This window comes from Halichoeres trimaculatus, unplaced genomic scaffold (genome assembly GCF_033239565.1).
Source record: "Halichoeres trimaculatus isolate MK-OKI-2021-1 unplaced genomic scaffold, fHalTri1.1 fHalTri1_scaffold_10, whole genome shotgun sequence".
NCBI classification, from domain to species: Eukaryota; Metazoa; Chordata; class Actinopteri; order Labriformes; family Labridae; genus Halichoeres; species Halichoeres trimaculatus.
Window position 1 is genome coordinate 29,172,531 of NW_027437187.1, and position 121,001 is coordinate 29,293,531.

The window sequence follows — 121,001 nt, forward strand, 5'->3', positions numbered from 1 at the left end:
TTGGCACGATTTAAGTATTTTTGCTGAACCTGCTAATGTTTCTGGAAGGAGTTATAAGATAAAATTTGCATATAGCTTCATTTGGTTTGATACCACGACAAAGACCAGTATGATCCCATATTTCAGCTTGATATGTTTTGACTACAAACTTCCTGTAGTCTTTCTTGGATGATCACATAAATCATCTAAGGAAGACTGCTGTAAGTTCAGAGTCTAAATCTGTCAAGGTCAAAAATAAATCATACCAGTCTAGTTGTTAGAGTTGTCTTACTTTAGCATTTGTCCTTAAAGAAATACCATTACGGACATCTTGCGTTTTCTGGCACATTGATATGAAAACCTAAGTACAGCTGATTGGAAACAGTTGATATTCTGATCTTGAATGTTGACCCAAATTTCAGTTTTGAAATCTTGGTAACTCTTTTTAAAAGATTGTTTTAGGAGACTTATCTGGTTTGTTTGTTTTTTCTCTAATTAGACAGTTAAAGTGAGACAGAATCAATTTTTTGACTGCAGCCTCTGTACATGGGGCGCCTGCTCTACCCACTCCTCTCTGAGTTTAAAACTTTAACTGTGACTTTCTTTGGCAAAGTTTCTGCAGACCTTTTAGTTTTTCTCAATTGTTTTTAGATGGACAGCTTAATTGTTTTCTCTTATAATGACTTTGGTAAAACAATGCCAAAGCCATTGCTAGAAATAAACGTCGACACAACTATACTGAAACATCTGACAAAGAGTCTTATTCAGGCGCTGATGATAAATGGCCACGATAATTGGCCAGGGCATAGAAAAGACTCCCTGGAGTACAGTGAACTCCATCAGGAATATGAAACCAGCAGAGCAGAAAGGCTTGTACTTCTGCCAAACAGAGTAACTGAGACAGAAGAGCCTCGGCTATTAAAGGGATGATTTTAGACAAAAGCCACAAAAGGAGCTGAAAGAGGATCAACAGTGTTACAACAATTCATCACTCAGGTCTGTGCTGTAAAGACAGTAAGAGGCTACAAGAGAACCAGGGCAAACGTGACAGAAGTCTGAGGAGGGGACTCCAGTTTCAGAAAACGACAATGAAACACAAAGAAAGAAAACAGTGAAGGGCCTCAGAGTCTCTGAGTGTCCTTCTGAGCCCAGAGAAGAGTCTGGATTCAATATCTGTGACCTAAAGCCTGCAGGAAAAATTGCTCTCAACTATCCTAATCTGTAAGCTTAGGTTTGTTTTTAAGTTTTTGTTTTTGTTTTAATTTTGGCAACATCAAAAGATACACCAATGTAACATGAAAGAGAGACTTACCATGCATTTTGTTTGCCATGTCAGTTGCATGTGGACCATTTTTATTTCATTTTGCCAAGGAATAGCAACTTTAATCTGATGCTTAATCTGATGCTAGTTTACTTAATTGCAGCTTTCCTGTGCAAAACTAGCTAACAATTACTTTGGAACATAGTTATATTACAACAAGGAATTGCTACACAAGCAAAAAAAAAAAGTTAAGCTTGCCTGGGTAAGTGGGAATGTGACTGAACTTGGGGCAAAACTGGAGTCAGCATCACAGCATTTGATTCTTTAAAAGGAGTCTTTGCTTTGTTGTGTCAGCTAACATTCGCTTACTTGCTAACAAAGACAAATTCAGAGTGCACTAACAGCAAAATAATAAGTCTAGTGAATAAAATCAGGTAATTCTTCGATGAATAAAGAAAAGGACTAATTTCATAGCCTATACTGTAAACCAACTGATGGCAGATAGCAATTTCACAGGCTAACCACTGCTAGCTCGGTGGCTTGAGTTTTTACTATGTAAGCAACACGGTTTTCTTAATGTATTATTTCCATTTGTACAAATATTTTGAAATTTTACATTTTTCAAATTTTATTCCAAAGAATTAATCTAAATATTTCACCATATGGACTGTACAGCTAGCTGAAATCCATACATGCTAGCACCAGTTACTTTACCAATGTCATCTTCTTCAGATGTTGATCTGTGTTGCTGGATTATGGGGAAACCCAAATTGTAATTTGGATCTTAGTTCCATTTCTTAAAGCTCTGTTTTGTTCTCCACCAAGCCCTGAAGAAATGCAGCTCATTAGACAGAGAGACTGGAGGCAGTACCCGCAGCTATTAGCATAAGACACCCAAATTCAAAAAGGAAAAATCTGCATTGTCAGACCCTGAGTGTAGTCAAACCAGAGAAAACTAGAAAAGTACTCAGAGAGCACAGACCAACACCAAGCATATTGTGATTGTCATGCAACACTTTAGTCCTACTTTAATGTTATACTCCCTTTCAGCAGACTGTCTGCTACAATTTGGTATTAGTTGCAGGTTTGTACAATAATATGTTACCTGGCAGTGTTGAAAATTATGATGACCCAGTACATTTTCCGTATCTGGATGTTAGTATCCAGAATATTGCCAGGATCTGGATCGGGGAGAAAAAGGGGGTGGGTAGGATTGATGACTTTTCCATTGTTATGGTCGTACTGCCACGTTTGTTGAGGAAAAAAAAAAGAGGAGGACCCAATTGGAGTTAAAAAAGACATCTCTAACAAAAATCCAAATATTCAGAAACCACTCAGAAACGTTGGGTTGGAGATGAAACTAAGCTAGACTCACAGGGAGCAAGACTTACAAAATAAAACAGAAAACATGGGGGAAACATCCAAGACAAGGATCACTAAGAACACGACATAAAGGATAACTTTTATCACAAAGAAACATAAGATAAATCCACAAAGCAAGCATCTTTGAGCTGCCTATCCCTCAGTGGCATGCACATTTTTTTTTTAATGCAGGTGCGAAAAGAAAAAAAAGGCACATACAGTGTGTTCTTGCTACTGAAGAGGGCACTGCTAAGTTCTGCGTGAAGTTCAAGGGCACTTAAGCGCACATTTTTGTGACCTGTTAGAAAAGTTTATCATGTTGTGACCACCCAAGGGGGCAGTTTGTTTTGCCAAACAGGAATGCACTTGAGCACACTTGGCTCCTAATTGGGCACTTTAGCGCATTTTGGCTCCAAAGAAGGCACTTTAGCGCATGTTTTTCAACAAGTGGGTCATGAGGGGGAGTCATTGCCCTCCTGCCCTTTCCCTGTGCACACCATTGCCAAAGCCAGATAAGAAGGAGGATTTACAGCCTTTTTTGACCTTCAAAAAATCCCCCACATTCATCACACCATCACACTGAGAGATCAGATTTGATCCCAGATATTAAATTGTGTCAGATATCGCTTTTTCATTCTGAATGAGAACAAACAGAAATCTGCCCCACGCTCCCTGACAGGACAGCAGGATGTGGGCGTTTGATCCTCCGGTGTGACAGAAAAACCTCGGCGCTTGGTGTTGTGATTCTCCCCAGTGTTCTTCTAATCTCAGTGACAAAGCCTCTTGCAGGAAGCTATGCCAGATATGTCCGGCCCGTAACGGCTTTACCAGCAGAGCCAGTACGTGAAGAATAACAGTGTTTCACCGGACAATCCCCATTTGCCATAAACAAGGCCAAATCGAACAACAGAGGGTTTAACCAAGACCGCGGTTGTGCCGACTCCAGGGAATTCTTTCCATATTTTGCTTCTGGTGAGTCACTGGATGCCTGAGTGAATCTGGGCAAAACAAGGACTGCAGGGCACACAGCCCACTTTCTGTAGCACATCAAAAAGTTTGTCTTGGCCGGGCCGGTGTTTCACAAACCTGAGCCTCATTGTGCTTCAATAGAGAAAACATCCATCATAAAAAACAACACTCATGAATTGAGAGTTTAAACCTCTGTGGTAGCAATATTTATTTGCAGAACACTGAACTCTTTTCAAACTTAAAGCTCCTCCGTAATTAAACAACTTCTTCATACCAAACTAAACTTAACATAAAGAAGGACTTTCCCATAGGGTGGGAAGTCTTTTCAGTCTGAAACATTTAATAGTCCACCGATGTTGATTTATTCTGATGTATGGGGTCAGTTTAATCAGAATCCCTTCTTTTTGAGTTATTGCCATCTCCAGCAGAGAATGCAGAGAAACAAACAGATGCTGGCTAAACTTGCCCAGATTTAGACAAAAGAAATGGGAACTAATTTCAGATTACTTTATCTGCAGGCCAGAGCTTTTGAGGTCAGTTATGTTTGGGAATAACTCATCCAGCCCTGTTCCCATGGCCTCAGCATGCTTTCAGCTCTGGTTCCAAAAATGGAAACACAGGAATAAATAAGATTATTTCAGGATTTTATCACTTATTGTCAAGGGAGCGTTGGTTCAAAGCTGCAGACAAGTTGTGGGTATATTGGGACATTCATGGTGTAAGGGCTGTTCATCTCATCAGTAAAAATAGGAAAGCTGATGTGATTATAATTCATTCCCATGTGATAAGTTTACTCCAGAAAGAAAACATCCCTGCACATCGCCTCCTCATGTAAGCAACAAACTAGTGAAACAATGAAGCTGGGACTTATTCATGTGATCATGGGAGTGATGGACCGTCGATTCTGAATATGAAACAACAGAACACACTGTACAGACGTGGCAGCACGCCCAATGCAGTTATCTGCTCCGTGTTTGTTTTACCACACTGAAGCTCCAGGTGGGTGTGGCTTCATCATGTGAGCATCAGGAAGATCAGACAATCACAGGAAGGTGTGTCCAGTGTTTGTCCTCTGTGTTTGACAACATGAAACACAGTGTGCTTCACTGAGGAGAAGAGAAGATGAAGAGAAATTTATTTCAATCCTTTAGAGCAGTACAAGTCCTGCATTAGTGTGTATGTTCGGGGGCAGCACAGAAACCATAATGGAGGCGAAATGCTACCTTAAGACTGGGTTTTAGATTTACTATTCTGTAATTCTTTAGTTGGTTTTACAGAAGGAAATGTGACGTATTCTGTAATTCAGGAGTGTTTACTAGATATCAGTTTGGACAAAAGTTAAGTTGCTAAATGAAACTGTAGAACTGTAGAGCATATTTATCCTTACACAGGGGTTAAGATTCAGTTTAAAGTAATAAAATGCAACAATGTAAACAAGCTTAATGTTGTGTTTTTTAAACAATTTGAGCAATCTGTTATTGAATTTAAAAAAAAAATAAAAACCTTATGCAAAGTATTTGAGATGTCGAATTTTTGTTGTTTTTGTTGTTTTCGCTTTCAGGCAGTGGGATGTGTAATATACAAAAAAGGGTTTAGGCCACTGAATGAAAATGAGGTTAAACTAGTAAAACAAAAATCTGGTATTCTGGATTAAATCTGTGAGTCCTGGGAATAAAAAAAAACTTTATTCTGAACTTTTTTTTTTTTAATCCACTGAGTTTTTACTTAACTCAGTTGTGTCTTTTCTCTCCATGCAAGTCTTTTCCACTTTGCAGTCACTTGTATATGCGTAAGTAGTAAGTATTTGATTCAATTTTATTTCAACTCTTGCTATAATAATATAATATGATATAATATAATATAATATAATATAATATAATATAATATAATATAATATGATATAATATAATATAATATAATATAATATAATATAATATGATATAATATAATATAATATAATATAATATAATATAATATAATATAATATAATATAATATAATATAATGTAATATAATATAATATAATATAATATAATATAATATAATATAATATAATATAATATAATATATTAAAATATTTCTTCCTTTTTTATTTTTCATTTTAAATTTTTATATTAATCTTTCTTTTTGCCACCCCCCTTCAAAAAGTCTGTGCATGCCACTGTTCCATACAATCTTGTTTTAACTGTTGAAGTACCATATTGTATGTATAAAATGGGTATCAAAAAGTATGTAATGTAATACCTAATCAAAGAATTCAGACTTATAAGTCATAACTATTTTTTTTACTCACTTAACTTCCCCCAAAATGTTTCATTTAGTGGTCCTAATCCTTTTCTGTATCAGACCCCTTATCATTCAGTGCAAAGCACTTCTTCTTCATCAATCTTATCCAAGAATTCAAGATTTTTTTCACATTACTTAAGAGGAAACAGCCAATGTTTGAAGCTGTTCATTAAATCTACTAAAGTGTGAATGTATGATCATTGAGAGGAAGCAGCCCAGTTTCCAGCTTCAGCTACTGTAACTGACAATACCACTGATTAGTTTTTGAATCGCTCAGTGTTCAGGTCTGTTTTCTCTCAGTGGGAAAGTTGAGGGTTCAATCCTGGGTCCTGCTCTTTAAATACTGAAGTGACTTTGGCAAGAGACTGAATTAACTTAACGAACTTAATCCCACGCTGCCCCCAGTGGCTGTGCCAGCAGTGTGTGAATGGGATTGGATACTGCTGATGGGCTCTTCACATGGCAGCCTCTGCATCAGTGTGTGAATGAGTGAATGTATGAATGGGTAAAAGTAAAAACTGTTTTCAGATGATGAGAGTGATACAAGATGATATGCCATTAACCATCTTATTTTATTTGTAATTTTTTTTTTTTGCCTAAAGGCTCCTGTCTTATATATATATATATTTTTTTTTTTGCACATTGCATAAAATCTGATCTGTAAATGATGAATGTTACCTAAAAAGTAGATGACTTCTCCTAACTTAAAAGAAAGGGTGATTTTTTGTGGATATGAGCAACATTCAAGTCAAAATCAGTTCAAGTGGATGAAAGGATTGCATTACTTTTTGTAAGTAGGCATAGAAATACATACTTGGCTAAAATAGAGACAAATAATCTGCCTAAAATTTGTCCTGACTTAAATATTGTAAATAAGTTTTTCTTTCTGAGAGTGTCAATTCCTCTGCAATGACCTTTTCCTCCCAAGATGTTTGTGAAACATATGAGCACAAAGTCAAAAGAGTCATTTTATGCCCTCATCAATCATATGCAGGCACAGAACCACAAAAATGCACAAATACTCATTTTATTGTCGTAAAATCTCATGTGAAACCACAAACATGAAGAGCCTCGGATCTGCTGAGCTGCTGATCTCTGTGGTGTGAGGGCGCCCTCTGCTGGTCACTTCAAGGAGTCAATGCTCCCAAGTGTCTTTTGCAACAAAACCCCCCCCAAAACATTTGAGCATAAAATTTGAGTCAAAGTGAATAACTGTGTGTGTGTTTATTAGTGATAGAAGTGCTGAGCTTAAACTCAAAATTCATGTATGTTAAAGTAAAAGTCCTGCATTTGAAATTCTGTAAATAAAAGTATTACAGTGGAGGGATGGAGATGTACAAAAGTTCTTTAAGTAAATCTACTCATGATGTAAAATAACCTGATACTTGTTCAGAAAGAAACTCAGTCAGCTGTTTAACAAAATTTGAAAACTTTATTTCAGATTTCATTTTTTACAAAAAAAAAAAAAAAAAAGGAGGAGGATTAACCATGAACAGTAAGTGCACCTTGGAATGCTTGTTGGTAAATGGACCCAGAGTGTTGTCATGATTGTTTGATGTTACTGCTCTCCTGGTGCTTTAAGACGGCAGCCGCTGACACTGAATGACCCACAGCCCGTTTAATCCAGGACCACACGGGGCTGCTCGCGATTAAAAAAAAATAAGGAGGCCTGCATGATGACCCCACGCCCTCAATAACCCCCAGTCCTGTTTCCTCCCAGCAGCTCTCTTACTCCTTGTGCACTGCAAAAGGTTTTTCCACCTCAATTTTCCCGCAATCGTGGATGATGACGTCTTTCAGGGGTTTGTCGCGAGCATCTGTCTTAGTGCTCTCAACCTTCCTCACCACATCCTGAAAGACACAGAGGAGAAAATGAGACCGGTGCAGCTCAGACTCAATCTTATTTTAAGATTGTGAATTTAAAATAAAATCTTTCATCAAATGATAACTGCAAAAGTAATAAGGTGCAAAATTGTTTGTCTTTTTTTAGCTTCCCTAGACTTGGAGATAAAAAATAACTGGAGAGAGGTGTGAGATCAATCTTTCAAATATCTCACCAAAAGAAGGCAAAGCTAATTCCAAAAAACTGGACAAACTACACAACTTTCTCCCTACTGTTGCAGCAGGTTCTTGAGTGAGCATCACAAAGTGTGGGATAGAGTAATTTGGCAGCATTACGAGGCAGAAAACAGAGATAAAATTATACATGAGCCACATCCTGTTTCTGCATCCAGTGAGGTATTGGAAGTCAACTTGCAGGGGTGACCAAAGGCTGTTGGTGCTAGCTAGGCTAACATAAGCTACACTTGGCAACCCTGCTGACATAATTACCTGCAGTTTTAAAGACACTGTTTTCACCTCCGTTACATTTATTGTTCTCAATCCTAACTTGGCCTTTGCTTTAGAGTTGGTACCAGGGCCCACTCCAAATAATGCTACAACTTGGTTTTGGAGAACACCAGCTTTGAGTTTTCTTATCACACAAACACTGTCCAGACCAAATGTGGCATGCTAACTGCTTTATTTTGCTCTGAGTGCAGTTTGTTTTCCTGTTCACAGTCAATACCAGCTGAAAGGACACCGACTGATACTTCTCGGTCCAACCAAAACACCTCTGATAGAAAAACCCAGTCTGATGATAAAAAAATAAACTCTAAGGCTTACATATTCAGCATTTTTTATGCAGATGAATTCATTAATAAATAAAAAACAGCTTTGTATGAACATAAGTGATGGATCAATTTGTATCTACTCTCCATTCTTATGTTTTTAGCTAATTTTACCACCAGGATCTTAATTCGACTAATAGCCTGAAATTTTCAACAGGCTGCTTTGGTTCAAATAAAGAAAATTAAATAACCTGAAAAATTACTTTGAAAGAAACATTATTGACAATGTCACTTATTCAAACCAGCTTTCTGTGTTGTCAACTACAAGATTAGCTTCCATATTGATGCATGGATCAGTTTCTTTGGCCTTTCATTCAAACACACATTACAGCCAACCCGTCTATTAGATGACTCATATTTTACATTTTTAACTCTGAACACTAAGCACCTGAGCAGCAGGCAACGATCTATTTTAGTCTGCCTGCTATTTTTGGAATTTGATAAAAATACTGCAGATATCTTGTGACCAACTAGACCAAAATAAGAGAAACGTCAGTGTAGCAGATAAAAGCTCTCTTTAGATTTTAATGTTCACTCACCATGCCCTCCAAAACTTTCCCAAAGACGACGTGTTTTCCGTCCAGCCATGCAGTCACAGCTGTAGTGATGAAGAACTGGGAGCCGTTGGTGTCTTTGCCAGCGTTGGCCATGCTGAGCCAGCCGGGGCCGTAGTGCTTCAGCTTGAAGTTCTCATCAGGGAAACGGTCTCCATAGATGCTCTTGCCTTGATTTGAAGGAAGACAAAACAGTTTGAATAACGTCTCTTATCTTTTGTTTCTCACTTAGATGACTTGATATCTGCCACAGGTTTTTATAACTAAGCAGCAACTTCCAGATTTTTTTTTTCTTAATGAAGGCAGTACTGAAATAAAAAAAAGAAAGAGATTCTGCCAGAGGACTACAAAAAGACCCATTTTTACAGCAGAATCAAACATGTTCGCAACATAGACTAAAAATAAACAGTTCAGTGTCTTTGTGTATAACAACCGTACAGTGGGTGATTCTTTTAATAACTCATCTATTTTTATTGTATGAAGACTAAGAGTTACACAATATCCATAAACAGGAGTGCAGCTGATTTGACTTACAAGTAGGCGCTAAAAAGCAGGAGCTTCACAGATGTGAAGGCTGTAGATTCAGGGGTGCAATTAAGCTTTTTAAGTGTCTAACCATAACTCAGACCCTGATGGCGCCAACAACGTAGAGCTCCAAGAAATCCTGAAGCCGTAGCTCTATATTGTCATCATCAAATCAGTCAGTAGATGATAAGACTAAAAAGTACACCAGAAAATAATCAAATGTAAAAAGTTCCCATGGTTGAACTTCTTTTTAATATATGTATTAGTTCATAAGTCTTCTAATGTTCCGCACAGCACCAACTCAGACTGTAGAGGGCAAGTTTGTTCTTGCAGAGATAACAATCTGACAGAAATTCCACTCAGCAGGTGTTCACCGGTGGCATCTTACCTCCGGTGCCATCTCCTCTGGTGAAGTCTCCACCCTGGATCATGAAGTCCTTGATGACTCGGTGGAACTTGCTGCCTTTGTAGCCAAATCCTTTCTGTTTGAAAGGAAAACACAACACAAACAATAGGTAAAAAAGTTAACAAGGCAGTTTATTGACAGGATTTATCCTGAATAAACAAAAACACCTAAATAATTAAAAACAAATAGAAGCATTCAAACATATGGTAATCACAGTTCATACTGTTGACACAAACTTAAAGTCCACTCACAAACTCTGAAAGAGATCCCTTTTACACCCTGACACTGCAAAATAAATTGTGGCTCAGATTAGTTTGTGTTGTCCTCACCTCTCCTGTTGCAAGGGCCACAAAGTTGTCAACTGTTTTGGGGACTGTTTTTCCAAACACTCCGATGACAACCCTCCCGACGTCTTCATCTCCAATTCTGATGTCAAAGAAGACCTGAAAAAGAAGAAAGAAATATTCATTTTAACACAGTTTCCAGTCAGTTCTGATCCAAATGGATGCATTGAAACGGGGCATTTTCCTTTTCAAAGGCAGGGCTAACTTTACAAGCCCCATATAACATTACTGATTGACATCACAATTACATTCAATCCAGCCAAAACTTGAAAACAGTGTCAAGTACACAAAGTTTTCCATTGTTATGTATTTGGATACAGTTATTGGTGGTAAGTTAGTATTCACATTCTGTGTGCTCAACACTTAAATGTTCTTATGATAGATACTTGAATCATTTTATCATATCTTGTGAAGTGCTACATGGTTGCCACAAACTTAACATAGGGATATAAGATGCTATGGATGTTGAGTAGTAGTATTTTATGCAGTTTCCTTTGAGGAACTAGACCTAGATTTTTTTGTCTTTTTAAAATAGTTTTCTGTGAATATTAAAGTATAAAAGATAGATTTTTGCCCTACAATTGTTGTATTAGATGCTTGTAAATGATATATAAAAGTAACAAGCACTCTATTTAATGAGCCTTACTGATAAATGTAAAGTTGTCCCCATAAGTGTACATACTCTTGCAGAAGTTAAGTATTGGCCTTATTTTTGAAAAATATAAATGATCATGCAGAAAACACATATTTTATTTAAGTATGGTGGTCAGGTGAAGCCATTTACAATCACATGATTACATGTGCTCTTTTCAAAATTATAATGTTCACTGAAATCACCTGAATGACCTGAATAAAAAGTTTTCACACCAGAGAATGTTTGGTCTGATAATAATCACACAGGTTGACACACACAGTTTTATTTGGCTGACTCTTGTGTGACTTGTTTGTAATTAGTGTTAGGATTGAAACTGTTGCTTAGATTCTTTGTTCTGCATGTTTCATCTCTTCAAGGCTGCACAGATTCTCTGGATACTGAGTCATTGGAAAAGCAAACAAACTATCCAGGAAAAAGGTAGCTGAACTTCATAAACCAAGTCATGGAAAGGCATCCAAAGGTCTGAAAACACCAGGCAGTGGTGTTCAAACTCAAATACAGAAGTGGGAAATGGTTGGTTCTGCAGATAACAAAATAAGCACAACTGCCCAAAACTGGGCTGATTGCTAGCAAACATCAAGAATCTCTCCCAGACCTACATACACACCAGTTGATCTTCTGGACATAAAGCAATATAACAGAAATATATAGTTTCGGTAGCCCATGGGATCATGCTGACCTGCTACTAGCTCTCCTGTAAGTGTGGACGTGGACAAAGCTGCTGCACACAGACACAACAAGGCCGGACACAACAACAGGGAGACATAGATGACCTGATCCCAAATGTAAAGCTAAGACTAAATGGATTTTGGTGTTAGTGATATATTTGCATTCAGACAGTTGAATCCAGCCAAGGCCTTGATTCGATCTTCGGTGGCTAACTTCATTGAGATTAGTGCAGACATATCAGTTAGCCTGTGTTCAGTCCAATGTCTAGACATAGCATCAGTTAGACACACAATTCAATACGATTATAAATCCCCCTTCTTTTTAACACACAGCTATCAGATGCATCTTTATACATTAGGTAAAAGCAAAACATATCTCCCCAGGTATGAATGCTGCAAAGTATGACCCGTTAGATGCCAACCTGGGAGTGACGTGGCTTAAATGCTACCGTTAGCTACGAGAAAGAGCTTTGATTTTACCTTCGCAGTCACTTTGGGGCCTTTCCTCTTCTCGTCAGCCGATGAGCCATTGGGGAAAGCGAGGAATATCAACGATACCACAATGACTGTAACAGCGACGAGGAACTTCATCCTTCTCTCACACAGCCTCACCATATACGAGAAAATAGAGCAGTCCCGAGAAAGGCCTGGTTGTCTAGTTAGCTTTATATGTGAGAGCGAAGAGTGCGGTATCCGGGGTGGAGACTACAGCTGCGGCCGCTCCGGGCTCCAGGCTGCGCAGCTTCCACGACACGTAGAGGCGGGGCTTCAGTGCGTAGCGTGTAGACGCACTACGCTCTGATTGGCTCGTTTAGCGGTCGATGGAACCAATCAGGTGGAGACGCGTAAAGACGGCATGTATGGGGCATGTACAGCAATCCCATTCAGTGAAAAAAAAAAAATGAGAACACAGTTTGTTCTTATTTTTTGCATGAGCTGTTCCCTTTGAATCCCACACAGAAAACTTTTGGCAAAGATTATGACTGTTTTCAAATATAATAATATTTTATTCTTTATCTCGTTTTTTTAAATGTTGTTGCCTGTTTCAAGAAGAAGATAGACCTTATAAATCACTGTGGAGATTCATTCTTTTTTACTCTGAATCATTAACAAACAATAATTTACACTTTGGCACACAGAACATGCACTAATGGGGAGTGCAGCGTGACAGAGAGGACTCCAGAGTAGTTGGGGGTTTGGTGCCTTGCTTGTGGGCATCTCGGCAGTGCTCAGGAAATGGTTTACCACCTCTCCAGTTACCAGCCCAGTTTTCCAAACAAACTGGGACTTAAACTGGTGACTTGCCAAGCCAAGTCCCACTTGACTGAGCTACAAATTTAGTTTGATTAAGTTTAACTTTGTTTAAATTAACAACTCCATTTCTCAAAATGCTGAATCACTGTTTTAGAGAAAGAGATTTTGTTGGATTGATGCTCATTTGAACCCTGTATTTTTATTTAAAAACATCTTGTTGAAAGGAAAATTGTTATTGCGTTACGAAAAAACATGTTAATTTTGTTGTTTGGCTTTAGCTTTATAATAATATGACACAAAAGCTCCAGCTCTCGTATCATACTGTGTAGTAAAACCTAACCAAAGCTACTAATGAAAGACAACCCAGAAAGGATATGTTTCAGCTAATGAGAAGTCACATATTTTGCACTAAGATGAAAACTGAGTTAAAGTAGCCAGCTGTCGTTTGTTAAAGATAAAATTATATATTTAGCACTTGAAACAAAATAAAATAGAAAAGTAAATAATTCAAAAGGGAAACTCATAATCTATTCTAATAACATGATATTCTATCATCTTTCAAGGTTTAGTTTTTGAATTGACCTGCTGAAATAAATAAACTTTTCCATATTCCCATTTACTGAGATGTACTGTTAAATGTGTTTACAGAAGTACAAATTAAAAAGTAGTTAACACCAAGTTTAGAGCCTGAAATGCATCATTAAATGCTGTGATTTGTGTGAACTACAGTTTAAAAGGAAAAAGTGTCATGAAAATAATAACAGATAAGTAGCTTTAATGAAGCTGAATAAGGAAATAATCAGATTTTGTGTGTGAATTATTCCAGTGCTGGAAGTAATACGAGACAAAAGTCATTTAAACATTGAGGATAAAGAAATAACTTAAGTCCATCTTTCCTTACATTTTTAATGACAAACTGAAGGTAAATGAAACTTATTGACAGTTACAAATGTTAAAAACATGAGACACAAACTAGAAATAAGTAAAGTGGAGTAGATTGTACTTGCTTAAAAAAAAGAAACACGGGGGGTTCGGAGTTAGGTTACATTCACCTTTGCAGGCTCACCTGCCACTTTCTACTAGTGCAAAGAATTACTTCTGCTAAACAAAACGCCATACATCTTTTTGTTGTATGTTTGTTTGCATTAAGACTCATTATTATTGCATGCCTTTGGTGGCCATGTGAGGTATACAAATACACTGTTCTTCTGACAGTCACATAGTGTACATCTGACATGATTCAGGCAATCCCAAGTAAGGTTAGAGGAAAACAACAAAAACAAAAAAGCAAAATTTAACAACCTGCTCGAAAATAAATCTGGAAGTGTGATTTGCAGTTTGTTACACTGGCTAGCTGTTAGTTTTTCTGATCCAGTTTTAAACACAAACATTTGATAAGCATGTGTTGAAAAACATTAATTTGCACCCGCAAAACAATAGGAAACAAAGAAATACAGTAACCCTGATAACATATGACCTAATCTTTTCTTAGGTTGAAATTCCAACAGCAACTTTAAATTAATTAGCATCTGATTGCTAATGGAGCTTTACTGCATAAAGAAGGTTCCCATTCTAAAACAAATCAGGTTTTACTTTTATAAGTAGATTTTTTCATTATTTGAGCATGAATTTGTAAAGTAGAGCAAACAACATTATATTTACTGTTATAACTACTGTTCCAGACGTAAACATGTTCAACATGGGAGTGTTTCGGCTAAAAACAGAAGAAAAATCTTTTTCACACTTTTCTACTTTTCATCCTCACAGGACAAACAGAGAAACATGTCAAGTATTTCTAGTTAGAACCATTATTACACATTAAGAAGTCAAACATCTATGAGAGTTCAAGTGATCTAGTGAATATTTGACATGGTTGCATCAAAAACAAAGAACATCAATAATACCACTTAGCTTCTATGATATAGTAAGACGTCATCAGTTTCCAGACAACACAGTTGTGTTTGAACTGATCTAATGTGATACTTTGTTTTAAGTTTGTTCAGCTTTAAAGTGAGGATAAAATATTTAATTCTGGTATTTTCTGAAGGCACAGCATACTGAAGGTACGCGAGTGAAAGTAATTAAGGGGAGCCGACAAAACTCTTTGGAGTTTGTGAAGGCGACTTTGAGCTGCGCCCTGTGCATAGAGTCAATCTGCCTCTCAGTCCGGTCAGATCCGTGCGTGAGCAGCTCTGCCTCAGTGTCGGCTGGAGGATCAGGAAGGAGGGCAGAGGTGAGCTGAGCCGGCTGGAGGACTCATCTGGCAGGATTTTAAAACTAACACCATTGACCACATTTTGAGACTCAGAGGTTTGGGAAGGAAGACACAAACGGTTTCAAGACACACAGGTCTGAAGGAAATCCAGCGACCACAGCAGCAGGTGATACTTCACTAGGGTCATTTCAGCAACTTCCCAGCACCCTTTTCCAGACAAACTGAGAGTCAGGGTCAAGCAAACGTTAGAACCGCCGCTCCATGAGCTCTGAGTAAACAAGTCCTTCTGCTGAGATGGCATCTCCGAGACCGACTGTCCGCAGAGGCTGTTTGCAGACCAGCACCGGCGTCATGTGGAAGGTGACGTTCCCTCTGCGCCACACAGTCACGGGCTGTGCTGGGTTTATTGTCAGCTTCTCACGCGGCTCAGTGTGTGAGCTGTAAAACTCCAGCGGCGCTTTGAGCTCCACTTTACTAACATCCACAGACTGGAGGCCACACGCCTGACTGCTCGCCACCCGAGCTCCAGCTGCCACTGCCGCCACCTGGTTCCCCCAGTACCCGTCCACTGTGGCCAGGATGTGGTACGCCAGCGTGTGGAAGTGAATACGAGTGAGGTCAGCTTCTGACAGCGGGTCGCTGCGGCCGTGCTGCTCCAGGATCCAGAGGAGGATGTCGCTGACCCGGCCCACGTCTGGGATGCCTTTCCAGGTAGTCATGTCTGCGTGAGGTCCCTCGCCGGCCTGAGAGAGGAAGAGCAGCTCTTGCTCGTTCAGTCCGATGGAGCTGACAATGGGCATAAACTGCTAACAGGAAACAGAGGAGAAAAACTTTAATTAAAAATACAGATCTCTTCAGGGATTTGTGGGTTTTTAGCACACTCATATTTCTCTGGGGAGGAATTTGAGAGGTTGACTAAACTATATTCGACATGTACCTCCTGCATGATGCTGTTCATATAGTCTTTGTCCGTCATGCTAGCCAGCTCCAGGTGGATAGGGATGTCTTTACGGATGTCAGATATGGCCAAAACAGCCTGCAGAGAAAAGGTGAAAAGGTTTCATTGTTTGACTCACTGCAATGTTCCCATAAAACATATTCATTGCACCATAAGGTCCAATTTTGTGAGAAATAACAGGAATTACACCAGTTTTATACTATATATATATACGATAATTATACTATTGTGATGATATTAGCATGTGGAGATCCAGGAACAGCTTTCAGCCTCACCTCCTTCAGCCTCTCCTCCCACAATTCTCTGCCCTGACCCTCCATCATGTGGAGCCCTGACAGAACAACCAGCTCGGGCTCAAACTCCTCCAGACTTGCCACGAACGTCTCCAGTGAGCTCATCCCCCCATTGGAGACGTCATGAGAGAAGATGAAGCGGTTGGCTTGAGGTGCCTGTGTTGATCCCCACTTTTCACCTGAGGATATGACACAGAACAAGAACAGCTGTTTCATTTAATATCCCAGACACACTAAAGGAATCAGCGGTGTCGGCTTGATCTTCTCTGTACCTGCTTTATACTCCAGGATGAGGTGATATTCATCCGTCTCCTGAAGGGACTCTGGAGGAACAACAATCTGTTCATCCAGCATCTCGTGAAGTTTAGGTCCAACTGGCCCACAAAGCAAGACCTGTGTTATAAAAGCATTCAAGCACAGAAACTTTAAAATCTGTCTACAAAAACAGTTTCATTGACTGAGTTAACAAGGTCATAACAAACAAATTAACATGTGACCGTACCATCAGGTCTGGGTATGTGGCGAGCTTCTGACCAATGAGAGCAGCATTTCCTCCCACATACAGCTGAAAGGACACAGACACTGAGTTCACATGGTGGCAGATTGTTTGGGAATGTCAGCTTTTGTTTGTGGAGTGAGGCAGACTTACCTTTGCTCCGGGGTACTCTGCTGCTGCCTGTGCTATCCTCTGAAACACCTCCTTGTCTGTGAAGAAGCGTTCAGCTGCTGCTCCTCGCTCCATGTAGTAAATGAATGCTTCCCTCAAGTCCTCTTTGGAGTGCAACACTTCATGGTCCAGGCCAGTTCCGGGGTCCACAGCTAGAGCCTGCAGGAGACCCACTCCTGAGACCACAACGTCCACACAGGCGTTCACCCTGAACACACAAGAAAGAAGCTTCGTTGTTAAAATTCTCTTTATGTCAACAGCAATATGTCGTCAACAAATGGGAAAAAAGGAAAAACCTGGTATTTGTCAGTCTGACGAATCACTGAATTCTGACCAAACAAAATGATCTGGTACCTGTAGCTTTGTATAAGCTGTGTCTTGATGAAAATTAAATCAAACCACAAGTTTAAGTTTCTTAGTTTGTAACTTAAAGAGGGGGTATTTTGCTTTTTTTTAAGCTTTCTAACCCTCTGGTTTACCGTAGTACTTCCTCTAAATGATTTAAAGACCCAAAAAATCTTTTTTTTTCTCTTACTGGTGTTTTAGAAAATCCTTGTTTCAGCCTCTGTCTGTAATATTTTGTTTTAGCTGCTGTCTCCACGCTCCACAAACCCCCTTTTCTCTGATTGGCCAGCCCTCTGGAGGCCTGTTATTGTAAATTCAATGTCTTTGTTTTAACCACTTGAGACGCCCTTCTCCTGATTCCTCAATAACCTTCCAGGCCTTTTTGTCTTCTAGATTGGGATGTCAAGACCTCTCACACCTTCTGCCCTGCTTCAAGGCCTGTCTCAATGTGGACTCCTGCAGCAGACAATGAGGTGTGAAGAGTACCTTAGAGGGCATATTAGCTGCCTTTTGCAGCAGCTCTCTCTTCTTTGTCCGTTTCTCGTAATTTTTTTGTCTCTTTTTCGTTATCTTTGTATTTGACGTGGATCATAAATTTGTATGGCTTATTTTTTGGCTATGGACACCAAACTTTTTGTGAACTCAGCTGTTAGCAGCCTGTAGCATGTCAATGGGGAATACCAGAGGGCAGAGTAGCATCATGCTAATCACAGACATGGCTAACGGAGCTAACATCAGACACCAACGCAACATTGGAAGAGCTTCACCTGCTGTGAGCAGACAGGATCTAGGAGACAGAGATGGAGCATGACTGAAGTAGCTCAGTCCTGGACCCTGTGGAGGTGGAGGCTGAACTGGAGAATGATGGACAAGCTGTCAGCATCTATTTTCTTATGGACCTTTTTGAACTTTCTATACACTTTCTTACTTTTGTTTTCTTGATTGCTGCTGTGACTTCAATTTCATTGTACTTGTAATGACTTGTTACAATGACAATAAAGTTCTTTTCTATTCTATTCTATTCTATTCTATTCTATTCTATTCTATATCCCAATAAGATCTGGTGCTCAGGACAGAACATTTTGAGCAGTGAAATTCCAACATGTGAAATTGAAGTAGTTTAATAATCTGCACACATGTAAAATGAGCATCAGTATTTATATATCCATATTTGAAATATGGTAAAGCTGAATGGCCCCTCTTTAAGTTCTGCCTCATACTGTTATATTAAATCTAATCTCTGCTGTTGTATTGAGGACATACTTGCTCTCTATGGTGGTATTAAGCACATGTGTAGCTGTTGAATGACCCAAAATAGACTTTATCAGATGTAAAGCAGTGTGTCAGTTAGTTCTACAAAGTTAAAAATTCATTGAAGTGTTTCTAAAACAAAGGAAAAAAAGGTGAATTTTTAAAGGGTCATTTGTTTTTTACAAAGGGCTAAAGGCTCGAAGTCAGTTCATACGTATACATCCATCTCTCCCTTTTCTCCAGTCAATATATCCAATATTCACTTCAACCTCAGATACAGCTGGTCTCCTTTCCTACATCTTCTCCCCACTGTTTGAACACTCTGTCCATCCCTCTAGTGGGCCGTCCCTCAGGTCCGTCCAATCATCTCCCTCCACCTTTCAACGACACTGATACCATGTGTTGGCCATACCGAAGAGGCCTGCCGGCTATATGATAGGTATAGGTGGTGGTTTAACTCCCTCTGGCATAAGTCTTGGAAACAGCTATCCGAGCGCATGATAACACATACCTCCTCAAGAGCAGAGCCGAAAACAGCCTCTCAACATGCCACGCCGCACAGAAGAGCAGCTATAGCAGAAATAAATATCAACTGTAGCTGCAGTTCAGTGACTAAAGAAAGAGCTGAGTCTATTTTATCACAGCACCACAGTTTGACTCTCTGACTCACCCGACTGCCACTTTGCTCCACCGTCGGCTGGGTAGAGTGATGAGAGTCTCCCAGGCGGAAGAGATCACCTCCTCCAGGCTACGCTGGTTGTTGCTCTGACTGTTCTGGCTCTGGGATGACTGCTGGAAGTTTGGCAGGCTGACATACTGCAGAATCTGGTCTGGCAGCTCCGGACTACCATGGTAAAGATAGCCAACAGTTAATGCCAGCAAGGCTGCTACAGAAGCCTTCCTCCACATGATGCTCCCACGCAGTCCTGCAACAAAGAAACCAGTCAATTTAATCTCTGTCATATCAACTGTTAGCGCTGAAGTCAGATACAAGGGTTTACTGTGGATTAATAGTGACTGGAGAGCAAAACAGGGCGGTTTGGTTACAATATCGCAGGATTAGCTTTAAAATCTTAACAACAGCACAAAAAGACAGGGGGTTTAAAGACCATCCAAAGTCCATGGGCTGCTGCATCAAAATTAAGTTTTCTTATTTGTTTGGAGGCTAAAACATAAGATTTTCCAAAAGAACCCCACATTGAATATGAAAAAAATCCTTTTAAGTCAGCAGCTATCAGCCCATCTCAGATTAAAGCTCCTGCCAGGAAATTCTGGTGTGTGTCAATCTGGCGTCCCTGTAGGTAAAGCAGTCTTTGTTAATCCTGTCCGTTACATGCTTTCGTTGCCTCATTCTGCTGACTTTTGACAATTAAGCGAGTCAATGAACATGACTGATAGTGTGGAAAATGAAAAAACAAAAATATGTTAGCTGCTTGGCGAACAGGTGACCCCTCCTCTCACCAAAAGAGGCATTGAAAGTCATTACACAGAAAATATCATTCTTGTTGCTGATGGTCCTGTATGCTTTTTTTATACCATAAAGTGGGACCAATATTAATTTCAGTCCTTTTCCATGAAAAACAAAAACTCCTCAGAGGAGCTTTAATGTGTAATCTGAAAATGTGACTTAAAGCTAGCATGCGATCTTGAATATATTTCTCATGTTGTTGTCCCAGTACTTAAGAATGTAGAAGAACATCCTGTATTTTTCCTGTTATGCAGCCAGTCATAAAGTTCAGGACTTTAGGATGAGACTGTAAGATCATAGCAACCTGTCGTCTGTGAGTAAGCACCCAGGAGGGATCTTCAGATGCCCTTGAGACAGGAGGACAGGGACAGTTTCTGTTTACTGTTCTTACAGTGCAGCTAATAAATGCTGATCTTTCTGCCCTAAAACTATTGACTCAGCCAAGTATTCAATGGTCCCTGTTTCACAAGTAGTTTCAGGGTGTTCATGTAGTGATGATGTATTACTTTTTGACACCTGACAATTAAAAGCATCAAAAAACAAACAGCTTCTTGAAGATCTCCCAGACTGTCAATATTTATCAAATAAAACTAAATACATACCTGTCTTGTTTGTGTTTTAATGGTTTGTTTGTTTTACAGTCTCGTGTATTTACTTACATTACATTATCAGCTTCTTTTACTCTGATCTATTTTTCTAGGTTACTTTTTATTGTTTAATATCAAAACCATTCCTTAGTTTGCAGTTTTATTTTCCTTTCTAAATTGTTTACATTTTCAAGACAGTTCCTAATTAAAAATCATTTTAAAATTCTCATTAAAAGTCGATGACAGGTTGTCCTTGGTTTGTTAGTTCTTATGTTTATCAAGTCATTTATGCATGACATAAGCTTTACCTTGATGCTGGTTCAGGTTTGAAGTTTTTCTGTCAATGCCAAGTACTTTTTGATTAGTGTTGTATTAGATTTTCAAATTAAGTCAAATTAATTAATTGATTGAAAACTCATTTAGCTGATACCAAATAAAACAAAATCTTAAACTTGAAATCATCCCTCATTCTATATTTTTGGTTAAAATGGTTAAATACAAAAAAAAAAAGTTTAAAATGACCAATTCATGTGTTGTTGCAACTGTGCAAACTACAATATGCAGTTTGATAAGAGGAAACTGTGATGGTAGTAAAGAACACTGCTACTGCATAATCATCCAAAGCCAAAGAAAGAGGTGGAAATGATAGGTGGTCCTGCAATGCAAAACACTACAACCAAGAAAAGGCAACAAGACAACAAAAGAGAAAACCCACAAACAAACAAATAAAAAAGAAAAAAAGAAAAAGAGGACAATAAAAGAAAAGATTTCACAGAAGGACAGATAGTGCAAATACAAAAAAGGAGTGCAAAAATAAAAAGAGAACACTAACAAAAAAAGAGAGAATAAAATCACGCAAAAGAGAAAGCAAAAACTAGAAATTTTAAAAAAAAGTAAATGCAAAAAAAGAAAAAGAAAAAGAGAAGCAAAAACAGAAAAAAAAATGCAAAAACTTTGCAGAAAATGCAAAAGGTGGGAACCTGCTCTGCAGGGATTGTTGCTAAATGGACCAATGTACCTGTACGTCTGTTAAACCGGAACTAAAAGCTGCATACCTTTTCTGTTTTCATTTATGTTAACGTTTTCTATTTTGTTTTTGCATTTTCTCTCATGTTGTCCTGTTATTCTTTTGTTGTTGTTGTTGTGTAATGTGCCTTGCACAGCTGCAAAAATATAAATCAGTCAGATCATGCTTTAACTTTTATAACGATTAACTGTTTCAAGCAAAAATGTTGACTGGTTGCTGATTTCAGGTTGAATCCTCTGTTTGTCTTTGTCTGATTTTACAATTTTTAAATCAAGCTGACTTTTTGTCATGTTGTGCACTTCAGGGCCACCGTAAAAATAGTATTGGTGAACTCTACACCGTAGTACTAGAGGTTAATAGTACATATAAATAATTTATGACCACGCCTGTTAGATAATCTTATACAACCTGTCTTACTGCATATTAAGATAACAATAAAAAGTGACCCTGCCCTGTGTATTGGAGCTGTGTGATGCACTTCATGGTAAAGCATCCAGGGTTTAAGTTACTGCTAACGTGGACACAAAGTGTTAGTGAGCTAACATGCTAACACCAGCATACACACACTCACGTCCACAGGATGTTTCTTTGGTTTCAGTTTATTAAAGCTAATCTGACAGAAGAGAGAAGCTTCCAGCTCGGCTTAGCAGGGAATCTCATTTAAGAGTCTGCCAATCAAAGACGAACACCGTGCAGGTTTCAGTTTCTACACAGATTAAAATCGAAGCAGTAAAAAGCTCCTAACAGTTTGTTAGCGGCACGTACCGTTAATGTGAAGACTTCAAGATCCCGTTTCCTGGTTGATCACTTTATCTGCATGAAGCTCGCCGAATGCCGCCGGTGTTGGAGAGGTAACTGAGTCGGTGTGAGTCAGGATTGAAGGAGCGATGATTGGGAGAAACAGCAGCAGCAGCCTGCACACAGCTCACAGCAACGGCTTCCGGTGACCGCTCTGCGCATGCGCCGTGACAGGGAACATTCATGGTACAGAGTGTAAGGAACAGACAGAGCAGAGAGGTCAAAAGGTTTGCTGTAAATCCAGAAATATTTAAATGTGTCCGCTCGAAGCAGGTTCTAAGCCAGACTTTTCTAACTGAGATGGCTAAGTGCTCAAACTAAAGTTTTGACCCAGATTTTGAAATAGTAGTTTTGTATGAAAATTTAAACCTTCACATGAACTGATGCTGGATTAATCTCGGACAGGGACTTGCATTGTAATATGATATTCACTCATCAAAAAAAAAACCTGTGGTACAGTTACTAAGAAAGACGAGTTTTAATTAATCAGCATGCCTTTATTGACATTGCAAATTATGCAAAAAAAAAAAAAATTGCAAGTGCTACATCTATATTCACTGCAGAATAAAAAAAAGAAAAGAAAGAAAACACAGTGGAAAAACTCTAAAACATTAACACAGACATGTAATTCGAAATTAATAGTAGAAAGTTAAAATACAGCGTATATAAATAAATTAAGATTTTCCCTTCTGTCTAAATTCTTGCCTGTGTTGTATGTCGCTTTTGACAAAAGTACCTGCTAAATGAAATTGTAGAACTGCTTAACTGTACAAAAAAGCAGCAGCATGACAGGTTCAGTTTCCTTGGTTGATAGGCCTGATGGCTTGGCTTGTAAACTATTATTTAGTCAATTTGTCCGGATTCAGATGCTTCTATATTTCCTGCAAGAGGGTAAGATGGAAAACAGACCATGGCCAGGGCATGAGCAGTCTTTTAAAATCTTCTTGGCTCTGCAAAGGCAGAAGGAGGTTGAAATATCCTCAAGGGTGGGCAAAGTGCAGCTAGTGGTTTTCGCTGTCATATTTATGCAACGCGTCAATACACTCTTGATGGTGGAGCGGTAGAAAGCAACCAGCAGCTGTTGGTTGAGGTCATTCCTGTGCTGCAGACTCAGTGCAACCGCTTTTAGGCTTCATTACCAGGCCTGTAGTGACCAGCTGAGATCATGAATTTAAAGGTGGAGACCCTTTTCTAGGGTCTGACCCTGTTCTGAGCTTGATTCTGATTCAAACATACAACAGGAACAAAACACTCAAAACATTAAATACAATGTGTGCAGCAATCCTGCAACAAGAAGTTGAAAGATTATGCACAAACCAATTCCCCTTTCTCTTCAAAACAAGTTGATGCCTAATCTTAATTCAAGTGGCAAAGACTAAAAGAGAGGGTAAAATCAGTCAGAGGAGTGTTTGCAGACCCAGATGCTGCACATGGGTGCAGTGATTGGAGCTGCTGCCTCACAGAAAAAAAGGTTTCTGGTTCAAAAACTTGTGCATGTGTTGATTCTCTTAGACTTCTCCCACAATCCAAAAACTTGCTAATCAGGTTGACTGGTCACTTAGGGTGTGAGTGTCTCTCTCCATATTTGTCCTGTGACAGACTGTTGACTGGTGATGGATGCATGCGGGCTCATGTCCTGTGACAGCTGGTTTGGTTTTAAGGCTGGATGGGCAATTCAGGAAAATACAAAAAATTGGATGTGACCAGAGAACATGAAATATAATATACAATAGTAAGACATGAGCAGCAGCAGCTTTATTTCAGACTTTCCGGCCTTATTAAAAACATTAAGAAAGACTTTTTATTTCAGTTGCTTGTCCACAACTTAATTCCCTCATCCCTCAGAGCACTTTGAAATAAGTGCAGCATGGCTGCCTTATCTTCTTTTCCTAACTCATCAGAAAACCCACTCTTCTGTCTCAAAATTCTCTTCAGGGTGATTTCGTCTAAACTATGCCTGAAAAAAGCCAAATTAGCAACTCAAGCAGCAGAGCAGCAAACATTCAAACCCCATAAAGACCCTCACCCCCTTCTTCTTTCCTTCAGGCCAAATGTGTGACTGCTCTACGTAAGCTGCTTGTCTTTGCTTGTTCAACTATTCTGCTTGAGGCCGAGGTGTGGCAGCTGTGGAAAAGAAGATCTGGCACAATTGACACAAGATTAAATGCTATCTCTATGCCGATCTGTCGTCCACTACTGTGAACAGGGTGCGCTATTTTAAGGGGAACTTATTAAAAACTTTAACAATGAGATTTGAAAACATTTGGCTTGAAGTTTAGTGGCTGTGAAACAAATCAATCAACTAAAACCAGAAGAAGTAGTTTCTGGAGCCTTAGTAATCAATTGAATTGTTGGTTAAAAATTTTAACATCAAATTCTCCCTGATCCAGGAATATCTTTTCATCAATCACTGAAGGTCTAACCTATTTATTTCATGTAAAACATGCACAAGATTTTCCAAAATTAGAATTACATCAAAGACAGTTTTTCAGTCCCAGTGTGGAGTTAAAAAAGCTTGTCTGAGCAAAAACAGCTTCTTGAGTATTTTGTTTCAGGAACAGAAAATTGTTGCTCGTCTTGTTTGACAGCTAAAGATTACAGAGAAAGCAGATTGCATCAGTCTTGTTGGAATCTTTATTACAACATTTTTTTCTTACAAAACGATACAATATAAACAAAATTATATAAAATTATACATGAAACATCTACAGAAATATTTCTTTACATTAAAAGATCTTACAAAACACCTCCACCTAACACCACAGTTTGGCCCAGAATATTAAAAGCTGACAGTGTTTGACTTAAAACCAGATATTTTGCATCAGCATGACTCAACAAAAACTTCAAATGAGAAAAGAAAACAGTTTAAATGTGAAGTTTACTCATAAGCACATATCTTTGAATTGCTTTTCTCAAGTCTGTATCCATAAGGAAAAATGTAAACATTAGGGATGTCCTGAAGTAAACAGTTTCCAGGTCATTTGAGAGAAAATCTTAACTCAGAAAACAGTCAAATTCAAGCATTATTAATGAAACATGACTAAACGTGAGATAAGGTACTCTGCAGGAAAACAGTGTCATATAGTTTTGCAGAGCTAGCACTGCTGGCCTTGAGAAGTATTAGCACACTAACATCCACATGCTAATGCTAGAGAAGTGGTTATATGACATTTTAAGCAGGCACAGCTGACGAACAACTTTATCAGTTTTCTAAATAAAACCACGCCACACTACAAGGTGCTTCTGTACTTTGTGTTTGTTGACATCCAGGTAATAGAGAATTTGAGCATATGGCCGGGGTCATTAATTTGAGCTCTTTCCAAGTCTCTCCAAGCACCTGTTCCTTTATTTAAAAACTTTTTTTTCAAACTTAAGGGACAGTAAAATGAATAAAAGACATTTAGTATAAAAAAAATGTGCTACATATTCCCCCATCCTCAAGTATACAAAATCAGCCACAGACGCTGAATGGAAATAAAGATTGTTTGAGCTTGAATGAGGTTAGACGTTGCTACAGAAGTATGAGAACTACAAATCCCACTGGGAGAGACTGCTGGTTTTGGACAAAAGCTTCCTCAAAGTGACCTGGTTTGGGTTGTTTTTCTTCTGTAGCTTGTAACTCTATCCGCATCTTTTCGAATGCCTGTTTCTGTCTGTTCTGTCTTTGGAAAGCACTCTGTGTCTACATAAATAAAGTTTACTTTCTCTAAAGTTTACTTATGCTGATGTTTTTTCTTTCATCATTTTTGACCTCCTTACTCCTTTAAAACTTTGACTCAAACCATGATATCAAGCTTCTCCTAAAGGACGAGAGGAGTCGGGCTCAGTGATGGTGGGGGCAGTGAAGGTGACCCGGATGTCTCGTGGGTAAAAACCCTGAAGGACCCCATCCACAACTACATCTGGAAGATCTGGAAGACAGAGATCAGGCTTGTTAATGCTTTTCTTACTCTGTAAATTTAAATTACAGAGCCAAACACTCAAAAATGTTTTGTGGTGAAGTTGACCAAAGTAGAAACTCGTTCTCTCTCACACCTGATGTGCAGTCAGAAATATAGGGATCCTGGAAAAATCCAAACACTCTCTGATGTGGTAACTGATAACTGGGGAAACAAAAAAGAAAGGACACAAATACATCTATGAGAATAAAACATTTGTTCAGAGTTTTCTATTATTAAGTTTTGAAAAAGTGTCAAGAGAAAAGAAGAAAGTGGAAACTAATGTCCTGTACAGCTAAAAATTGGTAATACCAGTGAAGCTCTTACCTGTCGTCCTGACTGTCCAGTTCATCCAGTGATCTGAAATGAAGGACAGCAAATCTATTTCAGCATTTCTTCAAAGTCCCTGCTAAAATGTAAGTAAACATGCAATAAAGAATAATTATGAGAGATTCTCTGTTCTGTATACTTTTACAAAAAGATGCAGATAATCCAAGTGACCTAGAAAAGTGTGCTGCTCTCACTCACAAGTTTTGTTTCTGTGTCGTTATACAACTCTTTCCACCCCGTCTAAAGATTTAAACTTCAGACAGCCACAAATGTACTTGCGTTTTTATAAACTCTCCTTTATCTATCATTGGTCATATTTTGGAGGTCAGACGCAGTGCTGCATCGCGATGAGAAATGCCCTCAAACTTTTATTATGCTGCTGCATTGCCCCCAATCCAAAAATAGCACCTCTAAGTATAGCAACATGCCCAACATCTCGGGGCCGAAGGACTCACTCCATGCTGCTGATCTTGTTCCCCGTGTGAAAGTGTTTAACGTGCAGGAAGTCCAGCAGCACCTGAGGCACATCTTCATTCTGGTAGATGACGTCCTGATCATGAAGAAAAAATTAAAACAACTTTTATAAATGTGTAGTAATTTTTAAGAATTTGATGTCAAAGCTTGTGTTTCTGTGTCCGTGACTCACGAGGGAGGAAAATAGAACAGAAGAAGCTTTTATCGTTATTTCTTAACTTGCAACAAAACTTTGCTTTTTAAAACAAAAGAAAACACATTTATGGTCATGATAGATATGATAAATTAGCAGTTCATGGTTGTCCAAAACCCTCCTCGTTAGCCATTTGACTCCTTTTCTTTATTGATGGGACACCTGAGTGTGTATGCCGCCTCTTACTGCACGTGCTAGTTCAACCAACTAGAAAACTTTAACCTTGACATTTCATCTTACAAGGATACTACTGCACACTAAATTACACTGCAACAATAGATATAATAATAATAATAATAATAGTAAATTTTATTTATAGAGCGCTTTTAAAAAAAAACTCAAAGTCGCTTTACATAAAAAGTTAAAAGTGCAGATAAACGATACGTGAACAACAGAAAACAGAAGGTAAAAGCAGAAGGTTACAGTGCAAAGGTAAAAACATTGAGCATTGAGAAGGGACTTTGGATTAATGGTTGAAAGCAGTGCGGAAGAGGTGTGTTTTTAAACTGGATTTGAAGGTGGTGAGGTCAGTGGAGTCGCGGATAATATTCAAGGTGACATAATACTTAACCATATGCCTTTTTGTTCTTCATTCTAGGAGTATATTAAGGCAGTACTATTTCCATTTTAGCTACTGTAGTTGTATAACAGAAGTTGAAAGTGGAGATATGTTTGCAAACAGCAAAGTGATTTTAAATTCATGGGGCACACGATCAAATACCAGTGGAGCCCTGGATGTAGACCATTCACACATATTTCGGACATGTCATAAGATCATGTTTTATTGGAAGGCTGTATATAGAATTCTACTCGTAATATTAGGTTTACAATGTATGAATTTTCTGTTATCATAATTGTGTTATTTTCGCTCCTCAAATGGTAACCTACTTTCCTCACCACATAGGACCAAGAACTGAACCTGGGGTGACAGAGCTTTCCCCATCTTTCCTTACCCAAACACATCTGCGACTGCTCTGACCTTACTACATTTGGATCTCAACTCAAAACTCATCTTTTTAGAATTGCTTTTAACTGTTGATTCACAAATCATTGTGTTATTATGTTTTGTTTTTAATGTGTTTTTTTTGTTTGTTTCGCATTCTATAAATTGTATTTGAGTACTTTGAAAAGTGCTGTACAAAATAATTGCATTATTATTATTATTATTATTATTATTACTATTATTATTATTTTGATTATTATAATTATTATTTTATTTATTATTATTATTATTATTATTATTATTATTATTATTATTATTATTATTATTATTAACAATTTAATTCACCTGAGGGGGCTGTACAAAAAGGAGGCAAATATTTGGTAAAAAATACTGTTGATAACTGCAAAAAAAGATCTATTACTAGAAAATTAACTAGCAAGTGGGGCAGAGTCGACACATTAACCTAAGAACAATGCCACGAGATTGTGGAAGGAATATTCATATTTGAGACTTCAGGAAACACTGATGGATGACAAGTGGGAGAAGTGGACATTATTCAAGACAAAATACAGCGACATTACACAACAAGGGATGAGGAGGCAAACTAAAATGAAGATAACTGATGGAACAGATTTACTGCAACTGAAAGTTCAACTCCCAACAGTGACTTTAAAGTTGTTCTGGATTTGTGATGTGTAAAAAAATTGAAACTGTTTCAGAACTTCTGTGTCTCTAATCATTTGCTCATGATATCCGATTGATACATCCCCAGACACTGAGCACTGAGCAGACACCTGGATAGGTTACCTGGATGTAGTCCTCCAGCTCCTGCCTCCTCTGCTCCGGGGGTTTGGTCCTCAGGTGAGGGTTCCTTTTGCTCGGGAAGTCAGGTGTCTGGATGATTTTCCTGAGCTGCAGATTCAACAAAGTAAAGACGAAATGAAGCTGTACACCATCTGAAGTCTACATAATGACATCTGACTCAAAAAGGGCTGATGTTAAAAGATTTGTAGTAAGGTTTTTGACCACATGTGGGTGCTCTTAATGTCAAATTTTTAAAATAATAATTGGAAAAATAAACACATCAAAAGAGCATACATGTAAAACAGATCCTTGTGTATCACTGCCTAATTTCTTGCAAACTTAAAGAGCAAATTCATAAGGAATCTCACCTACTTTTTTGCTGAACTGAGTTCTTACTTAAGATATTTCATTATCAACATGGAAAACTCTCCCTGTGAATAGAATGACGGTATTTCATCAGCACTCCCATATTTTGTGAAGGCAGAGATGCTGAACCTTAAATCAAATTTTGAAGGAGGAAATGCATTTGAGATTTGATTCAGGATGCATTATAAAGACAGATGTTATCAACTTAATCTGTATTCAAGTTAAATCACCACACTCTCCAAATCTTGTATAACTGTGTTTAGAATCCAAAGACTCTGAAAATGACTCATCCTGCATGTAATTAAGATGCAAACACTCAGAGACTGTCAAAATAAAGCTTCCTCTGGTTTTAAATCTGTGTACACAGCGACCAGCCAACAGTCACTCAGTGGCTCTTTCTGACGTCAGACGGCTCACTTACTTTTCTGTGCAGAGCCTGGAACTCGCTGCCTCTTCTGAGCACAAAATGTTTCCTCTCATTGAACAAGACTTCAACTCTGAAAAGCTGCAGACAAAACACAGAAAGAGACACATGTTTGTAGGGTTGGTTTTCAACGAGAAGGGTTAAACTTCTCTGAGTGACGGATGACATGTAACCAGTATATTTATAATTTAATTGTCTTCATCCTTCTTTAAACAGACCGTTGAATCTTACTTTAAATACAATGAGAAAAATGAAATAGAATTTATAGATGCTTTAACATTTCTCTTTAGAATGCCCAACAATAGTTCTGTTTGATTTCCTTCCCTTTTTATCACATAGTTGACAATAAAAACAGTTTTATAGGCACTGAACAGATTTAGATACTACAAAACTTTTGTTCTCCACCAGGTGGAGACACAGAGCTTCAGAATCTGACTTGCAAAGTGTGAAAATAAAAAAGCCTTGTTTTGTTTTTTAAGTCATTTCTGTGGTACTGTGATAAAGTGTGCCACCACTTTAACCTTGCCATCTTTCACAGACATTTAAAACAGCTTTAAAATCAGTATCCAGGCTAAGATCATATGAATGATTATCAGATATGTGGAGTCTGATTTCTCATCCTTTTATCTCAGGTACTCCGGTCATTTCTGTAAACACTGACCTACTACACTGCAGATTTATTTCAGGACTAGTAAAATCTGAAGTTTTCTTCACCAGCTGGAGTAAATTCCTCAAACAAGTGCCACTTTTTTTTCTTACAATTTTGAAGTGTAAGTGTGAAAACAATTTATTACAAATTCACAAGTGAGTGGCTGCTCTCTGGAATTCGTCATTTAGCTTACAGTCTCTTGACTTGAACCACTGTGACAGAGCAGATTTAGAAATGTGTTTGTTTATTTTACACTTTCTTAACTTCAGAAGCTATAATTCTATGTGAGGGAACAAACTAAGTTCTGGTGTCCGTAAAAGCCTTGAAGACAGAAGGAAAAGAATAAACTTCAAGGGAATCATTTATATTATTTAGAATAACTTCTATTGCTTCAGTTTTTATGAGCTTTAATTCAAGTTTTCAATCTGGCAAGTCTTAAACTGGGGTACCTCAAAAGATAAACCCATTCATATTTTACACTTGTCAACACTATGGATTTGTCTAACTGTAATCAACAGGAAAATCTTTTCTTCATATTGAGAATATACAACTATTACAATACATTTTTTTATTTCTACTATTAGACCTGCTAGAGAGGGTTTACTTCTTATTCAATCACATTCATTTCAGACATTCTTGACATTTTAGTCAAATATTTTCAGACACTGAAGGTAGGGCTGGGCGATTATGGTAAAAATAAGAATCCTGATTATTTCAAGTGATATTGAAATCACAATTAATATACACAACTATTCATTTATTCAAAAACTTCAGTACTGATTTAAACACAACTTGAAAGAACCAGCAAGTGGCACATACAGTATTATTGATACACATAGGTCACACACACTTGCTGTGGCTGCACATGGAACACAGAAGAGCACAGGAACTTGCATACATCTACACTGTGTGGCATATTAATTGTTTTTCTTCGATTATATTGTTTTTATGATTGTCAGATGGCAAAATCGAAATCACGATTAAAATCCAATTAATTGTCCAGCCCTAACTGAAGGTTAGTTGAACAGATTGTATGCGTGTATTCTTTAATTCAACCTCCAGCTTGAGTCAAACTCTGCCCCTACACACATTAACCAGAAATACCCATCCAACAAACTACATTTAACAGTAAAAGATCATAGGGTGGATAGTTTTCATAGCATACACTTTTCCTTCTGATCCTTTAAAGAGTTTTTATGCTGATTATCATCACACTCTATGTTTAAAAACAGCAGACTTTAAATTCAGGACCTTAACTTAAAATTGTGTGGTTGTTGGGCTTAAGTAAAATGTTCTTTTTTTTACTAAACAAAAGTTTAATACTCTGAGCCCAAGATGTGTGAGTGTACCTGAGAGCAAACAACAACAACAACACCACAGCAACAGAGCACTCTCCAATTATAGTTCATTCTGCATTGGGGTATTGTAATAAAAAGGTTATTCTCCACTAATAAAGAAAATTCTTTTAAATTATGGATTTTATATTCAAACCATACTGTGCCAGTTAAAAGAATAGGTCTGCTGATTTTATGGAGATTTGACGAAAATAAAAAGGCACGTTAAACAGATGGCACAGACAAAAATACACATTTTTTTAACCTGCTTACTCTTTATTTACGGCACCTAATATTATCACAACGACACGATAATTTAGCGTATAGGATCATATACCACTGACATCTGAAGTGCATTTTATAGCAGATGCATCTGGACTGGTGTGTCACCAAGTCGTTTACGTGCACTCTTGCTGTGTGACCCGAAACAGATATCCAGATCAATGTGGTGCTATTGCTCATTTGTATAAGATAATCTGAACACTTGTTACACTGGTTTTATTTTCGCTTTCAGAAATGGGTGAATTCGTGTTTGTTTAAATATTTTACAGTTAAAGTAAGTGAGTATTTCCTGCTCCTCCGGATATAAACCTGAGCTGAATCACTTTCACTCTTCCTGCAGGTTACCTGGCTCACCTGGCGTCGCGGTTCACTTTTTAAACCAAGCAAAAGAAAAAGCGTCGTTTGAACAACACGAATAAAACGAAAAGTTATTGTTTAGTAGTGATATTTCAGTGTTCACTTTTAACGAACTAAGGCAACAGGTGGTAAAAAATCGAACAGCGTCCTCACCTTTTTGGACTTCCCTGACTCATCCACTTCCCTCTCCATGGAGGGTATCGTCACTTCAATCATCTGGAAATCTTCACCCGGACTCCGAGGACTGTCTGGGACCAACTTTCTGCAGCTGACTCCAAACCGTGAGGTAACTCCACAGGGCTTTCTTCCCCTCGTCCGGGAACTGGACAAAAGTAAACGTGTCTGTTGTCGCTCTGTCTGTGCTCGGTCTCCTCCTGGGCTCCACCTACACACTAATTGGACAAACCCGAGCGCGAGACTGGCTCATCCAGAGGTGTTAAAGGTGCAGTCCAACATTTAGTGAAGAATAACACCAGTTTAGTTCACTGGAACAACACAAGAACATTAAAAATTACAACAGAGCACGAGTAAGGAATTATGTCAATGAGTGGCCAGATGACAGCATCCAAAAGTTGGTTTGCATTCATTTACTCTGGGATTCAGACAACAGTTGTTCTGCTTTGACAACTCTATGCCTACTTTTTCTGTAGGGAAAAAAAACTCGTAAAAACATGCTTTGAAAATGCTGAAAAAAAATAAAAAATGTACCAGGATTCTTCCAAAAGCTTTTCCACTGCAAGAACTTACCTTGAAATACCAGGAACTTTCATAGATACTGATTAAGTTCAAAATTTTCCACTTCAAATTACATTAAAAGTGATTAGAATCACAAAAACAATCTTCATTAAAAAAAAAAAAAAAAAACTCTTGATGAGATGGACTTTGTGACCTTTATGTGTGAAAGGAAACAGACACATTTCAGCCTACTTATTTGGACTTTTTCCTTCCAGTCTTAAGTTAAAATAAGCAATAAGTATGGGTGAAGAGAAACCTGAGCACAGTAGGCAAAGAGCAGGAAAACAAACCATGAGAGTGAGGGTTTTTTTTGACAATACACATGTTGAGCAAAGTTTCGATGGAATACACCTTTACTTTACTGCTAGCTTGAGTTGTGTTGTTTTCTTCTGTTGGGTTTTTAATTGGCAAATATCCTTTAAGATGATTCTACAATATCACAAAACACCACTCTATCTCTATCTATCCTAGCAGGAAACAAAATAATTCTCCTTTTTAACAGCTCCTGCAAGAATTCACAGCCTCATTCAAAAATACAGAAGACATCTGAGAGTGCTTAATGTTTCTCTTTAAATCCAAGGACAAGTTTATAAATCTAAACTGGACAAAAAATATAGCACAAAATGACCCAAGAGGTGACTTGTAAACACATTTTTTTAATTAAAAGACATTCAAAAATTACAAAAACAAATCTTGACCTAAGGTCCATTTTGTAGCTTTTGCAAACACACAGATCACAAATCATAAGCAAGTTCAATTTCCTCAGTAAAGTGTGCGTAAACCAAAACCAGGAGACTTCAGAAAGTCGTCACGTCTCTTTCAAATCCACCTTCACTTCCCATATGTGTAGAAAAAGTAAAAGAAAATCATTCATTGGACGTAAAAAGGGATCTAATCTCAGACCACTCCACACAGAACTGTACTCACATCCTCCATGAGCTAAGCTGGCTTTAAAATCAAACTAAACATTGTGTGATGAGGAAAAACAGCTTCACTGTATAGTGCGAGATTAAAAATTGGAAATATGTCACAGTTCTTATGCACACAATGGTTTTCAAAACAATAACTCTAAGTCAAATTTAATCTTTCTCTGTTTAAAACTGCATACAGACCATTTTCCATGTGCAGAATCACATGCTGTGGCCTGTGACCTGCTGTCATGGGATTTATATCTTCCTATCCCTGTTGTTGCTCACTGAGTTTTAATTTAAGCAGACAGAAGCGCTTACTGAAGCAGCTCTGTGTGAGGAAATGTGACCTTTACGGCGTCATGGATCACAGAGGGGTAAAAATATAACTGCATTTACGTGTATGTATGACACGTCATCACTGTGTTTTACTACAAATCATGTGAATCATTGTACGGATGGTAAAAGCTCTTTGTGGCCAAAGTCAAACAGTCAGCAGAGATACACCATAACAAAAGGGAAGGAAGTCTGCTCTTGCTCTTTGTCTCAGAACTGAAGTCTCACAAGTTCATACTTTCTTAAAATAATTCACTACTTGATTCAACATTTTTTATTGGATGTGTTACGCAGATATATGCAAATTCCTTGTTTGTCCCAATCCTGTCTCCACATTGTGATTGTGTCTACATTATATCACATGAGATATCTCAGAGAAAGTGTTCTTTTTGGTGATTATTGAAAATGTGTTTTTCGCCATGCAAAATTCCAAAAGGTTCTCACTTTTGCATCAGTGAATCTGAAATCCAAAACCAGAAAGCAGCAGCAGACAAGGAATATTGTTTTGCTGAACTAGCTCCCATTCATTCTGTCATCTGAATTCTGCCGTCAGGCGCTGTTTTTAGAGGAATGTGAGTTTGTCTCCTCGGCTTCACGCTCTGGAGTTTGTCACTTAAACATACCAGCCAGCTCAGAGAGCGTGATGCAATTTGTCGGAGCCAGAGCGAGAATGAAAGGAAGCACTGTCATCCAGAATAACTGAGTTAGCTGACGCATTCTTGGGTCCTGAACTGTGATTTTATTATAACAAACTGGCAGTCAGTAGTTCATTCACTTCACATTCTTAATTTGTTCCTAAGTTCTTGTTGTTTTGGATCAGTCCTGTTTGAGTAAAGTTTAAAAATATTTATAGAGAAATGGAAGTTTGATCCCTTAAAGTTTTTCTGCCTGTTTACACTCTTCCACTTTGCTATCTCTCAGCTGTATTTAAAGATGAGTATCTGAAGATAAGTAACATGTCAGTACCCGTCAACCTGTGTGAGCTTCCTTTCTGGCTTGTACAACACTATTGACATTTTAGCTTCCCATTTTAGGCAACATTTCTAAAAGGAAATGAAACCATCTCTGACTTCTAAGCGTCCTGCATCAATGCCACTCTGAATCACCCTTTGGACTTCAAACTTGGAGCTTTACTGTCCTTAAAGATTTAACTGCACCCATTTATTCATCTAATATTGAACTGAAATTACTGAAGCCAATATGCAACTTTTAAACCAAACTGTAAAATCCTTATAGTGGCTGTTTGTAACTTTTTTATTATCTGATTATCTCATTTATTGTCTTGTAAAACAGTTCAATGTAGATTCATTGTTTTGAGTGCACCTTAGCATTTGTTTGTTTTCAAAGTCCTTTTGTTTTTCCTAATAAAAATACATCTAGATTATTCTCAAGACTTTTCTTTTTCAATCTTAAAACTGGACCTGACTGGAACAAGTTATATCCTCTTAAGGGAATAATCTTTCTCCAGACAGTCAGATTGCAGATTTTTAAGAAATGAGCAGCCTGGAAACTAAAGAGCGAACAATGTCTTCCAAAGAGTTCACCTGAAAGAAAGCAGAAAAGAACATTTGAATCTGTACTCATACAATTTAACATCAAACGATATTTGCCTCTCAATATGTGAATAACAAAATTAAGTATAAATATCTGAATGTATTTTATTGTTTCTGAAGCTGGCTATATGTAAAATCTCACACAAGCCTTCTCAGTTTTACCTGTTTGCCTTCTACACTGAGGTTCTTGATCTGGTAGACAGTCACTCCTCCATCGCTGTCTCCCACAAAGAGACAGTCTGCCCCTCTGGTGAACTGTAGTGATGTGAACTTTACACCAGGTGGAGCTTGATGCACGATGGTTGGGTTCAGGCTGAAAGAATTATAAATAAATAGTGAGGAAAGGGTCAATTCTGTCTTTTGTGTCACAGCAGAAAAAACAGGAGCTACAGTCGCGCAGGCTCCCTGACGACTCACATGTTTGAATTCAGGTCCCAGATCTCCAGCTGGCTCTCTTTAACGGCTCCAAACACACTGGACCAATGTGGGGACCATCTGATAGTTTGCACGGCTATCTCGTTGGATGTGAAGCTCAGCACAGGCACAGGGAGGTCTTGCCTCCACAGCTGGATGCTCCAGTCAGAGGAGCAGCTCAGAAAAACATCTGGGCTGAATGGAGACCATTCGATGTGGTTTACAGGACACTAACAGAGAGACATGTGAGATTATACACAATGTGATGCCCCTTTATTGTAAGTAGTGAAGAGTGAGAAGTAGTGGGGTGCACCATCATTGAGTCAAGATTTGATACTAAAGACTTACAACGTGTTTTTCATAAGTGCTCTGAATATGCTGATTGTCAGTGGTGGAGCACTTGTGGATTTGTCCCTCGTACGTGCCAACCAAATACATACTGGAATCCTGCAGGATGAGAACAAACCCAGATTCATTTCTTCAAAGTCAGAGAAACACCCAAACTACAAACATCAGGCCAGGTGAAAAATGATTTGCCCAATTTCTGAGGCTGACTTACTGTTGGATGGAAGTCGATACATAGACCAGGAGTAATTTCAGGCAAAAGACATTTGTCCTTCTCCTTCTCCTTCTCCTTCTCCTTCTCCTTCTCCTTCTCCTTCTCCTTCTCTTTCTCCTTCTCCTTCCTCTCCAGTTTTGGAGCCCCACCCAGCTTCATAAGGTCTATGAGCAGGTTTATAGAAAAGATGCAGGTTTGATAATAATTACTGTCAATTAAATAACTACTTCATGAAGACAACATGTTGAACCAAGTCCATACGTTAACTGTTCTTTTGTATTGCTTATTGCTTTTTAACACAGACTGTTTAACATATACACATTATGTCAATGATGTCATCCTTTTTTTTTCTAATATGTAGATCTGGAGCCTGTAGCCAACTGGGGACAAATTGGTAATGTCGTAGCTTTGTTCTAGTTAAGACGAGGTAAAGAGGCGGGACTTTGGCATCTTCGCAGACAGCTACAGAGTGCCCACCTGTCATTCAGGTCGGCCATGACTTAACATGGGTAAAACCTGAAAACTCGACGTATAACAAAAATCACCCACAGAGTGTGCGCCACTGTTTTGGTAGTTTTTGGTAGTTATAAATAAGTTAAAAATTAATCAACTTATTGATTAAAATCTTTTTGCAGTTTACAATAAAGTCTTGTGTTAGTGCTTACTCTTACTTACTCTTACCTCACTCAGGCTAAAATATAAAAATATGAAATGTATTGTGAGGAAAACATTTAATGCTGCGTCAGTAGCTTTCTTTCTTTTGAGCATTAAATATCAAATACAAAACAAGAAAAGTAACATAAATGTGAGACATAAACCTAAACAATGATGTCAACGGCTGTATTCAACCCAAAGTAAATAATGTGTGCACCTGTTTTCATCTTTCTCTACTTTTTAACAACTTTAACCCATTATATTCCCGCACTGCCACTGATTGTCTATCTTTTCAGTTCTTCTACTATCTTGTATCATACCTATGCCGTTAAGACCACTGTTGCCATGAAGCCACTTGACGACTCTGCCATCAGCCGACACAGAGACGACATTTTCCATACTGTCCTCCTCCGACAGAGTCATCTGCTGTTTGGTGTACCTGACGTGCCACACTGGATGCCGGTGCCTCCTGGAACACTCACTGAAACACAATAAAAGAAATGCACCTTAAGTTCTAGAAGGGCAAATTTCAACGCATTGTTGAAACAGACAAGTATTCTTCACCTGTTGCTGGTGATACACGCTTTGTTGTGTTGTTGACTTGTGACGTTGTAGATGCTCACAGTGCCGTCGTACATCCCCACAGCTAGCTGGCCGGAGTTTTTGGAGGAGAAATCCAGTGATGTGACACTGCTATGACAGGAGAAGATGCGCTCCGGCCACTACACAAGTACACACATTTTATTGTCACTTTAAGCTCCGAAAGAACAGGGAACATTCACTTATCAAAGTTTTTAAAAAATTTAGTAATTACTAAAAACAAATGATAGGAACAACTGACATTTGGTGTGATTATTAAGGTGACGTAAGGCTCTGAAAGATGTTGGATGGAAGGAGAATTCTGCAAAAGAGAAAAAAACTTACTGAAGGGTTTTTTAGGGACCAGCAGCAGATAAAACCTGGTTTCGGGCTAAAGGAGTCAAGGTCACCATAGCCTACAGCCAGGAGATCCTTTATGAGAGCAAAGAGCACAAACAGAGAGTCTAGTGTTAGACGTGTTTCTATTTACAGCTTAAAGTTTAGGAGAGTGTTGTAACATTTAGAATACATGTAAATAACAAAGAGGAACAACAGAGAATGGCCAATATGCAGGAGTTCAGCTGTATTTTTGTTGCTCCGGTGTATTTTCAGTGTAGTACCGGGTTCTCCTTGTTCAAAGCCATGCATGTGATGTTGCATCCTTTGGTCAGCTCACAACTGAAACACCAAAGAGGTTCCAGAGCCAGAGATGAAGAACTCTCCTCACACTTATCACTTGGCTCCTCCTCATCTTCAGGTGTCACTGCGCTGTCAGGGTCTTAGAAAAACAAAATCACTGCATTATATCTATTATTAATTCATATACACTCACTTATGGTGACAGCGTGAATGTTTTTTCATGTTGGGAAGAAGAAGTTGTGAGTGTACCTTCTAGTATGGGCAGCTTTCTATAAGCAGCAAGCTTTGGTTGGATGAGGTTTGCCACAACAGTCTTCTCCATTATTGACAAGCTGTGTTTGAATGACTCTGACATCATCAGCTGTGTTTTGGGTTCAGAGCTTGAACTGCTCCAGGATACTTCCTTCTCGAGCAGTGAGCTAACTGTACTGCCTGAAGAAAAAAAAAAACTTGCATTAATTCTCAAAACCTAAAAGAGTGAAATAATTCAGGTATGTCTGAAAGTTTCACAGTCAGCGTTCTCCTGCATGTTGTTACCTGTTGTGACTGTGCTGCAGCTGCTGCTTTTGTCATCTTTCCTCTCCAGGCTGTTGCTCATGTTCACAGAACTCTCTGAGAAGTCAGTCTCTTCATCCTCAGGTGAATCAACTTCAACATAGAACGAGTCATACATGTCCCAAACAGTAGCCATTGTGCCTGTGGATAGTACAGATATTCAACTCATTCTTTAAATCTAATCAAACTGCAAGAACGTATTGGACCAATCAAAATAATCTTTAAAAAAATCTAAATTTACAAAAAGCCTGAAGTTGGAAAAAAAAACATCATGAATTAATTGGAAATATAATTGACAACCACAGAGTAAAAAAAACTGGCCCACCAGTTTGATGGATTTTAGTCTACCTCTGAGGAGGAGCAAGAGTGACTATTCATTCCTTACCTTCATCGACTTTAACAATCTCATCACTCTGGATCTGCTTGTTTTTTGGCGCTCCGTTGAATGTCTGCGCTGATCGAGCCACATACTTATCGTTGCCCATTCTGTTCTTGCATAGCTCAGCGTACTGAGTGTTTGATTTTCTGAAAGAAAAACCACTTGTTAGATTTTCACCAAGCACCTCTTCATCCTTCAACACAATGTCCCAAATGTATGAAACATTTTTTTCCTTGCTGTTCTGAATTTGTCATCAAAATTGTAAAAATGTAGCAAAACAAACAAACACACACAAAACAAAAACAAATATGAGCAGAGAACCACTCACTCAATAGCTTCTGCATCCTCATCATCCTCTGACACAGAGGTGCTGGGAAGGTCCAGTAGGGTAATAGTATCAGTCTCATGGAGAAAAATATCCACGACCTCATCCAGCATCTCTTCTGTTACCTGTTGCTCCACATTGTATCTCTTTCTTGGCACCTCTAGAAGGAACAAAAAATGTATATTTATTTAGATACAACCCAATATTCACGTGTCAATCATGTATGTAGAAAAAGCATGGTCACCATATGGAGCTGGAGGTAGGGTTGGTGCGTCTAGAATGCTATCCTCGCTCCCCTTGGTCATTGATGCTCTCATGCTGGATGAAGGGCTGCTACACATTAAGGAGCTGGAAATAAACAGCCGTTGTGAATTGGACTAAATATTTTAAAACTACACTGTACTTGAAGTAGATTTCTTTATATTAAACAGCTCTCTGTAGGGTTAGATATTGCTCCGGTCATTTTTTCCTTACCCCATAGTGGGTAGATTGAAGGTTGAAGTGGACTTCAAGCGTTCAGATCTTAAGCTGGTGAAGATTTCTTCCAGGAAGAATTTCCCTTGTTTGAACTTGTCTCCTGGCTCTTCATGATTGAGGGGCTGGGGAGTGACATCATTGCCATCATCATCCAAGACCTGCAAAGACAAAAAGCACAGTCTGAATTCCACAGCCTTTGCTTTATGGCTTATGTCGTATTCAGCAAGTTGTTTAATGATGTACCCTGACAGAATTGCAGTTTGCACAGTGAACAACTGCTCCCACAAAAATGCATGAAAAAACTCAACTTACTGCTCTTTTCAGGAACTAAAAAAGGTCATTCATTCTGCAAAGTGACTGTTTGCTGTAAGTAATCTTCCTATGTTTTGGTCACCTGAACAGCTTTGGGGACTTCACTCCTGTCATCCAGGACGCTCAGTTTGCTGCCCCTGTGACCGGCCAGGATGGAACCTTTTCGGGTTAGTGAACCTGTGAAGCTCCATTTGTGTCTTGAACCTATACCGACCTTATGCAGTCCTGATACCGAGTTGGTTATTCCTGATGAAGACCTGTGAGAAACAGAAACACAACGTTACAACAGCTCTTGTTGCAAACACTTAGGCAGGCTAAGTAGCTGTTAGCTTGTTAGCCTAGAAAAACGAATACTTGCAAAAGTAGTGGGACTTACGAATTCAGTATTAGACTGGTTTTCTTCTTGTTTTCCACATGAGTGTACATTTTTTTTTCTGTGGAGAAAACGTTAATAACCAAGCAACAACCTGTAACCTTGTGCCAGCTTAACTACTAGGGACCTGCCAACGGTTAAAAACTACTTTTGTCTAAAGTCGTCATGGCAACGCAGCACTCCGGATAAAGCTAGTTTATAAACTGTCTGTATGAGCTAGGATTTCTTAAAAAGCTACTGCTATGCCCAGCCTAGGACGATTGAGATGCTATTGTAATGTCCAAATCTGTATAAAAACAAACAAACAAATAAATAAATAAATATAAACAACAGAAAAACAACCTAATTTATTTTTAATATTTTACGTGAAATTAGTGTCATTTGCTTTGACAAAAAACATCTTAGGGATATACAAGAGTAGTTTTGACAGACAGCAACATGTCTAAAGGATTGAGAATCTGCTGAGAACATGGATGAAATCTGCTGTGTGAGATTATTGCATTGAGTCCATGTCTCCATTAGGTGGCAGTAAGTGTGCAAGACGTCCAGACTACCTATATTCTGCTCCCACCACTATTGCTTCTAGATACTTCTGGATAGACTTTACTCACAGTGCAACGATAACTGCTTTTCCCTGTTGTCATACCTTACCCTTTTTTTGACAAATCGCAGACAAGCAAACAGATAAACATATTATAGTCAGTCTCATCATACCCTGGACAAGTTTGTGTCATTCATTAAACTTGTGTCATTAGTCAAAGAGCATAGGAAATGAACTGTTAAACACAAAAATCTTTTTTTGTTATTGAGAAAATTAGGTTGCCAGGGGTGGAATACGTTTTTCAGTCCCATATTGAGTAGATACAGGCTACTGGAAATTCAGCTTCAAAAGGAGTCTTGCACCTGAACTCTTACCTACTTAGGGTGACTATTACTCTGTTTAATTCATCAATACCCTCGACAAGACACAATTAAACTTTTTTTTAATTTTAATGTTAACTATATTGGTATAGGAATTTGCTAAAAAAAAAAAGGAACAAAGTGTTTCACAGGGCAATAAAAAAAGATTACAAAAGCAGAAGAGCAATAAAAGCAGTAAGATTAAAAATTGGAAAAAACTCATTTAAAAAAGTTTTAGTATAGAGGTGCTTCTTGGGTTGAGAAACAAAATAAAGGACTGACTGTGCAAGTATGATTTCCTCTGGCAGGCTGTTTTAGAGTCGAGGTACTTAATTTGCAGAAGCCCAGTCATCTTTAGTTTTGAATGTCAAAAAAGTTGTAAAACAGCAGAAATTCAATATAAGGATGCTAAAATAGGGAATGTGTTACTTTTTTTGGTTTGAGAAAAACTTTATTTTGGACCATCTGAAGGCGGTGGGTGGATTTCTGCCGAAGCAGGCAAGAAAATCATTCCACCAAGTTTAGGTTACACATACTTCCGGCTCTAGTGACTACAAAATGACGTGTCATCACGTCATTCCTCCGCCCCGCCCCCTTAACACTGAGCATCTCACAGATAACGGTCGTGTGCTCGTGTGCCTTTAAGAGCCGTATATCCTGCTGCCCTCTGCACTAAATCTCCATCTCTGCTCAGCGAGGGAGAGGGGCAAAAAACACAATAACAGAAAGAAAACCACCGCAATGTCCACCAGCTCTGCTTTCAGCGACGAGAAGGGGGGCTCGTCCAGCGTCGGTGAGCCTGAATATGGACACGACCCGGCGAGCGGAGGGATTTTCTCCTCCGACTACAAAAGGTATGGTGCTACCTGCCGCGAAGCCGTTTGACGCTGATTTTATTTGCCATATAGTGGAGGGATATAGCTAATGGCGGGGGAGGTGCTGCGGCTTATTTGCAATATCTCGTCTGTTAATGCTCAAATCAAACACAGAACCCCTATCGAACTCAACTTTTGTTTGCTAACGGGCCTGCAAATTCAAGCTGCTTCTCTGACTGTGGTCCTGAATCTCTCTCCGTGATTTGGTCGCAGTGTCAAATAGCAGCAGAGTGTTTGTGCTGCACGTTAAATGTACGCGTTTCCACTGGTTTGTTTCTAAAGGAGAGAGGTTCTTGGTGTCTACATCGAAAGTGGTTGTCTTCTCTCTCTATGTGTGTGGATGTTATGAGGCCTGTTGTCACAGAAGGGGGATGCCAGGCCTCTGCTTCAGCTTTTCAGCACCACCCCTGCTGGACAGCGCGCACAGCGGCAGCAGCTCCCCGTGAGCGTGCCAGATACACATCTCTGTGATGATAATAATTAACTTAATTTATGAAGCACTGTTCAAAACAGGGTTGCTAAGTTCTGTACAAAATAAAATAAAGGAGAAATAAAAGAGAAATGTGAGGAGGACAAGATTAAAACCCCAAGAATAACAGAAGAACAAACAATATAAAAGGCTTAAACCACCACTATTAATAAGAAAATAAAACATCAGAAAAATATAAACAATATTAAATGTGCTGCCTGTCATATTGCCTGAAAAATAAAATAAAAACAGCATTTTTGAGGATGAAAACATGCTCAGATAACATGTCCTGTAAAAGCACATCAACAAAAATGTGTTCTTAAAAATAAAAGGAGACAAAGAGTCTGCCAATCTGACCACTTCAGGCAGGTTGCTCCAAAGGTTGAAAGCTCTGACAGGAAAGGTTTGGATACCTTTAATCCTTATACTAAGATAAAATACACCCGAATGCCTGTTGTGACTGAAAAACTGAAAGTCAGATCATGTTTGAGGCTAATTTCAGAAAGGATGCAAGGTTAAACTGGTGTTAAAATTGAGTTTGTCCTTGTTTTGTTTTGGATGACAGCTGTGTCATAACATTTTCTGGGTATAACTTGTGCAGTGATATGACAGTCATAATTAGGGATGGGTACCTTTCACATTTGAAACGATACAGTACCGATGCCCAGTACCCGGCAATCGGTACTGGTACTCAACGGTACCAATTTTCTGTACTTTTTTTGTGTTTATGTGGTAAAAAATATCAATTTGTTCAATAATAAAATATATATTTTTTACAATTTAACAAATATATTCTTCAATATATAACCTTGAAATGCTGTGTTCATGTCCAGCAATGGAAAATTGCCTACTCTTCCACAGTCACGAAGATGCGTTTAGGTACCTAAACATGGTACCTTTTGATTTTACATGAATCGATACCCGGTACTTATGACATAATTCGGTTGGTACCTAAAAAAGTACCTAATTCGGTACCCATCCCTAGTCATAATGACAACAGTCAAACGACTAATGATATCCAAGACATATTTTGCTCTCAAATAAAAGAAAAAGTGAAGTTAAAACTTTTGAAAAAGTTAAAATACATCATTATAGAAAGGCAGCACTAGATTCTGATTCTGACATTCTGAAATAAAGAATCAGACTAGTTTACTGTGAATTCCCTCAATTTCACAACACATACACAAACATGAATGATGAATAAAAAAAGAAAAATGTTTACTTAAATTTAGCTAATTTGAGCTCCCTTAGATTACTTAAAGGACAACTTTTACTAAACAAAATTCCACCTATTTTGATATCTCTTAACCATGTTTTTTTTTTATTACCTATTGGTAGACATGACATGCACTGTAACTGAATTTTGTCATCTTAACAGTATTTTACCGTAACATCTGCAGAAACATATTGGGTAACAGATTTTTGGTATATAACTGAAAATTGCAAGGCATTGTGGGGAAAAATCTGTACTGATAAATTTTTTGACGATTTAGTCATAAGTCTATAAATGTCAACACAGAAACGATATTGTTAATATTTCTATAGTACATTTCTGGCACATTTCTGTAGAATTTAGTCAAATTTGCAGCAACCTGTTTTCAGGTGGACTGTTACTGTGATAAACTTTAAAAACAACTCACAGGTTACATTTCAAAATCCAGACCTATGAGTCTCGTTTATAATTAAGGAATTAAGCACACATTGATTGTAGTTGTAAAAATGGTTTATGGAAGTGTAATTCAGAAATGAAAGTTCTGACTATTTTGACTTTCTTTCAGAACAGACTGTTGTTAGTCAGTGCTGACTCAGAGCAGAGTTTTTCTTTGCTAAGTTCTGATTGGTTTTAAACATTTTCATGGGTGTGTTTTCTGCCAAGTTTCTGTTTTAGTATGCAGAAAAGATAGAATAAGCTTTTATACATATGCCTGTGTCACCACCATTGACCAGCAGAGGGAGCTCATTCTTTATATAGACAGTGAAATGCATTTGTGGCTGTGACCTGAGACCTCTGCCATAGGGGAGGAGAATTTTGCCTTGAAGGTGTTCACCAATGCTTTCTGTCAAAGTTGTGAATCACTCATGTTTATCTTCTGCTCATATTGGTTGATTCAGGCATCAGCTGGGTGTGTCCTTGTCCGTAGTGGATCAGTGTTTGCAGTGTGTTAAAAAAAGACCAACCGGTTTGTCCGTCAACATGTTGACGAAAGAGCTGACTCGACCTTCACTGTTGTCTCCTTGGAGACACGGCAGATGTGAGTTGCTGCTCTGGTTTTCAAACCACGTCAATCTACCTGTAATTTCTCCAGGGAAAGAAAAAAACACTTCTTTTCTCTGTAAAAGCTATCAACTGACCTCCAGCTTGGTTTGTGTGTTCATTTAGTTTGTTCATTGTCAGAACATGTACAGAGGTGTCAGAGTGTAAGACTCTGAAGTGCAGAACATTTTGTTCTCAAACCCTTCATCCTGATGAAGTCATTTTTTTTATCATGAGTCCGGTGGATTTTTAGGGGGTGGTTTGTTACTTTTTTTTTTTTTTTTTTTTGAGTCAGGGTTTTGATGCTAGTTGCTTAGTGACCCTGATATATTTGTCAACTCATGCACAAGTCATGTCAAAGATACCAGTGTTGTGTTTAGTTTTTTGACTCCCAAAGCTTAAAAAAGGTGGAAAAAGCACCTATCATTATAGGAAACATTCCAGTTTTTTGAAGGTGCTGTACGTTTTTTTCATGTGAAGAATTTTCTCAACCTGGCATAGAAAACTTAGTGCAGCAAAAATGATCAAGTCATGATCTAAAAGGTGAAAAAGCTGTCCTACAACCTGGTTTGCCAAAAGTCTGATGAAAAATTGACACACCCTGGCTTTCAGCTTCCTTCTATTTTAAATATTCTTATTGAGAAAAATAATACGTTTCTCAATTCTTTAAAATAAACGAGTACATCTCTCCCACCCCACTGGCAGATTATTTTTTTGGGGGTTTAAAAGCAATTCAGGCATAATTTTTGTCTTTGAATAACTTAAAATGGACATTTTTGTGGTCTTGTTTGACATATCTAATAAGACAGTTTTTGATATACAACAAACACTTGCTTAGATGTCAGTTTTTGCGGTTGATATGAAAATAGAGTGCTTTTGCTAGTCTGGTATGACCCACTATAAGAAGGCAAACTGCCTTAATGTTAGTTAAGCCAGATGTTATATTCTGGAGTGTTACCTGTAGGGATGGAGAATATTGATTTTTTGCCGATATCCAATATGCTGACATTTAACAACTCATTTAGCCGATACCGATACCAATACCAATACCAATACTGATATTTTTTCTGTGCACAAAGCTTCGGAGTTTATCAACTCTCTTCTGTATTGGAAGCAGCATATTGTATAATGTCGCATACTCATCACATTTATTTTGTAATATTCCTTGTGAAAAATAAGAAAAATATATATTCTTAAAACTGTATTTATGAAAATTGCAAATTCCAAAAGATAAATCTCACTAGAGAGCTGTATGACACTCTTCCTGAGAAAATCATAAAATTACCCACAACCAGGGCAAATTTGGCCAATTTCACAACTGACAGTCAGTAAACGTAACCTCTTCACAGGGAACATATGAGAAGTGAAACAGTACAGAAATTAAACCCAAATTGAATAAATTGGTTTACTTTAGTAAACGATAAATGTGCCTAAATGAGTCAGCTACATTTACTTTCAGGGTGCTGCCTAAATTCAAGTTTAACTTAAAACAGGAGCCAAATATGGGACCACTCAATCTAAATTGTGCAAACAAAATCACAAACAGTGCAAAAAATATGTGTAACTTCAGCATATTATTTTATCAGTATATTATTTAGGCAGAATTTGGTGTGTTGGTCGATATCTGATATTTTATTTTTAAGCCAGTATCGGCCGATACTGATAACCTGCCAATAACATTGTGCATCTCTAGTTACTAGGGATGCACTGATATGAAACTTTTGGCTGATACCGATATCCAATATTGGTATTGCTGTTATGACTGTTAACCAATATTTACCAATATCCATATTGGTAACAAAAACAAAAACAATCTGAGATGATGTATCAAAGTAGATCAGAGGGAATGAGTGGCGCGATTGTGAGAAAAGACGATCATGGAGAAGGATCAAAGGATGGAGCGCCCGAGATGAACACGATCAAAAAAGTACATTTTGTCTGTTTTTTGGATCAAAAACAGGAAGAGAGACATTAAAGAAGAGGGTCCACTCTTCTTGGGTAGTTTTTGTGTTTACATAGTTATAGAAAACAATACTATTTGGGTCTTGAAAGATCGTTTAAGATTCTCTGAAAGTGGCCAGCAGCTAATGAGTAAATATCGGCCCACTTTTACACATCGGCCAATACTGATATGTTAAAAAAATGATCAACATCGGCTGATACTGATATTGATAGTGATATATTGTGCATTCCTACTAGTTACTTGTACAAAAAACACAATTTAATGACTTAACACGTTCAGTCTTGAATGGATTAAACTAAAACACATTAGCATTGCCAAACTGTACTGTTTTATCCACATATGGACACTAGTGTGATGTCATTCTGCTCATGTAGAAGAAACAAATATGTTATTTCCAATTCATTTGGCTTGTGCCCTCATTAGCATTTTGGAAACCACTGAAGCTACTGCATTAAATCTAAAAGTCTAATTTCCATTTTGGTCCCAGAAGGAGAGGGAATGAATTTGAATCCCAGCATAAGGACTCAGATTCACACTTTCAGCAGTTTATTAATTCATGAATGTCTTAGTATATTCCTCTTGAGATCTATCCTGTTAAGCTTTCTTCATTTACAGAATTTGATAGCACAGCAGACAGAAGAGGATTTGAGCAGAAAAGAGGCTAAAAGGTGCTTGTTAGTAACAATCAGCAACACTTTTTTTTCTATCTTGTGATGTGAGATACAGACAGGATCCACCTCCAAACAGACGGTAAATGCAGCAGCAGCTTGAGGGTGTGAATCTTGTTGACACCATAGGTTAAAAATCTTATTAGTCTGTGGCAAATTTCAACACCTGACTAATCTGTTACAGATCACAGGAAGAGCGTATGAATGTGCTTCAAGGCAGTTATTTTGGTTCCAGCTGAAGACAAAGAGTGGGAGAGAAAGAGGCAGAGAGAAAGAGTTGTCCTGATCACGACTCTGCCAAGAAAGCTGAGTCACGAAAGACCAGAGAAGAAAAAAAAAGTATTAAAAATGAATAGGAAAGGGGCTTGCTCCACGTAATGAGCAGGAGGTGTGAGTGATATTTTAGAGCATCTGTCGGGTGTGGGAAAAAGGTTTGTTGGCAGTGAGGAGGAAGATGAAGAAGCTGTGAAAGTAAAGGTGAATGAGGTAAACGAGACTTCTGGCTGCTAATGTTCAGAGGCGGAGCAAAGATGACAAGCATGAAGCAAGAGGGGGAGTGATTACGTGGCCTGAAATGGGAGAGGCTGTGTCATTGTTGGAGAGAGCCTGGCTACATGGACGTGTTGCACAGGGAGGTGGAGAGAGCCTGGCGCAGCAGCAGCAGCAGCAGGGACCACATGAGCAGCGGGAGGAGTCGCGAGAAGAGAGGAGGCTTCACGGTGAATAAAACTCCACGCCCCTCTCCGTCGAGCATCCATTTACTGAGCAGCTGATGTCTGCTGCCTCACTGGATGCGTACAGACTCAGCAGTATCAGGAGAAAACCTACAGTGCGCAGGGGCTCTTGTGGATTTGGATTACAGCACGGAGTATATCATCCTCAGCACCGGGGAGAAGTCTTTCAGCAGGCGCTGGAGCATTTCTGGAGAGGTTTATTGCAGCACTTCAGATAAAACGCGTCCACGTTGGATATATTTAACCTCAAAGGAAAGGAGTATTTATAACTGAGGCATCTCTGCTGCATGAAATCCAACCGAAGAGGATCAGGAAGATTGATCCACCTTTTTAACACAAAGAATTTGCTTGAGAAAACTCTCCTCTTGCACTAAACCCTCTTAGGATTCTACAGGTTTTTCCCCCCCAAGTTGCAAAAATGACCACCATGCAGAAGCTGCTGCAGCTGCCAGTGAACGCAGTGAACATTGTGAAGACGGTGCAGAGTCAGGTGCAAGGCCAGGAGGAGGACAAGAGCCCTGTGCTGACCCCTGACAGCGGGCAGTCTTGGTACAGCGCCCTGCAGCCCGACGAGCTGCGACACCTCAGGTCTGGGGGTACAGGTGGCGGTGGTGGCGGAGGAGGAGGAGGGGACCACGAGGAAAGAGCACCACTGGAGGAAGGTGGTGGTACAGGTGGTGGAGGTGGTTTCCAAACTCAACCTTTGCGGTAGGAAAATCCAGGATGTGTGATCCATTTCTTTGATAGGTATTCAGAAGCTGCTCTTCCAGGGCAGACTTGACACAATTTGTAGAATAATGTCAGAGTATGCTGTTGGTTCCCCGCCTTGGGGTCAGTAATCCCCATCAGGTTGAAAGGTAGATTAGCTAGGGTTGTAAACTTACAGGAATTTTCAAAGTTGGAAACTTTCCATTGGAATTTTCGGAGAATTTATATCAACAACATTTACCTGATCATACACGTGTTTAGATATTAAACATTATGGTTTGTTTTGTTATCGGCAGACATGCATGAATTGTCAGAGAATTTTCTGGAATTCTCCATAACCGAGTCTGTCATGGTCATAGACATAAACATTTGTTTTGCAGACATAAAAATATTCCTGATACAACATTTATAAACGACACCAATCAGATTTTTAAAACTGGAGAATTTCAATGGTTTCTCTTTAGAGCAACAAAAACCATGAATGGTGAAAAATAAAAGAAGGTTCGGGTGTTTACAATAGCCTAGACATCCAAGGCAGAAGTTTTAGTAAAATTCATTAAAGTTGACCGCAACAAAACCCTGAAATTTACCAATTTTCCACCCTTTTTCAACCCTGGAGATTGATAAGACTTTTGACTATTCAAAATGTAAACTACATTTAAGTGATCAGCTAATTTTGTTTACCTTTTTGAATCTTAGATTTGCATCTGCACTCTTGAAAAGGGAATTTTCTTCTATGTACCTTGCATAAGCTGACTTCTTTGCAACATATGGACACAAAGACAAAGCTTGGTTCAGGTACAATAATGTAAAACAAAGACATCAAAATGAGGTGATAGAGTTTCCAACCAACCCTTCTTGTCCTGAAATAACTTGAATTTAAAGAATCCCGTTAAAAAAAGGAAGGGAAAACCACCTGACTCTAATTTCTTGAGAGATGGTAGCCAATTGGAAAAGTAAATCAACTGTAACCTTTCTGTATCATATATCACATTCCTCCAAGCGTTTCACCAACATGCCTGTGAACATATCACACACACACTGCTCAATAAATTAGACCTATGATATAAATTCAAAGTCTAGGAGAGCTGCAATGCTTTCAGTTAATTAAACTGCAACCAACTAAATTTGAACATCAAAAGTGTTGCTCTGGGAGAGATATAATTACACTTTTGGACTTTATTGAGTCATGCGTTTAAAAGAGAATATTTTCATGTTTACTGGATGAGGACTTTACTCAAGAGCACTTGTGCTTGGTTTATGTAAGCATATTTTTTATCTGTCACTAAGGAACTTTTTAAGTCTCTTCTAAAAGCTTACATAAAACAGCCTTGGCAGCTCCTTATAAATGCAAGCTTTTCTCTGATTCATGCAAATACATTTCCATATCTACTTTCTGTAATGTTTTTGCACTTAGGAACAGCTCTTGTCTTTGTGGACACAAATTCCATCTTTTCTCATTGAACACTGGCCTACTTCCACAGACACTCTCCAGCTGGAGCGTCGTGCAGATCTCTTGGCTGGGTTTTGTGCCAAGTAACCTGACCACTGGTCTACTCTGTCGTACCACAGCGGGTTAAATAATTCAAAGCTGTTTGTAAATTCAGCTGTTGTCCGTCAGGAAGACGGGAGAAATCCAGAGAAATAAGATAACCAGTGAGGGTGTAGAATAACTGCCAGGAGCAGAGAGGTATGAACCCAGCCGGAGGGTTGTTTATCATCAAGTTTTTTAAGGCTGTCTTTCCAAGATAACTCACTTAGGCAGTGTTTCTTTGTTTTTGGAAATAAATCTTCACACAGAACGAATTGTGAAGTGGTAAGCCTTCAATTCTGTAACTGCTCTGAAGTTTTTTGTGCTGAGGAAAACACTTTTTTCTTTAGGTCAGTTTTCTTCAGTCCAGTTTTAATGTCATAACTCTAATTTAAAGCAACCATATTTTAACACACTCAATCATCCAATCAACCAAGCAACACAAAACTAAGGGTCAAAGGCAGAATAAGATTTTTTGGCATTGGCAAAAAGGGACTGGGTAAATTTTTCATGGATGCAACTTGGGGATGAGTACCTTTCATATTTGAACCGATACGGTTACAATGCCCGGCACCTGGCAGTTGGTACCTGGCAGTTGGTACCGGTATTCAACGGTACCAATTTTTGGTCCTTTTTTTGTGTTTATGTGGTAAAAAATATCAATTTGTTAAATAGTTAGGTATAATTTTTTTTCAATTTAACATATTTATTTTTCATTATATAACCTTGGAATGTTGTGTTCATGTCCAGCATGGAAAATTGCCTACTCTTCCACTCCCTCACAGTCACAAGGACGCATTTAGGTTCCTAAACATGGTACCTTTTGATTTTACATGAATCGGTACTCGGTACTTTTGACAGAATTTGGTGGGTACCTATAAATTACCTAATTTGGTACCCATCCCTAATGCAACCTGAGAACAAATGTGGCCCCAATTAAAAAGAAAATAAACAGGCTTTACAACCAAGAAGTATTGTTAAAACAAAGAAATAGTCTACCAAACAAAACTTACTTTTCATGCTAAGTTTATTAACATAGTCCCTAAAATGACACATCGTGTGATTTTTCCTATGACACAAATTTAGCAACTAAACATGCCGACCAAAGCTAGAATTAGATTTGAATTTTAAAAAGGTTTTATACTATTTTAAATTATTCAGCCTTTTTTTAACCTAAAACATCAGAACTCTAATTTTTTGTTACTCACGTGCCAGGTAAAACATAATCTCCTTGTTGGACTTTGTGCCACATGTTAAACTCAGTTGTTGTTACAAATAGGAGAGAGTATATCACCCCTTGACAGGTCTAATGTTTAGCTGCTGCTTCAGCAATGTAATCTGTTTTTTCAGGTCCAGCTTTAATTAAATCTTCATAAACCTGTTTGTCAGCAAACAAGCCACACAAATCCCTGTCACTTTAAAAATTAGTGGTGCAGTGGGAGGTGGTTAACAGACACATGCCGTCAAACTAATTAAGCTTCTGGTTGTGTCTCCACACGACCATACATTTCAGTGCTTTGAGAAGTATCTGGATTCTTCAAATTGACCTGTCTGTCATAATTTCCTTTCACCAGGAGCGTCTGTTAATAACTGTCAGAGAAGTGGTTTGCTTTCAGCTGCAAGGAGCGAGAGTGAGACATAGTAAAAACAAGGTCACAGCGGCATCATTTAACAGCACTATGGTTCAATGAGTTTGTTCTGTAATGGAAAGTCTGCCACTCTTTCATTACTCTGTGCACACTATGATTTCTGGGTATCGGTGCAGATTTGTGAGTCTTGAAAGAAGCTTTGACAACAAAGGTGAAGACGACGATTTACTCTAAGTTTTACAGCCACAGTAACAGGACAGCTCGATGGCGGTGTCAGTCATTGTATTGTCTTGACAGCTTTGGATTGACTGCATAAACTTAATAAAGACATTTATGGTGCTTGAATAACAACACCTAATGAAATTTAACATCCTCTGACTTCTCCTGTGATATAAAGTAAATATAAAGCAAATATTTGAAAAAGTACTCCATGGATTTTTGATGAATCTGTATTTTTATTTTATTTTATTTTGCAGCACCATTAAAATATTGAAATGTTTAGTCAGGCCCAGCGACCATTTTTATATAACTCTAAGCTCAGATCTTAAAATGTATTGTAATGAAGCATGTTCTAAATTATGCTCACTTTTATATTTTTTTGTCAAATGCACAAACAAAACCAAAGTATATCTTGTAGGGTCTCACTTAACTACATTTGGCTTAGGCTGCTTGTATGAAGCCAAAGCTCTGCACAATCTGCAGGAACTTCGAAACTTTTGTATGTTTGAATGGATGTATTTGTTGTTGATGTGAAAGTGCTTCATGATCATTCAGAAATAAAAAAAAAACAAAATACATCAACGGACTCAAGACGAGATTAAGGTTATGAAATGCTGCAGAAAAAAAAAAAATCAGTGCTTTATAAATGCTCAGGATGCAGAGTAAGAAACATTGGGCCCAAACATGTTCGATAAAATCTAGATCTTGATCCTGCCAAAAAAAACATCTTGACATATTTTCCCCATATCGCCCCCTGGTGGTTGACATTTTCCATGGTCAGAAGCAGAGTTTGCTAATGTTTGCAGCATGTAACACTGCAGAAAAACTGACTGTTAATCATATGGTATTAAGAGAGAATTGAGGGACAGATGAGGTTTGATTTTATACGTCTGTAATGATGACACAAGTATGTTTGAAGACACTTTGTGATTGATTTTTTATAAAATTTCCAAACAAAACAGTTAACCCCTTACTGCCTGAATTAATTAACAATTATAGAAATAGATTGTTTTATGTGTTTTTGCATTCTTTTAGATGTTAAATTAAGTGGATACTGTAAATTTGAGAATAGTAAACGCAATAGTTATAACTAAGTTATATTAGGCTATGTATATAGACAAGAGAAAATATATTGTGACATTGTGGATCTGACACGATCTTTGGTTTGTGTAGAATATGAATCAAAAGGTAATAATGAGATACAAAGGTCATTTCAGCTGCATCAAGACCTGACAGAGTATATCGCAAATTTGCGACAACAGGCATAAAAGAGTTGACAAATAGAGCGTACATTTGTTGCTTTAACGGTAAATGAATATTTTAGCTGGCCTTTGGTTATTTTCAACAAATTAAATGTGGCCCTCTGAAAATAGCTTGGTCATCCCTGTGCTAGGCATTGTAGATAGCTTGAAAACCCTGAAGATAACTGTTAGCATGTAAGCATACTGACGTCAGAACTGTAGACATGATAATAGACAAAGGTAAATATAGCTGCCCTGTTTGGTGTTTAAGGTTTGACCTTTGCGTTCATTTTTAGTCTTTATTCCTTCTTTGTGAGAAACACTTCAGGCTCAACATCAAATGCAGAGGATGGAGGAGTTTTCAGGCTGCAATAAGGAGGCTAGCTGATAGAAATATTCACATTTCTGAACCCATGGCCAGAGGCTGCAACCCATCATCACAATTTCGCAGAGAGAAATGAACCAGTGTGACTCTCATTTTCTGCTGGAAATCTGCGTTAGTGTAACTCATCCTCACGTCGATGCTTTCATCGCTGCAGGCGAGTTATCTTTACATTTTTCACAGATTTATTTTTTTAATTTGTTTTGGGAACAGCCTCAAATATGCATCCAAGAAACCTGAGTAAGTTCAGTGCTGGCTTCCAAAAATAATCTGTCACAAGCAGCATTTTATAGATACTGTCAGGTTTTAATGCGACACCCTTTGATGAATTAGCGTTTTGAAGTGTGTGACAGAGTGAACTGTATTACTCATGCCATGAAATTATTAACACTTTGATGCTTAATGAAGACGAAAGAGGACAACTGTCTCTGCACACAGGACAGCTTGCACATGCACACACACGTTATTGGAGTCATGATAAATCAGCTGCAGGAGCCACCTCCTTACAGACTGTCTCCATTCATTCTTGTCACAGGGACCAAACAGAGGAAATTTAAAGAACAACCCATCAGTCTTCCACTCAGGCAGGGAAATAACGTAAACAACCAACCGAAGTTGGATCACCCACTTTGAAAAGTAATTTCAAAGCGCTTTCATTTACTGTGTGAGCTATTTGCTGAATGAATAATGAGTATTTAAACAGCAAAGCTAAGTAAACAAATATAAATAATCACTGTGAGAAGTCAAACAAAGAAGTTACATGATAGCTGGAAGGATCATTCGCTGAAGGACACATTTGATCTGCAATATATTGTCCTAATGGAATTTGTAAAATCTGAAACAGGATTTAAATCAACATGAAGATGCATCTTCTGAGCTTTTAAAAGGAACAAATAATTCTGATGCTTTATAAAAGTATATTCAAAACCTGACCAAGAATACAAGGGCTCAAGACAAGGGTGAAATGTAGACATGGTTGCTTTTCAAATGTAGCCATGGAAATAAAGTAAATTAAACTTTCTTAAGGTCTTGAAAATATGTTACACATTTGTAAGGAAAAAAAAAACAGAAAATTGTCAGGTTAACATGACAAAGAAAATTTTTGTTGTTTAGCAATGTTATGATATTGAAGGAGAGTTTATTACATGACCCCAGGACCATACACTGCATAAAATAAAGACATAGTCTTTGTGACATCACCCATTTGTTTCTGATACAGACTTTTGTAGCCAATCGCTGGCTGCGGCCATATTGAAAATGTTAATGAAATGAAAGAAAGAAATGAAGCTGAAGCCTAAGTGTCAAAAGCTGCAGTTCCCTGAGTGTCCACTTGGGGCTGGGTTTGGAGATAGCAGAAACCGCATACACGCCAAGCCAAAAAAAAAAGAGATTTTTACAGCACTTATAACCAAGTTTACAGTCTGCCTTCTTTTACACTTGACGGGGTAAATTTTCACAATATTTTTTCAGAATTCAGCAATCTAGAAGACATTAATATCACAATTTTGTCCAATCAGAGGCACAGCTCACCAGACTAATAGGTGCTAGCAAAGAGGCTCAATGCCCACCTCTTGATTGTTCCAATATGGCTTCAGATGACTGAAGGCTCCAAATCTCCATATCAGAAACAAAAGGGTGATGTCATTGCACAATGTCAATTTATTGTACAGTCCTTGACTTGAAGCCTGAGATTACAGGCACTTCTGCAGGTAGCCTCTAGTGGACACTCAAGTAACTGCAGTTTTTATCACTTCTGCATCAGCTTCATTTCTTTTGGCCATAGGTTTCTGCTTGTCTAGGATTGAGGTTTCTTCCAGGATTGTGTATTTCTGTGCTCTTGCACCCTTTTTAATAATACAAGAGACATGTTAGAGTCAGGACAAAAGACACCACCTGTCAGACAGAGCTACCTTTAATTTTACATCTATTGAAACAACAGAGCATCTAGTGTCTAGACTCTCGTCTACCCACTGTGTAACACCTGTACTACAGCATGAACCGGGGAGTCTTCAGTCTCAGGAGTTGGTCTCTGTGTGTTTGCAGCTTAGCTCCACAGACCTTTAGTCCCCTGTGAAGGAAAAACAAACTGTCAGATGCAACAAAGGCTCTGCGGGAAGGCAGGAAATCACTTAACTTCATTTTATTGCATCCTTTGTTGCCTGGGAAACTAGAAAATGAGCTGCTCTGTGGTTATTTGATAACCCCACCCCTTAATCCCCACACCTCAGTATGACAAATTTAATCTGCTACGGTCGGTACAGTCTTTGTTGGTGGTTTGGTAGTTTTAAGTTCAAACAAGTGAAGTGAAGGAGAGCTAGCATGGGAAGTTTAATAACTACCATGAATAGGATTTTGACCAATTTTACCTTTTTGGATCTCCTTGAGCAGTTAAAGATGCGAAAATATCACAGGATGTTTTAAAGGATATGAAACTTCATCTGGAACAACAGAGTAGTATGAGAGTTCAAATTGCACATTGTAGTGCGTAGAGTTTGCCTCTGAGGCATCATGTCTACATGTGTCCTGTGTTACAGTCACAATCCTCAAGGACTTAAGTTTATTGGAACAGCAAAGTAAACATTTATTAGGTTTTATTATCTGAAAGAAAGCAAAGTGATTTTCTGTCGCACTTCACATATGCCCAACAGCCTGAATGATTGTCAGGAAATGTCAGCGAGTGGCATTTCAACCTTCAGCGAGGCTCCTGTCTCTGTCCTGTCAGCTGAAGCAGGGATCTTGTCTGCACTGATCTGCTGCCTCTGACTAACCGTCACTGTCTGCAGGTTTCTCCTGGCAGGGTTTCGTACTGACTGTCCGCGTTGTTTGTGTGTGTTTGGATTGCAGCAGGGTGGAGATGTCAGTTTGAATACACACACACACACACACACACACACACACACAAAGACACAAAAACACAGGGTAAGCTTAGATCCTGCTTCTTATGGAGGAAGTGGCTGATGTGTTCTCAGCGTCTCTGAAAAGGAGAACGAGTTCATGTGGTTGCACAGTTCCATGTCAGCTGGCATGTTGACTGAAATGACTGTGATTATCTTCATAAAATGACAGTTTTCACATGGTGTTATGTTGAAACTCATGCTGCTTTTTTTGCTAATACCAAAACAGGACATTTCTGTCGCCCTGTTTGATGAAAATGACACTCTTTGGTCAACAAAAACATAATATTTCAACAGTCGATAAACATAAAATTTGCAAGAGGAATTCAAAATGCCATACAGAAAAAGATGCAATCACTGCAGGGATTTCCTGATTGTGTTTTGGTGTTCACAGCAGATACATTTGGATTTATCCTTGTAAATGTATACTTGTGAAATGCTTAGAAAGAACGACTCAAATCAAGAACCACAAATACTCTATTAATCCCCAGGGGGGGGGAATTTAGTGTTACCAGTTGCTCATCGCATGGTAGGAAATAAAATGCAATAGGGTAAAAAAACAAAAACAAAACAAAACAAAACAATTTAATAAAATAGAATAAGCAATAAAATAAGTAGCTATAAAATAAAGTGCATAATAAGTAAGCAATAAAATTTGCAGTAAGAACCAAACATAGGGTGTATACAAGATGAATCAGTGTTTACATAAAAGATGTATAACTAACCACATCGAATGCACAACTTTCTGGAATAACAATAACAGGCGCTTTTTTTTAAAGTGAACGAAGAAAGTCTCAGCACAAAATCACGGTCTGAACGCTGGAAACAAAGAATAGAGTAACAAACAAAAATCACAGCAATGCTGGAAAAGACTGGATAATCAAAGTAACAACTGAAAAACAAAATAAAGATATCAAAAAAAAAAACTTGGAAAAGGCTTAAAAGCCATGGACAAATGACATTACAAGATGATCCAGCCAAGGTCAAGAGGAAATGGGACACAGGTGGAAACAAATGAGGGATGGGGATCATAGTCAAAAAGGCAGGAGAACACCAGAGCAGGAAGTGAAGTGACGAGAAGCATGACTATGAAAAATAAGCAGACATGACCAACGTGAAAGACAAGACTGTAGTGCAAAGTTGGATCTTAACATAACCTACGGGGCCATGACAACTTTTTCCAAAACTGAACCCAAGCCCCTTGTCATGACCCTCAAAGACCAAACTCCCGCTGTGGAAACACACCAACAATGCATAATGCAAAAACAGGGAAACAAATGAATAAAACATTTCATGGATCAATCTGGAGCCACAGGTACTGATATTATCCATTTGCATAAAAAATTTAACCTCTAATATTGACCATTATTTCAAAGTAGTGGAAGAAATATACAGTTGTAAATCCTTATTGACATTGGAAGACAATTTGCAACCCTCATATCAGTGTTTCTTGACCATGCAAGGGAGTTCCAACTCCCTTTTTGGGGACTGGATAAACACGAGCTATACATTACAGAACAAATACTGTGAAAACTGGAGGAAGAAAAGAGCAGACTTTTTTATGATTTACAAATGAGTATATCACCTAAAATCATTGTTTCTTTAACCGTGGGTTATGGATTCGCCTTATTTATGTAAAAACTACTGAAACAATACAGATTTAGAAGCTTAACACTGTGAAAAACAAGCTTATAAGATAATGTTAGACCTTAATGCTGAGTAACAGATATACTGGATCACATCTTCTGTAAAACACATCTGACAGAGTCGTGTTTCCAACTCTAGCCCTGGTGAAAATGTCTTTAATTTGTCCTGGATGTCACTGTCTTTTTAGGATTATGTCACTTTTCCATTATCACACTACATGAGCTGCACTTTCAAAGGTTTCCATATTTTGCAGGCTGGAGTTCCCACTTCAAAGAGAATATTTTCTAGGTCACACTTGCAGACTTTCATACATTTATAGGGCTGAATGAGAATTGTAGAACCAGCCTGTATTTCTTGTTTGAAGTCTCTGCAATCAGAGTTGTTTTGCTGTTTACATGCTGAAAATAACTGGTGTACCGTGAGCTAATTCTGTGCGTTCTTCCTCCCCTCAGACACGACGACTTGAAGGAGATGCTGGACAGCAACAAAGACTCGCTGAAGCTGGAGGCAATGAAGCGGATCGTAGCTGTGAGTATGAATAATGTTTACTTTGGGATTTCACTGATCAGTAGGTGCAGCTGCTCAGCGAGTGAAAGACAAAGGTACAGACAGGACAGCTTTGAAAAAACTGGCATATGTAGAACACAACACGTGACACACAACCCAGAGTGTGTTCTCCATGAGTTTTGAAACAAAGTGCCTCCATGAAAGATCTAAACAAACTAAAAGTGTGCTGTAGTTAAGACCCTGAAACACACAAGCTGCACAGTCAGCTGTTAAATATCAATCGTCTGTGTGAGATTCCTCTTCTGAAGCTCCACACCCAACTCCTCATTCATCTCCTCTGCAGGACAGAGCAGATAAAAGGCAGAAAAAGACAAAATACAAGATAAAAAAGTTCCACCTTCTGTTGCAAATGATTCAAACTCCTGAGAAATGCCACCTTGTTGAAATCTCTGCTTTGTATCCTCTGTGTTCTTTTGCAGATGATCGCCCGGGGTAAAAATGCATCAGATCTCTTCCCTGCTGTGGTGAAAAATGTGGCGTGTAAAAACATTGAGGTTTGTGATAAAAAAAACATCTCTTTATATTAAAGCTGTTGTGTTTTCTTTCTCCCTTTCCCTTCTTTTAATTTATGCGTTACCTTATCACACTTTAAAAAGTCCCATGGGGTTCGGCTTTATCTCACCTGAAGGAAAATTGAAATTTTCTTCCCCTCTTTTAAAGGTTACAATCGCTTTGCTTCATCTTTTCTTTTTGGATTTATCTTTGTGAAAATAATTAAACTGATCTACATAATTTAAGATACAAAATGTTTTTCTTCCTGCTGTTGCTTCTGACAGGTGAAGAAGCTGGTGTATGTTTATTTGGTGCGTTATGCTGAGGAGCAACAGGATCTTGCTCTGCTCTCCATTTCCACGTTTCAGCGAGGGTTAAAGGTACTGTTGGCTGGGTCAAATTTTCGTCTTTCTGTGAAAACTTTATTAATGAACTTGAAATATTCTCACTGTTATGTATGTGCTTGTTAATAATCCACATGTAAAAAGAGATTATCAGCACCAAAATTGGTTATTGCTAAATGCTAATTATCAATATCCGTGGTCAGGTTGGAGAACATGAAGCAATGTATGACGCAGATCAAAGGTCACTTTGGTGACACTACACGGCTGGCATTAGCAGTGAGAAACAAGATCTGTCCTTTTTCCTGAAAAAAACAAAAACAGAATTTATTGGATTTATTTTGTCATTAATTCAAAGCTCTTTTTCTGACGTACAAAACATTGACAAGAACGGCTCTTGCCTACCTGGGGTCCCTCATCTAGACCAACACTCCTTCTCGTCCACTTCGCTCTGCTTGTCAAAGACGCCTGGTGCTCCCAGCCCAGCGCGGCTCTAAATCTCTAGCCAGACTCTTCTCCTCTGTTGTTCCCTAATGGTGTAATGAATTACTTAACTCTATACGCTCCGCAGGGTACCTTCTACTTTAAGAGATGTCGTAAACTCATCTGTTCAGGGAACACTTGAGCACTTAAGCTGACCCTTCTCCCTTTTTGTCCTCAGGGGTAGAATAAGTCAGAAGGTCTAAGATCCAGCTCTTAGTGAATTTTCAATTACTGATTGATGATGTTGAAGGTTTAGGTATATTGTTGCAGCAATTAATTGTGGTTAGTTGGCAAGATTATTCAACACTACTAAAAAAAATGCATCTATTGGCAGCACATGCTGAGCCGAATAACTTGTAGCATTGTTGTCACACTAACTAGGTTTTCCTTCTGTCTTAATTCTTTGGACAAAAGCATCTGTTAATTGGAAATGTAGAACTGTGTCGGTGGACGCTGGAAAAAAAGAAAAGAAAAAGGACAAAAGAGCAGAAGAAAGCTGAACAGGAGAGCGACACTGGATGGGCTAAAACATGAGTTAAGCTGTTAGAGTCTGTCAGTAAAATGAAGTGCCAGGATGCATTCGCTCTGCTTGGTGAGATTGGAGTCGGTAGATGAGCAATGGTAGGACATAAATAGGATTTACTGACGTTACACGTTGGACGAATCTCAAAGCACCGGGTGAGTAACACTAAACAAAAAGTCTGCTCACCTTCAGGACACTAAACTACACTACAAACCAGTGCTATGTAACCACAAATACATTACCTCAGTGTTTTGAACCCTTCAAAAAAATCCTCAACAAAGAAAAGTAGAGTTTAAAGAAAATCTGCTCTCCATTAATTGCTTCAAAACAAATGCACACCTTGGTAAGAGACACGTCTTTACGACAGTAGGTGATGGGACTCTTAATGTTTGATAAATCTAGAAAAAAAAAACTTGATATTTTGAACAGATTGTTAAAATTTTTGAGTTTACTTCATACTCTGATGTTTGTTCCCACATTTTGGAATAATCCACTCTAGTCTGGTCAGGGATGGCAGATTAATTTATTTTTTTATTCATTTTTGCAGGATCCTAACCAGCTGATCAGAGCCAGTGCTCTGCGAGTCCTCTCCAGCATTCGAGTCACGATCATCGTCCCGATTATGATGTTGGCCATCAAAGAGGCCGCCTCTGACATGTCTCCATATGTCAGGAAGACAGCTGCTCACGCTATCCCGAAACTATACAGGTAACACACCAAGACTCTCATAGCTTCTGTGCCCATTTATTAAAAACAGGAAATCATCGCTCCTTGTTTTTGGTTTCTAGTGATAACTCAAAAGCTCTCTTTAAAGATTATTAACATTTTTTAGAAAATGCCTTCTTGTTAGTGAGGTCATTGCTTTAGCTGAGCCTAATTTTTCAGTCTTGATCCTATGCTTTGATTCATTGTTGCTATAAAATGTTAGCCTTTTATGGCAGTAGTCAGTACTAATAAATCATTTTCTCCTCTGGCTTCGAATAAACAAACTGATAGTCAAATCTTTCCCAGGATCAGTGATTGCTGAGTTTTCTTCAACACTTCTTGTTTTGTGCCCTCCTTTGAATGATTTATTCTCCTCTCCCCTCAGTTTGGATCCAGAACAGAAGGACCAGCTGATTGAAGTCATAGAGAAACTCCTTGCTGACAAAACCACAGTGGGTATCTGCACGGCTGATCCAATACCTCTCCTGAAGATTTTTGTCCTTTCAACAAATGAAAATACAAGTTTGAAAATCACAGACTTAACAAAAGGAACAGCACTTCCTCTGTTCACAGCAGTAGACTGAATTTAATGCCTCGGCTGGTTTCAGGCTTATCAGTTGTTTAACCAGTCACCTTCTTCACCTTGTAGCTGTTACATTAAATGATGTAATTTTAGAATGACACATCAAACAGGCTGTAGAATTCACTCTCCATCGTGTTCATCTTAAGATGTCATCCCAGCCTGTATTTGAAAAGGGTCTTTGCTGCAGCAATCCTTCGATGACACACACTCCTCACACAGAGTATCATAGAAACAACTTCTAACCTTATCACCTGCTGTTTTTTTTGAATCTCCTCTGCAGCTTGTGGCAGGAAGCGTTGTCATGGCTTTTGAGGAGGTTTGTCCAGAGCGCATTGACCTGATCCACAAGAACTACAGGAAGCTGTGTAATCTCCTGATCGACGTGGAGGAGTGGGGTCAGGTCGTCATTATCAACATGCTGACTCGATACGCCAGGACGCAGTTTCTGAACCCCAACATGAATGTGAGTGAGACCTGCAGCCAGTATCTGTCGGTGTCTGAGAGTGAATCTTAAATCATCAGTTAACAAACTGTATCTACCTCTGTCTCTGTGATTAAAATCTCTCATGAGGCGCTTTAGCTTGCCAGCTTGAAAGGTTAATTTCAACTACCTCACTAGCTCACGGTAGTTTTTATATGATTGCTTTGTTATGTTTTCATTCATCAAACACAAACTACTGTTTCCTACAGCCCAAACGAGATGTCAAAACACTAGCACTGCTCCTGCTTATTAGATGATACATTCTTCAGAGTGGTAATACTGCCTTAGACTCAATAAATGTGCACTTAGTAATAGGGACTAAAGACAGCCATGATTTTTTCATAGACAAGCCCAGCAGTCCTCTGATGTCATCCACTGGGGGCGCCAAAATCAACCCCAACCTTAAGTTAAATTGAGGACCTTTATTTGATTACAAATGTCTAACCTACAAAACTTAATCTCTTTGCAGATTCTGTGGCATCATAGCAATTAAATCAGCTTTATTTATACAGCACCTTTCATACACAAAAGCATTCAGCCAATGGTGCTTCACAACATGAGGGCAACAAATGAAACAGAGAAAAGTAAACACAGCTTGGCACTGACTAACCTACAAACACATTCATTGCTAATGTGTTGGTGAGACAAAAAAGACAAAGGATTCCAAATAAATTAAAATCAACAGAGTAAAATGAAGAAATTAATCAAATGTACATAATTTGGTGAAAGTTTTAAAACCAATAAAATTTGATTGAAACAAAATAAAACCAGAAATTAAAACTAGTGTACAACCAACAACAAATAAAAAAACTTGGCAATATATCACTTTGAATGAAGAGTCAGATTTAAAAGGAAGGGCTTGAAATGAAAAAAATAATAAATAAATAAAAATAATAAATAGATAAATAAATAAATAAATAAACAGAGTAAGGATTGGTGCTGTGTCCAAAGTATCTGGTATTATTCACATCATCTAAAAAGAAAAACACACAGAACTACTGATTAGCAAATTATTTTTCTATGTTTCAATAATGGTTTATCCACAAGTTTGAGCAAGCTCTTGAATCAAAAAGATATATTTTAAACCAAAGTGTAATTTTTGTCGTCATCTATGAATCGAAGTCAAAATGTACTGTTTTACAAAGAGGCAGGAAATAATAAAGCATATTATTATCTTTTCTTTGCAAAATTGCTATTATTTACTTTCATTCCTGAATGATATTATTTGTTTTAGTGTTTTTTTTTGTTCTTGATTGATTTCTGGCTTCTCAGAAAATTTCAGTCTGCTGGCTCAAATTTTGGTAAAAAAAAGTGAATTTGTTTTTTAGATTCTTCACTCCTGATTAAGATGTTTCAGTGTAGGTAACTCACTGTGAAAGAAAGAGTTTGAGTGAAAGCTCCTCATGATACTGGATGTTTTTTTTTTCATAACAGGTGGTCTGACAAAAAAGGACTTAAGTTACAGAAAAAAAAAATCAGAGATAGCCAGTCTTCACATATCTGAATCTGGATCCAATAAATCTTCTTCATAAAAGTATTAATTATCAAAACTGTTAAAAAATGATCTCATAAGTCAACCCATTAACTCTTCTTATCATCTATAAGAAACTTTCTAAACTTAGCTCTAAACCTTGACTTGACTTTGTACACTGCTTTTTAATTAGTATTTGTATTTATTTCTCACTGTACTAGACAAAAATTAATGTAATCCTATTAAAAAATACTTGCTGTAATTAAAGATGGATTCCAAATTAGGTACTTTTATAGGTAGCTATAATATGATATGATTATATGAATTCTGTCAAAAGTACTGAGTACCAATTCACGTAAAATCAAAAGGTACCATGTTTAGGTACCTAGATACATCCTTATGACTGTGAGGAAGAGTAGGCGATTTTCCATGCTGGACATGAACACAACATTGCAAGGTTATATATTGAAGAATAAATATGTGAAGTTGAAAAATTTGTATGTTTTGTTTTTTAAAATTGACATTTTAGCACATACACACACAAGAGTATCAAAAATACAGTTGAGTACCAGTACTGATTGCAAGGTATCAGGCACCGAATGGTTTCAAATGTGAAAGGTACCCATTCCTTGCTGTAATGCTGTTACTCATTTTGTGTGGTCACCAGCAGCTAAGAAGGGCAAGATCTGGATTTTGTGACATGACAAACAACACTGTTCAGGTGAATTTGTTGCAGCTTCAGTTTTGTCCCTGCCTTCCTGACAGCACAGAGATAAAACTAAAGCTGCCTTGTCATTATTTTCCTCTCTCACAGTTGCCACCTGGCTGTTTTATGATGTTTTTATCAGGTTTTTCATGCCCACCTGTCGACTTATTTCCTCTCTAGAAACCAAACTGAGCTTTTCTTCATGCTGTGTTTGAAACTTTTATTGTTTGAATGTCCGGTGCATGTGGAGATAAATTAGTAGAACTGTTTTTCCCATCAGGAGGTCTTATGATAATGCTCTTCATACACACTGCTGCTGCTGCTGCTGCTTCATTTAATGTATTCAAGAGCAAATTACCATCTGCTGTCTTTTATAATGAGCTACAACCACCTGAAGAAACTTTGTCCCCCAGTCCTTCACTGATTCTTCCGCTTTCTTCCTGCAGGAGTCTCTGCTGGAAGAGGGCGGCGGGGACAAGACTTTCTACGGCTCAGATGAAGACGAGGATGAGGATGAAGAGGAGAAGGAAAAGAAGGCAGAGGCTCAAGCCCTGGCGAAGAGGAAGCCGTACGTGATGGATCCTGACCACCGGCTGCTGCTTAGGAACACCAAACCGCTCCTGCAGAGCCGCAATGCAGCTGTGAGTACACTTACAAATAAAACACATGGCTCACACCAGCCAAACACAGCACAGCCTTGAGACAGTTGCCATGGTAGACGTTACACCAGCTTTTCAGCACTGTTGAGCTTCAGGTTGGTGTTATGAGCAGTTTGTTCCTTTCCTCTTAACTTGATTCTGTTAGTAAGTGTTCGTTCAGCTGGGCAGCACTCATGATCACATCTGACTTCTTGCTTTAAAACAGGAACAGTGATAACTTCCTGGAGAAACAAAACAGAAGTAACAATGTAGAGGGACTTTGATTCCTTTAGTTGAAGAACAGGGGACTGTGTTACTGTTTACTTGCAATGCAGTGACATCAAAGACCAGCTAAATCCAATATACCAATCATAGCACTGAGTAATAAAAATGTGTATTATTGTTCAACATGTTTTTGTGTGAAACAGTGTTATAATGAAGCTCACTAGGGCAAAACAAACCAATGTAAAAAGGACTAAGAATCAAAAAAGAAGCAAATTTGACTTGGATTATGACGGATGTGAAGCAAAATGTAACCAAAAGGACTTGCAGATGCTGAACAAATCAGTGTAAAATTATCACAGAAAAGGTGACTGAAAAGAAGAAATCCTTACAGCTTTGTCCAAGCTCCTCTACACACCCACAAGTAGAAGAAATCAAGAGGCAGGGTATTGACAAGCTTCTCCCAATATATGCACAGTGTAATGAGCCAGACAGGGTCTGAGAGGCAAAGTGGCATTAGGGTTGCACTGGTCCAATCCTGGTATCGGGTATTGGTCAGACTTGAAAAGTTAGACTGGATATCAGTAACAAAAGACAGATCTATTAAACCCAATTCTATGCTCTTCTGTGTTCACCAACAGCAGAAGGCCTGTGCTATGCAGAGCTAGAAGGTAGATAACTGTAGCAACTTGTTTCACCAACAACTCTGCCGACAACTTGAAAGATGATTCCTCACTTATTTGCTGCTGAGGGTTTACACTTAGTTCTTAGAGTTCAAGATTTACTCACCACACATATACACATTTATAATCCCGTAAAATATTTACAGTGCAGAAAATTTAAATTGCTTCAGTATTTCAGTTTGGTTTGCAACATTAGAAAAGCCTGAAGTTGCAAAGTGTCATTCTCATATTAGAAAATAGAGGATGTTGAATTTATACTGGTATCAGATTGGATCGGTATTACCTGACGCTAAAGCCCAGGAATCAATATTGGCATGAAGGCTTAAAACGTTGGCCTGGCTGTGGCTGCAACAAACAACTCAGCAAACTTTTTGTAACATGTCACTATTTAAAAATTGTTCTGCAAAGCCACAGTAGTTCAGCATTCACTTTCACTCAACATATCTCACCCGTAAACTGTAAAAAAAATGGACACCAGGTCGCCGCAGAAACTGCTCCCCCTGGTGACTGGCTGCAGTATTGTTCAAAAAATCTGGCTCGCTAGTTGTTCCAGATGAGCTTTAAAAACTTTAAACTTTAAAAGATAAATTCACCTCATAGAAATGTTTCTCACATCCAATTGTTGCGGTGATTTGAAGATATCATTTAGCTGTCTTGTATTGAAGTCCTCTTTTTTCTGAAAAGTTTCGTTTTCATTAGTTATAAGAGGTTAAAACTGAGGCTTTTAACGTTTAACGATGATTGGCAGCTGCTGTTCTTGTGTATTTTTCTTCGAGGATTGTAAAATATGTCGGGAGGTAGAGTCACAAAGTGATTAGACTCTCAGAGGAAAAAATTTATATCATTTTTGTCCCTCACAGTCTTAACTGCGCAGACTCTGGCTGCATAACTGCTGCCAATGGCTGCACCTGTGATGGTGGTAATTTGGCTACAAAACCGTAAATGGCGGAGCAACGCTGTCCACTCAATATACAATCTATGGTCTCACCCCTTGCAGGAGACTTTTACATCACAGTAAAGCTCGTTCAGTGACAGGCTTCTTCACCCACGGTGTCTTACTGAGAGTAACTGCAGGTCTTTCTTCCAGCCGTGGTCAAACGTATAATCAGACTTTATATCACCAGTAAACTTTGGTCCTAATAATGCTGAAACCCTATAACTCAGCTGTATTCTTACTGTAATTTAGAATATCTATAATGTCTTGCTGCTGAAATTCTGTAAATTTCCCATTGTGAGACGACTTAAAGGTCTCATCTTATCTTATCTATTCATTTATTTGGAAAAATAAGTCTTTATCTTCCATGTTTTGCCAAAGCTGGGTGTTGCATCCAGTCAGTTGCCTTCATTACTGCATTGCAGTTATTGGGATGCTGTGCTGTCACGTGATCCAGCACTTTGCCACCACTGGTACCACCCTATTTTTGGCCTTACCCAAGACATACAGCTCACTGCTTTTTTTTTTTCAAACACCCCCATCAGTTCTCCCCACATAAAAACATTATTCCACCTGGGGTCCATAAAAAGTAAATGAGACAAAGCACACAATAAAAAACACACAACATAGTAAATGGCATCTGTTGGTTTAATCACTGCTGGATGAAGGAAAGGGTGTTTTGACTTTGCGCTGCTTTTAATTTGGATCGTCATCACTGACATTTAGGTGTTCATGCTGTAAATAAACATCTTTCATCTGTGGGCTGTAGTCTCAATTATGATTATGCCACCATCACTGGAAAGTGAAATCTCAGAATGCTAATAAATCATCATATCACACTAAATCTCCTTTGCTAGCCTGTAAAGGCCATTTATGTTCCAGGAAAGATGAAATCCTATAGTCATGCATTATTCTGCCTCTGTAGCCAAGCTGCTTGCTTCAAGGTGTTTCAGTGAGAAAGCTCTGATATCCCCCTCTGTTGCCAACTGTCCAACACAAAACAGATAAAATTAGCAATTAGATGAGCAACAAGCTGCTGAACATCGAGGGGCAGTTATCAGTAGTGGGGCCAGAGATTTCCCAAAAGGGGGGAGATGCCAAACTCAGAGACAGAAGAAGGATAAATATTGGACTGAGTGAAACAGGACTCCAGGTACAACAACACATTTATATGGTAATACCTGCTGTGTTTACAGCTCAGCAGGCGAAGAAGTAGTCTGTAAATTCTGTTAAGAAAGAGACAGAGGAAGGCAAAAACACTTCTTCTTGAAAAGTCACTGAGAGATTATCTCTTCACTTCTTTCATGCATACTCAGCACATAGAGCAAACCCAACACACCCCTAATGTGAAATCCATTTATTTGATTGTTTCTCTTCTTCTGTTTTTTTTTTTTCATTCCAGGTGGTGATGGCTGTGGCTCAGCTGTATTTCCATCTCGCTCCTAAAGTAGAGGTGGGAGTCATCGCTAAGGCCCTTGTGCGTCTTCTGAGGAGCCACAGGTGAGCAGTCGAGGCTCACATTTGTAATAAATTGCCTTTTCATAACTCATTGCCACAGAAAAGCATTCCAAAAATGAATCTCTGTGTATTTAAACAGGCAGCATGAGCCTTTTCAAACTGTTAATGTAGCTGGGAATCAAGCTGAGGGTGAAAGTAATACGAATTTTACTTGTAAAGAGACAGAAAAACAAAGCTGTATTTGATAAGAGAAAGTCATAACAACCATGGAACTCAGCAAAGTGGAAAACAGAAAAACCAAGTGAGGGTAGTAAAATAAATCTCTCCAGCCCTGGAGCAGAGAGTGAAATTAAACAGGGAGCTGAGTGAGACTGAGGTAAACATGAAAGCATAAAGCATGAGGAGTGATGGTGGCACATCTGTGGCCTCCCGGCTGTTTGTCCTGAAAACTGTCAGCTTCTTATTGAACAAGTGCCCTGGTGGCTCTGGGTGTGTTTGTAATGGGATCATCATTCAGCAGTGACCAAACAGCAGCAGCTCTCTGTGGGGGATTTGGCAGAAATTCATTGTACTGTACGATATGCTTCATCGGGCCTAATTATTAACGTGGAGTCAGCAGTGACTCAGCTGGAGTCACAACAGCGGAGTAAAAATGAAATAATAATGAGCAGAATGAAGTGACTCCTTTCTTTTAAACCATTTTGTAATGGAGAACATTTACAAACAAAGCTCAACAAATTTACACAGATTCATTTTGCTGATTGAGTCACAAAAAGGTGTAAAAATACTATTAACAGCTTTTATGATCTGGGGAAATCCAAAGCAAAGTATCAAATACTAAATTTAGGCGTTGTTGTTTGAATGAGAAGGTTTTCCTTAATAAGCCACTGACTGCATCTTTGTGTTTTTAGTGCCAAGGTATGCCCAAAATAATCTGTGGGCTTGATGTGTTGTCTTTTCCAAAAGATACATTTTACTTACCATTAAAACAGCAATGATCCTTTACGGCTTGTGTTTTTTCAAAGTGAGCGCTCAGTGGAAAGCTTGGTGACTCCTCAATTGGTTTTTGGAATATGGGTCCTCCCTTACTTCCTTACTTACTTACACATTTTTTCCATATCATTTCATTTATTTGTTTGTTCGAACAGATCAAAAAAGATAAAACAAAACAGAGATAAATAATATGCAAGATGTGTTAAAGAATAAAGCAAAACAATTAAAGCGACAACTCTAATATTGTTGTTCAACTCTAATCTAATGTTGTTCTACTCTAATCTAATGTTGTTTTTGTTTCTGCCTATTTACCGTTATAGCACTTCAGTCCGGCCACTAGCCGTTTTAAATGTACTATACAAATAAGGCTGACATTGACACCGATCAAAATCTTTGAAACAATAAGCAGAAAGCTTTGCCGGAAACAAGCAATCTGACGTAGAGACTACATGGCCCTTATTGTTTCAGAGGAGAATTGCAGAGTGATGCAGACACATCAGCCCAGAAGTGCGTTGTGCACGTGAAAAAAAACATGTTTGAGTAACTTAGTGTGATTGTTAAGTTTAACCCATGTTCCATCGACTTTATGATGTATACCACAACAAGACAGCAGGGGGAGCTCTAAAAGTTTTGGCTTCACTCTGTGGAGGCTGTTGAGTCAACCATGTTTTGAAGTAGCTTAGTGAATAAAGGATTTGTATTTTTTTAAGAGCTCAAAAGAAAAACAGAGTAGAGTAAAAACATGACAACCAGTCTTGACTTGAGTTTGTTAGACGTGCAAAGAACCACCTAGTTTTGTTCCTCTGTTGTTGTATAACCCATTGACTGGCTGTGAGAATCATTATTAATGTCTTATATAACATTGTTTTGTGTCAGAAGCAGCAAACAGTTCAGAAAGATCCAATAAACTCCCACTTTAGAGTACCAATCTGGTGCCTGTTCTCCAGTTTTAACGCCAATAAATATTTGTTTATGACCCCAGGGACTGTAGCAGACAGAATCACAAAGAGATGAAAACTTTAAGTCATTGTTTAATATAACTCTTTTTCTTTCATTAATCTCTCGTATCGCTGTTCCCTCCTGCAGTGAAGTCCAGTTTGTAGTTCTCCAAAATGTGGCAACGATGACAATCAAGAGACGGGTGAGCAAAACCTGTTTGTGAAACTGCTTTTTGAAAAGTTGACCCAGCAGCAGATTTACTGATGTTTCTACTCCTCCTGTCTTTATGTTTCACAGGGGATGTTCGAGCCGTACCTGAAGAGCTTCTACATCCGCTCCACAGACCCAACTCAGATTAAAGTCCTCAAGGTTCTTTCCTTTTCTCTTTTATTTTAGTTTGTACTCTGAAGAGAATATTGATTCTCTCAGCTCTGACGCACGGTGGTTTTACGCATAATACACTGGCAACGTCTTCTGCTTGTCTTCAATCATTTTGAATCCACTTACACAGAACTGGCTACTTTTGAAAAGCAACAATGTTGAACACTCAGTCAACAGATGATGAAACTTTGGTATGCTGAATTGTTTCCTATTGAATCACAGAGGAGCTGGTTCTTCGATTAAGATGCCAACTCGAACCATTATTTGAGAATGATTTTAAACATGATGCTTTTTTGTTTGTTAAGTTCTTATGAGTTACAGTGCTTTACAAAGAATTATTGTGGTATTATTGTTTAATCTTTTTTGTCTTCTGCAGTTGGAGGTCCTCACCAATCTGGCCAACGAGACAAACATTTCCACCATCCTCAGAGAGTTTCAGGTAGAGAGAAAAAGCACAAGATAAGCTGATAAGCTGATAAGCTGATCTCAGTTTTAAGACAACAATTTGAGTAAGAATGGATTTCCTTTGCTCTTTCCTGCAGACATACATTAAAAGCATGGATAAAGACTTTGTGGCTGCAACAATCCAAGCCATCGGCCGCTGTGCTACTAACATCGGGGAAGTGAGGGACACATGTTTGAATGGCCTGGTGCAGCTTCTGTCCAATCGAGACGGTAATATTTTGGGTGTTAAATTTACAGAGACACAAACTGGACAAATTAAAGAAAAGGAATTTATTGTTACAGGTGTCATTTGGGTAATCTTGATTGCTATAATTAGTAATTCAAGTCTGCAAAGTTGAATTTGTTTATATTTACCATCTTAAACGCAATACTACAAGAAAAAAAAAAACACCCGTTCCTAGAAGATAAGTTGATAATCTTGAAGACACAGTTCATTGTTAGTTTTTTCTTTTTTTGTGTTAAACAGAGCTGGTCGTCGCTGAGTCTGTGGTGGTCATTAAGAAGCTCCTTCAGATGCAGCCGGAGAAGCATAGTGACATCATAAAGCACATGGCAAAACTAACAGACAACATCCAGGTGTGTTTCAGTTTTAAGATTTTAACCCTTTGTTTAGCACAAAGAAGACATGTCAATGCTCAAAATCTTTGATAATCTTGATTTGACTTCTTCTAAGGTGCCAATGGCGCGAGCAAGCATCCTGTGGCTGATCGGAGAATACTGCGAGCATGTACCAAAGATCGCCCCAGATGTCCTGAGGAAGATGGCGAAGTCGTTCACTAATGAAGAAGACATCGTCAAGCTTCAAATAATCAATTTGGCTGCTAAGCTCTATCTCACCAACTCAAAACAGGTATGAACGCCATGTTTATGTTTGGTTGTATTAAATACCTCCGCCAAGGAGGTTCTGTTTTTGGGAGAGTCTGTCTGTCTGTGAACAACATAACTCATAAAGTAACAAACGGATCTGGATGAAACTTCAGGAACTGTTCAAAATGGGATAATGATGAAGTAATTTAATTTTAGAGGTGATCCGGATCACCGTCTGGATCCAGGATTTTGTAAAGGATTCTTTATCATTGTTAAAAAGAGCCGTGCTCACCATATGTGTATATAACTCCACGATAAATGGTTGGGTTTCAAGACAAGGTCAGGATAACTTCTGAAAAATGTTACAGTACGATCCAGATCCTGCCAGTATCCTGGATACTAAGATCTGAAATATGAAATATGTACTGGGTCATCATCATTTTCAACACCGTCAGGTAACAAATTATAGTACAAACCTGAAACTAACACCAAATTGTAGCAGACAGTCTGCTGAAAGGGAGTATAACATTAAAGTAGGACTTAAATGTTGCGTGACAATCACAATATGCTTGGTGGAGGTCTGTGCTCTCTGAGTGCTTTTCCAGTTAAGACTATGTTACCAGCACTTATACATAAGCTTAACATTTTATAAGTCAAAGGTCTGTAACAACCAAAATCCCACCAAATCTGTCATTACAGAGGATCTAAAAGGTTTCAATCCAAGTTAAAGTGTTCACTCTCACTGTCACTGCTCCATCGTGTGCTCTGGCTGCGTCTCAACTCTGGCAGGTTGTCGTCCTCCCAGTCAGAAACGCAAGTCTTCTGTTTTTGCTGGATGCCAGAGCAACAACGCATCAATTCACACGGAGCAGATCAAAGGGGATAGGAAGTTGTGCCTTGAACTCAAATTAAAACACCAGGTTGACTTTCAAAATAAAACAAACCATATCAAAAGCAGATTGTATTTAAATTTACTACAACCACAAACCAACATGAAGAGCAGAGCTAGGCCAGGAGTCAACAGGTTTGATGTTTCAAAGCCCAACATGAATGAGAAGAGGCTCATCATTGATTTGAAAAGCACAGGAGCTCCAGGGTCTAGCTTCTCCAGCTATCTGGCAGTCCTGCTTTGTGTTGCAATGAAAACACAGGTAGTGTGAGTTGAGTTGAGAGTCAAGCGTAAGGCTACATGCTCAGTAATTCTGCACTAGCATGCTCGTGTTTGGGAAAAAAGACTGAAATATGTTGGACAAGTTAAACATTCAGAGTGTAAAACTATTATTTCAAGCAAACATTTCGCATTCAAAGTTGTTGTACTAAAAGTCTTGAGAATACCCAGCAACTCACCAGTTTATCCCCAATACTTTGAAACACTGTGGCAACCATCCAGGAACACCATGGAAAGCCTCTTCATTACTTTTCTACTTAGCAACATCTGAACAGCTACAGAAAATGCTGACATCCCCTCAGTGACACTTCATTAGTCAACTAATTACTCAGGCAGTGTTCCCAAAGTCTCATTAACGTTGGTTTAACTTGTTGACTACAGCTGGCTTCTGTACACACACAGCTTTTTTAATCCAAGGTGTCTTTTAATTTCTTCCTAACAGACCAAACTTTTGACGCAGTATGTCCTCAACTTGGCCAAGTATGACCAGAACTATGACATCCGCGATCGAGCTCGCTTCATACGTCAGCTCATCGTACCCACTGAGAAGAGTGGAGCTCTCAGCAAGTACGCTAAGAAACTGTTCCTCGCCCTCAAACCTGCTCCAGTGCTTGAGTCTCCATTTAAAGGTACAAAACTTTCTATAATTTTTGTGTTTATAACTGCATCTGTGGGTGCATTGCACACACACACAGCCAACATTTTGCCATTTTTCAGGTGATATCAGGGCCATTTCCTCAAAATAAAGCCTGCAGCCTACTTACTTTTCCTTCTTGTCTTGTTTCAGATCGAGACCACTTCCAATTGGGTTCACTGTCCCACTTGCTGAATGCCAAGGCCGGCGGCTACCAGGAGCTGCCCGACTGGCCTGAAGCTGCCCCAGATCCCTCCGTGCGCAACGTGGAGGTGAAGGAGTCTGTGCGTGCAGTGGGAACAGTAACTTACAGAGACACAGGGGCCCTCTGGGCTCTCCAGGGGCCCCCAAAGGTGGAGGGGAGCGGCGTTTGCTCCTGCCCCAGTGCAGTGCCTCAGAGGGGCCGGACAGAGTCACCAAACCTTCACATCCGATATAACATTAACTCCAATATAACATTGATTCATTGTTCATTCAGCTCATTAGCATTAACAGCTCATTGCTAACATCCGTCCTGTTTGGCTTCCATCAGATTCTAAATGGATGCTGCTTGTAAACAACTCCCTCCTTGATAGAAGTGATGAGTCACAAAAAAGAGGATTAGAGCCTCTGTTAGAAGAAGTTCTGATTCACAGTGGAAACTTGAAGTGAACTCTTATCCTCTCTGCTGCATCTGCTTCTGTTTGGCAGCAGCTAACTCCCCCCCGTCCAGGTGATTTCTCACCAATGTTTGAGCCAATAGCACATGTGATACGAAAGGGAACAGATTTAGGAGACGGAATTCTCCACAAAAACATCAACTGTAGTCCTTGAAAATTGGATTTACACCCACAATAATATCAAAACATTTCAGATAGGAAACTATTTAGAGTCATTATGTATCCCTCGTATGTGTGATTTGCAAATTTCCAAGTAGAAACTCTGATTATTCTCCCCTAAAATCTGATCTGAGTGTGTTCAGACTAGAACACGGTGCAGAGCATCATCCCAACCCACCAGATCCCTTCCTCCCCTCCTCCATCCCATACCTCCATGTGCCATCGGTTCACCACTAACAATGTGATCTGAGACATGAAACCAAAACTTGAGTCAGTCACTTCTCTTCAAAATCAAGACCCAAATCACAGAAATACTTGATTTTTCAAGTCAAGCAGTGATCTCAAGACTTGGTTTCTTTGTCATATTTGTTGATTCTTGCTTCTTTAGTGTAGATTTTAATCCCACAGCTCAATGTTTCATACCCAGTTGTTATGTTAACTTATTGTTTACTTGTGAAGCAGATTTCAGGATGAGGCCACAGGTGCATTGCAGGAAATACTTTAACATCAATATTGGATTTTCCGAACGTACACAAGAGGCGAGCCATAAGCGACTATACCAGGAGGTTCAGCCATAATCAGTTCCATTAGTGTCGTCTGTTTTCCAGCGTTTTCAAGAGCATTTAATTAACGTCTAATTCGATCCGCAGCCTTCCAGGCAGCCAGTTATCCATCACAGTGAACGATTTTTATGCTTTTTATCCAGTGTTACTTCAGGCTCAGGCGTAACACGAAGTAATACAGCTGTGAGAAGACAACATTTTGCTCTCCATTGCTGCATTCAAAGACCCTCCCATATCTGATTGAATGTAATAGCTGTAACAAGATTTGCAGTACCATACCCCAATTTCCCCTTGGCTTGTCTTAATGGGGTCCAGAAGGACTCAAATAACATTAGCTTGTGATGAAATTATTAAATCTTGCAGATGATTATTCACTGTAAGATGAACTATTGACCTGAGGAGACAAAGATACTTTGTTTTGATCTTTGTTTATACTTTAAAACTTGGAAAATGTTTAATCTTAACAGTGGATAGGTCTTTGGTGAATCTGGTCGTAGTCTGGATCTAAAATCAATATTTTAACAATTTTTAAGAAAGCAGAGGGCTGGAAAAGCTGGATAGGCTTAGAAAATAATCAGCAATGTTTAACAAACCAAATATGTAGTTAGGAGTAAAAATCAACCTCTCTGATTTATAATCCATATGTGAGTCCCCTAAATCCCCATATATTGAGGCTGCCATCCTCAGAAGATCAGTGGATCCTCTCTGACAGGCTCTGACAGGCTCTGACTCTGCACCTCTCCACAGATAGAGGAGGTCATTACCACCGGCGAGGGGCGGATCGGCTTGCTGGGAGACTGGCGAGAGGTGCCCCCCCTCCTCCTCCTCCTTCTCGGTTTGGGAGTGCAGTGGTGTTTGTTTTCTATCTCCTCTTAAAATCTCTTTCTGGTTGTTATCATGCAGTAACTGATGGCAATCAAACTGGAAAGATAAGAGTAATGAGCTCTGAATTAGAGCAGATTAACGGAGGGTGAATATGGCAGCAGTGGAAAGGATTATTCTTCATCTTCTTTAAAGAGATAAAAATGTAGAATCTGAGTCATACAATAAGAGTTGGCGCTAAGACTTAAAGGCAAAGATGTTTCTAGAGGCAAATTACACCAGTCCACAGGATTAGAAGGCTCGGCTTGACAGGAAATCTTTCTTTTAGACTCTCAGAACAAGGTCCACCAACTTGCTTGTCCTGGAGCGTTCTACTTGCAAACAATGCTCGATCTCAGAAGGGCCAGTGATCTTATCAACCATTAGTTTGTGAAAAAATGTTCTCAAGGATTGATTTTACCACTTTGGTTGTCGTTGTCATCTTTATTCAAAGACACAAGTGATTATGAGTGGATGAGAGGAATTTGCCCTGTCTACAAATATTCTCCGAAAGACTGTATTCCCCATTTTTCCAAAAGGATCATCATGTTGTTTGAGAACATTATATCAATAAATAAGTAAGCAGCATTCAGATGATCTTTCATCCAAGTTATAAATGAATCCAAACAACCAAATAATCCAGATTTAGAAGGACCTTGTAAGTCAGACTGTGATGAGGGAGCAAAAACACTGAAAGCACTTTGAGCAAAGTGAATCAGAGGAACGACAAACAGAAAGGATGCAGCCAGTAAAAAACTTGAGGAGTCAGTAAAGAGAATAAACAAGACGGAAGCTCCTCACAAAGGAAAGTTGCTCTATTCTTTAGTACAAGAAAAACAAGCCCACTTTTTCTTACAGGACACAGTGATGTGTGAGGAATTCTAAATGAGTGTTTTTCTAGCAATAACTGAAAAACATCCTTTGTTTCTGTAAAGGAAACAACTTCATGGCTAATAGACAGATTTTCATCCAGGAGAAAACCACAGTACTTAAATGTTTGGACACATTCAGTTCCCTCATTCTTAAAAGTAAATAACCTTTTACTGTCTTCTTAGATAAGTTTGGCATTTAAAACCAGCATTAAAGTGATACTCCGGGATGGAACAAGTTGGGTCCTATCACAAGGTTTAGGGCAGAAATGACCCCTACAGCAGTGTTTTTGTGCAGCAGAAGCCCAGGGTGCTAGCACCAAACACCCCCTCCCTGCTCCTCTGCTGGTTTCCTCTGCACTTAGACGGTGCCAATTTTTACTTGACCAAAAACACAAATAAACAGACTCCCACCGAAAAAAATCTGATATTGGTCTGCATTCACGCTTTATTTAGAGAATTTTCAGAGCGTTACTTTCACACAAAAACACTGCTAAATAAGGCTCTAGTTCTCATTGTGTCTCTTCGTCCTGGCAGACTATCTGCGTTTGTTTATATCTGGCACGCCGCGCGCGTGGAGTGATACACTAAGCGGTGAGCGCCTCGTAGCCAGCTGTGGCTCTGCAGCGGAGGTAGTGCCGCTTTATGACACAATGAGAACTAGAGCGCCCTGGGCTTCTGCTGTAGGGGTAATTTCTGCCCTAAACCTTGTGATAGGACCCAACTTGTTCCATCCCGGAGGATCACTTTAAAGGCAGCTTGTGGATAGTTAATTGCACTTGAAAGGAAAGATAATGAGATGGTGCCATCTGTATAAAAATCTTTGATTTTTTTTTTTACAGAAACTATTGATATGGATGACAAATGAATAGGACCCAATATAGAGCCATGCGGGACGCCGCTTTTCATGTTCAAAAAAGTTGTAGATAAACTATCGACTGTGACATGATGTTTCCTACTGTTGGCTTTTGTATGTTTTGTCCCCTTGTGGTTCAAGGTGGTACTTCATTGGCTATACTCATTAATTTATCTTCCACTTTCAAATTTTCCTTCAACACATTTTCCAACTCCTGATTATATTATCTCATTATTCTGAGGAGTTAAGTATTTAGAGTTAAGGTTCACTCTTTGACATATACAGTCTCCTTTAAACTCCATTTACTAACATATTTTTTTAGGTTGAAGCCAACTGAGGATAATATTCTGTGTGTGTAGAATAAAGCAGGAAGTTTGAGCCTCTAGTCCTCTTTAGGTAAGGCAGAAAGCTCCAGCACAACCAGGTCATTAGAGATGTTTTGGTTTTTTAAGTTCAGTATTTTTTCTTTTCATGCACCTATCTGGTCTTGAGTGAAATTTGTGACACAACGCTCGAAGGCGTCACAAATGTTGTTGTGCTATAATGAGTGATGTGATTTTTCTTCTTCCATATCTGCTTTCCCTCCTCCTCTTCCTGTTTCACCTCTTCCACCCTCATTTAACTCATCTGAATCAATCCCACCACGACATCCTGCTTTCTCACTGATGAAGACATTTATACTAAATGCATTGTTGTGAATTTTGTTGAAGTTTCAGTTAAAGTGAACGTAAAGTTTTACTTTTTATTTCTTTATTTAAGTTTAAGTTATATTGGAGTGTATTAGTTAAAAAATGGTAAATTTAAAAGTGTGCTATGATGATATTTGGGGTTTATTTTGTCTCTGTGTTATCAAAAACTGTTCTCACACGTCTTCTTTTTAGACCCAGAAACCTTCCTGTGCCTGTTTCTCTTACTCTCCTGACGTTTTTCTAAAATCTTCCCTTCTTTTTCCTTTTCTCACCTCCATCCCAATCTTTTTCTTTTCTACATCTGCCAGGTTTTTACGCTGCTTGAAAGAGTCACAACATTAACGAGTGTGAGTCAGTTAGCGGCAAAGAGCCCAACTCCTTTAGCCTCAACACCCACATAACGGCAAAAACCCGAGTGCTTTTGACACCCCGCCTAACGTAGTCGCTGTTCTGTGCTTAGCTCAGCCAAAGCTACCTGATACACAGCACCCTCTTCCTCGGTCTCTACCATTAAAGAAGTGATTCTTTCAGCAGGATGGGAGCACCTCTGACACAGCGAGATACATTAGCAGCCCTGTGGGTTTTAAATGGGGTTTGGAGATGTCCACACTCTTTAGCTGATTGTTTTAGCTAATGAGTTTGGTCACACTAAGAGTGAGACAGATGGCCTGGTTTTTTAAAGCGTGGGAGGATGGTCACGGCTCCTCAAAGACATCACTTCTCTTAATGGAACTGCTCCCTGTATTAAAAGAAAAGCCATTTCTGCAACTGGTCATGAAGGCATCCCCTGGTGCTGACATTTATCTGTTTAAAAAAGAACAAGAAGCTCCATGCAAGCCTTCCTGTCTGTACTGAATCTGTTGTCTGACTGTCAGATCTAGAAGCAGATCTGACCGCTGGCTTTATTTGGCTGCATCACGCCCAGGCAGAGGCATTCATGGCCATGCTACTGTAATCTGCCCACGTCTCTGCTGCTGTCTGAGGGTTTTTTTTCCGACTGAGGCAGAGCTGACGGCTTACTGTTTGAACTCTGCTTCCCCTGCCAGGTGCCTGAATGGACCAAATGCAGCAGCCGAGAGAAGAGGAAGGAGAAGAAGGTGGAGAAGCCGTTTTACTCGGACTCAGAGGGCGAGTCTGGGCCAACTGAGTCTGCTGACAGTGGTAAATTTGGGAACTGCTGTCTGTGCCTATACAGTTAGAGAATCCTAGCAAAATTTATGCCAACCACAGACAAAGTTTTCTTTACTGGCATGAAAATTTTCTTTTTCTTTTTCATAAAATTTAAAAAGGCCAAAAACACCATAGTGTATATATTTCTCAACTTAAAGCTCCTGTGAGGAGGTTTTAGGTAATAAAAAGACTAAATTCACTCCAGAAGTGTAGTAGTTTACTCGTATATCTATACACTCCGAGTAAAATGAAAACTTCTCTCAGGCAAGAAAAACTTTCAGCAGGATCAACTGGACACTGATATCATCAAGCATTCTGACCTTTTCCTCCTCAGAGTCCGACTCCGCCAGCAGCTCAGAAAGTGGCAGCGGCAGCGAGGAGAGCAGGTCGGGATCAGAGAGCGAGGAAAGTGAGAGCGGCTCTGAGTCTGAGGAAGAAGAGGAGGAAGAGGAGGAGGAGGAGGATGAAAAGGACAAGAAAAAGAAAAAGAAGGAATTAAAGAAGCCTGTGCAGGAGAGCGAAAGGTACAGCATTGTTATTTATATCTACATGTTGTTAACTGTAAATGCTGGGATTAACTTGTCCTTGTACTTTTATTCTACTGATTTAACCCCATGAATTAAAATGATTTGTCTTTTCTTTCCAGTGAGCAAAGCAGTGAAGAAGAGAGGAAACATGAGAGGAAGGTAAAACCACGTAAGAGCGACACTGAGTCAGAGTCTGATGATGAGGACAGCGAGTCTGAGAGCAGCCAGTCTGAGTCTGAAGACTCTGAATCTGAGGTTGAAGTCAAAAAGAAAAAAAAGGTATCAAACATAATTTCAAATGACAAGAAATAAAAATCTTTAATTCAAGGTTGATAAAAAATACATAGAAACTAAAACTGTTTTTCTGTCATTGACTTTTGGACAAAGCTTCGCTGGTGATCCACATAAAAACCTTTTCACGTTTTCTTTCATTGCCTCCCAGGCAGCTGAGTCCAAAGCTTCCTCCAAACCCGTCAAGAAAGCGAGCAAGAAGGAGAAGAAAGAAATGTCTCTGCTCGACCTTGATGATTGTGAGTTTTTTATTCTTTGTTCTGACAGGAAAGTGCAAACTGCTGATGCAACCTCAGTTAGGCGAAGTCAGTGCACAGGGACATCATTCAGATATGCTATTAATGTTACTGAAAACCAGAGAACAAACAGCTTTTCTCTGTCGAGATAATATATACCATCTGAATCTGCTCACCTTTCATTCCCTCACCTTTCCCCCAGTTGAACCAGCTCCATCTCCTCAAGTCACGCCCGTCAACACCTTCCTCTCCAACAGCCTGGTGACAGACCTGGAGGGATTATCTTTGTCTGATGCTGTTCTCTCACCTGCAGTAAGAACATCATCTTCCTCCTTAGTGTCTGCACTCTGTTACACATTTTCAGTGAGTGTAGAGGAGAGGAAACCTGCCCTGTGTCTCAGTGGAGACTGCAGTGAGTCTGGAAGTTTGATGTCTTAAAGCCAGATGTCTCACAATCAATCAAGGACACCAGCACTTCAGCAAGTGCTTCACATCATCATTTGTTTCTCATTCAGTCTGACGTAGTGAGCCTGTTCCCTGTCTCCTGCTGTATTATCATTAAGTGATTGGAGAAACGTCTTATTTTTTTCATACTCATTCATTTGAAGTTGAGTCTCTATCAAAGGCTCTGTCAGCTCACAGAGGGTCTGTGCTGAGCTGGTTTGGACTGTTTTCGATTGTAAAATCACTGATCTTATGCACTGGAAAAAAGGAAATCTTATCAAGTATTTTTGTCTTATTTTCAGTAAAAAATGCCTTTTAAAACTTACTATGAGCCACATTCACCTGACCAGTCCAGAAAAAAGTCTTATTTCAAGTTATTTATAGACAAAAATGAGGTCTGGATTGCTTGTAACAAGCAAAAAAAAATGCCAATGAAACAAGAGCAAAGTTACTTGTATTAAGACATTATTCTTGTTCTTTTGGCATATTTATTTTATTTGTCCAAGGTAGGGATCAGCGAGTACCGATACCAGCCTTTTGTCAAGGTATCGATACTCATGAAGGCTGCAGATACCAGCAGCAGATACTCTAGGCAAGAAAATCATATGTTGAGCAAGTCCTCCTTGCCACTAGTTCCTGCTAATTGCTGGGCTTTAACACCACGGTAAATGTGCATCAGGTCTTGTTCAGACAACATGAATGAACCAGGGAGAGTAAACAGTTAAACTTGTTTTTTTTGCATTTCAGTTTACTTTAGAAATACTTAATCTCTGAACTAACTGAAAAAAAGACATTTTTCTGAACTGACCAGTTGGATGTGGCACATATCAAGTATAACAAGACAGTATATATTACAAAAAATTGCGTTTATCCATTACAGTCTATTGTAATACTTTCTATGCACCCATCATTTATAATACCTCATTTACAAGACCGTAGAAACGCTGTTTGATTGTTAGATCCCCAGTTTCCTGTCCCACTGTTTTTTTACTTGCTATTTCACAGCAAGTGTAACGCACTAAAACAAATTGTAGCTCATGTATGTTACGGAAGAATGAATGAATGTACACAAGGCCGATGTGTTTGATGCATACATACAGCCATTGTGTTCATATGGTCAGCCAGTTAATATGTGAGTACGACCGGCCTGTGTGTCAGGTGCAGCTGATGTGTCCGATACGTACATAAGGCTGATGTCTGTTGTGTACGTACGGCCAATGTTACTGGTTACTATACTGCAACTGTTACACAAGGTAAAATGGATAAATATTAGGGATTCATGGATCCAACTTTTCTGGTTACAATACTAATACTGATACCGATACCTGGGCTTTGGTATCGACCAATACCGATACTGATCTGATACCAGTGTTAAATATTAACCTACATGCCTTACTGTGGGATAAGACTGGTAATGATTTGGGTAAAAGGCGAGAAAATGAGTAGATGGAGTTACTTGATTAACATTTATTTAAACTATAAAGTATTTGAATGTTAACAGCAAAACAAAGCTTCGGAATGTACAGAAATTATATTCAATTGTAAACTTTTCACCCTGTAGACAAGTAATGCAGCAAAAGAAACAAATTAAGCACATCGTAGGTAATATTTCAAATCAAGTAGCCAAGAGCGATGGTTAAAAAAAGGGCAAAGAGCTGGTTACCTTGGCACCATGGATCGTTCCCTTCCCACCAATATCAGGATCAGTATCGGTGCATCCCTAATCATTCAATCAGTCTTTGTTTGTATAGCGCCAAATCACAACAAACGTTATCTCAAGACACTTTACAAAAACATTTACAGGTCTAGACCCATAAATGCTAATAAAATTCTGTTAGCAGAAATTCAACACCAGGACAAGATAAGGGGTTTTATCTTATCTTATTCCACCATGAGTACAGAACTTTGGCACCATTTGGCAAGTTACAATGGCAAGGAACAACTTCCCTTTAACGGGCAGAAAACTCGGACAGAACCAGACTTATGTTGGACAGACATCTGCCTCGACTGTGTTGGGGTTAGAGAGAGACAGAAAGAGGAAAGAGAGTAGGAGAGTTAAGGTAAAACCAGCGGGCCATTCCTGGCAATAATCCAAAGCCGTAGCAGCTGGAGTCTGACGAGAGCACAGCAGCAGACCGTCCACTTCACCAATCCCCAGGAACCTACAAGACAATCTCAGAGCCTCCCAGAGAGGTGTATGGTCAGTAACTATAACAGGATATTAAGACTGAAAGTTGGACTGACAGATAGAGAGGGAAACAGGAGCCCTGTGTGTCAGATCCCTAATAAATAAGTACAGCTGATGTGTGACTCCCGAAATGTTGTAACTATAGGTAACATGATTCAGCTCAGCAGACCAATCACGGGGCTTGCAGTGTTTTGAGATCTTGTTTGAGATCTTTCTAACACACTGTAATCCTTACAGCCTTTTTCAGTTTTCAGTATAAAAAGTTTTTAAATGTCTGAGACTCCATGCTGCCTGGACTCCAGACTTTGGAAACTCAATGTACTCAATAAAAATATAATATAATATAACAGGAACAAAGTTCCTATGTCTTCTAGCAAATTAAGTGGTAAAAAAATCAGCTCTTCCTGAAAAATAAGTCAGTCTTATGATCATTAACTGTGCGTCCTCTCCTCCCCCGCTTACAGACCATTGCACCCTCCAGCGCACTGAAGAGCTACGAGCTGCTGCACCGGATCACAGGGGAGGGTCTGTCAGTGGAGTACTGCTTCAGCAGACAGCCGTTCAGCCCCGATGCCAACATGGTGGCGGTGCAGATGCAGTTCACCAACAGTGCCACGTCTGAGACCAAGAACCTGCATATAGAGGACGTGAAGCTCCAGTCTGGGATGAGGGTCAAAGAGTTTCCTGAAATTGGTGAGTCAAGTGGAGTCTAATTGGTCTAATTTGATCCAAAGAAGACACAAACTTAAATGTGGAAACAAGAACAAAAAACTGCAGGTTTACTTACTCTTAGCACTCATAAGTCAAAAGTTTAATACATGAAGATCAGCTGCATTGGTGAGGTCAAGAGTTGCTGAGTTCTTAAGACCAGGAAAGTGATATTAAAGTGCAATCCATTTTCATCTTTTAAAATCAATTCTGACTTCTCTGCACAGTTTCTCTGCTCCCCTGTGATCTAAGCACATATTCAAAGACAGCCCAGTCTAGACCTTTCCCTGAACTACACATCACAAACCTCACAGTCTGCAGTACAGGACAGGTGTTTCATCTCGGATCAAAGCTGCAGAGTTTCTGACTGAAGGTTTGTGACACGTTTCAACACTGTTGTCTTTTTGTTTCTGCGTGTTGACAGAGCTGCTGCCAGCAGGCGAGACAGCCACAGCAGTGATGGGCATCGATTTCTGCGACTCAACACAGGCGGCAAACTTCCAGCTGTGGTGAGCTTTTTTATCTTTTATCCAGGATTTGTGCTCTGTGTGCGTCCATCTCCTAAGAAACTAATAAAAAAAACTGGTTACTGATTCAGAATTTCTCTTTTGTTTTGAAACACGCCTTGTTTCCATTCCAGCACACACACCAGGAAATTCTTCGTGACGATTCAGCCGCCTGTTGGGGAGTTGATGAGGCCTGTCTTCCTCACAGAGAATGAGTTTAAAAAGGAACAAGGTGAGTCACTGAAGAGAAAAGTTTAGTATTTCTGGAGCTCTTAGACAACGTTCATAGGTTTTCATTAGTTGTCTTTGGACACTAACTTTTGAAACTTATAATCATTTCAGTTCAGATTCCAGTAATTTTTTTTAAAATCAGGACTGTTTTAGTTGAAGTCAGTGTAGCTGCTGTACCTTCATAGATCAAAACTGCACTAAAGTGTGAATTTTACAACTCTTAGTTTGGGTAAAAATCACAGTGAAATGGTAGGTTGATCAGGAAGCAGCTTGCTTTTGGAACATGGCAGAAACTAAATATTGTCATTATCAGTATTTCTTTTACATTTCCACCCCATGTGGTTTCAGCTGGAACAATGTAAATATATCTATCTTTTAAATGTATCTAAAAGACAGATACATCTGTGATAAAAAAATGTATTTATTCCAGGAACTTTTTTCCAAGCATCAATTTACATGTTTTAGATTTTTGGTTTTATTATTTTTCATTCTCCATTTACAGACATAACCTTTTACAGTTTACTTTAAATTCTCACAGTTTTGCATGTTTTTTTCCTTTATTTTGACGGTAAAACTCGATCTGCCTCAAAACTTTTACTGCACAGTTGTTTCTTTTGTCAACACCTACACTTGCAGTATTTTTAAGTAGTCCAGTGTCGCATGTTGGAGATGTTTCCATTAATTATCATAGAGTGGGTTAAAATAGGAGATGACAAAAGGTTGATAAGAGATTATATTAAAGAACACACATAGTTCGGAGTCCATAGCTTACTATTACTTACTATTGTGAAAATTGAAATCTTAAGCAGACATCATTAAGCTTCTACTGCAGAAGATATAAACTGATACACACAGTGATAAACACAGTAAAGGGACCACATAGAGCAGGAATGCCAACCTGCCGATCAATCAAAAATATTGATAAACTGATGCCAAAGTTGGGATCGGTATTGATCAATACTTGAGTGATGAGATTGATACTTAAGTTTCAGTTTCTCTTCTCTACATGTACTCTTGTCAACAGCTTATGTGCTCATAACTAGATAGATAGATAGATAGATAGATAGATAGATAGATAGATAGATAGATAGATAGATAGATAGATAGATAGATAGATAGATAGATAGACATTTGTCTTTGAAACGTTTAACACAAGTAATAAAGTTGTATTGAACCAGAGTTGGTTTAAAGCTAGCTTGCAGTAGGGATTTGCAGATGTAGTTTTCACTTTTCTATTGGACTTAATAACTGGTGAAATAAGTTATTAATATTAGCATTATTGCTGGCCTAACATGGTGGTCTCATGTCTAAGATGTAGTGTTTCCACCTATCACTAGCCAGAGCTAAGCCCTGGTCAGTGTCTGCAGTCACATTACTACAATGCTCTACTACCTGGATGTAAACAAACGGGGATACTGTGGTGCAGTTTGTCAGTGTTTTGATCTAGGAGATATAGACAAATCTTTCTGTAGGCAGTGTCTTGTTGAGGTTGCATATAGCCACTTACTTGGAGCAATGTGTAACCAGTACAGGCATTCAAATACAAACCAGTGAGGATGATTGAAGGCAAGAAGTGCTAGCTCTGTTAACCTTAGCAATGGCTGGCAAACTGATCTGTTATGAATTACTTGTAGACATCAATTTAGACTTTTATCTGGGTGTTTTAATTTAGTCACGATTTAAATTTCTGTTAAGACGACAAGGAAATCTTGTGCTCAGATTTTCCCAAAGCCAAAGTCTGACAACCAAAGACTTATACCCATTGGCAGAGAAGTAAAAATGTAGAAGTCCATCAGATACAGGTACAGATATGTTGATTTATGTATAAATGATCATTAGAAAACCCTTTGGAGATATTACAGTCTGAGAACTGAGGAACAGTGTTAGGAAAAGTGCATTACAGATACTGGATATACTTTTTTTACAATGATGCAAGTGTCTGTGTTGAGCTGCATCATTTACTGTCCACTTTGAAGCTGTTTTTTCAAACTAAATGTTACTCTACCAAAAGTGGTTTGTAAGAGCAGCCACAGACAACAGTTTCCAGCATGACCTTGTTGTTTTGTTTCATTTCCCATCCTGACTAACACTGAGCGAGTTTTGAGCTCTAACAAACCCATAGTGACTCTTTAAACATGTCATACCCACGGTTCCTCCCTCTCTGTACTGTTCCCCATAGACAAGCTTTTACAGAATCTGGGTAAGTTGGCTTTGATAGATTTGTCTTTTTCACCTGCCTTTAAGCCAGCCTCGACCTCATACAGCCCCCTTCACCTCCCCTCACTCCTTTCCTGTAACACCTCCCTCTGTCCACACCTTCCCCCCTGTCCTGCCTTGGTAATCTAGACTTGTCAGACTCACCTGAACTAACGTGCATCTCAAAGAGGCCGCTCACACTTTGCTGCGCCAGGAATGACTGGAAATGCTCATCCACTGACCCTGATTCACTCCTCGAGCACTACATGAACTAAAAGTTTTGAAATGAGACTCAAAAAGGCGCCTGATCATCTTCATCTTCACTCATCCTTCTGTTGCCTAATCCTGACAGCTGCTGATAACCATTGACCATACTGGGGAACTCATTTCCTTCAGTGACTTTGGGCATTTTCATCAGTTTTTTGTTCTGCTTTAAAACTTGAAAAATAAAAACATTTTTTTGTTGTTTGTTTTGAAATGTGTAGGTCAAAAGACACATTAACATTAATTACTGTATTTGTTTTTTAAAATCCAAAAACGGCATAAAGTTTGCCACTAGTGGCTCAATGACTGATTATGGTTCCTATGACAGTAGCAGTTGGTAAGCCACTGGTTGTTCGACAGCTTGTGGCGCTCCCAAGTGGGTCATACCAATTTCTACAGTGTATATTTTTTCTTCCTTTGTTAACAGATGTAGCCAAAGCTAGAATTGGAGCTAGGCTTAGCTACATGGCTAAAGCAACTGTTAGCCTGGGTTCAATCAGTGGCTTCCAACCAAGCAGCAACCTCCGATCTAAGAATATGAGACAATGCGGAAGTGCTAAAATCTGCTTGAGTGTTTGCTTGAGGCTGGCACATACACACCAAGCCAAAAAAATCAATTTTCAAAGCAGAAATTAACCTATTTACAGCCTGGTTCAAAAAACGTCTCCTGTCTGATTTGCTAGTTTTATCACTGGCACCCACTGTACAGGGGGTGAATTTTTTTCTAACTCGGCCGTTCAGCGGATATTGGATCGCAAGCGCCCCCAATAAGAGGCACAGGTGAGGGTCACATACCTATAGGTGCCCTATGGCTGTAGGTGAAGCCTTTGCCACTACCAAAATGACCGCTATAGCTGATGTGCTTCATTTTCCGTTTCAGAAACAGACGGGTGACGTTGGCAAGACTACGTCCATGTTTTATACAGTCTATGCTTCTGACCTGCTGCTGTTGTAGGAACTAGCATAAACCACTAAAATAGTTGAGCTACATGCAGCTTTGTGGCATACCCTTTATCACTTTAGGATCTTATTGTCACTCTTGAGATGTAGTGGCTTCAAAGCGCCCTCTGAAAATGATTAACACGTAAAGTACAGACACGCAAAAAAGTTCTGTACTATAGAATACATACTTTGTGGCTGCCTTACAACCTGATTGCTTAGTCTATGAGAACTTTTCACAGGCCTTTGGAAAAGCAATCAGGGCAGGAAAAAAATGTAACTTCAGGAGCTGATAAATGTACTGACATCAAGCAAAAACAGCACAAAAAAACATTTAAAAAAACTGCAATTCCTCAAATGGCCTTGTGAGGCTGCCTACAAAAGTGAGTCGAATGCCATAAAGGTCTGTATTTGAATGTGGTAGATGAATTGTATGATCTGGATAGATCATTTAACTATTTAAAATAACTGAGCAGAGATGGGTTATGACAAAAAGTTTCAAATATAAACATTAGGCTAAGAGTTGTGAATAAACTGCTAGCTGTTGGCTAATATATCAAGACTTTTAGATCCAGAAATAAACTCTCAAATTTAAATCTTCAGACAGTGTTTGTGTCTTTTGACCTGCAAATCCCCCAAATCTGAAAGGCATTATATGTTGTTTTGCTCAAATTAGATGTTTTCAATTGACTCACTCTGCTGTGTTCAGTGGGAAGCATCAGTTCATTCCACTTTAAGTTTCAGTATTTGTTTATCAATTTATGTGAGCTACACCAATCCCCTAGATAAGAGCAGGAGAAGCTTGTGTATAAAATTCTTTGTTGTATAAATACAGTATCTGTTAATGATACTGTATCCATCAGTGGCTGGTCTCCTAAAGGTGATTAGATAATAAAGCCGTGTGCCGTCCCGACACTGATCCTCTCCGAGCAGCACCCTGTTGTGTAATCTTTGTTTTTAAAAACTGCTTTGCATTTTACGCTACATGTAGAAGGAAAATAAGCAGCAGCTAGCTTCAGAGCTTTCCTCTTTTACCGACACTCTGCTTAATTTTTTTTTAAGGTCAGCTGATGGGAATGAATGAGATCACAGAGAAGCTAACCCTGGACGCGAAGTGCCGGAACGAACATGCCATCGTGCAGAGGGTGACGACCGCCGCTAACCTCAGCAGAGTCCCCTGTGGTTCGGACAAAGAGTGCAGGTAAAGGAGGGATAATGAACAACAACTGAAAAATTGAAGAGTGTTATATTAAATCATGTTTTTATTTTTCATCTCAGCATCATGCACATGGAGCTTCACCATCACTAACCATATTAATTTCCTAACATGTCATCAAGGAAACTGACTTTTTTTGCATTTCTCTTTTATTTCTGCGGCTTCACCTTCACTTCCGATCTTTGCTGCTTTGACCTCAGTCCTCCTCTTCCTCCTCCTGATCATCCTATCCACAGGTTTGCCGGCAGGACGGTCACCAGCAGCAGCTTGGTGTTGGTCACCGTGGCGACCAAAGAGGAAGGCGCAGCCCAGCTGACGGTCAACTGTGAGAAGATGGTGATCGGCACGATGCTGGTGAAGGACATCCTGCTGGCTCTGACGCAGTGACAGCCCCCACGCTCGCCCTGACACGCCTCTCACATATCGTCTGTCACAGCTGTAGCATCTCCTCCGTCCTCCTCTTACCAATGAGGGAAGTTCCCAGAATGTTTGAGTCCAGCTTTTGTATGAGCCCTCGACTTTTAGAAAGCACTGTAAAATGCCCCAGCTGTAGGTTTTAATCTTGACAATCAGAAATATTGACTGAATTTGGATCTGACCTGGAATCCCTCTCCCTCCTAAACATTTATACTAAGGTAGTCATCCAGCTGAACTTATTTTCAACACATTTGTCCTCTAATTTTTTTTAGGGCCAAGATCAATGAATGAAGTAGATTCAAGATTGGTGCATCTTTCAAAGGGTTTATAACTGGAAATTTTCATCTGACATGTTTGACATAACTGCATCTTGCAGCCTTTCTCGGCACATAGTGTTAATTTGTGTTACCTTTCAGCCAAATTCCGCTAAATTATTGAGATGAGATAAACAAAGAGACTGAAATGCTACAGGTGAAATATTTTACACATATGCTACAGAGGATATCCTAAAGGAATATTTAAATTTCATCACTAGAAAACAAGCTCTTTTTATTTTTATTTAAAGCATGGCTTTTCGGCAATTCAGCATAAAACAAGACAACTTCAGTTTCAGACCTCTTCAAGTTGTGAATGAAGAGTTTAAAATCAAATAATTAAAAAGCCACAAACAGAAGAACTTGAAGGCTTGAGGAAACAGAACTGAGAAAGAAAATAGGAAGAAAAACTTCTTTTGTGTGTCTAATTTCCAGATATTCATATCGCAATTCTAGATTTAAAGTCATGGAAATCAACTAGAGAGGTGTCAGGAAAACTCATCACAGGACCCAAATTAAAAAATCTTCCAAATCTGATGACTTTCTTTGTTTAAATAAAACATTTATCGAGATATGGATATCTGTTGAGAAAGGCTGTGAGATGCAGTTTGAAAACACATTTTGAACTTATTGTAGAAAGATCCCTCTTTCAAAGTTCTTTACAAGAAAATCTGTCAAACTCTCACCACAAAAATGTGCTGTTAACCCTTCAAAAATAGTAACACAACACTTTTTCTTTCACAAATGAATGCACCTGTTAGGCTTTTAATTTTTAGATCATAAGATTTTAGCTAAGATGTAGATGTTACAAGTAGTTTGTATAAATTCCCCCTTAAACTTCAGAATCAGTAAATGTAGCATGAAGGCTCGAACGAAAACAACTACAACTCAGTAACTCCATTTTAGCACGTTTAACATCATAAATCAATAACTGAAGAGTCCCGTCAGTAAAAAGAAAGACCTCTGTTTCAAACTTCACAATTAGCTGTCGTGGTACACATGTTCATTCTGATAAATGGGGCATTTATAAAAAGTGAAGATGTATAATTGTTACTGTACTGCGACATGTAATGCAATAGCGTACTGCTATAAAGTGTGGTGTGTGCCTGTGTGTGTGTGAGTGTATGTGTGTGTGTTAGCAGGCATGATGACTGGAATTCAACCTGGAGAACATTTAACATCAGTTCTGACGTGATCTCATGATAAAGCACATCACAGTCATCCGTCCATTGATTTGTTTAAGGTGACTGCAAAAAGTCCAAAAGACTGAATCAATGAAAAAATATATTCTGCAGTGTAGTTACAGAATCATGCATTTTCAGATTGACCAATAACTCATGAAACAAATGCCTACAAATACTGTAATTATTAGAATATTTTCATTTGTTGACCCACTGATTTATCACTGAACCAAAATAAAATGTTACATAGCAAAAATATACATGTAAAGGCTAAACTGTGAAGTTTCTGACCTTGCCTTTCATTTTTTAGGTCATAAAAGTGTTGACAAAATTCAGTAATAAGCTTCAAATCAGCTGCAGTTTTTTTTAAATATACAATGTACAAAAATTGACAATTTGTTCTTAGAATGCCCTCAAATTATCTCAAAGGTTATAGTCTGACATTTCAGGCTACTAGCAGTCTGCTAGCTTAAAACAGCTGATAAACAGCTAGCTAGACTGAATGTGTTAAAAAGCAGAACAAGAAGCAACATTTATTGTGTCAAGTTTAAATTTTTTATTCATTTTATTTGGTTTATTTTTTGGTCTATTGAGGCTGTGCTGCAAGCTAACACAAGGTTTTTGTCAGCTTAGCTTAGTTTAAAACATCTAGCGCTTGTCTTTGCCCATAAAAAATGTCATTACATTGGGGTTTTTTTTTCAGGTTTTAAAAGAAATAACTCATGAATTGGTTTAAAATAAATACAATGTAACTTTAATGCTGCCTTCAGACAGGTCCAAGCTAGCTGTTTACTTTCTGTTTAAGCTAACAGGCCGCTAACATGATTTAGTCAAAGGTAACATGACAAAGACATGACTTTTCATCAGATACTTGTCAACAAGAAAGTTGAGACAAGTAGTTTGCACATTTTAAAATAATTTATTCTACATTTAAATTTAGTCTTCCCTGTCAAAACCTCTACTATGGATATGCTAACAGCTAAACGAAGCTAGCCAACCCCAATCAATCTTCTTGGCTTTTTGAAAGGTTTGCTTTATTAAAGTTATTTAAACAGACCCAACATTTAATAAAGAGTGCTTTTATCATGACATTCTTGTGGAGAGTTGCCTTCATCTCATTTATGACCTCACTGTGTTCATGCCTTTCTCTAATTTTTGGCTTTTTTTTCTGTGTTCAGTGGCTGCATGTTTCTTATCTGTGTATTAATTTATTATTTCTTTGCGGTCTTAAAGGTTTACAGCTGTGTTGACCAAAGGAGTGTATTACAGTCAAACTTCTTAGCAACAGTGGGATTTTCTTTTTTGGGCCTTTTTTTTTTATCCTTGTTGCGTTGTTTACCATCAAACCACTCACACCTGAAATCACCCATCACTGCAGCACTTCATGACGAAGAATGTAAAGTAAGAAATTTGACTTTTAATGTTGAAAAAAGGAAAAAAATGTTCTCCATTCACGTCTGGAAACTTGGTTTATCTGCATCTGCTTCCAAATATCGACGGTATGGTTTATCATACTCTGTGTGTGGTTGTGAATTGTGGTCCTGAAGTATTACAAGTTTATTTATTATACAAATAAAAAATACAGAAACATTTCTGAACCAGCGTCTTCTTTTGACAAACCACAGCAGGTCAGTTTCACATTGCTGCCCTGTGATTGGCTGATTAGGTATCTGGTTAATAAGGAGTTGAAAGGTGTGCCTCATACCGTGGCCCGTATCACACAAAGAACAAACTCACTGCTGATGTTTATAAAAGTAGCATTTAATAAAAAATAAAGAAAAAGAAAGCCGCTATGCTAGTCAGAAAAGTTTTTTTTACAGCACCTGTAAACAGCTTCATATAATCTCTGACAACATGAGCCTCTCTGGCTTTATAAAGGTTCGTTCATCTTCACTTTCAGTCAGTATCCAGCAGCTTATCTATGATTGTGATCAGTCTCCAGTCTCCTGATACAACGGTGAACCAGTTTGAGGAGAAAAAATGGCAATTTTGATACAAAACAACAAAATTCTGAAGTAGAAATGATTGCAAAACATGTAGATGTGCATTTATGTTCCTGTTTTTATGAAATGGTAAACTTGAAGCTGTTGCAAAAAGCACACAAACTTCCCCCTTCATTGTCTGTACTGTATCTCCTTTCATTCTGAGTCTGGTTCTGGTCCTTCTCAAAGTTTCTGCCTGTTAAAGAAAGTTGGTCCTTGTCATTGTCACTCGCTAACTGCTGCAAAGTGCTCTACTCATGGTGCGTAAAAATGAGATCAGACTCCTTATCTTGCTGGCACTGTATGAATAAATATTGGTTGACTGATTACAAAACAGGAATGTTTTGACTTTGGAGTGTTGACAGATGAACTTTGGAAAGTTGTGCAAATTTCCAAGCATTTTGACACTATGTAAGAAACGCTGAACAAATTTTGAAGATAAACATGAACTTATAAACTATGATTCAGATCATCCTATTTCATATAATCAGTCACAAAGAAAATCTAAAGGTAAAGGAAATGTTTGGCGTGACTTTTTGTTTACAACTAAGGTGCAAACTAACCTCTGATTCAGACTGCATATCCACACAAACCATCTTCAATTCCACTCATACACTTAATTTCCTATAAACACGTCGACTCATCCTGCTAAGGCTTTTCATCTTTATAAACTTAGCATATAAAAAAATTAGTGCAACTACATTTCTTTTCTCCTTCCTCTCCTGAATAATAAGTTAAAGCCAGCTGCCTTTGGATAACCTCTCCTGTTATCTTTTTGAGGTAACGTACAAAGGCACAGGGAGATGACAGAAGGCACAGCTGTGGAGATATAAAGGCAGAAATTCCTCCACTCTGTTTCCAGAAGCACATCACGACCATGATTGGTTATAAATTATCCAGCAAATTTAATCTGATCAGGTGAGCTCAGTGTGTTTGGTTTGTGGAAGCAGAAAAGCCACCAGTCCTCCAGTCAGCAGGAAACCTGACACCAGCAGGATTGGGACCCAGCAGTTATTGTCCACCAGGTCTCCAAAGACCACGTTACCCATGATCGCTGCTATCCGACCTATTCCTGTGAAGAAGCCGAGAGCAGAGGACCTGGAAGGAAGAAGAGAAAGACTTAAGTTTTAAGGAATTTGCACTTAAATTTCAAAGCCATACACTTCGTAGAACTTGGACTAAGTTTGAGTACCGAAGGTGTGTTGGGTACAGCTCTGTTCCCACCACGTCCAGAGCGTTCCAGGCAATCACAGACACACCGCTGAAGACGCAGGATAAAATCAGACTCTGGTACTTTGTCTTCACCATGTAGATGAGGAAGACGCTCAGACTGGACACCAGAAGGCTGCAGGCTGGAGAGGGAAATGTTCACCCGTCATTGAAGACAAAATTCATTGCCACATTTAGGTTAAATTTAAAGCTCCTCTGAGGAAGTTTAATGATTATATGAAATCTGGCGCCCCCTGTGGAACCAGATCTTGTCTTAAATGTACAGTATTGTGTCATGTGGAGGTATCAACTATTAATTTACATCTGTTAAATAACCAGAGAAACTCCTCACAGGAGCTTTGAATAAAAATGAAACCTTTTAGTGTTGAATAAAAGCTTAACTCTATTATAAATATATAATGTTTATTTAGTGTTTGACTCACAGAGCAGAATCTTTCCTCCCATGTTGTCCATCATCAGGATGGTGAAGATGTTTCCAGGTAAGTTTGACGCAGCAATGATGAAGCCCTCCATGTACACTGTCAACACAGAGACACGTTTTGGTCAGGGTGTCATTTCTTTCAGAACATCACATCAATCAGAGAGTTGGCATCCTCCTATTAATTTAGATACAGAGTAAAGACATGTCCCCACAAAGTAATTGAATTTAAAATCTACTTAATCATATTAACCTGGCTAGGTTTAATTAGTTACTTAAAAACCTGGTTATATATGACGAGATCAAGACACATCTCTCCCAGCATGCATTGAAATAAGACACAAATGGTAAACTGCAGTGCTTCTGGCAACAGCTTCACAAGTTTGTTGAATTGTTCACAAACAAATCAGAAAACATACAACAAAAAATGTTTTCTTAATTCCTAAATGATTAAAAACTAATTCTCCAAATATTAGCAAATAAATATAATCTTTAAGATGGGAGTGCAAGCTTTAAAATACTTGTAAAACACAAACGTCCCTCGTACAACTTAATACTCAAATTATAAAACTAATAAGAGCATCTGATGTTTCCAGTGACCACATACATCCTGAGCTCTCGCTGATTTTTTAACTTCTGCATTTTGGATCCCGTATATGTTAATTTACTTTATAAAAATCACATCTGATTCAGAAAAAAAGCCACTGGCCATGAAATACCAGTTCACTCTTTCTGAAGTGACAATAACTTCTCATTTTTAACTTCTCCAAAAAGCGCTCTGTGCAGCTGAACACAGGTGTTAATATACTGATTTGTGTGAACGCCCTGTCCTTTTGTTTGCATGCTTGCCTGCCTTGAAATCCAGTTGTAGGGTTAATCAGGTATTTGAACTAAATTCTCAAAAAATCAAGTTATATAAGTGATTCCAGGAAAAGTCTTTGAAAATGATTAAAAGCTCATAGACCCCTTACACGAAGTCTACAAACTGGTCCCAAAGCTTATAGTAACACAGAGTGTTGAATGAGATCAGCAGCATTTCTGTGGGTTGTTGTGCAATTTTTAATGCGCCACATAAAATGCAGTCTACACACTCCACCAACACCTGAAGCATAAAGTCCTCATGTTTCATTTGTGTTTTCTCACTTTGGGTCAAAAAACTCTGGTGGTTGGTGCTCCCAGCCCAGCACGGCTCGAAATCTCTAGCCAGACTCTTCTCCTCTGTCTTTCCCAAATGGTGGAATGAATCACCCAACTCTTATTGTGCAAAGCTGTTAGCACTGATGTTTGTGACGAGGCTCTTATGCAAGAAAAGAGGCCATTTTTCCCCCAAATGAGCCATCTAAATGTCGGGGCACAGTGACACAATTTGCTCTGCAAGGGAAGTTTGGGGTAAATTTAACCCTTTGTGCATTAAGGGATGATTAGATCTCATCTTTTTGTCTGATTTGCACAAGTTGGCCAGGCTAAATCTACTTATCAACGTCATTTCAAAAGATAATAAGCGACATAAATGACATTTAGGTGCATGATGATTATTTGAACCCCCCCCCCTTTTAACAGTACATCGTCGTCCCTGGATACGTTTTCATCGTGTGGTTTAGGTCCTGCCCTCTGTCTCAGAGAAAGAAAAACAGGAAGAGCCAAGGGTTATAAATCCAACATGAATACTTTGTCCTCTCAGAAACACACCTGCTGTCTTCACAGGGTAGCAGCTTTGGTTACGCATAGGACTAAACTGTGTCACATTTGAACAAGGCGAGCCACCTTTCTCAAGTTTTGAGAAGAGTTCTGGGAACCACATCCACAGCCCGTAGTACCTGTAAAGACACACAAACGCACAAACACAAGTGTTAAAGGAGACTGCAGATTATGATGAACAGGAAAAGATGCTCATTCATGATCTTTAACGACACACCCTAGCCTACGATGTAAATCAGTGTTATGAAGTCTTAAAGCAGAAGATACAGATTTGATTTCTCACCCAAAGGAGATGCAAAAGAAAATGACGAGCAGAACGAAGCTTCTGCCTTTGAGTGAGCCTTGAAACATCTGTCTGATGGGCATCAGGGCCTGCAAAACCAAAGAGTGTTTATACAACACCTGCAAGTATTAAAAAAATCATTCAAAAGGGACAAAAATTAAAATTATTTTTCTTCTCTCTTCTTTCTGTGGTTTGTGATTGGGTGCACAAAGAGCTGCCATAGATGCTGTATTTATCACAGGGATGGGAAAGCAAATCTACAAAGCATCTTAAAAAATTACAAAACATTTTGGGGATTTACAAAATACAAAAAGATTAATACAATTTTATGAGATGCTTTCTAAATTGAGTAGATTCTAGTCTGGCAGACCTCAGGCGTGTCACATCCAAATCTTTAAATCTCTGACTGTGAAATAAAATGTTTTAAGACTTCTGGTTGAAGGAGCCTTTTGGGTGATATTAAACCTTCATGTGCTTCAAGCAAGTCCATTTTTTTTTTCTATTTTTTTTTTGTCTGAATTATCAAAAATGTTTGGTACCAAAAAAGAGCAAATTAGAGCAAAAAAAACTGAATGATCCACCAAAAATGGCAATATAGTTTTCCTTATAAAGGGTCTGCTTTCCAACAAGATGGCTGTGGTATCAAAAGTCAAGTCTTTTTTTCGTTTATTTACTTTGTTGTTGAGGGCATATTTTTTTTATTTTGGCTTTTTTTGGCTAATTTTCTTCCGATTTCCTTCCGATTTTGTTTTAGCATAAATAATGAAAATGATCTGTTCAGGGTTGAGTGAAAAAGATCATTTACACATATAACCTAATCTCGTACAAAAGACGTGTTAAATCCAGCCCGGTTAATGTTGACATCTTGACTCCTCTGCTTTGTTTTTTTTTTTTTAATGCAAAATCCTCTTTTTTTTTCCTCTGCTTCAAACCACTAAATAAAAAACATTCAAAAAGATCATCCAACAAGAAAACAAGAATGATCTGCAGTTTTTCTGAAGACTGTTTTCATTATTTCAGTAGCTTTTAAAAAACACAAAATCAACACTTTAAGCTTCTAAAATGTGATTGCTGCTTTTCTGTTTTTCATTCTGTTAAACTGAATATTTCTGGTTTTAGGACTGTTTTGGAAAAAATCAGCACATTTTAGTCCTTGGATTTGAAATAACAAAGACATCATTTTACCTTCTCTTCAGTAACATGTTTATAAATAATTACAAATAAGAGTCTAAGTCCTAAGCCTGGGTCAGGGTAATATTACGGAATAAAAGGCTCACTGAAAGCTTAGCAGCTCAGTTGTAATTTTTGGCGTCATAGCAGGTGAATCCAAACACGCAGATTCAGGCAGGAAAGAGACACACATGGAGCTGTGACTGACGTCTTTCCTGCTTTGCATCGAGGTCTTATTCACCCTGTCTGGACTCTAGTTTGCATAACCACCCATTCGTGTTACAGCATAGGCATCTGAATTAGAAAGCTGTACGCTCACACTCTTATGAAGCTGTTCTCTGTCTCTGTCAGGTTATGAAGTGGTACCTTCTTTAAAGCCCAGGCCAGTCCTCCTTTCCCCAGAACTCGACTCTCCTCCAGATCTCGCTTGGGGTTGACACTCAAACCAAGGACCTTTAAAAGAGCTCAGGGTGAGAAGTTTTTTTTACATTTCATAACAAAAATTCATGTTATGTGCTATTTTAATATTTTCCATTTCCATCCCATAGCTGTGAGGAATCAAAAGAAGTTTTTTCTCTGATGTCTGGTTAAAAACATAACTATTTATTCTAACCAGTGATAATTAACCTAAAATGTGTAAAATACTTACAGTGAAATCTTTTTCTTTTCCCTTCATGTTCATCTGAAACATCTTCTTGAAGACATGAAGCGCCTCTTTCTCACGACCAGCCTAGCAGACATAAACACAGATCAAGATAAAGAATCGTTCTGTAAAACGCACAAAAAAAGGAACCATGTGGATTTAGTCTACCTCCATGAGGAACTTTGGGCTCTCTGGCAGCAGCAGCTGGAAGAAAAGGGCTGAGGTGAGGCTGGGAATGGAGCAAAGCACCACGAAGAGTCTCCAACCCTGAAAAGATGATGATCCCAAAATTTCCGTCCAGTTTCTAGGAATCACAAGCCAGGCCAGACCTGCAGACATAAAGACAAACTTCAACACATGGATAGAGTTTCTGAATTCTGTCTGAATTATTGTCTGATGTAACTAATGGTGAATAATCTCTCATAATCAAATATTTCAGACATGAATGAACTCAAAGATTTATGAGAAAAACAGAAAAATCATGAAGTTGTTTGTTAGACTTCTCTCTTGGAACACGCTCAGTTTCTTGCACAATCTTTTCAAAGTTCAGGGTTTTGTAAAATCTATACCAAAGTACAAATTCACAAAATGCTGCACATTCCTCGATCTGGCTAAGGTTGGGGCTTTTCTTTTATTACTCTATGACAGCAAGGCCAAAACGTTGGATCTGATTAATATTTCTTTCTATTTTGTAAAACATAAAGAAAAAACTGAATAAATTAATGGACCAAGTTTGAAGCCTGAGGAGGTTGAAGAAGGAAGCTAAGTATTTAACATTAGTAATTTAACTGTACTGGCTCCTTGATACTTTTCTTTGTGGGTTTGGTGGGGGAGTTTAATGTAAGATAATTTCTGAAGCTGAGATTGTGTTGATGGTTGGTGTGTTATTGTTATTTAAAGGATATAACTTGTTGAGTATTATCCTTTACATGGGTTGAGGGATATTGAATGTGTATAACTTTTTTTGACCTAAAGAAAAGTAACAACAAATGACTTTTATCAGTGCTTTCCCTGAGTGACACCCCAGAAAAAAAAAAAAAAAAATCATCTATTTAAATACCATCACAAGATGTTCGAGTGAGAGTGTAATGGGTTTTTCCCTAAGCACTTATCCTCTCATTGGTGCTAAAATACCCTGTGTTTAGTTGACTGATGCAACACAATTCTTGCCAATAGATGAAGTCATGTGTTTTCATATAATTTTGATTGTTTTTTTTGTGCTGTGTGTGTTCTCACCTGCAGCCACTATGTTTCCACCCATCCAGAAAGTGGCGAGGGCACTGATCATTGTACCTCTTCTCATTCTGGGCATAAACTCTGAGAAGTAGGAGAAGATGACAGGGATTGAACCGCCAACCCTGCAGATAAAAAAAAAAAAGAGTTTTACTTAAGATTTTGACTAAAAAGGGGTTTTAAATCTGATATGTCAAAAGAGATGCATTTGAGATACAAAGCAATATCCCGTGCTCACCCAATGCCGCTGATTAACCTCATCACTAAGAAGACTGAGAACCATGGAGCCATGCTGGAAAGACCTCCAAACAACCCGTTGATAGTCAGGGACAGAACTAAAACCTTTCGACGCCCCTTTTTATCAGCCAGGTATCCCCACATGTAGCCACCCAGCATCATTCCTATCAAAAAGGAAACACATGACTCAAGATACTTTTTTCCTAGTTCTCTGATAATGGAACTCCTGCTCCTAATGACTTATGAGTTAAAGAAATTATTCACCAAGGAAAATACTGGCAGTGAGTAGGCCCATGTCTGAGGAGCTAAGATTCATATCGCAGCGAGCTGTTGGCAGCAGAAAAGACACACAGAGGATCTCCACGGCATCGCTGGCATTGGCCCAACCACACACTACCAGCAAACCATAGTGAAACACACCGAAGCCTGTGAGCAACAACACAACATGGAGATTATTAGCAAAGACAGAAGTGAACTCTTTGTGTTCTCAGCATTATAGCAGATATCTGTTTACAGTATTGTTAGGATGTGAGTCAGAAATCTGATCTTACCTGCAGCCTCGACTGCTTCCTCGTAGGATAATCTCACTTGTGAGCTCACACTACCACTTGATGCACTCTTGTCAAAAATAATCACTCCTGAAAAGCAGGAAAACAAAACACACAGACAGTTCACATGTTACAAAAACAGCAGATAAAGACACTTGAGTAAACACTGCTTGTGTTTACACAACAAGCCGCAAGCTAAGCATTCTTGTTTCACACATTACATGTGCAACTTTTTGGACTCTCTGTAACAAGCTGCCTGTGTGTGAATTTGCATCACAACAGTAAAAACTGGGTCAGGATCTATTATGTAAACTTACATAATATCTGCATGAAGAGCTATCTGATCAAACACTCTTTGTCAAAACAAATCAAATTTGGGGCCTGGAAATGTTTCACTGCTGAGACCGAAATGTGTTGCTACTGTTTCTGCTTGAAAAAGAAAAGGATTTTCAATCTATAGTACATACAAGGTGAACAAATTGGAGGGATAGGTACATAATGGTCAACTTGCACAAAATTGATACAAGTTCAACTTCCAAAATAGAGATTTAAACTCTAACTATTAATTTCTGTACAATCTCTTATTTGCAGACAGTTTTTTATGACTCAACTTGACATAACCTGTGATACGGAGTAAAAAATGTGAACTCAAAGCTTTCATAATCAAGAAGAAACAGCTCTAAGCCTGAAATCATTGAATTTATCTTAATTCTCAAGATACAAATATTTTCATCTTTTCCACAAAATTTGTGGATAAAGTTAAAGCAGGGTACAAAAACAGTTGACTACAGCAGCAGTTTAAAACTTACTTTTTGAAAATATCACAGTTTAATGATTATCAACAAACTGCAGGGAAGGTAACCAAGCCCTAAGAAAGGCATTTGCAAGATGATATCTTTAGCACTAAACAAATATGGCAGAATAAGAATTAAAAATTAACTAAAAACGGTTGCAAAACATTCAAAATCTCCCTGAATTTGCCATTTATTTCTTCATGTATGAATTATAGCTATGTTAACATTCACACTGGGGATTAGTAAACTCTAGAAAACAGTGTAATATTTACCCCTAACATGCAGTGACACAATAGTTAAAGGTACATAAAACAGGATATACTGAGTTCCTTAAAATTGGTAGTATCAGTACAGTACTTCTAATAATTGCTGTTTTTTTTCCATATCTGTTTAAAACATGAAGTAAGACCTGCGTTGTCATAGATGTGACACCTGATAACAATAATAAGACTGTCCTGAAGGCTTTTACTGGAAATATGTGAGTGTGACTTTAAGGAAACTTTGTTGGGAGTTACCTGGAGGATTTCTGCAGTGTTTTGTGTTTATTTTTGTTAAATTAAATAACTAATTAGTGCAGAAACGCAGTGATAGCGTGTCAGGATGATTACCTTCATCAGAGTCCTCGTCTGGAACCTTGGAGTAACGAGTAAGAAGAGGCTCTCGCGCCTCAGCGTCTCCGGTTTGCACGTGACGAGACATCCTAAAAGTCCGGACGCTTCTAATAAGGGCACAGACTGACTCACTAAGCTTCGGGTTTATTATCTAACTGCACCCCTGGACCAGGTTCCTGTCACTGTCTCCGCCGCTGGATCTGTCTCATGACTCTCCAGCCTTCCTGCGAGCTAACTACCGGGTGAAGCTAACCTGAAAAAGAAGGAGGACCAGGAAGTGAAGAGACAGCCAGCGCGCGGCGGCAGTTGGTTTACACTCCTCGAGCGTCTCCTCCGGTCAGTGGACAGGTCTGTCTGTTTGTGCTCGAGCTGAACTACCGACACTGTGTGTGTGCTGCACTGCTTTACCTCGGTTAGCACCTAGCTGGCTTAAGTACACAGAGTCCGAGTCCAAGAGGGGAGCCGTTGACGTTGCCTCCCCTTGTGTTCCAAAAAAATAAAAAAAGATTGAAGATGGCGACCAGCTCCGAGCGCAGTCCTCCTCCGTTCCCGGACTCCGAGGACCAAGATGTGTTGGATTCCGAAGACGTAGGAGGCCGAGTTAGTGATGAGGACGACGGGGAGGACCTCTTTATGAGCTCGGTATGCTGCTAGGGGAGGCTTAGTTCACACTGATTTACATTAACTGCCAGCGGAGAAAAGAAAGCTTAGCTAACGTCAGCGAAGTGGGCTAAACTTTGCAAGGGTATCATTTAGCTCATATTAGCGATGAAGTAATAGTCAAAAAACGCATTTTATGTATTCTAGATCACGTTGTAACACTTTCCAACTTAAATCAGCAACTGCAACATAAATTGTGAAAGCAGATAAGTGAGTCCTGCTGCAGCAAGTCTGTCCTATTTACCTACAGTTAGTGGCTTCTAAAGCTTGTGGTGATCCCTGACTGTTGCAAACGCCCATAGTGGTATTGATTTCTTCCTGAAAAAGTTGCAGTGTGGATAACTGTGTCGCTGTGATCTTACGAGGTCGATTGGGAAATGACACAAAATGCATCCAGCTCTTACAAATACGAGGAGAGTATCTTTGACGTATCCTCCAGGTTTATTAAGACGAAATATGTGAATGCTTCCTTTCCGTGCAGACTCCTGAACAGCCTGTAGGAGCAACTGAAAAATCTTAGCTAATTGCAAAGTGTTGAATCTGAGTGATTTTAAAGTGACAGCACGAATGGGCACATTAATTTGTGTTTTTAAAAATCCACATTCAGGTATTTGAATGAGCTCTTAAAAGCTGGCCCGAGCACTCTCCTGTCATGTGAGTGAGCCGTGGTCACATGGTCAGAACCCGGATGTTTTCCTACAGTCAAAGTTCAGAGGAGAGATTGGAAAGTTGCTGTCTTTTGATTTTTCTCGCACTGGACTGAGCTGTTGCAGGGCGAAAATGCATTAGTCAGCAGCAGTGGATGTTACACTCAACAGAGCCCCTGAGCTGAAGTCATGTTTGGGCAGATAGTAAAGCTGAGGAGGAGTATGAAGGCTTTAATCTGGATTTGAGCTGAAGCATAATTTAGTTTTAACACTTTTTACAGCAGTTCCTAAAATATTGTGCTGTACCCTCATAGTCCTGTCAGATTTACTTATTCATCCACCGTTCATGGCCTTGGTCTGAAGCCAAAGGCTGCAGCTGTTTCTCCATAATTCCTGGGAGGAGAAGACGAGCTAATTATTCCATTAGTTCCTTCATAGTAATCTGATAAGATGAGAGGCCTCGATACAAAGAACAGCAACCCAGCTCAGCCTGATGTTCTGAAACAGTCAGTAACTTTTCAGTTGGCTGCATTTGTTTGCTGTGGAACAGGCTGAGTCAATACAGATCTTTTTAATACTCCGCGCTGCTTGTTTGATAATTAAAGTTAACTACTTCTTCTGTTTATCTATTTTTTTAAGTCAACTAGCTCATTATTTTGAGCTGTAGATTGATAATGAATCCATATCCCTATGTTTTTTTTTCTGCAAAAGCTACTGGAACTAACTGGTATTTAATCATTGCAGCATTTTGAGTTATGCGTCACAAATTTGTCATTCGCCCCTGTTTGCAGGGCGTTTGTTGTCCATATCAGCTGATTTTTCACAATGTAAGCTTGTAAACTTGTAAATGACACAACATTTAAAAAGCACATACCCACCCAACATTACAGTTAAGTTTATTTTCCACTCAGCTGCAAAGACTTAACATGCACAAGGAGAACTGGAAAATTCCTTTGCATTTCTTAATTACATTGACTTCCCATGTTTTTCCTCGAGGCAGCACATCGAAGCTGTAGAATGTTCTCTGATTTCCCAAAAAGTGTAGAAACAGGTTTAGTTTGGTGTGTAAGCCATCTTTAGGGACAACACGTATCAGTGCTGTAGGTCTGGGTTAAAAAATTACATAAGAATAATGGCAGGCCAAATGAAATCCTCTCAAAAAACTGTGCTAAAGATCCTTTCTCAAAGTGGGACTCTATTTCGCAGAAAGCTTTAATGTTATCTGGGTGTACCTAATAACCTTCTAACCAAGTGTTTCAGCATGACATTGCTTCAGTAACAAATTACATAACATTAGATTTAAGTAGTCTTAGGTCTTACACTCGCTAACGAAAACATAGCTCTCAGAATTGGCCTTATGAGTGTTTCGGCTCTGATCACAATAGAGTTGGACAATCGCATTCATTCAGACAGACCAAGGCAATTCATTTATCAGTCTATTACAGCTATTACCACACTTATTTTACAAAATATTAACTTAAGATTACACTTATATGTAGAGCTGTTGCCAAAAAAATTATAAAATCTCTTATTTCTTTTCAATTCCTTGAGAAAAAAATGAAAAACTAATGTGCATCATGTGTGGAAAGTGCTGGAACCATAATATAAAGTTCATGGGCAAGGGATGATTTTTTTAAAAATGGTTAAACCATAAAAATGACGTTCTCGTTCTACACTTTCATAAGAGAGAAGTCTTTGCTGGTTAATCCATTGGACTCAGTTACAGAAGTATAAAAAACTTCTAACTTAGTGATTAGTTCATTGGTTTGTTAATTCACCAAGCATCATGTTAATAAAACTGTGCTATTTTCTTAAATATCAAAATTTACACCTTTAAACCTAACAATTTTTTAGATGTTAAGTGTTCGGAAACCCCGTGATTGGTTGGTATCAGTAAAAAAAGGAAAGAAAAAGTTACTTTTTTTCAATTTCTTGATCTCTTGTATGGATGATCGGATTAAAAAAAAAAGATCTGACATATGTTTGCAGATGTGTCTTTCACACTCTTTTCCCCCTTTTTTCCTCTTCTCCAGAGCGCCCCTCCTCTGATCCAAATAGACTCCACACTAGCTGACATTGACCTCACACTGCCACCCACCAGTCCTCCCAGTGATGTCTTAATGGAGCCTCCGGCTGACATCACAGATGAGCCTCTAAGCGAGCCCATCATCAATGAAAAAGACAAAAAAGAGGCCGAAGTATGATGGCAGATTACAGAGTCCAATGAAATCCTCTTTAACACCTCTTTTAAAAAACTGTGCTAAAGATCCTTTCTCAAAGCGGGACTCTATTTCCCAGAAAGCTTTAGTTTTATTTAGGTGTGCCTAATAACCCTCTAACCAAGAGTTTAAGCATAATATTGCTTCAGTAACAAATTACATAACATTAGATTTAAGAAGTCTTTGGTCTTGTTAACGATAACAAGGTACGGCTTTCAAGATTGTTCTCATTCTAATCAGAGTAGAGTTGGTCAAAATCATTTCACAAAACAATATAAGGCAATTTATTCGTTATTTTATAGCAACATTTAACTCTGAGTTGTACTCGTTTTACACAATATCAATTTAGGCTGAGACTCTAGGCTGGAAACTTTGACAAATATGTTCATAAAACCTCTGATTTTTTTTTCAAAGCATTGACAAAAAAGTTTAAAAGTTATATATGTAACCTGAAGTAACCTTGTTTTTAATCATTGGGTTAAAGAAAGCAACACTTATCTAAAGGTTAATGGAAAATAGCAAAAAAAAATTGCGATTTAAATGTAAATAATGCTAAATTTTCACTTTTTAAAATGTTTTGTTTTTTCTTTTCCAGCGTCTTAAAAATTGATTATTTTCAAGATTTTATAATTTGACAAATCTAATATTTGGTAGACACCATTATATTATATAAAGAAAAGTTAACATATGCTTTTCTGCAATTTCTTGATATATTAATGTCTTGATATCAGTTTAAAAAATGATCTGACATATGTTGAACTTGCATATTTCTTTAACACTCTTTTCCCCCCTTTCGTACATCTCTTCAGAGTGACCCTCCACTGATCGCCATAGACTCTACACTAGCTGACATTGACCTCACCGTGCCACCCACCAGTCCACCCAGTGATGTTTTAATGGAGCCCCCTGCTGACATCACAGATAAGCCGCTAATCGATCCTTTATTCGAGCCTAAAATCGAGGCCATCATCAGTGAAACAGAAGAGAAAAAAGAGCCTGAAGTTGTCAGTGAATCTCTGGATGATTTTGTCGACCTTGCAAACAACATCACCGACTCCCCCGATGACTCAGTCGCTGCTGAAATTGCTGCTGCAGACGCAGCAAAAGACTCAACTGAAATCCCTCTCAATGAACCCTCAGAAGAATTCGTCGACATATTCGGAAGTGAAACTGAAGCACCACAAGAGGAAGTTGTGGCTGCAGATATGGAAGCGGTAGAAACAGCTCTTGCTGAAAGTGAAGTGACCGTCAGTGTTTCAAATCCGCCTGACGATGAGAGCACAGGTAGTGATGCTGATCTGGCGGCAGAAGAAGCTCCTGCTGCTCTGGTTATCGACCCAGTTATTGATTTGCTAGCGACTGACACAGAACAGGCACCAAGCACTGGTACATTTGTTGACCCTTTGGTTGATGTACTCAGTAATGCCCCACCCGCCGCTGTAGCCAAAAAGTCCACACCTGCAACAATCGATCTGTTTGAAGACGAGGGGAGCGACCTGTTCTCAGAGCCGCGGCAGACTAAATCCGCCAAGCAGCCGCAGAAAAGCCTCTTTGGTGAAACTGATGAGGATCTGTTCAGTGAGCCGCTTGGTGCTGCCTCAAAGAAAACCGTCTTTACGGAGCAGAAGGAGATAACTGTCACAACCAAAGCTGCTGGGGGGAGTAGCATCGTAGGTGGGCCCCTGCTGGACAGCAGTCCTTCAGAACCAGCTGATATCTTCACTGAGGAGGCCGTCACCACAGTGCCCATCATCCCAGCCCCCAGCACGACTAACTCCAAGACGAACGGAGTCCACTCTGAAGAGGAGCCAGATATTTTTGCAGGTAAGTCTGCCAGCTTTCTCCTTACAGGAGGTTAACTGGATTTTAAGATTTCGGCTTTAGGGGTTTTGGTAACAAAGGAAATGTTCACCCAAAGACCACTTAAAGCAGTTTATTTAGACCCAAAGGTATTTATCCTCTTAGCTCAATTATTCTGGACTTTCATTCAAACTCACATGTGGCATAAAAATGTCTCAACTTTCAGATTAAAATTTAGCTTTGTGAGAGCCACTATACCAGAATTTCCACTTGCCCTGTGTTTGTGCCTTAGCACATATGTTTGCGTTTTGTGAGACAGTGGATGCCTCAAAGTGAACAGGAAATGAGGGGGAGACAGATGGAGGATGACACGCAACAAAGGTTCACAGAGAGACTAAAACAAGGGCTTCACTGGAGTGACGGCATCTTATAACCATGAGCTGATTCAACATCTTTTCTTCCTTTTCACTAAATCTTCCTCTGTTACCAAACAATGCATCTGTTAAACTGGCAGTGCATTTGCAGATTCAGCAGGTTGTGGCTGCTGGTAGTGACAATTGAAACCTTGAAAAACTGACTCTGCAGGAACAAAAGGATTGAAAGTAAACAAGCAGAGAAGTTTTCTTTAATTTACTTTGAAAACCAATTGACCCAAATGAGAGTCAGATTGGATATATCCTGGATTGAAGCTGTTTGCTCTGCAGCCTGTCAGGAAAGGCCCGTCAAACTATGCCTATTAAATGAGGGACTTTCAACCCCTGTTCACAAGGGCTGGTCATGCAATCGAGTTGTCTTTAGTTGGAGGCTAAAGGCATAAAAGACAGCGCCATGTCCATGCATGAGCTCATATAAGCACCACAGTATTTGCTCTTCACGATCAAATCTTGTTGTTTTCTCAAACTGCTACATGAAGAAGAAAACATATTAGATTTTTATAACCAACGGGCAGCTAAGTAATCACAATTTTACTAAAAAACACACAAAATTGAACTTTTCTTGGATTCAGGAAAAACATTTTTCACACAGGAGCCATTTAATACATGAAGAAAAGCAGATGTAGTAACCAAGTTAAACAAAATGTGCTCTTCTTTTGTTGTAAGTTGTCACATGCTTTCAAAAACTATTTGGAATTGAAAATTTTATTCATTATTGTTAAGATACAAACAAAAAAGGGGTTGAATGTTACATAAAAGAAGTCATTTTTCTTTGTTCAATTTTTGGCATCTTAGCGTATTCCCATGACAGGAGCTCACTGGTTCCCAGCATCACTATTTTGGGAGACTTAGGCTGAAAAGTTTGGGAACTTCTACTAGACAGGCCAAGCAATCCTGCACAGCAAACGCAGGTAGATCCTGTTAAGAAAAAATAAGAGCCTCCAGTGTGCAGGATATAAACCTGACACTTAGAGAAGCTGCAGCTCAGAGGGTGGAGCAGGTGAGTCTTTTATTAGTGTTTCAGTGGTTTGAAATCCACTTCCTGTTGTCTCGTGCAAGACACTAAATCTCAGAGCAGTCCTGGTGAAAAATTAATCCATAAGATAGGTGACGCTGAGAAAGAAGTCAGTGGCTGTTCACTCGGTTCGCACAAAGAACCTGTGCGTTTCCAACCACAGGTATCACATGAGTAAACACAGACTGTAAGGCTTGTAACAGGACCAGGGTGTAATCAGCTCACACTCTTCTCTCTTCTCAACAGAAGCCACGGTGGAGCTTTCCCTCGACAGCCCTCGGGATGAGAGAAAGAAGGATGCGACAGCCAAACCGTCTGTGTCCGCCCCCTCCCTGTCAGCTGCAGCCAGCCTGGCTAAGCCACAGTCTGCTACTCTGGAGGAGGTACACACACATCTAATACCGGCGTGAAAATCCCACTGTGACTGCCACAGAGCAACAGTGGAAAATATTAACACTCAGGGTGTTGCAGTACTTATTTTACCCAAATCTTCCCTTCAGAGATTTTTTTTTATTAATGACTAATACTTGCATTTTCATGCTAATATAAAATCTATTCCGAACATAATTGTTGAGGCTCCCTGCTCTGAACTCTAAAAAGTGAATTTTTCAGTTGTGGTGTGAATCAGCTGAAAGTATTTGGACTACAAATGTTTCATTTTCATTTGTTGTGTCTTTCAGTTGGAAGAAGAAGAAGAAGAAGAGAAGGACAAATTTGAAATCTTTGTCTCTGTCAAAGACCCTGAAAAAATAGGTGAGGCTTAGTTTTTGTGCTCATATCAAAAATGCCTCCAGGTTGATCTTGTTTCATAACTCATGACTATAGTTGCAGTAAGTTTATGCACTGTGTATGGAGTATACTGTGGTTTCTTGTTCAAACAGCCAACTCACTTCTCTCTTTTTTTTTTGCAGGGGACGGGATGAACGCCTATATGGCCTACAAAGTAGCCACACAGGTAAAACTTTCTCCATATTTCTAATTGGAAGTGATTTAAAACATTTGTTTTTAGTTGAATAGAGGTTAGTGAAGTTACTCAGTGGATATAACTTGTGTGAATTTGTGTTTCAGACCACACTGCCCATGTTCCGCGTCAAGACGTTCTCAGTGAAGCGACGTTTCAGCGACTTCCTGGGTCTGTACGAGAAGCTGTCTGAAAAACATGGACCAAACGGATACATCGTGCCTCCTCCACCAGAGAAGAGCATCCTCGGTAGGCTGATGAGACTTTACGCTTAAAACCCTTGATTTTTGGTCTTTATTAATTATATAACTGAGTATGGTCTAGACCTGATACTTCTGATAAAGCCACTTGTTGTGAATCTGCACTCATTAGATAAAAGTTTATCAACTGATAGATTAAAGGTGTTTTTGTCTTGTGCAGGTATGACAAAGGTGAAGGTGGGAAAGGAAGATTCCTCATCTGCAGACTTTGTGGAGAGAAGAAGAGGCGCCTTAGAGAGGTAAACATGGGTCAGAAAAAAACAGAGCAATCTTAACGTCAGGAGAAATTAATCATTCAAATGTTGAACTTTCATTCATCAGGTATCTCCAGAGAGTGGTGAATCACCCCTCACTCATCCAAGATCCTGACGTCAGAGAGTTTCTGGAGAGGGATGAGGTAAGACTAAACTGAGTTTTTAGACAAACTGAATTAGTTTTTCTCATGAGCAAAAAATGACATGTAGATTGTTGTGTCATTTCTGTTTAAACTGAAGGAACATCTTCAAATAAGTGTGTGTGTTTGTATTCAGTTACCAAGAGCTGTGAGCACCCAGGCTCTGAGCGGCGCCGGCTTCCTGAAGATGATCACAAAAGCAACAGATGCTGTCAGTAAAATGACCATCAAGATGAATGAGTCGGATGTGGTGAGTTCACTGCTGCTCTTAACGATAGCTTGGATTCCCAGTAAGAGCTGATTCATTATGGCTGAAATACACCAGATACGTCTGCAGTGTGTCTCCTTTCGGAAATAAGGAAATAAGTTCCCATTCAAGTCAATGTGTCGACTTACACTGGATCCGTTCTGTTGCAGTAGTGACTGCTCCGTCATGTCAAAGGTATTACACAGCCATGCTGTTTTTGATGGTGTAGGGAATTCACTAACTACCTAAAGCCACCCAGTGACTTTCAAAATAAAACAGACCGTGTCAAAATCAGTCCGTGTTTAGCTTTACTACAACAACAAATGGACATAAATGAACGGAGCCAGACCAAGAGTCAACAGGTTTGAGGTTTTACAGCCCAACATGAATGAAGAGAGGCTCATAAATGGAGTGGGAAGCACGGGAACTTTTCGGTCTCGTGACTCCAGCTGTCTGTCAGTCATGCAACTTGTTGGACTGAACACGCAGCCAGTGTTAGTTGACAAATGCAGTCAAGATGCAGCGCAACAGAATCGCTCTGCAGACGTATCTGGTGCATTAACCAACAAATGAATGCTCAACCTGTGTACATATTAAAGAGAAGAAGTCAAAGTTCTCGAGGTCAAGCATTTTGAAGTATTTTCAGTTCTTCATGTCATCACCACTTCCTTATCTCCACTGTTTCCTTTTTCTTGACCACTGCTACATTATAGTAATGATACATCTTGACCAAAAACAAGCTCCCATGTGTAGAATTAAACCTGTTGATAAACTTCCTGATACTTTAACATGAGTCGGCTAAATTCTGTTTTTAGCACCTGTATTTGGTGTCTAAGGGTGCTAAGCTTTGAGACTGATTTCCCGCCTGATCTGAAAGCTCTCGCCGAGCTCAAAGGGCCACAAACAGGCAAACAATGAGCTTATTTCAATCTCAAAATAAATGATTATTCCTGCCGATTAAATGCAAAAGATCATAAGTGCATTAAAGTGTTTTTTTGCAGCTCAAACTCTTTTCGGTAAGCTGAAAGCACCAAAGCTTGTCAAGGGAGTGATCAGGTCACGAGAGGACAGGAATGCTCCAATACACCCAGACGTGTTTGTGTACTCATTATTTGGCTGTGTTTGGCATTGGCAGAGAAGATTTGGCTAATTTTGTTTGGGTGCAAGATAAACGACAAGCTTTAAATCACATTTACGCTTCTGTTCATCACAAGCTTTGATTCTTTTTTCCTTTACATTTGACTCCTTCTCTCCTCCCCAGTTTACTTTAATTAGCTGATATTTAATGGTGACTTATTTATTTAAATATAAAGCAGTAAGTTCTATTTGATCATGTGAGTGTCAGTGTTGGGTATGAACATGTACTTTATATGTCTCCAGATCACATGTGCTGTGTGTTAATCTCAGTTTTAAACTGGCTTAAAGATTAATGAGTACATACATGCAGGATTACATGCAGTTTTTTTCATCAGTAACATGAACACAATGTTTCAGCTGAAGTAAATGACCATGTTTCCTAAGTTTGAAAGGTAGCACACATCTCCTCCATGTGTCTCACATCCTAACTTTAAACCATTAAGACACTGCTGAAATAAAACCAAATGAAGGAGCTGAGTGGGATTAGCACATGCAGAGCCTTGATGTTGGATTTGGATTAACGGTGTGCTTTCTGTTTTTTCACTGCAGTGGTTTGAGGAGAAGCTGCAGGAGGTGGAGTCAGCAGACCAGCAGTTCAGGAAGATGCACACTCTGGTTGAATCTCTGGTCATTCACAGAAAAGGTTTGTCGTCTTCTTCTATTACGCTAAAACCTCACGTAAAACTTGAGCCTGGGGTCTTGCAGACAAATTATATAAACCAGCGTTCACTCTTGCCATCTTGGTTAAAAAGTTGCATCATTTTCTCTCTTTTGTCAGAGCTGTCGTTAAATACCGCCAGCTTCGCCAAAAGTGCAGCCATGCTGGGCAGCGCGGAGGACAACACTGCTCTGTCCAGGGCTCTCTCTCAGCTGGCTGAGGTGGAGGACAAGATGGAGCAGCTGCACCAGGACCAGGCAGCCAACGACACCTTCAACTTTGCAGAAGTCATCGCAGATTTCATCCGGCTGCTTGGAGCCGTTAGGGTATCGAGAAAAATCCATTCAACTTTCTTTACAACGATTTAACTAATCCTACAGAATCAAGTTTTTAATTTATTCAGCAACAACAAACTGAGGCTTGTTTTAAAGCAGGTTTTCATCAGATAACTAAGCTTTGTTATTTTTTGTACTCTGTAACGTAAACATGGAATAACCCCAACCCACAGGGGTCGTTTGATCACCGGATGAAGGCGTGGCAGCGCTGGCAGGACGCTCAGGCGGCGCTGCAGAAAAAGCGAGAGACTGAGGCGAAACTGCTGTGGGCCAACAAGCCAGACAAACTGCAGCTGGCCAAAGAGGAGATTGCTGAGGTGAGACACAGGCCAAAACCAACGCAGAGAAAACAACCAACAACAAGACGGGGAGCACGGGGATTTAAGCTGTTTTGTTTGGAGACTGAGAAAAGAGTTTGAGGATTGAAGAAGCTGTGAGAAAAGCTTCATGTGTAGGATTTTATCAGAAACTGGCACACGTCATCAAACTCAATTTACATGTTTCTGTTCCTGATAAAAACTCCTCCAATCTCTGAAACACCGTGTTAACCTTTGGTTGCTGTTTGGTAAAGTTCAGCTTTGAACAGTCAAATAATACTGCTTGTTAGGCATGGCACAGGGGGATTTTTAATCTACTTACCGTCTTTTTAGCACCTCACCAAATTGAAACAAAGCTGCTTACACTCACCACTGTGAGAAAATATTGGTATTTGTTTTTTTTTTTTAAAAAGGAAATTTGTGCCCACACCTCGTTTATCGGATTGTGTTCCTCACTCAAAAGCTGCAAGACAGGAACAAATCTTGGAGAGTGTTAAGCACGTTTTTTCCAAATCTGAGATCCACTGAAAATAGAAAGAACAGTTTGGAGGTAGAAAATCAAATATTTAATGAATCTCCTCGTTTTTATTTTGACAGTGGGAGGCCAAAGTGACGCAGTACGAGAGAGACTTTGAAAGAGTTTCCGCTACTGTTCGTAAGGAGGTCGTCCGCTTTGAGGTACCACTGTTCTCTCATTATAATAAAATACATAACCACTTAAAAATGTATGTCATCATGATGACTGACTTTACTTTCCTAATCTATGACCTTACAGAAAGAAAAGACCAAGAATTTCAAACGACAGATAACTAAGTACTTAGAGGCTCTGCTTCAGTCTCAGCAACAGGTGGGTGTCTTTGTTATCAGATATTTATCAGAAAAATTTTGTGGTTTTACAAAAAAATGTATGCTTTATCTTGATGTGATGCCAGCAAGGTGTGTCAAAAAGAAAATGGTTGGTTGGACAGGGGCATATTTACTATTGTTGTTTATTAGTCATTATTAATGGTGCCTACTCAAATGTGTTAGCTACTCATGCTATGAGCACTTTTGAATCCCCGTACTGTTATGGATGCATGTTGGTCCCGCTTCCCTTTCAAGCAGAGGACTGTTTTTCAAAAAGGAGGACAAATTTTTCATCAGACTAATTCAATTTCTTATCTTAAATAGCCTTCTGTCCAGAGAAGTCTCCAGTGTTTATGGATCAAATCTATAAAATGTTTCCTCTTTGCATGAGACAGTTTTGACCTTTACTTGTGGATGCAGCAAATTTATTTATTTATTTAACCTTTATTTAACCAGGTTGGTCCCATTGAGATTAAAAATGTTTTTTTTTCAAGGGAGACCTGGCCAAGAGGCAGCAGCAAAAACACAAAGACAGACAGGAAGCACAAAAAGAGACAAAGCACAGTCAACAAAACACAAGATAATGGATTAAAGTCACGTTGTAGGAATCAATTGTTTAAATAACCTAGCTAAAACAGTTATAGAATCTTATAGAACCTGCCTCCATGTCTTCTATTTTAGACTTCAAAACATTTAAGGACACCAGCTCCTTGAGCTTTAAGTCGCTCTGCAACTGGTTCCAAGCTGAAGGCGCAGAGTACCCAAAGGCAGAGAGTACTGTACTGGTACTTTTCTGCATGATAAAAACTAGACATGCACCGGAAATGCCGATTTTCTTTATTTTGGGTGATTGGTGATCAGTGATTGGCTCATCCTTACATTTGAAACTGATCTTATATACCTCCAGGAAGGTCTGACAGCCAGCCCTGTTGCTTTTTGCTCTGAGACCAAAAACTCAGGACACTTAATTTGTTGTTTAAGTTAAAACATAAAGATTTCATTGTTTCACAGGTATTGTTCCGTGATTTTCAATAAGATAAGATTGGAGCATTGAATCAACCCAAATCAGTATCGGCAGGTCAGGCTTTTTAAAGATCGATGATGGGTGATGGGCCAGAAAATTGTGATCGGTGCACCCCTGATAAAAACACATAAACAGTGGGGAAGCAAACAAAGACCTGCCTTGTAGATGAAAGTGGATGAAAGCAAAAACCCAAAGATCTGCATCCTTAACAGAGTCTGAATTAATTATCCAAACATTTATTTATGGAACCTTAAAGTTAAAAATTGACATCATAAACTGTTGATTGATGCAATCCTCGATTCCTTGCAATTCAGCATGAGAAAATATCTCATAACTTAATAAAAGTAAGACAGATGCATGAAGATGGGTTTAGAGTCTTGAGTAGTTGCTGCTTCCTGTCTGAGCATCATGAATGCCTCTCACTCTGTTTTCTTTCTCTTCCAGCTGATCAAATACTGGGAGGCTTTCTTACCAGAAGCAAAAGCAATCGCCTAATCTTCGAGCATCAGCCTTTTGGACGCTGAACAGGCTGCCTTTTTCTTATACACTTTACCTCTTGCCTTTAAACCAAGGAGAATGCATTGTAAAGGGAGATACAATCAGCCAGTTTTTTTAATCACCTTTAACATATAGCTCTGTATTCTATTGTATTAATAATTGTATATTTTCATTTAACCTTTCACAAATATTTTCTTATTAGATGAAAAATAAAGAGTTTGCGTATACGAAGATATGGACATGAAAAAGAGAAACGCATAGAGACAGATTGTTCCATTGATTTCCAGCTGAGAAGGGAAACAAAGCGAGTTGGTTGCTCTCAGGATCTTCTCCCTCGTGCGATCAGGATCTCCTTCACATCAGCAGTGGTTCATTGTTTACAGCGGCTGCTCTCTCATCAAATCTTTCTGGGGACCCAGATGTAGAAAGCGGCCAGAAGTCTCACTCTGTTTATTTTTTTTAATGACTCAAAGGGATAAAATAACCGTTACGTGACTAGGAATTACGAGCACTTCCACCAGGTGGATGAAATCCTGAATTACCAGCCACCTTTTCTTTATTCTGATTTCAAATCATGTTGATGCTGAGGGGAGGGGCTGCAGGGTTATTGAGAGGCATTAGATCAGCTGCGGTCATGGGTTGCATTGTAGGTCAAGCTTATAAGTTTAATGACTTCAGTGGTGTGCAAACTTAAACTCCACGTTTGTGCCTTTTCAGTCAGAACGCTGAGTTTTGATGCAGTCCGGTTTGGAAGAAAGTTGTGCACAGTGCAGCAGCTGAAACTGTTACTTTCACTACAGCCATAATGAAATGATGATTGTTAAAGCTGAGGTCGTAGAACAGGCCGGTGGTTTCGGGTTTTAGCCCATTTACTCAGAATGTCTTGATTCCTCCTGTTTTACTTTGTAAAAAAAAAGTTGCATCACAGTGAAGTTTTTCTCATCTTGTCTGGAACGTAACTTATTCTTCCTTACATCAGGCAAACATCTTGCTCTTTATAAACATGTTCCTCTTGCTGCTGATGGTCTTACTGGCTTTGTAGCTCATTAAAAAAAGACACTAGTATCAATTTCTGTTTCACTCCTACACTGCTAGTTCCAACTTTTAAAGGCAGAGTGATAGTCTTTGTGAAATCAGGAAATGCTGGCATAAAAAGTGTATGAACCAGGCGTCTTGTGCAAGTTTCAAGTTCTGCACGTAGCTTTCAACGCTAACTGTAAAGATTCTGCATCCAGTTTCTATTTCTATTGGAGGTAATGCAGCTAAAAATTGTCCTCACAAGCATTTAATTTAGGAAATGTCATACGAGTGACATTTTTAATGATCGGTTAAATTTGCTGACTCTTTCCATAAGGCAAGCGGATCACTAGCTTGTGTAGATGACCAATTATACCCCCCAAAATAAGAGGCACTAAGATTGAAGTTGGTGCAAAAACAAGACTTTGTTTAGAAGAAAATAATAATCTTTAGCATCAGACTGGAAGTATTGGGCACTGTGATTGCTTGTTTGTTGATTATAAAGCTTTATGGTGTAAAATTTCTAGTAAATGGGCTACAACACTGAAAGAGCAACCAGGACCTGGCTCTTCATGCAGCCTTGTAGATGAATAAATGTCAAAAACTAAACCACCTGATGTCACACTGAACCTGAATCTTCCCTGGAGCCTCAGCTTGCTGTTTGACGTCTTGAATTTCGTCATCAATCACACCTTTTTTTCTTAAGCTGCCATCTTTAGATCACAGCTTTAATTTCACATTCACGTCTCAAAGAGCTGCACCATGTCATCTGTCGTCATCTGTCACATGCAGACTTTCCCGTTTTGCTATGTGCACCTTTTTTTTTTTTTTTTTATAAATCTGTTTAATGTCTCGACATCAAGACGCTGGCCTGTTTCTAAGACAGCACTCTTATGAATGTGTCTATGGGTGTGGCTCATACTGTTTGTCATCATCTGTTGTTAATGTGCAGAGCGACGTGCACTGTGTCAGAAATTCTTTCAAAATAAATCAATAAAAGTTGCACTGTTTACACCTGGAAATTTCATTAAGAGCCTCAAAATGAAGCCTCCTTTTGTGTTTTTGTTTTTAATATTGTGTGAAATTTTTTGATTATTTCTCTGATTATTTACTTACTTTTTGAAGCAACAGAGTGTTGAATGTATAACAGTCCCTTTTATAATCAGCTGAATTTACTGTTTCTATATGCAGGAGCAAATTCACCATCTGTGAAACGTTTTCAGATTGACAGCCGGTTGATGAATGACTGAACAGCTCCACCTTGAGAACCAGAAGGAGCAGCATGCTGACCTTAAACCTGAGGCAGCAGCTACTCATCAATGTGTAACAGAAACATGCTCTGATTCTTAAATCATTCACAGGTTTTGTTACTCTAGCTCATCAGTGAGAAGTCTTTAGAGTTAAAGATAAACCTCTTTAAGATTGAGTTGGAGTAATGTGTGTTTGAAGTGTTGTGTTGCTGAGCCAGGTCACAGAAGGATAAAAAAGGTGTGTCAGAGTTTATGAAAGCAGAGCAGGGCCTGGATCAGGAACACCTGTTCAGCTGCTCTTTAACACAAATATGTAAACAGCTTATCACATCGCAGAAGCTCAGTAAATTTATGCATGTAGACGTGGTGAAGACGAGCTGCTGAGGTTCAAACTGAGCATCAGAATAGAGAAGAAAGGTCATTTTAGAGACTTTGAATAAGGCATGGTTGTTCTAGGATTTTTTTTTTCACAAAACCATCTCTAGGGTTTACAGAGAATAGTCCAAAAAAGAGAAACATTGACAGCTCGTCATCTAAGAGCAGGAAACTGAGGCTACAGTTCACACCAGGAGAATAAAAGAGAGGACGACGTTGCCTTGACTGATGACTCTGGGTTTGTGCTCCACATTCAGACAGTCGGCTCAGGATTTGGATCAAACACGAAAACATGGATCCATCCAGCCCTGAATCAATGATTTAGGCTGCTGCAGCTGCTGTAATGGTGTGGGGGACAGTGTACCCATCCTCTGATAGATACTTTCAGCAGGATAACGCTCCATGTGTGACACATAAAAGCTACTTTAACTTTAACCCCTTACTGCCTGAATTAATTAACAATAATAAAAATAAATCGTTTTGTGTTAAAGGCATTCTTAATGACGCCAAATTGAGTGGAGATTGTAAATTTGAGTATAGTAAACATTATAGTTATATACAGAGGTGTCAAAAGTATTCACATTCATTACTCAAGTAGAAGAATAGATACTAGGGTTTAAAAAGACTTTTGTTGAAGTATCAACTTAAGCTTTTTACTTAAGTAAAATTGTAAAAGTATTGGTTTCAAAACAGTCAGTCGAGGCAGATGTCTGTCTAACATGAGTCTGGTTCTGTCCAAGGTTTCTGCCTGTTGTAGGAAAGTTTTTCCTTGCCATTGTAACTTGCTAAATGCTGCTAAGTCCTGTACACATGGTGGGTTAAGATGAGATAGGACTCCTTATCTTGTCTTGATGTTGGGTTTCTGCTAATAAAATTTAATAACATTTAAGGGTCTAGACCATAGACTGTAAAAAAATAGACGTCCGCTTGCTCGGCTGCAAAGTGAGGTCTCCACAAAAACTGCTCCCCTGGTGGCTGGCTGCAGTATGGGTTAAAAAATCCAGCTCTCCAGTCATTCCAGATGAGCTGTGGTCAAACTTTAAAAAATTAGTACTCCTCGCAGAGATGTTTCTCACATCCGATTGTTGTGGTGATTTGAAGATAACATTTGGTTGTCTTGTATTCAAGTCCTTTTTTTTCTGAAAAGTTTCGTTTTCATTAGTTATACAAGGTTAAAAACGAGGCTTTACGTTACGTTTAACGATGATTTACAGCTGCCGTTCTCGTGTATTTTTTTCGGGGATTGTAAAATATTTCGGGAGGTAGAGTCAGGAAGTGATTAGACTCTCGAAAGAAAAAAAAAATATTATTTTTGTCACCCAGCTCCACTCAGATTCTCCCAAAATCCCTCATCGTCTCTACTGCACAGACTCTGGCTGCAAACTGCTACAATGGT

General features: G+C 38.9%; 7 protein-coding genes across 15 annotated transcripts; 2 read left to right on the plus strand and 5 right to left on the minus strand.

The window, feature by feature from the left end:
* Positions 1–7,323: 7,323 nt before the first annotated feature.
* ppib (peptidylprolyl isomerase B (cyclophilin B)) lies at positions 7,324–12,416 on the minus strand. Its single transcript, XM_074678396.1, has 5 exons — positions 12,158–12,416; positions 10,340–10,453; positions 9,993–10,086; positions 9,065–9,249; positions 7,324–7,707 (listed from the first exon to the last, which is right to left on the minus strand). The coding sequence occupies exons 1-5, from the start codon at positions 12,290–12,292 to the stop codon at positions 7,585–7,587; spliced, it is 651 nt and encodes a 216-aa protein (XP_074534497.1). The 5' UTR covers positions 12,293–12,416; the 3' UTR covers positions 7,324–7,584.
* A 1,442-nt stretch (positions 12,417–13,858) lies between these two features.
* Positions 13,859–22,682, minus strand: adpgk (ADP-dependent glucokinase). Of its 2 annotated transcripts, none has more exons than XM_074677664.1 (8): positions 22,508–22,682; positions 19,331–19,586; positions 17,047–17,272; positions 16,900–16,962; positions 16,670–16,790; positions 16,380–16,576; positions 16,084–16,182; positions 13,859–15,949 (listed from the first exon to the last, which is right to left on the minus strand). In XM_074677664.1, exons 2-8 carry the CDS (start codon positions 19,567–19,569, stop codon positions 15,392–15,394), a joined length of 1,503 nt encoding a protein of 500 aa, XP_074533765.1. In that variant the 5' UTR covers positions 19,570–19,586; positions 22,508–22,682; the 3' UTR covers positions 13,859–15,391. The 2 variants fall into 2 exon arrangements, with proteins under 2 accessions (XP_074533765.1, XP_074533764.1); XM_074677663.1 differs by having other exon boundaries at positions 13,859–15,952.
* A 2,491-nt stretch (positions 22,683–25,173) lies between these two features.
* snx22 (sorting nexin 22) lies at positions 25,174–33,023 on the minus strand. Its single transcript, XM_074677962.1, has 7 exons — positions 32,788–33,023; positions 30,010–30,093; positions 29,226–29,330; positions 27,264–27,358; positions 26,806–26,838; positions 26,576–26,643; positions 25,174–26,451 (listed from the first exon to the last, which is right to left on the minus strand). The coding sequence occupies exons 1-7, from the start codon at positions 32,848–32,850 to the stop codon at positions 26,330–26,332; spliced, it is 570 nt and encodes a 189-aa protein (XP_074534063.1). The 5' UTR covers positions 32,851–33,023; the 3' UTR covers positions 25,174–26,329.
* A 1,195-nt stretch (positions 33,024–34,218) lies between these two features.
* dnai4 (dynein axonemal intermediate chain 4) lies at positions 34,219–41,579 on the minus strand. The gene is made up of 17 exons (XM_074677935.1): positions 41,436–41,579; positions 41,142–41,316; positions 40,745–40,905; positions 40,515–40,618; positions 40,274–40,430; positions 39,952–40,091; positions 39,549–39,707; positions 39,261–39,443; positions 38,993–39,150; positions 38,718–38,804; positions 38,358–38,515; positions 38,114–38,274; positions 37,140–37,303; positions 36,929–37,027; positions 36,584–36,810; positions 36,329–36,479; positions 34,219–36,157 (listed from the first exon to the last, which is right to left on the minus strand). Exons 1-17 carry the CDS (start codon positions 41,483–41,485, stop codon positions 36,101–36,103), a joined length of 2,391 nt encoding a protein of 796 aa, XP_074534036.1. The 5' UTR covers positions 41,486–41,579; the 3' UTR covers positions 34,219–36,100.
* A 1,352-nt stretch (positions 41,580–42,931) lies between these two features.
* On the plus strand, positions 42,932–94,254 carry ap3b2 (adaptor related protein complex 3 subunit beta 2). 7 transcript variants are annotated; one of them, XM_074677275.1, is made up of 28 exons: positions 42,932–43,186; positions 59,959–60,034; positions 60,493–60,567; positions 60,850–60,945; positions 62,460–62,620; positions 63,003–63,069; positions 63,481–63,663; positions 66,305–66,499; positions 69,738–69,835; positions 71,873–71,927; positions 72,023–72,094; positions 72,483–72,545; positions 72,649–72,781; positions 73,038–73,147; positions 73,245–73,421; positions 74,989–75,175; positions 75,334–75,464; positions 80,145–80,183; positions 80,883–80,997; positions 81,341–81,530; positions 81,653–81,812; positions 81,976–82,063; positions 82,263–82,372; positions 85,157–85,385; positions 85,825–85,909; positions 86,041–86,138; positions 90,599–90,737; positions 90,989–94,254. In XM_074677275.1, the coding sequence occupies exons 1-28, from the start codon at positions 43,074–43,076 to the stop codon at positions 91,137–91,139; spliced, it is 3,396 nt and encodes a 1,131-aa protein (XP_074533376.1). In that variant the 5' UTR covers positions 42,932–43,073; the 3' UTR covers positions 91,140–94,254. The 7 variants fall into 7 exon arrangements, with proteins under 7 accessions (XP_074533376.1, XP_074533377.1, XP_074533378.1 ...); XM_074677271.1 differs by lacking the exon at positions 42,932–43,186 and adding an exon at positions 49,211–50,003; XM_074677272.1 differs by lacking the exon at positions 42,932–43,186 and adding an exon at positions 49,211–50,003 and having other exon boundaries at positions 75,334–75,452.
* A 170-nt stretch (positions 94,255–94,424) lies between these two features.
* Positions 94,425–103,637, minus strand: sv2 (synaptic vesicle glycoprotein 2). Its single transcript, XM_074677280.1, has 13 exons — positions 103,509–103,637; positions 102,110–102,196; positions 101,823–101,984; positions 101,560–101,722; positions 101,325–101,446; positions 100,257–100,417; positions 100,095–100,175; positions 99,812–99,898; positions 98,276–98,364; positions 97,984–98,111; positions 96,299–96,394; positions 95,839–95,998; positions 94,425–95,744 (listed from the first exon to the last, which is right to left on the minus strand). Exons 1-13 carry the CDS (start codon positions 103,597–103,599, stop codon positions 95,561–95,563), a joined length of 1,611 nt encoding a protein of 536 aa, XP_074533381.1. The 5' UTR covers positions 103,600–103,637; the 3' UTR covers positions 94,425–95,560.
* A 381-nt stretch (positions 103,638–104,018) lies between these two features.
* On the plus strand, positions 104,019–118,440 carry snx1a (sorting nexin 1a). 2 transcript variants are annotated; one of them, XM_074677278.1, is made up of 16 exons: positions 104,019–104,153; positions 106,852–107,016; positions 107,847–108,861; positions 110,533–110,669; positions 110,967–111,039; positions 111,198–111,241; positions 111,355–111,496; positions 111,668–111,746; positions 111,829–111,904; positions 112,038–112,151; positions 113,835–113,928; positions 114,064–114,269; positions 114,452–114,595; positions 115,193–115,273; positions 115,371–115,442; positions 116,910–118,440. In XM_074677278.1, the coding sequence occupies exons 1-16, from the start codon at positions 104,025–104,027 to the stop codon at positions 116,958–116,960; spliced, it is 2,622 nt and encodes an 873-aa protein (XP_074533379.1). In that variant the 5' UTR covers positions 104,019–104,024; the 3' UTR covers positions 116,961–118,440. The 2 variants fall into 2 exon arrangements, with proteins under 2 accessions (XP_074533379.1, XP_074533380.1); XM_074677279.1 differs by lacking the exon at positions 106,852–107,016.
* The last annotated feature ends 2,561 nt before the right edge of the window (positions 118,441–121,001 follow it).

Coding starts and splice junctions, on each gene's coding strand:
- snx1a (XM_074677278.1), top strand. CDS start 104,025: ATGGCGACCAGCTCCGAGCGCAGTCCTCCTCCGTTCCCGGACTCCGAG. Junction 104,154..106,851: donor AGGACCTCTTTATGAGCTCG/GTATGCTGCTAG, acceptor CCTCTTCTCCAG/AGCGCCCCTCCTCTGATCCA. Junction 111,497..111,667: donor ACCAGAGAAGAGCATCCTCG/GTAGGCTGATGA, acceptor TGTCTTGTGCAG/GTATGACAAAGGTGAAGGTG.
- ppib (XM_074678396.1), bottom strand. CDS start 12,292: ATGGTGAGGCTGTGTGAGAGAAGGATGAAGTTCCTCGTCGCTGTTACA. Junction 10,087..10,339: donor TGGCCCTTGCAACAGGAGAG/GTGAGGACAACA, acceptor CCTTTCAAACAG/AAAGGATTTGGCTACAAAGG. Junction 7,708..9,064: donor GGAAAGTTTTGGAGGGCATG/GTGAGTGAACAT, acceptor TGTGTCTTTCAG/GATGTGGTGAGGAAGGTTGA.
- snx22 (XM_074677962.1), bottom strand. CDS start 32,850: ATGATTGAAGTGACGATACCCTCCATGGAGAGGGAAGTGGATGAGTCA. Junction 26,839..27,263: donor AACAAGATCAGCAGCATGGA/GTGAGTCCTTCG, acceptor CCTTCATTTCAG/ATCACTGGATGAACTGGACA. Junction 26,452..26,575: donor TATTTCTGACTGCACATCAG/GTGTGAGAGAGA, acceptor TCTGTCTTCCAG/ATCTTCCAGATGTAGTTGTG.
- adpgk (XM_074677663.1), bottom strand. CDS start 19,569: ATGTGGAGGAAGGCTTCTGTAGCAGCCTTGCTGGCATTAACTGTTGGC. Junction 16,183..16,379: donor GGGAGGAGAGGCTGAAGGAG/GTGAGGCTGAAA, acceptor TTTTCTCTGCAG/GCTGTTTTGGCCATATCTGA. Junction 15,953..16,083: donor TGAACAGCATCATGCAGGAG/GTACATGTCGAA, acceptor GTTTCCTGTTAG/CAGTTTATGCCCATTGTCAG.
- dnai4 (XM_074677935.1), bottom strand. CDS start 41,485: ATGTACACTCATGTGGAAAACAAGAAGAAAACCAGTCTAATACTGAAT. Junction 40,092..40,273: donor GAGGATGCAGAAGCTATTGA/GTGAGTGGTTCT, acceptor TTTTTCTTTCAG/AAAATCAAACACTCAGTACG. Junction 36,811..36,928: donor GCACTTATGAAAAACACGTT/GTAAGTCTTTAG, acceptor TCTCTCTGTTAG/TGTCCTGTAAACCACATCGA.
- ap3b2 (XM_074677271.1), top strand. CDS start 49,714: ATGACCACCATGCAGAAGCTGCTGCAGCTGCCAGTGAACGCAGTGAAC. Junction 75,465..80,144: donor ACGTGGAGGTGAAGGAGTCT/GTGCGTGCAGTG, acceptor TACATCTGCCAG/GTTTTTACGCTGCTTGAAAG. Junction 85,386..85,824: donor CAAAGAGTTTCCTGAAATTG/GTGAGTCAAGTG, acceptor GCGTGTTGACAG/AGCTGCTGCCAGCAGGCGAG.
- sv2 (XM_074677280.1), bottom strand. CDS start 103,599: ATGTCTCGTCACGTGCAAACCGGAGACGCTGAGGCGCGAGAGCCTCTT. Junction 99,899..100,094: donor GAAAAGAAAAAGATTTCACT/GTAAGTATTTTA, acceptor GCTCTTTTAAAG/GTCCTTGGTTTGAGTGTCAA. Junction 95,999..96,298: donor GGGAGGAAAGATTCTGCTCT/GTGAGTCAAACA, acceptor TTCCCTCTCCAG/CCTGCAGCCTTCTGGTGTCC.